The sequence below is a fragment of the Crotalus tigris genome, unplaced genomic scaffold (genome assembly GCF_016545835.1).
Source record: "Crotalus tigris isolate CLP2741 ecotype Arizona unplaced genomic scaffold, ASM1654583v1 scf7180000018018.2415403412:4055106, whole genome shotgun sequence".
NCBI classification, from domain to species: domain Eukaryota; kingdom Metazoa; phylum Chordata; class Lepidosauria; order Squamata; family Viperidae; genus Crotalus; species Crotalus tigris.
In genome coordinates this window covers 3,031,176-3,175,354 of record NW_024096780.1, presented here as the reverse complement: position 1 = coordinate 3,175,354, position 144,179 = coordinate 3,031,176, and the positions used below count along the sequence as shown (strand labels likewise).

The 144,179-nt window shown below is 39.9% G+C and overlaps 1 protein-coding gene across 3 annotated transcripts; it reads left to right on the top strand.

Moving 5' to 3' along the window:
• The first annotated feature begins 47,603 nt into the window (after nucleotides 1-47,603).
• Nucleotides 47,604-132,543, top strand: BASP1 (brain abundant membrane attached signal protein 1). 3 transcript variants are annotated; one of them, XM_039346761.1, is made up of 2 exons: nucleotides 47,604-47,901; nucleotides 130,852-132,543. In XM_039346761.1, the coding sequence occupies exon 2, from the start codon at nucleotides 130,861-130,863 to the stop codon at nucleotides 131,569-131,571; it is 711 nt and encodes a 236-aa protein (XP_039202695.1). In that variant the 5' UTR covers nucleotides 47,604-47,901; nucleotides 130,852-130,860; the 3' UTR covers nucleotides 131,572-132,543. The 3 variants fall into 3 exon arrangements, with proteins under 3 accessions (XP_039202695.1, XP_039202698.1, XP_039202696.1); XM_039346764.1 differs by lacking the exon at nucleotides 47,604-47,901 and adding an exon at nucleotides 48,024-48,045; XM_039346762.1 differs by lacking the exon at nucleotides 47,604-47,901 and adding an exon at nucleotides 121,291-121,312.
• Nucleotides 132,544-144,179: the final 11,636 nt, after the last annotated feature.

Genomic DNA, 144,179 nt, shown 5'->3' with positions numbered 1-144,179 from the left:
TTAGTGAATTAAAATAGTGTTGCACATTTTTTCCATTATAGAGATACTAATTAAAATAATCTGTTGTAAGTGCAAGCACACGTTGGCTGTATGAAATCAAAGATACAACAGGCAGATTTAAATGGACACAAAGCATGGCAGTTTAAAGTCTATAGTGTAAGATACTTTGTTTTGCAATAAGACCTACTACATTCAGACAGGAATTCTGTATTTTTGTTTACATTCTCACTCCTTTAAAAAAACAGTATTTTTTTTTTTTTATCCAGAGGGGCAAAAACAGCTTTCACATCCTCATTAATGGAATGTTTTATCTAACAAATTTCAAGGTCCCCACGACAGCTGTATGTACACAAATGATTAATGGAAAGAAAATACTTTTATCTAAGGAACTCTGGGCAAGGTCATCACATTGCACAGATTTTGGTTTAAAGTTTTAGTAAAACAAACAACTCATGTTAAATATAAGTTTACAAGTAAAAATTGATAAAGTTAGTTGAAATATCTGAAACTCATTCCTCCCGCTTCTCTGACTTTTTCCGCCCTTTACCTGCCTCATAATGCTGCAGTTACTGTAAAACAACAACCATCAAAGAGGCTGAATCTGGAATCCTTGGATTTACAGATCCAACCTTCCAAATTCTTCTGTTGATAGACACAATCCCATTCCCATTTTCGGGTTTTCCCACAAGCCTACTCTCTAGTTATTTTCATTTCATTCTGTTTACACATCATATTGTGTTTTGATTCTTGCATCAAATATCTTGTCTAACTCTCATCCTGGAGAAAATCTGTATGGCTGCTAAAAATAGACACTGAGTTGATAGCTCCTGTTATCATTTTGTAAACTCAGCCTCTTTGTTTTGCACCCTTGGGAAACTTATGGTTCTGAAAAGCTTTTCTGAGCTCTCCGAGCATCTTTTAATTCTGCTGTCAAATTTAGGTAGCACAATTGCCAAGAATTGGTAGTATTTTGGCCAGCTTTGCAGTAAAAATGCTGCTTGGCCAGTATTTTTTTTCCCTTCTTCCACCATATAGTAATAGTAGTAAAGTTGGAAGGGACCTTGGAGGTCATCTAGTCCAACCCCCTGCTCAGGCAGGAAACCCTACACCATTTTGGACAAATGGCTGTCCAGTCTCTTCTTAAAAACTTCCAGTGTTGGAGCATTTACTGCTTCTGGGGGCAGGCTGTTCCACCGATTAATTGTTCTCACTGTAAGGAAGTTTCTCCTTAGTTCTAGGTTGCTTCTCTCCTTGATTAGTTTCCACCCATTGCTTCTTGTCCTGCCTTCAGGTGCTTTGGAAAATAGCTTAATTCCCTCTTCTTTATGGCAGCCCCTGAGATATTGGAATACTGCTATCATGTCCCCCCTTGTCCTTCTCTTCGTTAAACTAGACATACCCAATTCTAGCAACCGTTCCTTATATGTTTTAGCCTCCAGTCCCCTAATCATCTTTGTTGCTCTTCTCTGTACTCTTTCTAGAGTCTCAACATCTTTTTTACATCGTGGTGACCAAAACTGGATGCAGTATTCCAAGTATGGCCTTACCAAGGCATTGAAGAGTGGTATTAATACTTCACGTGATCTTGATTCTATCCCTCTGTTAATGCAGCCTAGCACTGTGTTGGCCTTTTTGGCAGCTGCAGCACACTGCTGGCTCATATTTAGGTGATTGTCTACTAGGACTCCGAGGTCCCTCTCACAGTTACTACTATTGAGCATGGTGCCACCTATGCTGTACTTGTGCATTTGGTTTTTCTTGCCTAAATGTAGAACCTTGCTTTTTTCACCATTGAATTTCATTTTGTTAATTAGTGCCCAGTGTTCAAGTCTGTCCAGATCCTTCTGTATCTTAAGCCTGTCTTCTGGAGTGTTGGCTATTCCTGCCAGCTTGGTGTTGTCTGCAAATTTGATGAGTTCCCCATCTATCCCTTCATCCAAATCGTTGATGAAGATATTGAAGAGCACTGGGCCCAGAACAGAGCCCTGGGGCACCCCACTACACACTTCCCTCCATATAGATGCAGTTCCATTGAGGACTACTCGCTGAGTATGGCTGGTCAGCCAGCTACGGATCCATCTGGTGGTGATTCTGTCTACCCCACATTTTTCTATCTTATCAAGTAGTAGGTTGTGATCTACTTTATCAAATGCCTTACTGAAGTCCAAGTAAATTATGTCCACAGCATTCCTCTGATCCACTAATTTTGTCACTTGGTCAAATAATGCAATAAGATTTGTCTGGCATGATCTATTTTTGACAAACCCATGTTGGCTTTTAGTAATGACTTTGTTTGCCTCTAGGTGTTCGTTGATTCGTTGTTTGATTATCTTTTCCAGGATCTTCCCAGGTATTGAGGTCAGGCTGATAGGTCTGTAATTTCCTGGATCCATTTTTTTTCCTTTTTTGAGGATGGGAACTACATCAGCTCTTTTCCAGTCCTCTGGTAGTTCCCCTGTGTTCCAGGATCTTTGAAAAATATAGTTCAGTGGTTCCGATATCACATCTGCCAGTTCCTTGAGAACTCTGGGGTGTAATCCATCTGGTCCTGGCGATTTGAACTCTAGTTCAGTGGTGGCGAACCTATGGCACACGCTGTCAGAGGCAGCACTCGGAACCCTCTCTGTGGGCACACATGCCGTTGCCCCAGCCTCCTCTCCCCCCATGACCCCCTCCTCACCAGAAGCCCCTCTGGAGGAGAGTCGCCCCCGAGCCTGGCCCACACGGAGCAGCACAGCCAAGGACATGGCAGCCAGGCAGCGTAGATAAGACTCTGCCCTCATGCCCCATCCCACACAGTTGATGCTGCGGGGTGCGGGCAGAGGGCATAGTTGCCATGACGCTGCTGGGCTGCCTGGGCAATTTGCGGTGGGCCCTGGAGGCGATGAGTGGCCCTGCGGGCAGGCGGGGTGGGGGATAGTGTGGAGGCAGGGGCAGGGGTGGAGCAGGAGGTGGAGCAGGGGTGAGGCCAGTTTTTGGGCACTCGGTCTCTAAAAGGCTTGCCATCACTGATATAGTTCCTCTGAAATGGAAACACTGATATTTTTCCTGAACTTTTTTAATAGTCCCTGCTGCTGCTTCTGTTTCTTTCAAATTGCCCATCCCACTCTCTGTCACAGCTTTATTGCTGTACCATTACCTACTTAATGTTTAATTTCTTCTCTGATTTTACTGCCTTTTTGGTTCCTAGATCCTAGCATCAATTCAGACTTTGCCTTCTAATGGTTATAATCTCAATCAAATGAAGGAAATTTTAATCCCATACAAGTTTCTCTCAGAGAAGCCAAGTGGTCACTGGTTAACCTTCCAGGGCAACTAAACATTTTTAGCTGATCAGCAGCATCCCTTCCACAAATGCAGTAAGCTATAAATAGACTAGGAAGGGAGGAGGGCTAACATCTACTTTTAGTTTTAATCCAGTGGACCACCTGCTTTCTGTCTGCTGAAAGTGTAATTCTGTAAAAGCTACCTCAGAAGCAACTGAAGAGGGAGATTATCATAAGTTACAGCCCTGCAATGGTTTAGCTTCCTGGCTAGTTTTTCATATAAAATCTGGCAAGCATCAACATTTTGTGTAGCGAGAACTTGTCATTTATTCAGAACATTGTTTATGCAGAGACAGATAGAATGATTCCAGGCCAAGCACATACATTTTGCTTTGAACCGAATTTTAGAAAAATATCCTTTTTATTTAAAATGTTCTGTTTTCTTTAAAAAGCTGTGGTGGAAAGGAAAAGGCTGATGGTTATTTATGCTATATTTTATTATTGTTGAAAGAAAAATCCGGTCCAGTTCCAAGCTAGGAGAAAAAAATGGAGGCTGACTGCTTAGGAAACAAGGTTCTTGTTTATTGATGAGCAGAACTAACAACAGCATGTAGTTCTGGGACAGCTGACGAACTAGCTGAGTGAGTGGCTGGATCTTTATAGGGTTCTGATTGAGATGCTCCAGGGGGTTGTGCAATGTAGTGAGCTATTCTAATGGTGGTGAGTAAATCCTATTATATCCTAAAGGTCATGTCCTGTCCTTAGAAATTGGCTGGGGGGGATGTACATTCTTAATCCCACCAACTCCAGCCTTCTGTGGCTGGAGGCATTTTGTTCCTGAATGGATTAGAAAATCTGCATTCCTAAAGGCCAACCTCTTCAGGTTTCTTAGTTTGAAGCTGTTTTCATGGGGCTGCTTTCTGCCTTTGTTAAGATTTTTTTTCTCCATTTCTCCTTTGGGGAAATATAATATTCTGCCTCTTTTATTAAGAATAAAGAATATTTTAATCTGGGGGGGGGGTTCTTCCTACATTACACAGACATCATCTAGCAGGAATTGGAATACAAGCAAGATCTTTTAACTAAGTCACTAATTCCATATTTTAAAAATTGAATATGGATCTCAAAAATGGTAAAAGAGGTAGGATTTTTTAAAATAAAAAGATATGTAATTAAAACATGTCCATGGAAAATGGGTAAAAAGGAGAAAGGTACTACCATTAGAGAAATAGCATTTAAACATTGATTGATCTATAATAAGAATATTTTCCTTTTTCTTTTTCTGGCTGACCAAAAAAACCCAAGCTTTTGAAATCTGTTTACCTAATGTAGGCTCCTGAATCATCTCCTGACCCAGAAACAAGTTCACACAAAGCTTTCCAGATGTTCTGTCCCCTTCCTCTTGCATTCAAGTGATTAGCTTTGGTGAGAGTTGCAATCCAATAAATCCTCCAGTAAGATGACTATGTACTTTCTCTACCCTTCCATGATCAAAGTTCTTTTTCTATAAGTATCCCTGGCATTAAACTTAAGCAAAAGATTATATTTGAAAGTGTGTGTGGTTTTTTTCCATAAAAATTACTCTGAAATATTCCTGAGTCTTCTTAAATATCTGCCATTTTACGAAGGTGAGAGTTTCTGATTAAACTTATTTTTTATATCCAGTATCATGAGTAATATATTATTCAATACTAATTGCAGGAAAAGAGAAATAGAAATCTACTTTTGTAAGACTTTCTTGTTACGGAGTTTTCAAAGACATATATTTGATAGGCTCTCTTTGATCTAGTATCAGTTTGTTTCCTTATACCTTGAGAGTTGTAATGTAATAAGGCTCCTAAAAATACTCTTAGAAGTATTAATAACTTTTCATAGACTATATTTCTCACGATTCTCTAGATAGAATAAATGAAAGGTTTGGGGTGACGAGGAGAAAACAAATGCAAAATTCACTTATATTCAGCATTCTCGATCAAATTGGAAATTTAATAGGAAAGACTCACTTATTTGCTTTTTCTGATTCCTTATTTAGCACCATTTATGTACCTTCTTAATACAGTAGAAATCCAAAAGTCCAATTTTATAATACAAGTGATTATTGTTCTATGTTGTCTTTGTCAAATCTGATGAGGGAGAATAATGAATATATGATGAATTCTGATACAGCATTTCTTTGAAACATTGGTTGAAGAGAGGGACACATGTGAGAGAGAGAGAGAGAGAGAGAGAGAGAGAGAGAGAGAGAGAGAGAGAGAGAAATTTCTATGTAATTTAATTACAGTGAACTAAGGCATTTTTTAAAAAAATGGTTTTACTTTAGTTTATTAAAAAGAATTAACTGTTCATCATGGGATTTAAATAATCTTGCATGTCTATTTTTTGTCATCACTTCAATAATGGCAGAAAGAATAATAGCAATTATCATTTTGATTGTAATTCTAAATGAATAGCAAATACTGTAATAATTGCAGCAAAATATAGATGTTATAATTAACATTGTCAAATATTCTAATGTACTGCAAAAATTAGTCCTTTTCATTTTTAAAATAAAGTCTAGCTCCTACAGAGGATGATTAATGGTCCCTAACTACTCTAATCAATAAAAGTTTATAATAAAGCAGAAGCAAATGAATGAAAAGGAAGAATAGAAATAGGGTTTATTAACTACACTCACAAAAAAGTGAAAATCCTTCTAATACCAGTAATTAGGTTTCCATTTATAGTTGATGTCATTACACCTGATATAATGTATCACTGTAATTCATAACTCCATCAAGAACATGTAGCAGTATCAGTAAAAACAAAAATATAATTGTAACTATAAAATCCAGATTCTGAAGTGGCTTTATATTTGAGCAAGATACCAAAATTCAAGTGATGTCCTCCTCTTTTATGTTTTGAGAAGACAAGGAGAAAAATTCAGCTTCTAGCACGAACCAAGGTGAATTTGTTAAAGTCTCAAGTTAATCTACTTGCTAGAGTTGTGTTCAGTTCAACATTTTTTTCCGTGCATTTCCTTAATAAGCAATACTCTGCTAACACTTAGAGGTTAATTGATAAAAGCCACTATTCTATACAAGAAATCTAATCAAAGAGAACAAATGCATTGTGTTTACAGTAATTGCTCTAACCATTTGGTGAATTTGTAATCTCCTGGTTTATCTTTTGAATACACACATCACTTTAAAAAGTAACTGCTTGAGATCCCAAGATTTGCCCTTTTATTTGCATTGTAAAAGACTGAATAGGTCTCCTGTGATATTGCATCCAGAAAAAACAAACAAACATTTTACCATGTTATTCAAGATTGTCAAAGGCTGATAGTAAGAATAAAGATATAAATTGCAATATATGAATGATTTGCTTTACTGTTTCAATTTGCGTATCATACAATCTGGATACCATTATGCTTTACTAATAAAAATATTTTATTCCAAGGGTAATCCTTAGGTAGTTAAATGCAACTGGAAAATTAAATTGTATCCACCTGGGTGCTTTACAATATTATTCCAGTAACTAGATAAGTTTGGGTTGTTTTTTGTTATGTAATAAATGCACATGTTGTTTCATGTTGCTTTTGCACATGTTGCACATGTTGCTTTTGAAAGATAAATATAATTACAGTAGACAGAAATTCATTTTATTTGAAGATGAGAATTAAGTCAAAGCCTTAATAAAAAGAGAAGTTTGGAAAGAAAAGAGAGAAATAGAACCCTGGCAAAGATTTTCAAGGATACAGGCCAATAGGATAGACTAGAACAGGGGTAGGGAACCTTGCCTCTTTTATGACTTGTGGACTTCAACTCCCAGAATTCCTGAGCTGCTGGCTCAGGAATTCTGGGAGTTGAAGTCCAAAAGTCATAAAAGAGCCAAGGTTCTCCACCCCTGGACTAGAACTACAAACATTTGTTTTTGATAGCACAGTTGCAAAGTAAGTCTGACTGGAGTATTCAATGAGCCCCATAAGCAAAGAAATTATAGTAACTGCTATATGACTGTTTTCAAAAATCTAAACTACTGAGATTTGAATTACAGCCAGCCAGATGTGTTCTGCTTATTACCCCTCCCAGGAACACCTCCCACCATGATGAGGCAGCATAGCAGGACTTAAGATGTTCACTTCCACTATCTCAGTCTTTGTAATTCATGAAGTAATCAGGATAATTATCCCCATGTGATTAGGTTACAGTGGAAAATGTTCATGGAATTTAGAATCAATTGCTCCACAATTAAGGTTGTTTAAAGTCTGTGTACAACAAAATGCCCCTATTATGCTAGAGCTAGACTCAGCACTTCTGGATTGGGACTTCAGAGCCACCTCTGTGCCCACAGATGAACTGCAAAATAGCATGTCTTCTTCGAACCTGAAGGACTCCCGTATCACTAGGCCTAACTCTGCCCATAATACTGTAATCAGTTCTAGGCATAATGGAATTGGTTAGTTGGTACTATTAACCTGCACATTTATTTATTTGTTTTTATTTTTTAGTCATACTTTAGTCACGACTTAGGACCCTTGTGTGTTTTTTCCTACTTATGTTAAAGAATAGACACAGAGAAAAAAAAGAAGTTTTCATCTGCAAGACTGTTTTAATGACAAATAGACAGGCAACCTATACCAGTGTTTCTCATAACCAATCAGATCCACACAGACACTGTTTCAGACTTAAATATTTCTACCTATGAATTCAAAATGTCAAATAAGCATTTACCAAGGAGTCTCTGAAACTTCATCTGTCCCTATGATCTTCACCGATGGAACTTTGGGTAGCCTTTTCTTTTCTCTGGGGAACAGTAATTTTAAAATGAACTTAACACAGAATTTTTTAAAGTGTAAGGTCAGGAATGTCTCCCCCCCCCACCCCACCCCTACATTTTTTAGTGCCAGGCATAATTGCTTACACAAGGCCGAACTCCAGCATAGTTGCTCTTTTGAGCCTCAGAGAAAGGGACAAGCATGTCTGGAAATCTTCTCCCTGTGGAGTCCAGCTGTCTAACTGTAAGACTTCTGGGTTCTTGGGTTGTGTTTTGTTTTAGGATTAACATCTGTATTCTCAAAATAAGTGAAACTCCAAATATTTTTTTAAATGCAACGTTGTTTTAATTCCATCAGAGGATGAATTGGATGGATCTCCTTACCTAGTACATAATTGATTGGCGGATGAAACAGTCATCAATCTTCTTCACAAATCTGGGATTTTCATCCCAAATCACTAGTGAGACCAATACTGCCATTTTAAAACAATACTCCAGAGATGGCTAAATACTTGTTGTTGTTCTCTGGTAGCTACAGTATTATTTTCACTTAAAATGCCTCTGCACATTTTGATTTTACTGTTGATTACCCCCAGATAGGATTCAAAGTGACTGCATGTAATTCTGAACAATCTATCTCTAGCCAGTAAAATGGAAATACTCAAGCTTGTTTTCTCAGCATGAATTGAGTTTGAACAGGGAATTGGGCCAGAAAAAATATCCCTGTCTGTCTTGTGCAATGTAAAATTATAATGAAATCATAAACCACACTCTGATGAAGGCAGACTCTCTCCTGCCTGCAAGTAAGAACACTCCCATTATAATTATGGAATTTCCTGGAATGCTGCTGTATTGTATAGTTGTTGTACTGATACTGTTCATTTCTGTTCTTAACTTTCATACCTGGATGGCAGGTGAACATTAGAGTGCTAGTATCATGGTTCTGAAAGAAGCAGGTTTTCAAAGAACTTTGAGGCTTTATTTACCTTAAAGAATCCTTTTATTGCTGCAAAGCTTCGGCATGTACATAATGAAGCCAAAAACTGAATCCTCCCACCCCCAATCACCCTAACAAAGCGTAACTCACTCCTTCATTTTACAGTCATCAATCATGTTCTTCAATTAGTTTGAAGTGTGAACTTTCCCTCCCATAACTCCTCTGGTTACAGCTGACCTTGGCAATGCTGTACTGAAATATTGTTGTGGTTAACTATCTTACTTTCCCACCCGCTATTCTAACATTGTCTGACTTTAACTCTAGAAGTGATATGCAGGCTAAATAAAACATGTTTGCTTCTTCATATATGGCAAGCAAGAACATCAGATGTTAGCAGTCTTGACAGCTAGTTTTATTCCCAACAACTGTACAAATCCAGCTCTTCTAAAGACCTTTGTTCATTTGGAACTGATGTTTGAAACTCAACTGTAAGTATGCTTGGCTGAATGGACTCACAGATCTCTCTGCAGTAAGGAAGTGGCAAGGAAGGCTTTTAAACTATGTGGTCAAAAATGCTTACAAATTTCCCACAGCCTCATTGTGTGGGCATAATGCTTTGGTGAAAGACGTCCTGCTGCCTAAAATAGGAGAATGCAATAAATTCCTTTAGGATTTCCCTGAAGGTTGCAGTTTTAACAATCATGGCAATTCCTCCTAACTGTTGGGAAAGGTATCTGTCAATCCAAGGCCAAATGGGGACTGGGAATGTCAGGCCCAGCATGCTCTCTCTGAAGAATGGCTCTTGGAGTGGGGGTTTGGACACTGGAAGATATGTGCCAACTCTTTTCTTGCTCTGGCCTTTGTTATGAAAATCATGAGTTCCAATAGGCTTCTCTGGAACATCCATCAATACTTAACAACTCAAGTACAAAACTTGCAAAATGGAGCATTAGCAGTGGTGGGATTCAGCCAGTTTGCACCAGTTCAGTAGCTAATTTTTTGTTGCCCAAGCTCAGAACAGACCTCCGGAAGTGGCATCACACAGAGAACTGGTTGTTCACATATTTGAATCTCACCACTGAGCATTAGACCTGCTCTGAAGACCTGTACTGGACATTGTTCTGTTGTGACCTTTGGCAAATAAGGGTATTAACCAGAAATTAGGCAGAATTTTGCAAAAGACAGAAAACAACACCCCAAACAAAGAACGACCAAGAAGAAAACCATATCCCCCATCAACACTGGCAGGGCAATTTACTGCATATAAACAAGGAGCAAACTGATCTTACTCACACTGGTCATGTTACCTAGTCTGGTAATGAAATGTCTGCAAACAAACAACCAAACTCTGAGAGCACCAAGGACTCCACAAGAATTAAACAGCACAGAGATCAATAAATCAATAACTGAACCAGAGAGTAAAACAATTACTGAACTAATCTTTAGTTATTTTTTACACTATCCTAGACTTGAATGGAACAATCAGATATAGAGCATATTGGGGTATGTGGGTGTGGAGTCCTTCAAATTAGGATAATTTAAAGTAATGCTGTCTCTCCTCCTGCATCTAACATAGTCTCTGGTTTCACATCTAGCATCTAAAACAAGGGCATATCAAGATTCACCTGAATCTGTGAAGGTTTGAAAATGGAGGGTCAGTCTACAGTACAGTAGACTGTACAGTACAGTCTACAGTACAGTACAGTATCCCTGTTCTCCATGTCTTCCATCAGGAGTTTTGAAATGGATTTCTACCTGTATTTGCTTCAGTATGTAATTTCAGAGTCCAATAAAGCATGTCCCAATCATACAGAAACTGCTGTTTCTCATATTTTCCAACTGAAAAGTTAGAGATCAGGGACAGAAAGCCTCTGTCTGACCTCTGTCCACCATCAACCTGTTATGTATACAAATATATACCATGTAGTAACTTAGCAAATTTGAAACAGACTACATGAATGTATGTGCACACCTTAAACACAAAATGTTATGTACTCTTGGATGTAAACTGAGCTCCCACCTTCATTTGCTGAACCCAAACTTAAAAATGATAATTAACAGATAGTAGCTATAATAATTTAAACAATTTACTACATTTATAAGTTACAGCATATGTACATTTATATTTATATCCAGTAAATTATCTAAAATCTGCAAAAGAAAAGTCATAATTTTTCCTAGTCCATTAATTGATAGAGTGACTCTACAACAATGTAGTTTCTAAAATTTGTTCCAATTTTGCCTGTGCTCAAATCATGTTAACAAATGTGTGTTAACATTCTTAATGAATTCAGACATTGTACTGAACCATTATTTTGTTTCCCTACTTGTTGGTTAAGCTTCAGTAAGTTGAATTTAGCACATGATGCTAAACCACAAACTAAGAATGAGCAATGTGAGGCTCCCAAATTTCCTTTTTGTGGCCTCAATACATTTGCCAAATATTAGTTGTAGGTTTTGTTGTCATTGGAGGCAGGAAAACAAAAAATAAAAAGTATAATGTATACTCTAAAGTATTTATATATACTTATTATATTACAGAATATGTTTATTATAATTTTAAAAACAAAGGCAGGAAGAACCCCTCATTTACCCAAAATAGAACATCATAAACCCCCCCCATCTCTGCCTTTTTTATCACATTTTCTGCTTTGCCACCAACCTCCTATGTCTTTGCACCCAGCCATCAAAACACTGTTCATCCTTGTCATTAATTATGTTACTAGTGCTAAGTGGCTGAGTTTATAAAAATCACATTAAACAGAAAAAAATTGTATTATGATTTAGCACAAGGTGCAAACATATTCATTTCTTCAGCTGAAATAACTTGCAACATGATGACATGGCACTTCTCCTTATATCAATCCAAAAGTTTCTTCAAAAGAGAAGGTGGGGGGGGGGAGAATTTCAGATCTAATCAGTATCTCAGATCAATAGAATCTGCAGATGTGAACATTTATTTATTTTTCAGATTTATATGGCTGCCCATCTCACAAGAAGTGATTCCAGGTGGTGTAAAGCAATATAAAACAACAGACATGTCAGAGCCATCTCAAAATTTCACCAGTACCCTGAGAGTTCCAGGTTTTGATGACAAAGATCTTGAGGGAATTCAAAATAAGGAGGGTTGGAGCTGACTTTAGTTTGCAGAGGAGAATGTTTTATAAGATGAGCACCATAGCAGAGATGGCCTACTACTTCCTCAACTTATTAAGAGTAGTTGCCTGAGAGATGGACCTTCAGCATGCTTTTCTTGTCACATCTGGCAGGACAAGCAAAATTCCTTGTTAGATTTAGACTTAGGAATATCATGTCCCATAAACCAATTTCTCTAAGTTCTGCAACTACATATTACTGGACACAAAGAAAGCAATAGAAAGCTTCTGATTTGTTGTTTAGATCTTATATTAAAGATGAAACTATAATTGCAGCTGATCTATGTGGTCAAAGAAGCAAACCAAGTTCACCATTTAATGCTACCTCAAGGCTCCTTTTTTGTGCTATTTCTAAGTAAATTAGAATTGTTATGAAAAAGTATAAATGTAACTTTCAGATAATTAAACACAGGTTAACAGTACAGTTGTGCTATAAATCTTGATTGTGTTCATTGTGTCTATTGAGCTAAACATGTGTATTGTTTACCAATGTCATGTTTCTAGAGAAATCCTTGACCTAGGTCAAAAGGTGTTGGAATTACTAGAAACATCTCCCCTCCCCCCCATGATTAGAAAGTAAGGCTGACTCAGTACTTCAAATCTACCTGATGTTCCGTCGATTCAAATTAATAGAGATCTTCTCATTTAAAATATTTGTTTATATAATATTTTTTCTTGTTAAATAAGGATGAGAAAGCTTATAATTAATTGTAAACCTGTTATGTAAAAGGAGGAAAATTTATCAGTTTTTAAATTTTTTTCCAGCATCCAGCTGGGGTGGATTTTTTTTTTATGTTCAATGTTAGACTTACTTGATGTTTAGGTCATATTTTTTTCTTTTTTGTATATAATTTTTGTTGTTACTGTTAGATGCATGTTTTTCTGTTTTTTTCTGCTTAATATAACAACATAATAACATAATTATGTTGATAAACAATACACGCAAACACACACACACACACACACAAACACACAATTGTTTCATCTAATCATAGGCAATGTATATATTTGTAAGGTTTAGGCTTTAGCCTATATTTTTCATCTGGATAATGGATGGGGTCATTGAATCATAGAATTGGAAGATATTTTGGAATTTATCAGCCTATGACTCTGCAGATCTTATACATTCTGCATTAAATTACCCACAGTACAGATCAGCCTATATTGGAAATGATTTCTTATGGATTCATGGCTGTTGTGAATGTCCTGAATCCCTAGTTTTTAGATCCTTGGGCTTTCTCTGGATTCTGTTTTCAGACAATAGATTCTGTTTGGGGTTCGGGTTCCCAACAAACTTGATCTATGGCCTTTGTCTGGCTTTGATTCTTTTAATACTAATGAGTTATGCTGGGTTGACTCCTGCTCTGATTGCTGGCTTGGCAGCTGTTATTCCCAAACTAAGTCAACCATAGCAAATTCCAACAGCTGGCCCAAGTAGAATATAAAGCTGTTCTTAAAATAGTTTTAAGTCTGTGAAATACGGCTCTGTTGGGTACAGTATTCAGCTCTCAGAAACTGACATCATTCTAGACCAGTGTTTTTCAAACTTGACAATTTTAAGATGTAAGGACTTCAGCTTCCATGCTAGCTGGGGAATTCTGGGAATGGAACTCTACAAATCTTGAAGTTGTCAAGCCTGATAATCACCGATTAGACAGCAGAAAGCTTTGATTGGCTGATGAGGTCTTTTGGCTATGCATAACTTGTTCTTCATAGATCATGGCGTATCAATACATTAATACCCCAAATACTGAATTATCTGGATTAAAGACTAAGATAGATTTTTCCTTCTGAAAATGGAAGTGGAATATGTTTCACTAGGTAAGGTATGACTTTTATATGACAGGCATACTTGCTAGGAAGTAAAATATGGTGTTCTTGGTCAAAGAAGTACAGATAGTCCTCGACTTACCAGAGTTTGTTTAGTGACCGTTCAAAGTTACAACGACACTGAAAAAAGTGACTTATGACCATTTTTCACAATTATGACGGTGGCAGCATCCCCACGGTCACTTGATCAATATTCAGATGCTTGGCAACTGGCATGTATTTATGACGAAGTTATGTAACACCCTTTTGCAACTTTCTGATCAGCAAAGTCAATGAAGAAGCCAGATTGACTTAACAACTGTTGCTACTAACTTAACAACTGCAGTGATTCACTTAATAGCTGTGATAAGAAAGGTTGCAAAATGTGGCAAAAATCACTTAACAACTGTCTTGCTTAATGACAGAAATTTTGGGCTCCGTTGTGGTTGTAAGTCAAGGACTACCTATATATGTCTCTTCGGTGTATCCGCTGGGCAAAAATATTCTAAAGCTACATTGTCAGCGTATATTCTTTACTAATAGACACCTTCAGTGTTTTTCATCAGCTGATATTCATTAAGAGAACTGCTTCTGTTTTAATAAATCTCCCATATGTTCCTTGAATTAACTGACAAAGTCATTGGTATAGAAAACAAACTTCATTTGCCTGTAGGAAGCTATTTAAACATTTCATATCTCGTATTTCTAGTCAATCCTTACAAGAAAAACATTTTGTAAAATGCAGTCAGTTTTAATCAAGTAAAGCCATAGTTAATATCAATTAATATTATTATTTCAACCCCAGATCAATATACATGGTCCTTCCCAAATGGAGAGAAATAAAAAACAAAACTTCCAGATAACACTGTGGAGGGCTTGGGTTTTGAGGTTCAGTCAATGTTTAGCAAACAGAAAGAGCAGTATTGCTTTAAACCACTTATTATATAGATGTTTGGTTAATGTCAGTTGAGCTTATGTCTAGCATTCTGCTCCCAGTCACATACTGATACCTAATTTACTGAAACAGTTTAATTTCAGCCAAGCATATCACTTCTTCCAATAGCAAACTCACCCAGTGAGTGCCAGCAGGACTGCAGCCAAAATGGGGCCATAGAGAAATAAGTGAAACATTTGCTTGTTTGTGGGAACTTCAGGGTTTGCAGAAATATGGAGGGAAGGAAGGAACAAACAGAACCAAAGCCATGTTGAACAATTTACACCAGAAAGATGAGATGGGATTAGCAAATGCAGCTCTGGTTTTCAACTGGAAATGAAAAGAGTCCAAATACAATTATTTGCTTCTTGTTATATGGGGTCATACTGATGGGGAATGCAGACTACTGATGAAGATATGTCACTAAAGATTTGAGCCAACTTTAGTTTTTATGAGCATACCTATAGAATTTATGCTACAAACTGAATTTGATTCAGAAGTAGTGCAACAGGCCTGTATTCTCGTTCATAATATATTTTGGTAGTTGATAAAGACTAAGCCAGTATCCTCACTGATCAACCATTCTCTCCACCAAGAAGAAGCTTATTTGGTCAATGGGTTTGATTGCCACAGAGCAAGGGACAGGCAGACTGCTTAAGCTCATCTTTTAGCCTATGATATTTTAGAGAGTTTTTTTTTCCAAGATCCTGAATCCTTCTTCAGTTCTGAGAAAACTAAAGAAAATCAGCTCTACTACTTGCTGCAGTTTTTTGGGAGGAGTCTGTACTCAGAATAAATCTATTCCCATTCTATTCTTTAGAGTCCAGAATATCATTCTGCAGTTTAAATTTCAATAGCATTTCACATTTTGTGCTCACAGAATATGTTCTAGGAAAGTTGTAAAACCTGTCTTTCGAACATGCCAAATCTTGTTTGTGAAAATAGCTTGGTCCTTACCCTACCCTAACTGCTATTTTCAGAAGGAGTCAAAAGTGGGTCTCGTCGTGCATGACACTCATAATCTCTTGCTTCCAAATCTGTGTTGCTGAATTCTCTGGTTCTAACATCATGGCAAGCCATTCTGGCGTTGGATCCATGAATCGTTGCAATTTACTTGTAGAACGTTTCATATCTTTTGGAAATTATTGTTTTTTAAAAAAATCCGTGATGCTTCATCTATCTGATCCAGGGCCTTGTGGATGTGCAGAATGGGATTAGAAAACTCAGAGCAGTGGAATGAAAATGCTGAGAAAAGTAGCTATAATTCAGATCCTTTTTAATACTTGGAGAGGCCCAGGGCAGAATGAACTATGCAACCTTCCTCCTCTCTGTAGCCAGTGTCAATGTAAATTTTTTCCTCCATTGTTTTTTGTCCCCAAAATGAAATGTCTCTTGGATTTATATTTTCGTTCTAGGCAGTAAACACTGAAATTATAGGACCATTGTTGTGGGTCCCATTGCCCCTTTTACTCTCATTTGAAATGGCCCTGCTGCAATCTTAGATGCAACTGTTGAAGCAGGCTTCATGCTTCACTTTCCACCTCACTCACAAAGAGAATTGGTTGGAATCCACAGGGTCAGTAAACAACTTTGAAAGCTCAATTAATAATACCATATACGGTTTCAATGACTGTCCTGTTAAGAACCAGGCAACAAAGAATGGATTTCAGAAGTAGAAGGACAGATGCTCATAGCACCAAGGGAACCTTGCAATCAAAGGAAATTGCCTCCAGGAAGAGGATAATAATGATGCAGCATCCTGTTGACTCCAATTTAGGCACAAAGACAGATTCAAGTCACTGGAAGAAGAAGCTGAGGTTTGGCATGCAGCAGGCTTGTGTTGGACAGAGAGATGTCTTTTTTAGACAGAAGGCTATTGTCTCTGTTTATCTTTGTTTGCTAAGAGTATAGCTTTGGAATCATTAAATGTATTATTTTTTGGTCCAACATGAAATGTTTTTGTTAATCTTCCTTTTATGAATCAACTAATATCCGAAAGCTAAAATTGGCTGAAAAAAATTGAATGGATGGCAATGTTTAAAACAGTCAAAGCCAAGGAAAATATTTGTAAACCTCCCTGTTGGAGACTTAAAATAGCCGGAGCCATTAAACTGAGAAATATATAGCTGCTTGGTTACAATCAACAGCCAAGTTTTCCTCTGTGTGCTTCTGTGAAACTGTTGGAAAACTCTATTAAGTACATAACAAAACAAGCTGTAACCTTCTGGACATTTGAACATGTTGGCTTTGCAGATTCCATCTCTTTTTGATAGGAGGAAATGGACTTCAAAGCAAAATAAAATATCCAGCGATTGTTTCCACATCTGTTGGAAAATGCAATTATCTGCAACTTTGTAAGAACATTCACAAGAAATAGTCATTATCTCCTGCGTTGTATGTTTGATACTATGAATCTGTTGACTGCAAAAACAGGGAAGACAGAGCATGGCCCGTTTGGAGCTCAATGGTAGGCCCCATATTTTGTATGTGCAAGTCTGAGCTTAAAGGTCTGGCCATAAAAGAAGAAATAATTCATTTAGTAAGAAAGTCTACTGTGAACAACAAGCTACATTTGTCTGGGGTTGATCATACAGTATCCTGGATAAGACTACAGTTATTTCTCCCCTGAATTATAGGGTGTCTCAGTTGACCATGAGGCCAGTATATCCAACTTCCCATGTATCTAGAATAAGCCATTCTCATTCTCCATCCATCATTTAGAATTCTTGTAAATATGATTGATATGTGAAAGCTGCTTTGAATTAACAAAATTTCTGAGAGTCTCCCTCCCATCTGACTAATTGGAAAAGCAGCCAATCTCATTGCGATGTTGGTGGGTGGAAATATGCCCATATATGTCTTGTACTGGTCAGGTCTCCTTCATACTGACATTCTATTCATCCATTTATCCATCCACCTCAGGATGCAGCAAGCAAAGAAAAGTTTCACTGAAAGTCCTGGCCGCTACTAAGTACGAAAAAATGAGTTTTTTTTATTGGCTGTAGGGCAAAAATTTAAAACCTGGTTTTCACAAACGATGCTGAAGCAATGAAATACCACCTCTGGATCCTCTGCCTTGCATGTTAAAAACGGATTTGATTGCTCAAACATTGCCTACTTCTAAGAGAAAAGATGACCAGAATTTAATAAACAATTTTCTTCTAGCTTTCTAATCCTTGAAAGTCCCTTATCATTAATTTACTCCTGTGAACCTAGTGCTGTTATTTTACCCATAAATATTGTTCTAGGTTAGCCACTGATCTCATTTATACCATCAGATTGGTTCTATGTTCCCAGGAGAATAATTGATTTCAATGCATTTTAACGAGTTTAAGGAATTTGTATGCAGATCACTTCTAACCACTGGAAGAACTGGAAAAGTCATGCTGGGCCATGAACTCTTTGGAATACTTACAGTATGCTGGAAGCATTTCTTGTGCTAAACCATAGAACAACAGATCATTTAGATTCTGAATTTTTATCATATTAAATATATTAAATGTGATTTATCATCAACATTTATACTGAGAGAATGCACCATATGTATGAAGTATTAATGAGAAAAGTAGGAGTTGATGCCCTTGTTAATGTTTAATAAATGAATGAGTGCTTGTGCAGCTTGCGTTTGTGCAGATTTTAAAATGAAGAAGACATGTGAATATTCTTTTCAATAAGCATGATGGTAAGGATTGAAAATTAGGCAGAAGAGCCTGATCGTCCACACTCAGACTAGATGAAATGAAATTAATCCAAAGTCTTCTGTCAGAAGAATCATTTGCCTATCCTAGATCACAGAAAAAGATGGAGGATGTTTGTAAAGCTGGATCTACAGTTTTGAAAATGCTTTCCCTGTTAAGAGTTACAATAGTTCTAGATTAAGGCATACTTAACTGAGCAGGGAACCTATAGCCAACAATAATAAATGTCGTGAGAAAGTTTATTATAAAAGATGTAGCATTAGGACAAAGATTTGAAAAGATCTTGTGTCACAGGAATGAAAGAGAAACTGCCGTCCAAGAAGAAGAAAAAATACTGTATTTAAGGTGGATCTGCTTCTTTCATTTTGAAACGGTTGTCTTTCCGCTTGACAAATGTTATTATAGACATCATTCAGGCTGTTTTCCCTGAGAAGAGTACAAAAATAATGTCATTTTGTAACTCTGCAATGTAGCTCTAGGCCAGCAGCCAAGTTCTATGAAAGATGATTCCTCAAGGTGGAACAAGAATAATAGGTGTGATGTATGGATGCATTTAATGTATAAAGTGATGATGCCAAACCTTGGCAAATAGGCAGAGGTATTGCTAAATCAGGAAAAAGGAAAGGAATCCCTGTAGATTTTATTCCAATACCAGGGTTAGGCAACCTTGGCTCTTTTATGACACATGGACTTCAACTCCCAGAATTCCTGAGCCAGCATAGCTGGCTCAGGAATTCTGGGAGTTGAAGTCCACGAGTCATAAAAGAGCCAAGGTTGCCTACCCCTGCGCTAGTTGTTACCAATTCTAGGGGCAGAGCTCATCTCTGTTTCAAGGCCATTGAGCCAGCACTGTCCAAAGATGTTTCCGCAGTCATGTGGCCAGCATGATGTTGCGGAGCACTGTTTCCTCTCCATTGAAGTGGTACCTATTTATCTACTTACCTTTGCCTGCTTTCGAACTGCTAGGTGGGAAGGAGCTAGGTGAAAGTGGGCACTGCTCAGGTCTCAAATCTGGGCTGTCGGCTTTCCAGTCCACAAGCCCAGCATCTTAACCATTTCCGTCAAGTCAAGAAAGCATGTGAATAAAATATTTCCACCAGTTATCCTCTTTATAAATTCAAATGCTCATTTTTCCCCCAAGTTTGGAGCATATCAAACCCAAACTCCAGAGTGTTTATTTTATACTTTCTAAAATGGATTTTGTCTTGACTAGAGAAATATAGGGTAAAAGAATGAAGGACACTTTTCACATGTAGTTAATTTGCTCCCCCTAAAAGCTCTTTTACTAACCAACACATAGGTTTAAGAAAAAGACAGACATGTATATAGCACCCATGCCTTTGTGAGATCATCATGTACAGCATGTAAGAATAGGGAGATCAGCTGAAGAGCCACTGAGCGGGAAAATGCCTCTGCTTCAATTTTCTTCTTATATGCAAAATAATTCCTACTTTTTCAGTCACTACCATATCTCTTATACAATATGTCTATTACAATAAACTTTGTATCCCTGTGGTCACTGTTTGGGCAGCCTTCCCGGTGCCTTTTATATATGACTGGACATTTGTAATGTCAGCACACCTGGAAAGTATCAGGCTCAGGATAGGTAAAGTAGGTCATTAATTTGGGGATCACTAAAATATCCAGTGCCTACTCTTTGGTTTTTAATTTTAGTGGTAAAACAGAGCTGTGTGGTGGCCTAGTGGTGGAGGCGCTTGCCACCCAGTCCAAAAGCTGAGAGTTCAATCCTAGATAGCCGCAGATGTTGCTCTTTCAGGGTGCAAAGAAGAGATATCTGCTGTGAATTCCATATAGGCGTCAGGAAGGGCATCTGCCCAGTAAATGTTTAGCTCCATTCAATTGCCCCAAATTAAAGGATTGCAGGGTCTAATCTAATCCAAATTAGATTGCAGGGTCATAAAAATAAAAAAAATACTGGTAAAACAGACCAAGCCCTAAAACTAAATCTTCATGCATTTTACAGGGTTGTCTGTAAATCAGCATATGAAATCTTTTTACCTTGCAAATTCATCTTTGCCAACTTTTTGATTTAACAACTGAAGATTTTCCACTTACTGCCCATTTCTGCTTTTCGATCCTTTCCCTACTTTGTTTTCACCTTCTAGACCTCTGTTCAGGCAGATTGTCCTTGATTTACGACTTTATCTCTGTTTATCTCTGAACAAGGATCAAAATAGATGACTCTGGATTTGTCCACGCAGACTTATGAACTTTGGTCTCTTGAAACAGAACTGTCCGAGAATTACATAGGCTTATAACACAAAATGACAGAGTGAGGACTAATTGTAAATAGTGTTTTGAAATCATAACAAATTTTGGGTTATGGCTCCTAGGATTATATTAATTTGTTTGTGATGGAATGTGCACCTGCAACAGCAGAGTGGGAAGATTTTGCCAACTCAGACCTTTTCCAGAAAGAGACCCAAATCAAGAGACTGTGCAATCCTGAGCTGGATGGGGGAGGGAGGAAGAGGATCAGGGCAACCACACCATAGAATCTCTCAGAATGTATCTGGCATTTTAAAAAGTTACAGTTTTAGCTTGGCAACCGATTAGATATAAGTAAATAAAGGATTGGATTGGATTTCTTGTCTGTAGGCTTGGGCTTCACAGTAATTGAGTTTCAAGAATCAACAAAGCAGCATGGTTTGCTTCCTCTGTGAGATAACAAACATCTTTTTTCAACTTAATATCCATTTCAGAATAGAGAACAGTGTCTTGTAGGATATGAGCATTGTACAAAAATATTTGAATGGATTTTGAGACTTTTGCTCAAACAGCTTGACAACCTCCTTATTCTCAAAACTGTTCAAGTAAGGCAAATTCCTTTCCAGTTATCAAACTTCATGGCTTCCTTTCTAATATTGTTTTATGTCATGCTGGTTCCTGAATTGTATAGACTGACTACATGATTCTGCATTAGATAGGGACTCAAACCTGGCTGTGAGTTCTATATAACTTTGTAAACTAATTCCTGTGTGCATTGACATCTGTTGTTATTGCAGATTTGTTAACTCACAGCTGCATGTATGTAGAGACTTCATTAAAAATGTGATCGTGCAGTGCAAGACTAAAACTAATTCCTGTTACATATCCATAATTCTTTATTTTGGGAAGTTCATATGATAATATACGCTTTTTACAAAAAATAAAACAAACCCAAATCTCTCATAACCTTCTTCACCTTCACTAAATACATGAATGGGTAGAGAAATTGTGTCAATTAGCCATGACACTGACACTCATGTGTTCTGTGGAACAAATAGATATGACGATTTGGCTAGAAAGGCACACAAATTTGGGATGTGTTATCAGCTAGCATGGCCTCCTTCTCTTTTGCCTTCATTGTAAAAAGAGAAAATTCTTGATATTTTTCCTAACAAAAGGGTGAGGATGTAATAGAATGTGGGAATAATATGGGAAAACACAATTGCTCATGTGCCCAACCAAAGGACCTCGGCAAACATGGGCATCTTTAAGAAAAATGGGAAATTTACTATCAAGCAGCTGGACTACTTTGGATCAAGGATTGGATAAACCTAGATAATAAAAGGGTATTATTGAAGGGCATGACTTACAGGCTGGTTGGCATGCCTTTCTATGGGGGAAACACAAGAAAACACACACATATTTTTATCAACATCAGATAAGAGATGCACTGATTCGGATGTGGGAAAAAGTTAAAAAAAGACACTATAGGAAAATCCCAAATTGGATTTCACCGATGGAGGCAATGATCCACTCTAACACTCTGGATAAAAAAAAAGATGATCAGATACAAAGAACTATTAGATAATCAAGGAAGCCTCAAATTAAGAGAAGAATTAGAAGAACAAGGAATAACCATAGACTGGTGGCCATATTTACAGATCCAATCTAAACATAATAAGGATAAGGAAGAGCACAGAATAAGCCAGACCCTACATCAATTGGATAAAATTTTAACAGGTAAGGAAGGAAAATTTTTAAGAAAAACTTATAAATATTTATTAGAGGTAGATTTGGAGGAAGAAATAGTGAAAGGGCCAATGATAGCATGGGCACGAAATGTGGGTCGAAATATAAAACTGGAAGAATGGGAAAGATTATGGAACATAAATTGCAAACTGAGACTGTCAACTGCATATAGGGAAAATCAATACAAAATGTTCTATAGATTGCATTTAGCACAGGCGAGATTGGCCAAAATGTATAAAAATATGAATCCAGAATGTTGGAAATGTAAAAATAAGGAAGGAACATTTTATCACATGTGGTGGCTGTGCTTTAAAGCAAAGACCTATTGGGAACAGATAAGGAACTGGATACAGGAGATAACTAAGGTGCAAATTGAACTCAAACCGGAACTATTTCTTTTGGGTATAATAAATTTAAAGATGGAAAAACAACTCCAATACATCATTATACATATATTAACAGCAGCCCGCATAGTATATGCCCAATGTTGGAAGGATGAAAACATACTTACAAACGATATGATTATATACAAAATTCTAGAATGCGCGGAAATGAATAAACTTACGCTAGAATTAAAAGACAAGGAGGCAACAGAATTTTGTGAAATATGGAACAAATGTTATAATTGGCTAGATCAGAGAAAGAAAAAGATATGATTACTGATGTAAATAAATTGTAAATAATATATATATGAGATGTATAACACAGTTCTTTATAAGGAAAAAATGTATTTTTTCCTTTTTTTTGTTGTATAGTGAAAAAAGAATAAATAAAAATTAAAAAAAAGAAAGCCTTTCTTGCCTGTTTTAATGTCTCAACAGGTTGATCTGAAGAGAAGAAGCCCTTTAAATCAGCATTTCTCCAACTAGACAAGATGTGTGGACTTCACCTTCCAGAATACCCCAGCCACTTCCTCTATAGCAGTGTTTCTCAACTTTGACAATTTTAAGGCATGTGGACATCAACTCCCAGAATTCCACAGCCAGCAATGCTGGCTGTGGAATTCTGGGAGTTGAAGTCCACATGCCTTAAAATTGTCAAGGTTGAGAAACACTGCTCTATAGAAACACTGCCCACAACATTGTTGGAAAGACAAAGATAGATTATATTCCTCCTCATTGAAAACTGCATCATAAATCCATGAACATCCTGATGATGATGTCTTTTTTTTTTACTGCTTTTTCTTCTTTTTCAGCACCCAGCCAGGGTGGATATATATGGGCCAGGTCTCTCCACATCTTCCAATCTTGCACTACTTCTTTGGAGCATCTTGAATTAGATTTAAATTTGGATGACTAAGTGAGTCTTCCAATATGTCAAAAATGAGGTCAGAAGTTTTCAGGTCAAATATCATTAAAAATCCTGTATTAGTAAAGCCTTTGATCCTAATCTGGGCTAATTATGCTGGTTGACTACTCACCAACCAGCATATAATAATTGTCTAAACTAGGTCATCAATAGTCTCCTGTGTGGGTCAAGCATTTCCTTTGTAAACATTTTAACTTTTCCACTTTAAACATTACAAAACTGAAATAAATGCAGCCTTTCTGTTCCTTACGCCTTCCAAGAAATTCCCATAAGAAAAGCTCAATTTTGCCCACAGGAACATTGGTTCTAAATGAATGACTAATTCTTCAGATGATTTGGCACAGAAAGTCATTCCCATCACCAATGAAACTCAGTTAATGTGTTTTTGTCTAACTCTCACTTGTTTGTGATGGTGTTAGTAGATGAAGACACACATAGCTGTGGAACTTGTCTTACTGCTCCTTTTGTCAAGGACTTTTTTTGTTGAAAACAATCAGTTAAACATTTCAGAGAAGACATAAGAAGATTTGGGGTGGACTGGACTGGAGAGTATGTTACCCAGTGGAGGGAAGAACATGGTGTCTTATGTTGGGTTTTAGTATTGCTGCTTCTGCTGACTGGCAGTTCTGTTCCAAAGTTTCAGGCAGCAGGGCTTCCTATCCAATCTGAAAATTTCCAAGATTGAATGCAAAAGAATGAGTTCTTCTGGATGTCAAGCACTGAACTGTAATTCCTGGTTATTGGACTTTGGAAACAACTAGATATGCATTGAACAGCTTCTAGAGTGAAAATGGATTGTTAGTTAAGCATCGATTTACAATGGACTTTTTAAAAAAAACAAAAACCGTTTAGTTATTATTTGCCATCAGCAGCAAATGTAGATGTCTTCAAATAACATTCAAGTTCCAAAAAAGGGTCTGTACCATAAATAAGTGTCAATCCAACTTTGTAACCTTCTCTTCCACCTTATCTCTATGTGTATATATGTGTAAAAAATCAAAAGACAAAATAAGAGCAAGCAATGTGCAATGACGAGAGAGCTATTTTACTACTGCAGTCAGTGATGGAAATACAGTCAGGAACTAGACACAGTTTAGGGTTAGGGCTACAAGGGAAGTCTGGCTTACTTTCATTATCTTATTCATTTATTCCACTTGTGCAATTGTGTTGCATGCAATGTGATTAATTTATGTTTCCCAGATTTCTGATTACCGTATTAATTTAGATGATAATTTAATCAATCCAAAATCAGGAAGCACTTGGTCTCAGCTATAAAGCCTGCTTAAGGCTATTATAATACAGATAAATTCTTTCTGGATCTTTATCCATTTAATTAGATATAATTTACACATGTATATGCACAAACACATGTACTCTTACATATTACACTTCAAAAATCAAGATATGTGTTTGTGTGTTTGTGTATGTGTACCTTCTGGTGAGTGTCTGAACATGTCCCTGCAAATTTCTTAGCAAGATTTTGGAAGTGGATTACCATTGCCTCCTTTCTAGGGCTGAGAGAGATTGAGTGGCCCAAGGCCCCCGAGTTGGCTTTTGCGCTCAGCCTTTCTTATGGTCCAGCTTTCACAGCCATACATTGCAACAAGAAAACCGTGGCCTTGACTATACGTACTTTTGTTGGCAGGGTGATGTCTCTGCTTTTTAGTATGCTGTCTAGATATGCCATAGCTTTCCTCCCCAGGAGCAAGTGTCTTTTAATTTCATGGCTACAGTCCCCATCTGTGGAGGTTTGTTAGTTTGCAAGAAATGATGCTTTCAGGGGTCAAACATCTAGCAGGAAGTGATTTTCAAATAAGGTGCAAAATGAGAGCAACTAGATTAAAAACATGTTTCCTTTATGTCATATGAGAGAGAGGCTTATACATTCATCATACAAAGTTCACCAACACAATGCTACAACCATTTGTTATGCTGTGGCATAGAGTATGCTCATTTGGAGGGTCCTGATTTCAGGCATGAGTTATTGAGCTTAGATACAATTGTATTACTGACCATTTCTATTTTTGTTTTTACTTTTTAATAGCATATATAGCCATGCACTTTGGGAATCATTAAACATACTATGTAAAATTAATTGTAAGTAGACTTGTGAGTTGTATATATTTCAGATCCAAGCCTCTGTTTCTCCTCAGAATAGAATGAGAATCTTGTGTCAAAATATTGCCATTGTGTGGTATCAAAATACATGAAATAACACTGACTTGTTTGAATTTTGAATGAATCCTACGAACAGACTTTGAAGTGAATTGTAGTAATAATTTTAGTATCTGCTGAAATATGAAATAGCAACCATGAATGAAGGAAAATGTTCATAAACAAATGAATGTGAAAATATGGCATAGTTTCAGATTATGGCAAACTTCGGACACTTTGTAGATCATAAACTGGATTTTGATGGCAGGAATTTTTCAGGAGGCAGGAAAAATGCTAAATACAGCATTTCCTGAGAATATGCAGATAAAGTCTAGGTGAAACACAGCTCTGAGAAAATTTCCATTAGCAAAGGACAGCCGAATAACTGTTCTAGAATCAAGGATACTGACAGCCAGTTTGTTGTAATGGTTAAAACCCAGGGCTAAAAAATGGGAGACTATGAGTTCTAATTCTGCCTTAGGCACGAAGAATGACCTCGGGCCAGTCATTCTCTCTTATCCCTAGGAAGAAAAGCAACAGTAAGCCACTTCTGAAATTGCCAGAGTCAAGACTGAGTTGGAGGTTGCAAAATTAAATCTTTATTGTCTATGAAGGATGGAAAGTTATCATTATTGCAGTCCATAATATTTTCATTTCTATATCAATATTCTGGAAACTTTTTTTAAAAAAAACAGATTTTAAATATTATGATTGAGATTAAACTAACAAGAATTTTTCTACAGTACAGTGAAACTTACACTGTAGCAGAGCAATATAGAATTTAAAATTGTCCAACATTATTTTAGCAAGATAAACGCAGAAAAATGCTGGCAAAATTCAGTTGTGTTCTTCATTCACTTGGATTTAAAAGATTGCCTAGTCTGTAAGAATTGCTCCTTGTTCTCTATTCTTGTTGAAAGGATGCTTCACTAATCCTATAACATTCCTAGATTAAGGGTGAGTAAATACCAGACTTCTTATAGAGTATTTCCATGTACTGGAATTTAGACATCTAATGTTCCTTTGTCTAATTACAAATAGAAGGGAATAGATATTTAAAGTAATTGTATTTTATCCTTGATATTGGTCACAGGTTTTCTTTTCACTTTAACATCTATAAATTGCAGTGACAACCCACATATTGTATATCTATGGACAAATTCTTTTAATAAGAAGAAACTTTCATTTCTCAGGAGGAAGAGACAACAAACCTCCAAACAAGAATTACAAGAATTTCCAACTGTGATTCATCATCAAGTCAGACTTCATATGGTAAAGGTTACAATTTACCCGTAACTAATTATATTATCATCCACAGGCTAATGATTGCATACATTCTCCTCCCTTAAGAAAAGTGGTGTTTCCAGTGATGAATAAACCAAATCCCCAGATCATTATTGCTGAGTGCAGGCCTGCTGCAGATGTTGGTTGGTATTTTAATCACTCTTGGAGTAGTTTTTGTCTAAAGCTACTGTGCAATTCATTTGCTTCCAGCCACACTATCATTATCTACCCCAAAGAATTCTCTTCACTTGGTGGAATTGGTCAGATTGCATAAACATGTAACACACAAACACACACACACACACACAAAAAAAACCCCAAGGAATTCAAAAGGCCTCCTGACCTGAAATTGTATCCCCTTTAATTTTGTTAATTATCTTAGTTTAGAGTGTTTATTATCTTGTACTCCCTTTAATTTTGCTAATTATCTTAGTTTAGAATGTTTATTTTCTTGGACTTTGTAATGATTTAACAGGCACAGCACTTCAGTTTACAAGTGGAATGTTATATTCTTATTCAAAATCCTAGAAGAGAAGATTGAAGGAACAACTTTGTCGCTTATCTTTTGTTCAGTCAGGGAACCCAGCAGAATTTCCTTCTTACTCACAGAATCAGATAAGGACTCTTTAACAGTCTAATTAACTCATTGGATATCAATATATGTGTGTGTGTGTGTGTGTGTGTGTGTGTGTGTATGTAGGTCTTTGGTTATTTGGGTTTTCTCCTGCGTAAAATTGGAAGTTTCTTGGTGACGTTTTGATGAAGTCCCATTAGGCTTCGTGCTTCTAGGAGCATGAAGCTGAAAACACCAATCTGAAGATGACGAATGGGACTTTGTCAAAATGTCGCCAAGACACTTCCAATTTTACGCGGGAGAAAACCCGAATAACCAAAGACCTACATACAAACACCTGCGAAAACCTCAGAAAACACATACACACACACACACACACACAAATAAAATGGGTCATACTTTTTTTTAAAAAAGAATTGAATTGAATTGACTTTAACTTCTTGCTGAGGCCTTCACAGTTGTGATCCCACTTGAGGAACACTTTACTCATAAAAGTATATATGGCCCCAACCCTCCTTGTTAATTGAGAGTAATTGAGAGTAATCCATATAATTTCAGCAAGCTTTGGCTTATAATTTTGGTTTGGGGATCGTCATGATCAGTTGAATGACATTATTTAATGTTTTTAATGCATCGAATTTGGAACTGTCGTCTGCCACCCAAAGTCTGCATGAATTGGTGGCTTATAAATATTGCCAAATAAATAGACACAGCTTTTCAAGCAGCAGAACTCAGCAGCAGCTGCACAAAGATCTGTTTTCATCTGCTGCTTCCTTGATATTTTTTTGTCTTGCTTTGACTTGACTTTGATTGATCTACCTGCTTTGATCTGTATCAGATTCTCCTTGCTTCTTCTGTGAAATTCAGATATTCACAGGCATAGCAGCAACCGATACCTTAAAAATGATGCTCACTGGAGCCTTGGAACTAAATTTGTCATGCTTGTGACAAATGTGATTTATATATTTTAAGTACTAATGTAATGAAGAATCATCAGTCAGGAACACTTTTACACTTGGGGTTTCTTGCTCCTCTTTTACTGAAACCTAAAATGGCATCATTGTTAAAAACAGGTTTGATACTTTTATAACTCAGTCTCCAGCAGTATGTCCATTAAGTCTCATGGGACCTACTCTCAATTAAGCAAGAATAGAATTATAATGCGGGGGGGGGGGGGGAGAGGCGCATGATGGCTCAGCAGTTAAGGACACCGAACTTGTCATCTGGAAAACCTGAGTTCAAGACTCAAGTGCTGCGCAACAGAGTGAGGTCTTATTATTTGCTCTAGCTTCTGCCCACCTAACAGTTCGAAAGCATGCAAATGCAAGTAAGTAAATAGGTACCACTTTGGTGGGAAGGTAACAGCATTCTCTGTGCCTCAGCATTTGATCATGCCGGACACATGACCATGGAAAGTGTCTTTGGACAATGCCGGCTCCCTCAGATGAGCACCACACCCTAGAGCTGGACATGACTGGACAGGGGAAAGCTTTACTTTTAGAATTAGAATTAATATATCCATATTTTGTGTGGGTTTTTTTCTGGAAAGTTTTTTTTTTAACTTTGAAATAAGATAAAAATATAAAAATTAAAAATGGCAGGTTAAACACGTGTTCATGAAAGTAAACTTTAATTTACAATGTTTGTGGTTTAGTCTTATTTGTCTCCAGCCTTAAAAAAGAAATGAATGGTGTAATCAAGTGAATGAATTAGAATAAGACTGAGTATTAGCTATTTTCCTATGACACAACTATTTATATGATAAAAACATAACTGGTAAAAACATTTATGCAGTGTCATATAAAAGTGAGATGGGCAGATATATAAATCGAATAAAGAAATTTGACAGAGATCTTGCTTTTTCACAAGCATATGAATTCTTAAAACTTCTTGATGGATTGTAATCTAAGAATTTCCTTTGGGTATATATGTAAAATGCTGACTATTCATGAAAGTGGAGTATAACTTATGAATGCATTTTAGTTGCACAATAACTGAATGCTGGAATGGAGTAGCTGCTTATCTTCTGGAAGGAATTTCCTGTTTAATTTATTTTCCAACCTCATTCTTCTCAAGCAAGTAAGAAAGACAACAAGTTTTGTCAATGTTATATGATCTGATGTTAAAGCTGCTGGATCTGGGCTGCAAAAAACTAGACTATAAGCAGAGAGCAGTATAAACTTTTTTTTTATATCTCTCTACTACCATGTTGCAGTTGGCTGGTGTTTTGCAATGTGTCTGATAATCTTGATCAGGGGGATTTTGCTCCACATACAATAGTATTAATTCTAACCTAATTTTCTAAGGACCATAAGCAACATTTATAGAAAAGGCACAGTTCCAAGCTAGATTTGTGTGTGCGTGTGCGCACGTGCACGCATACGCACACACATTAATTCTTCTTACCACAAGGAGGTTGAAGGGTTGGTGAACTGGTGTAAGGAAAACAGCTTAGTTTTAAATACCGGAAAAACCAAAGAGATCATTGTTGATTTCAGAAAAGGCAGGCACAGCCACACTTCTCTGTGCATATATGATTCACCTGTGGAGAGGGTTACCAGCATCAAATTCCTGGGGGTGCAGCTAACGAGTAGGCTGACTTGGTCGCTCAACAGTGAGAAACTGGTGAAGCAGGCACAGCAGCGCCTGCATTTTCTGTGCCGCATGAGAAAAGCACATCTTCCTTCCCCTGTCCTGACCACTTTCTACAGGGGGACGATCGAGAGCATCCTGTCATACAGCATCACAGTCTGGTTTAGAGGCATCACTTCTTCAGACAGGAAGGCGGTGCAGAGAGTGGTGGGAATGGCCAAAAAAAATCATTGGCAGTTCCCTCCCTCCTATCCAGGACATAGCACAGAAGCGCTACTTGAGCAGGGTCCATAAGATTATCTGGGACACTGCACACCCTCTTCACGACCTGTTTTCCCTCTTACCTTCTGGGAAGAGGCTTTGTGGTATCCGAAGCAGAATATCCAGATTCAGCCAGTTTCATTCCATACAGCATTAACCTTGTGAACTCTCAAGCTTCCTCCTTCCGTTATATATTCAAGATGGACAATATTTAATATTTATTTGCTATGTATATGTAGGGATCTGGGTCTATACATATGTTGTTCATAGTATGTTTAGGTGTGTGTCATGTATGTGTTTCACTTTGAGAATGGGCAACTAAATTTCATTTTTGATGTGTGCCATTGTGTCCACAGTATAAAAATGACAATAAAGGTTATTTTATGTCTTATCTTAAATTTCTTACAGTAACTATAGCAGCAGTGTCACACTGCCGGCTGTGGGCCGGATGCGTCACGTGGAAGCCACGCCCACCCCATTGCCGGCAATGGCAAAACCGGCCCGATACGTTGCGCGACATCACATGACATCGCGAGTTTGACATGTCTGAACTATATTAGTGATCTCAACACAGATTAGTTATTTCACTTTTTTCTAAATAAAAAGGGTCTTATATCTTATAACAGCTATCCAGTATACAAATTAACTTTTTGTTTATAGTAATTATAAGCATGTAGAAGTAAGCAGGAGCTACAAATTATGGTTTACTATAGGAATGAGCCAGGGAGAGGAAGAGATTGATACACAAGTTGTTACGAAATATCCAGTCCAACAGATAAGTCTTACAATTAACAAGCAAGTTTTATGGACAGCATAATGAAATGGACACTCCTGAGACAGTTCTCAGAGATGAATTCACTATCTAGAATCATTTTCTCCCTCTTTATTGTATCAAATTCTCATTTAAGACTTAGGTTTCAAATCTGAAAATACGGGCTAAGGCTAATACTGAAATTTTGTTTCCTGTCTCTGCTGCTCTCTAGTGATTGCCCAGATTTTTGCAGCCAAGATAGGCTTGATAAAAGTTTTCCCCATCTTCGTAATGCCGAGGACTAGATATTCTCTGGCACATTTCAGATAAAATCCTTTGGGTCCACAGTTAAAATTAAAGTATGCTTTCAATGAAGAATCCCTTCCAGGCATTTGTGGTGTTGCAAATTTTGCAAAACACGTCATTTAAACACAGGGCTGGCAACATCTTCAATACACTTGCAATACATCTTGTTGCAACAGTGAACAGTCACAAGTTGACATCTTGTGACTTAGCTAGCAGGTAGCAAAAAAACCAAAAACCCTCCTGACTTGTGTATCCCCTTTGATCTATCTGGCCCTTAAGTTAACACAAATGACTAAATCAGACCCAAGAGTTAGCAGAGCTCAAAACCCCTTATCTTATTTCTGATCTGAACTGGAAGGAATAAGCACATCTATTGGTTTTGCTGGTAGAATTACCGCAAAAGACTTTTAAAGAAAAGTCGGCAGTTCTTGATTTTGAGGATAAGCAACTGAGACATTTGGTCAGGGGATGGTTTTACGTCTTAGGGACTTTGCTGCAACAACAGCAACCAATCAACCTTTGAACTGTTTACTCCATAGAGGGAAAGAATGAATCCTGTCCTGAGCTTTTTTAGGAACCCTGTTCCCTAAGCATCTCTTTTTACTTTTATTTGTACTTACCACTATGGCTCCTAAGAAAATAACAGTGGTCAAAGTTATTTATTGATTTGGTTTGAATAGCTGTCTGTGTTATATAAAATAACTCTGGGCAACTAGTAGCTAAAAGACAAATAACAAAATTCCTTTTATACTCAAGTAATGCTGTCCCAGTGCCTAGAATCTGTAAGAAGCTGAAGGTGGGGAGAGGAAGCAGTTTTGACTGGCAAGATGGAATTCGTCTGGTTCTTTGCCTCTCCCCCCCTTTATTTTTGCTGAGATGACACCTCTGACTTTTGCTGAGGTAGCACTGAAACTGTGGCTGGAGAATGGGGGGGGGGTTGCACAGATTCATTTTGTACACCAATTGTATCACTTCTGGACCTGGAGGCTTTGCCCACAATCACTCAAGTGCCCTAGTCACTTCCTAGTAACATGCTCTATATGCAGTGCTTTTTTGTAAAAAAAAAAAAAAAAAAAAGTGCCAGAACTCACACATGTCATACAACCTGCCTTGCCTATCCTACAAGGTTCCATCCAAAAAAGGTGCCGGAACTCCGTTCTGGGCGTTCTATGAGAAAAAAAGCCCTGTCTATATGTATCAGCCTTACCAGTTAGACCAGTCAGGAAACATGACCAGATAAAATAATTCTACTTTATTTTAAAGCTACCTTAATAGCATCTTGTCAATCTGAAAGTACATTTATTTATTTAGTAGAAGGCATATCATACATGCACTAGCAATATATATTAACAGTTCACCTAGATTAGTAAAACACAATAAAATATACATGTTAAAAAAGATTTATGTTCAAATACCAATGTCCAGGCCATCTAACCACTGAAGTGCAGCATCACTTATATTTAAAAAAATCAGATAATGGACTGGTCTATGCCCTCAGCTTACAGCCGGTCATGGTGTTTGGCATGGGACCCTGCAGTCACACCAAGGGGAGGATATTATGCCCCATTTATACAGAGAGTCCTGGCAGACACTATGTGAGTTACGAATTCTATTCAGGATTGTCCATTGCTGATGGGGTAATTCAAAGCCCAGCGCCATTTTTGTGGGGTCATTCATATGTCTTCCTATATCTGGATGTTCAGTGACCCATTTGGCTTTCCATTGGGAATTGATGTCAAAGTTATCAGATGGATGGTGTGTAAGTGCCAATGGGAGTTTCCTGTGTTTGAGTCTTCCGGCTGATAAATACAATCTGAAATTATAATTCTTCTGCTGTTTCTTTTAAATACTCAGGGATGATCCCTTCTGAGCCTCTTGCTCTGCCCACTATGCAGTGGCAAGCTTTTATCTGACTGTCCTCTAGGCAGCATCCCTTCACCCTGTCTCCCAAGGTTTTTCCCACATATTATTACAATATGGGTCTACCTTTGAAAGCTGCCCAAAAATTGCCACTGGTCCAGAATGTAGCAGCATGCACAGTTCTGGGCATTCCACAGTTTGCCAGTATTACACCACTGCTGTGTCAGTTGCATTGGTTTCCAGTTTCTTTGCAGGCGTAATTCAAAGTCCCATATGCCATGGGTTCACGTTATTTGTAGAACAACCTCTCCCTGAGGGAACCTGCCCATTTCACCTGGTCAGATAGGTTGGCACGCTCCGGGTACCTTCCTTGAAATGCTGTTGTTTCATGCTAGTTAGGATGCAAAGGGAAGTAGATGAGCCACAACCCCAAAAAGTGAGATATAAATCCGTACAGTTATGTTAACAGTTTTGGTCAGCAATATGTTTTCAAGAGGACCAGAACAAGGACAAACAAAGTAAATTCACATATAGATGTCTGCCAGCATTAATCAATGGTGTGTTTCTCTCCATGTTTATGTGTGCAAAAAATTTATAGCCCCTGTGTTTCTAAGTGGGGCATTTGGAAAATGCAAAATTTAAAATGAAAATAAATTGCTTAATAGCATTTAATGAAAAACTAATAGAAAATCCACCCATAAGTTATTTCACACAATAGCTTGTTTTCTATGTTGTATTAAATACAACATAATCCTTTCTAAATGCTAAATTGCTACCAAGCAGTTTCCTTCCAATTTTGCATGCCAAATGTAATGGCTTTTAGAACCGAATGTGACCTGCAGACTGGTTATCCTAGTTATTAAATATATTCTGGCTATTTCTGTTTCCTTCTTTTCTAATGATGTGTGCATTAACAATCAAAATAAAAGAATGTAAGCATGCATGCATGTACTTTTGTTAATGTAATATTATAAATAGCTTGGTAGTTTGATGTGTTTAAGACCTCTCTGTATGAGTCTTAATTAGTATCAGGTCTGCCCTCTGCCTTATATAGACAAGAGCTATAGTTATTAGATGTTCCTTTCTTTCACAGAAACAGACAGCTGGTGCCATGCATGACATTCATTTTAAAAGGCTGAGGTACTTTCTCTAGATCCAATTATCAAACTTTGCACCTAAAAATATAGGATGAAAATAAATCTCTCTGGAAAAATGGGGTAAGATTTCAAAGCAAGCCTTAGGAATTGAGCAGTGTCTCCCATTTCAAGAGTCCGCTGGGTAAGAACTTGATATCATATGTCAGTCCGAGTTTATCTTTCCAGGATCTGGCTTTTCAGCTGCTATGCCACTCCCTGACAAATGCATCCACCCATGGAAATTTAAGTGTCAATGGGAAGAGTTTCAGATAGCTGTTACATTATTGTCATGATCACATGGACATCTCTACTCGGTTTTCAGTGGGCACGTCTGCTGCTTGGAAGACTTTCTTGGTGACTTTCCAGTATGGACTTTAGGCAGGGGTGTCCAATCTTGACAACTTTAAGATTTGTGAACTTCAACTCTCAGAATTCCCTAGGCAGCATGACTGGCTGGAGAATTCTGGGAATTGAAGCCCACAAGTCTTAAGGTTGCCAAGGTTGGAGACCCCTGATCTAGAGGAAAGATATGAATTAAGGAAACTTTATGAAAAAGTCTCCAGTAATTTGGCTCCGAATTTTACTGGATGGGTATTTAGATTATTGTTAGTTCAGATATTTCAGAATCAACAAATTTGAAAGCCAGGGCTGATAAAGTGCTGGAACTAGGAATGATGAGACCCAGCTGGGGTTACTTGGGCCAGTTGTTCCCTCTCAGCCTAAACTGGTTTCAGACTCTATGACAGTGGTTCTCAACTTTTTTAATGCCGCAACCCCCAACTGGTCGTAAGTTGAGGAATACTCAACCGGTCGTAAGTCGAGGACTACTCAACTGGTGCAGCACCATTTGCAGAATGGGATTTTTGGCGGGCTCAGCAGGGCAGAGACAGCCTGGACAATTCCTATTGGCTTTTGAAAGCCAATAGCATTAGATTCTATTCAAGAGAGTCTATTCTATTGGCTTTCAAAAGCCAATAGACTAAAAGGGAGTAACACAGCTAAGGAAAAGGGGAAAAAAATGGCAGACTGCGTTGTTTGGCGACCCCCCTGAAATGGTCGTTCGACCCCAAATGGGGTCTTGACCCACAGGCTGAGAACCACTGCTCTATGTGAAGTCAGGGGATAAATTAACTCTCCCCCCTTGTCATTACATACACTGATTGTTTCTCTTTAAGAACTGGGCAAATACAGTACAAAATTAATCAAACTCTGAAACCATAGGACAGAAATCAAAAGTAAAAACAATGACCAAGAACAGAATCGATGTGGATAATAAAAAGAACATATGTAACAAACAGCATTTAAATTACTACAGCTGTGTGATCAGAATATGTTGGTGGGAAATTAACTTTTGCAATGGTAGGATTCAAATATGTGAACAACCGGTTCTCTGTGTGGATGCCGCTTCCGGAAGTCCATTCTGGGCCTGGGCAACAAAATATTAGCTATCAAACTGGTTGAACTGCCTGAATCCCACCACTGAAGTTCTGGCAGAATTGAGAACTCTATTTTGATATTCATGACTGAGGAGAACCCAAGGAAACTGACTTTAACTTGGCCTCTCCCTCATATAATGGTAGTTTAAAATAATTTTGATTACCTGAGGGCTCCATCTTGTGGCTTATTATTTACAACTCAGTACAAAGTAATTCAGAAAGGATGAGGTCACAGATTTTTTTTTTTTAAAAAAAAAATATTGTTATATGAAATGGATCGAGGAAAACATTTATTTTGTTGGGTTTTCTTCCTTAGGGTTAAGTAGTGAAGTTTACTGAGGTTTTCAGTTTTTTTATGGCGGTGAAATGGATTATGAAGATTCCAAAGGAATATCTCTGTTAGATAAATATGCTCGAAAATGGCAGATGAAGTTATATAACTTCATTTATACATTAATAAGACTTGAGAAAAAGAACTTGGAGTCATAGTGGACAAGTCAGTGAAAATAACTGCAGCTACTATTAAAAAAATAAGTAAATTCTATACTTTGCATTATTTGGAAGGGAATTGAAAATAGAAATAATTCCCTTATAAAAAAACTATCAGTGTAAATATCTTACATTGATACGAAAGCAATTTGTATAGTTTTAAAATGGGATTGGACAGGTTCATGGAAGATCAGACTACCAATTGCGGCTAATATTAATGGCTACTTATAACTTTTTGACTGATAAGGAAGGCAGCAGACCAGCACTATAATCGCTGATCTGAGATGTAACCCACAAGGAAACAGTGATATATTCATAAGGAATATTCTTTGCTTCCATAGCAATAGGGCCTACAATTACCTGTCTTTTAATGCTTTTCCAGCCCATACTCTGCCAGACTGCATTTTAACCTTCTCCTAATATTGATATCATAGTTAGTGGCTATTTATTTAAATATTTAAAAAGTAGAATATTAGTTTTGCTGAGCACAGGAATATCTGCTGGGGATCAGAACAATCAAGATGGTGGATGCCACTGTATTATGAAGCTTCATCCCATTTTTATATATAGTGCTAATATATACATTAAAAAAGGCAAGGGACTGCACTGTTCCAAGTTGCAAAATATAAAGGCTCATAGGATATGGGGCCTATGTTTTCAGATACTTTAAACTGAAAAGATCAGATTATACTGCCATCCTTAATTCTATGAATACACTTCTACCCCAGTATTAAGTAACCAAAGTGATATTGTCATTTTCTACATGAAGAAATACTATTTGATTCCTCTATTGCAGGGGTGTCAAACTCAATTTCATTGAGGGCCACATCAGCATTGAGGTTGCCCTCAGGGGGCCGGGTGGGTGTGGCCAGGGTGCGTGCGGCCTACTGGGTGGTCATGGATGGAGTGGGTGTGGCCTATTGGGTGGGCGTGGCCAGATCTACATCGTTCACGTCAAGGGTGCCTGAGGTGGCCTGGGCAGGAGTGGGACAGATCTGAGGGTCTCTGGCAGAAGGGGGTGGGACCAGGGCAAGTGCCAAGGCATGGTCCACTGGAGGAGCCTCACAGTTCCTCTCAGGCCATGCAGGGGTGCTAGATGGTGGTGCGGGCTGCCTGGAGCCCTGGGCAGCAGAGGTCAACACCCAGCCTGGCCCTTGAGCACCCGCGGCACCAAGCCCAGCCCCACTTCCCCAAGGGGGCACCTAGCTGCACTTACTTCCTCCTCAAGGCTGCTGCTGCTGTGCTTGCTCTCCTTAGCCAGGATGCTCATGATGGGTACAAGGGCAAAGTCAGAGGGAGGCCCATTCCCACTCCATGGGAGGAGACCTGGCTTTGTATCCAAAGCTTTCTTAACAATAGGATGGGAGACTCCCAGAATAGGCCAGGAGGAAAGGGCAAGGGGATGGTGAAAGGGCAGCAGGGCAGGACTAAGGTAGGACTTCCCTCAGATCCTCCCTCTCCTTTCCTTCTTTTCTTCCTTCTTCCTGAGTACAGAATGGTGGGGAAATATTTGAGATGAGGAGAGAAAAACAAGGAAGAAACGCAGCTGGGGAGGTGTCACCTTCCCAGCATGCACCCAGGGGACAGGGCCGATGTGGCAAGGGCTGGTTCCTCACTGTTTCCAGACAGCCTTATGGAGCTAAGACTGAATGCATAGATGGCCACCACAAAACTGTACATTGGCTCCTGGCCAGCCTGGGTCAGGGCCAAGGCAGTGGGGGCCGTTCCCTTACTGTTTACAGGATAGCTTTGCGGGCCACATGAAACTACTTTGCGGGCCGCATCCGGCCCCTAGGCCTTGTGTTTGACATGTCTGCTCTGTTGGCATGTTTTCCCTGGAATGCTTAAAAGCCCAGCTTATTACCACAATTGAGCTCAACATTTGTATTGATGAGCAAAACAGTTATTAAGTGAGTTTTGCCCCATTTTGCAACCTTTCTTGTCACAGTTCTTACAGTAGTGGCCAAAATTGTAGAAACCTTTTGGGAAAAGTGTACAGTAGAAATGCCACCTTTGGTTAAGTTTCCACCAATTTTTCTTCTAATATTGTTATAACTGTAGCCTTGTTCACTTAATAATACTATTTTACATAACTTTCTGGGCAACCAGTCAACTCTTTGCACCATTAATTTAATTTTATTACATTTTATAAGCTCACTAAATGAAAGAAAAAAACCCAACCAACTTGATAGGGATCACATAACACACTGACAAATGTTCTCCTCTCAGCTTCAATACATGACATCAATAACTGAATCCTACTGTGATCTGATTGGCTCATTGCCAAAACAAGATAACACCTGAGTGGCTCTCTAAACACCCATGCTCATTGGCTACAATCAGATGAAGGAAAGCTACCTGATATCAACCTAAGCAAGTTGTGCTTCCTTTTTCTGGTTATTTTTTTGGCTATAACTTTTCATAGAATACAGTACAGATAATTGAACAAACTATGTTGCATTACACTCTTGATTAAATTATCTTTCCATTGATAATTTAATTTGACCTCAAAAAGTGGTGTTATTAGCCATCAAACCTCAAAATTTTGGCCACTACTGTAAGTAAGTCACTGGAGTTCTTAAATTAGTAACACAGTTGTCAAGGCAATCTGGCTTCCCCATTGACTTTGCTTGTCAGAAACTAGCAAAAAATGGTCACTTAATTCTGAGACAGTACAATTGTTATAAATACATGCCAGTTGCCAAGTATCCGGATTTTAATTATGTAACCATATTGCTAAAGTTGTAAGTGTGGGAAAAAAAAGGTCATAAGTAATTTTTTTCCAGTGCTGTTGTAACTTCAAATGGTCACCAAATGAACTGTTGTAAGTCAAGGCCTACCTGCAGTCATTAATACCCATATTCTTCACATTGGAGTAAATATTCCTTCAAAAATCCAGAAAGACCTCATCTAACACTGTGTCTTCTTTCAAAAAAAATCCTTAGATGAGGATAAAATGAAATTATTCCAAGATTACAGTCAGAAAAATCCAACATAGATGGCTGACAAAAAATGAGGCTGAGGCTGATTATGATCACTGAAAAAGACAATTTACAGAATGATTATCTGGTAAATTTAGCAACAATGGCTTCCCAGCCTTTTGGCTAAGACCAAGAGGAAGAAAAAAACATCATGGAGCGGGTCCATTCACCAATTCAGCATGGCAAGAGACATTTGGCAGAAACCCAGTCAAAACAGAACACAAATGGAGGCCAAAGGCTAGTCCAAAGTCAGGATACCAAGTCACTGGTCAGGATGCACAAAATGGAAACAGACAACATGAAACTGGACACATGGTTCCAGCAACACTCGACTCACAGGGCGGGATTAAATAGGTGATGCTTGCCTCCTTGCGAGTAGACTAACCGAGCGGCATCGCACCTGTCTCCTCTCTGTTCTGTGCATCCTCTGATTGGGAGGAGGAGTGGACTCCACCTCCTCCTCATCGCTGACTGCTGGCAACTGCTCCCAATCCTCGCCTGGAGGCTTGCTGCAGCTGCAGCTCTCTCAGCTCAGGCTCAGTGTGTCATTCATCTGGTTGACACTGCTGTGGTTGTTCTATCAGGCCCAAGTCATCTGCCAAGTCATACAAGCCACCAAATGGCTCCATGTTCTCTTCTCCCGATTCTTCCTCCTCCTCAAAGCTCGCGTCTGGAGAGGGGTCCGGAGGTGGATCCATGACAATGTCTGCAAGTCATCAGACATCAAATAACTAGGTTTTCTCTCCTTGCAAATTTCTAGGAGTTTTTACCTTTCTCTTGCTGAATTCTTGCTGAAGGTACTACATCATATTAAGAAAGACAAAAGATAATTGTGGGTTACAGAATAAAAGAATATGAGAGCATACAAATATAATTAGTAACCACTTTGGGCCAGTGTAAGACATTGGCTATGATGAAATAATAAATGATGCTCATTCTGAGATCAAAGCATCTAATATCAAAAACTAGACAAATTATTTTGGCACCTCTGATACAAATGCCATAAACACCTCTCCCCTTCTGGAGAAAAATGTAATATCAGATGTTGCCAAGATTATCACTTAATCTAATGGTAGGTTGGCCTTTACATATACAATTCTATTGTATTTCCACATACTTTCCACCTCACCATTTATGAGCATTAACACTTCATGTGCCTTTGAAGTTGGCTGGGAGAAAGGATCAGATGAAACAGCAAGCACAAGCAAGATCACAAAGGAATAGAAAGTATATAGTTTCTATACTATACACTATACACTATATAGTTGTACTTTCTGACTCAACTAGAGTTAATATTTTGAGTCTGAAAAAAATGGACTGCTTTAATAAATATTAGAAACGTGATGCATTCACATGAGATCCAAAGCAATTCTTCCAAATTTTATGAAATATAAGACCTGTTTAAATATGCCTACAATATAGGATAGGATATTATTCTATCAGCCATAATTCTGCCTCCCTGTGATGGTATGTGGGAATGGCCTTGGGTGACAGGAAGAAGAATGTCTGCTGAGGTCATTCCTACATAAATCACAATCCCTGCCCAAGTGGGTACCAAATTAATATTCATCCTCTTCCATTTTGCATTGTGAAAAATCAACCTCTGCGTGAATTAAATGTTTATTATCAGGTGCTGATAAGATAAATGCGAGTGACCCATCTTACTGAATGAATAAAATTTCAATTGCTTTTGTGGCAGAGGCTGTGAAAATGTTGCTTCTGGTTTTGTTGTTGCTGACCAAATTCACATATATTCTCACTGTCTGGTGAACATCTTGTTAGTGTTTGTATGTAGTCGTGTGTGTGTGTGCATGTGCGCGCGCGTGTATTTTATTATTGGCCTAAATCAATTCACTGAAGGAAGAAGGATTGAAACTGATTAATTGTGATACCATGCTGATCCACTATGGGCTAGTAAATGTTTTTCAACTTCTCTGTCTAGGAGTGAGAGATACTGCCAGGCCCAAATCATCAAGCCAGTTTTCATGTTCAAGGGAGCCTGTGTCTCCTTGCTTATACCTCCCCCCCCACACACATGTGTGTGCGTGTGTGTGCGTGCACGCACTCATACACACACATAGAGCAAGATGCTTGTATATTCAAATTTTAGTAGATATTTTTAGATAGCACTCTTCCAAGCAAGCAACTAAGTCTCCTTAGAACCCAGAAAATAGGAAATAATAAGCATATTATTAACTTTCAGAGAAAAAAAATGCAGTTGTCAGTGAAAGCAAATAGCTACAATATTTTATAAATGAATCTCACCATAACATTTTTTTTAGAAAATAATTTTATAAGCTATTCATGCTTACATGTTTTTGAAGCAATTTTAGAAGATAGTTACCAGTATGTCAGAGACAAGTAGAAGCAAACAAATCCCGATAAGCACTAATTTGCTTCTGGCCCAGCTCCACACTAGCTTCATCTTACCTGGCACAATTTCTGAGGGGGAAAACTGAGAGTCAACAGTTTATTTCTGGGCATAATTAAAGAGAGGTATACTTGGAACCCAAGTCCAAATCAGACACCTCTGATTTGGGCATTCAACAAGCTTTTTATATACCATAAAGGCCATATGCACATCAGATGACATTAGTGCAGTTTAGGCTAACATCCTATAACAGTGATGGTGAACCTTTTAGAGACCTAGTGCCGAAAACTGGCCCCGCTCATGCTCCACCCCCCTGCCCACCCCCGGTTTGCTGCCCCATCCCCTGCCCTGCCTGTCCACAGGACCACTCATTGCCTCCAGGGCCCGCCGCAGATTGCCCAGGCAACCCAGCAGCACTATGGTGGCCAACCCTCTGCCCACACCCTGCAGCATCAACTGCATGATGGGGTGTGAGGGCAGAGTCTTGTCTATGCTGCCTGGCTGCCATGTCCTTGGCTGTGCTGCTCCGTGTGAGCCACGCTCGAGGGCAAGTCTCCTTCAGGGGGGCTGCTGGAGAGGAGGGGGTCGTGGGGGGAGGCAAGGCTGGGGCAATGGCATGTTTGCCTACAGAGAGGGCTCCAAGTACCACCTCTGGCACCCGTACCATAGGTTCGCCACCACTGTCCTATAATATCCATGGAGGAAGCACTTATTTAGCTAAGATCTCTATCTCTAGGTTTTAAATAAATTTGATTAAGTTTCATTATAAAAATACAGAAAAAGCAAAAGTTAGAAAACTAAAAGAAAGAGACAACTGCAAAGAGAGAAAACATGGTGACTTCCGACTCTTTTCAGTGTAGTAATTAAAAAAACAACAACAAAAAACCGGACCTCAGCTTTTTGCTTTACATTGCATGACATTTCAAGTAATTTCTATAATAACAAAATCATACTACTCATCAAAACCTAAAATCAAAGTTTTATTTGATTTTCAAGTTTTTTCAAGTAAAAACTCCAGAAGCGGTTTCAAAGTAGAAAAAATACTAGATAAATTCTTCTCTAACTAAAGCAGTCAGTTTTGCCATTTCTGCCAACTCCATCACCTTCACCATCTACTTTTTCATTGTGGGAATTAGTGCGCTTTTCCATCTTTGTGCATTATAGGATTCTTATTACTGTCAACATATTTCATAATAAAGTCCCAAATTTTCCTTCAATTCTTTACCATCAAACCTAAAAGGAAAACTTTCAGTTTTGTTTTTATTTTAAGAATCTTCTGTATTAAAATAGAAATCTGATCCCAATATTTCTTTGCTTTATCACATCCACCAACATACATTTGAAACTCCTTTATACATTTTTGACAATTTCTCAGGTGTTAAATACCAACAATATATCATCTTATAAATTTTTTCTTTCAAAGTATAATTTAGTGTAAATTTCAACTCATTATTTCACATGTTTCCTAACCAAAATTCTCTGCCCATTGGATCATACAACCCTTAGCATATCCATTTTGAAAATTCTATTTCAACAATTTATAAAACTTAATATGTTCATCATTGACAATGCAATTTCAAATCATACTCAAAATCATGACTTCTCATATTTAAGTTAAAAAAAAATTTAATTGTAAAATATGTGAATTAATGGCAAATATGCCCTACCAACTCTAATTCTTTCAATTTCACCTTGAATAAAACATAATATCTCACCATAGGTCCACCAAATTGGCATTGCATCATTGCTTTGCTAAAAAAAAAAAAGCTTCTTGAGGTGACAACCAAAGAGATATTTTAGAAAAAACCTTGTTTGTATTTAATCCAAACTCTTTGGATGGCACGCTTCATAAAATAATTCTTAAAATCTGCATTGACTTCAACATACAAGTAGGTATGTCATTCAAATCTCAAATCATAATCTCTTATTCTTCAAGGTTATCCATTCCTTTATCCAAAAACAAACAGAAAACTTCAAAATGTAATTTTAAATCTGCTAGCTTCAAGCCTCCTCTCTCTTTAGCATCCTGCAAGAATCTATATCTAATTATCATTTTTCCCTTGCCATATAAATTTAGAAATATTTTTTTGCCATTGCGAATGGAATGCCTGTTACCAACTTTGGTTACATCTGAAACAAAAACAATGTATCAGGTAAAATATTCACCTTGATTACAGAAATTCTTCCCAGCAAAGAGAATTGTAATTTATCCCACCTTAATAAGTCCTTTTTAATATTATTCCAGTCACATAGTTGTTCTGAAGCAATTTCGAAATTGTATTAGTCAGTGCAACTCCAAGGTATTTAATCTTTTTCTCCACTTTAAAACCAGACTACTCTCTCATTAGTTTCCTCCTAATTCCATACACATTCTTAACCAACACTTTCATTTTTTGTTTATTTCTTAAAGCCAGCCAGAGCACCAAAGTCATCCATCTTTTTCCTTACATATTCCATTATGTTTCGTGGGTCTTATAAAAATCAAAACCAAGTCATCAGCAAAAGCTCTCTGAGCATAGCTTTTTTAATCTTCAAGCCTAATATTTTTTCATCCTGTCTTATGTCTCTAGTCAAAACTTCCAAAACTAAAATAAAAAGAGATAAAGGAAATCCTTGTTTTGTATGTTTTTTTAAATCTAACACGGCTTCTGTGTGTGTTTTTTAACATGTTAGTGGTGAACTTTTTACCTCTGGACTTTGCTTGGACTGCAGCTTAAGCAAAATGCTATGTTACCTTTTCTTGCTCCAGTTATGGGCCCCCTTGCAAAATTCTTCAGCATAGTTACAAAGCCACAGTCGGCCAGCTAGAGTAACACTTCCTATAACAGAAATGTTTGTGGTTAGCCTCTTTAACTTCTTATGATAAATATCAGTGTAGGTTTATAGTAGCAGCTTTTTCTAACTATCTATGTCAAGCAAAAGCATTGGCAAAGATGGACCAGGTCTGGCTGAAGCAAATTCATGGCTCGCTTATAAAAGTCTCTTAATAGTTTGCTAATAAATTAATAGGCTAGGCCCTCATTACAATAATTTCAGTACTGGATACAATATTCCATAGAAGTAGCTTATATGCCCCTAAACATATTAGGGATCTTGTAATAACTTAGGCAGGGATAGGTTAGTGAGAATGCATGCTTTGCCTCTTGTTTTTGTAACAATTAGTAGATCTATAGTACAATTCCCCCCTGCCCCCCCCCCAGCCCCGTTTCCAACAGATGAGACTTAATGAAGTACATGTGAATATTAAGAAATTTGTGTGGCATGATGGATTTTAAAGTAAAAACGGTACATTTATCTAAGTACAAGGTTAGATATGGATGAGAATCTTCCCATTTCACAAATTGTTTCTATTAATTTATTCAGAATAGTGGCTCATCACCACAGAAGAGATTATTAGATATCCACTTAGCCTGAACTGCTATACTTATCCATCATGCTAATTGTAGATATGAACACTCTGCATATTTTTCCTCTAGGAAAACTGAACTGACCTCTCTTGGCTATAATTTATTTTGGCTTCTCTACAACAGGAAGTATTTTCTTTATTGTATTTAGATGCAATTTAAAAGCACTGGAAGAAGAGACCAAAAATGTTTGTTGCTATGGGAACCAATGCACTGTGGCTGCAGCCTTGGATTCTGTACTACTAACCTCTGGAAGGTATTCCAGTCCCATGTATTTTAGCTTTGTTTTCCAGCTTTTTCTGTTTACCGAAATTTCAGTAAAGGTTTGCCGAACACTTCAAGCTTTACATGCTTGTTTAGCAAATTGACTACATTTTGAGTAAATATATGTTTATGAATGCAAGATGAACTATTTGATTCAGCTTAGTCTTTTTTCCCTTCCCAGTCTTTTTTGAACATGCTAAATGGCAGGAAAATTGCCACATCAAAGGTGTCTTTTAAGTAAACATACTGAATAAACAAAGCCTGCTTGAGTCTCTCTTGCTATTTGTTTGCACATTTGTGAACATGTTAACGTAGTGCAGGAAAAATAAAAATGCACACAAAAATCCAAACCTGAGCTCATTTTATCTTTACAGTGCATTAAAACAAGGCAAATCCTTCCTATTATCAGGATTACTGGACATCATCCAATTATTTGTAATCAGCATCCTTAAACCCACTGCATACAAATGTATCGAGTTTTAATTAAATATGCTTGCATATTATTCTCATCTCATAATATGCTGGAGTAAGTTTTTATAACTTAAAACGTATAACAGCACCATAACAGTACAGGAGCCACACTTCAAAGAACTACTTCGACTGTTTATAATTCATATAAAAGACAAGCCGCTGTGCAACAGTTTAGCTAACAGAGGGCGCCGCAGCACCACAAATAAAACTCCACCAAAGAAGCGTCTTTGCCGTGCAGCCTCGTGCTAAACACATGCAGCGCTCGTTCTTAAGATGACTGATGGGTCTTCTGCCTCTCTTCCGGAAGGAACCAGACGGTTGTAGATAAGGGAAGCCTTATTATTATTGGGTTGTGAAATAAGGTGAAAAGAGCGCGTGAGAGTTGTTGTGTCTGACGGGCTCTTCCAAGTCCCGGGAGCGTGCCACCACTTCAACGAATCCTACCACAAAACTTCAAGCGCCCTGTGTTCGTTCGCCACCTTTTCCGTTGTCTTTGCAACCGCTTGATTTTACGAAGAAGCTCTGCGCGCCTTTCAACGCCTCAAAGATGCTCCGTGACGGAGCACGCCTTAAATCCTTTCAGATGGCAAGAGAGGGCCAGCCGGCTTGTGAACGGAGAGCCCCGACCGTCCCCTTCCAGCACGAAGACGTCGTCGACCTTTTTTTGGGGGGGGGGTCCGTCTTTATTCTTTTATTTGTAAATATCTGCTTCATATAATATATACTTCATCCTGGCTTTGAGCTGTCGCTCCTCCAGAGAAAGCAGACCAGACCGCGTGTTGCTCTCTCCCTCGAGCGCGCGCTCGCTTTCACTCCCATTCCAAGTCTCAAGGATGGTTGCCGGAATTCGCTCGCGCATCATGAGGAGGCTCTCAAAAAAATATGGGGAGGGAGAGGGGGAAAAAAATAACACGAATTATCTCTGAAGACTTAAAAAAAAAAACCCTTGTGAGAAATAGAGAAATCCGCCAGAAGAAATCCTGAATTCTATTTTATTCCGTCCCGCCGCCCCCAACCTCTTAAGAGCCCTTTTCCTGGGGCATTGGCAGCTCGGGCAACAAGCTACGTTTAACGCACCTTCCAAACCACGTCCCCTCTTAAGAGAGGCAAAGCCCAGGTTTGTTTGTTTTTTTTTAAACCTAGCTTTGCCTGTCTAAGAGGAGACGTGGGTTGGAAGGTGCGTTAAAAAGCTTGTTGCCCGAGCTGCCGATATATATAGATGTATCTAAAAACCTGGGCTCAGGACGCCCCCTAAAGGCGAGCCCGAGCGAGCTTCTCTTTCAGCGCAGGAGCTTGCGTGGAGTGGGGGAGGGAGAATAATTATAAAAAAAAGAGGAAGGGGAGAAAAAGCCCTCAGTAAACCGGGGGTGGGGAAAGAGAGAGAGAGAGAGAGAGAGAGAGAGAGAGAGAGAGAGAGAGAGAGAGAGAGAGAGAGAGTTGTGTGTGCGCGCGCGTGCATGTGTGGCTTTTGAACTGCCCACACAGACTGTCACAGAGAGAAGCGGGCGGGAGAAGAGAAATGCAGAGGCAGTAGCGGCGGCGCCGGCGTTGCTCCAATCAGCCAGCTCCAGCCACTCCACTCCCAGCAACCGAGCGAGGGAGATCTCCGGCGGTTCAGTGGGCGCGAGGGCTTAGCCGGGCCTCTCTCTTTGTGACCCCCCACCCCACCCCACCCCACCCGCACGAGCTCCCACACAAAAGGGGACAGAGGAGCCGAGGCAAAGAAGGTAAGGCTTGCCGCTTCTTTCGTCGCCATCGGAGTGCTGAGAGGTTGATTTTGCCGCGCTGGCCAATTGATTTGATTTCTTTCCTCCAGTCGGTCGGGCTTTTTTTGGGGGGGGGCACCCTTCTCTCGAAACGATTTCGGGCAGGTATATTTGTATGCGTGTGCATCTTGGTGTGTGTGCGCTGAAGATTAAGCATCTGCTTGAGGTGTGTGTGTGTGTGTGTGTGTGTGTGTGGGGAAGAACTAAGGGGAAGAAATTGATCGTTTCTTGGGAGTCGCCTTATGGAGCGCACATGCCTGGACGGCGGCTTTTACTACGAAAGGGAACGGTCACGAGAGGTTTTTGCGAGACAAGCAGGAAGATGTCGAGAAATGAAATCTCTGCTATACGTGAAACATCCTCGGGATATGATCGCCCGATGGAGAAATGCGTGGGAAGATCAGGGCGGAGGGCTTTTAAAGGAAGCATTTGAGCAAGCTATTCCCTCGCCTTGCAGGAGAAAGGCGGCGGAGGGGGGGGGGACATTCATCCCGAGTTAAGACCCTGCAGAAGATTTTGGGGGGGGATGGACAGAAGGGAGGGAAAAGGCAGGGAGAGCTTATTGAGCGGACGTTGCGAACGATTCTCACAGCTTGAGCTTCCAAAGAGGGTTTTCACAGTATTACCTGTGGAACGCTTTGCAGAAAACTCCCAAAACATTTTGGGAGTGCCCGATGGTCAAACCTTAAAAAGTAACCGCGCAGATCTTTACTGAAGAACTGACGGGCGGGGTGGGGAGGAGGGAGGTAATGATACTTCCTTTGTAAATGGACATCTGCCAATTTTAACCATTCCAGCATGTGTTGATTTGGTGTTTTTTTTTTTTTTTTGCTTTGACGTCCCTAAAGAAAAGAGCTTATGGTTTTGTTAGTACTCACGGATGTGACTTGGAAAAAAAAAAAGACGCTGCCACAGTTTTAATCCCCCACCCTGGTTAATACAAAAGCCGCAAGACAAGAGCTTTAAAAAAAAATGCGGAGATCCATCTTTATTAAGATCAGAATTACTGCACAGATGCTCCGCGCTCCATGAATATTCATAGGAAAGACCCTTCCTCCACCTCCCCCCCCCAGCAAATCTGTGTGTCTTGCAAATGCTAAATCCTGCCGTTTTCCTTCCTTCTCCACCCTTGCGGTCTGCCTTTTTAGGATGTGCATTTAAATGGTAACCCTGGAAATGTTAAACCCAGCCACCCCTATTTAATTGAGGGATGCTTTTAAAGGAGCCCTCAATGGTGTGCATGCTTGCACAGGATTTCTGCCACATCATGTAGATAGGTGAGAAAACCCTCCAGCTTGGCTTCTCTTTTGCAGTACTGCAGGGGAAATGAATGAAAGTCTTCTGTAATTACCTATTCCTTTGTCTTCGTGTGGCGCATGCGTAGGAGAGCAGGGTGTGGAAGAGAGATGAGACAAGTCGTTCCATCCTTAGACAGGCTCATATCAGAATTATTGGAACAAAGACTGGCATCTTGAGAGAATAAATCACTCAAGATCTATAGGGCAGCATTTTAGGAAATCTGGTCATTAGCAGACCCCACTGAAATAATAATTGCTTTGGCAAATACTGTATTGGCTTTAAACCCAATGTTTAAGCATGAAATGTGCAATCCCACATGGATTAAATTATATCTAATATTAGAAGAAGAAAATCCTTGTTCATGATAGAATGGTTAAGGCTGTTTATATTACAACTCAACAGTTTTATGGCAGGAAAAAAGATATCTTTGTCATTTAAATTAATGAAAAACCAAGGTAAATAAATGAAAATGGTGGGTGTAGGCTGTGGTATATTTTTCACTCATGCCATGCAAAATGGCTCTCAAGCAACTGCTAAGAACTGGGGCAACCATTTCATTGCATTTTCTACTCATCAAACGAGTATCTGCTAAGCTGGCCATCTTGTCTGCAAACATTAGAAGGATAGTTGCAATGCACTAATTAGGCTGATCCTTTGGAAGATAACAATTAGGGACTGTCACTGTGTGTAATGCAATTAAATTCCACATTTCATGATGCTTAGAAGAAGCTGTTGCCATAGCAGACGCTCAAGCTGCTACCGTTATTCAGATTTTTCCACCTTAAAGGGATGCTTTCTTTTCTGTAATGGTTTCCTCCTGTGAGGACAGAAATGGATAAAGGTATTCGGACTCCCACCTTTACTCTATCTCCTCCTGAAACTCAATTTATTGCTTCTGTTGTTTTTCTCAGTCATTTATTGAGAGCATGATAACCATTTCCCCGCTCCTCCTCCGTATTAACATGTAATAAAAGCTGGCTACTTGTTAGGAACATAAAGATAATTGGTTTTTTTTTAGTGAAGCTTAGTAACTGCATCGACAGAGTTTAGTGAAAATGTTGCTATTATAGCAGATTCTGGAAGTGAACAAATTCTTTTTTTCAATTGATAAAATCTAATCAGTAAGATGTGTGCAATTAGCATTTGTTTAGATTCAACAATTTAAGAGAACTGAAACATTCTACATTTGTCAAGTAGATCTTTAGGATTGTAAGGTTCCCTTATTTTTGATATGGTTATATGTTTCTTATTATGTGGGTGGTGGATACAAATGGTCAAGCTCATCTCAGAAGATGTTGGTTGCCTGGCATATTTATAATAGAGGAAATGATAGCAGTGAACCAACTTAAATTGTCAAGCTTCTCTCAGATAAAGATCTACTAAGAGATTTGTCTTACCCAAAACTGCCACATTAGAAGTGAATAACCAGAGGTAGGCCCAAGTGTATGTATTGTCCGTCCCTCGTCTATCTTATCTATCAATCTAGTGAAACAATAATAATTCAGCCAATTAAATACTATCTTGAATGGTGATTGGGTATCTTCCATCTATAGGCCTCAAAATCAATTTATCGCTTTATTCACAGATTTTCTAAAATAGAGACAGAACCTGTGTGAACTCCACCCAGGTTTAGTCTGGGTGAGGAGGATATTTTACCAAAGATGGGCAAGTTTTTCAACAAATTTAAAAAGCCACAGTTGGAAGTATCCAATTGCTAAATAAAATAAGATTGTATAAAAATGGGAGTATTTGTATACATTGTAATAACTACAGCAGTTGTCTCAATCTGTTGTTCAGCATTCATTTAATTACAAAAAAGACACAAAGCAGTTAGATATATAATTTTGCCATACTAAATTAGCTAGCAATTGCTTAACTATTAGACAAGAGCTTCTGAGAAACAACCACATATCTGAGGCTTGGAAGTGGGGCTATTCAAAGTAGCAGCTTTGGTTTAGATATGAGAAGAGAAAATAGAAACTAGAAATTTGGAAGGAGAATATTTTTATTATATAAGACTTTCTAATACAGGCTCTGTTTATTACTGAGTATTTCCAAATTATGGAATAAATAGTCAAGCTGTCGTTTATATAGTTTTATTGATGAACTCAAGGCTATTTTCTACCTTGAAATAATACTTACCGCAAACAACTCCCAAGAATTTTCTGTATCTCTATGCTGCCCTCTAATGGTTATTCAGATTTTTGCAGCCTACACTGACTCCTTTTTCCCTCTGCTTTGGTATCTGGTAAGTTGTTAAACCATCTGATTGAGTAATTCAGGAAATTTGTTAGTAAACTAACTGCTGAGGAAATCTATCACATGCAGCATTGCTGCTCTTGCAACCCAGAGAAAATTCTAAATGAATACTCTTAAGAACTTGCTCAAGTGATCTGACATTGCTTAAGTCCTGTTTGAGATAATATTTATAGTCTTGTCTGCTCTCTTTGCCCCTTCAAACATATGTTATAAATAGATGGTAAAAAAAAAATTAGTGTCAAGCTGTCCTAGAAAACTGCAAGTAAAACATATTTTATAATGGGTCTTTTATTTTCCTGTCATTGTTGCTGACTAACTAAGCATTCTATGTAGGTGTATTTATACTTAGAAAACCATATTTCATAAGAAAAGTAGAAGTTGTTGGAGTGTTTGCTGAAATTTGCAATACAAAATGGAACTTTGTTCTAACACTCTAAGTTCTTTTTATCTTTTTTGCAAGGTCTCTTAAGTAAATGATTGACATCCATATATGTAATACAGCAATCAGAGGTACATTTCTTAGAGTTAGTAGTGTTGCTTCCATGTGACATATTTATAAAAATATTAAATGATCTGATGAAGCTGCTTTGTCATTAATAATCAGCCAGTAATCTAAATGCTAAACATGTTTGTTTAGAAGTAGCTTCCAATTTCATTAGAAGACAGTTCCTGGTAAGTATGATATAATGTGTTTTTACTTGGAAGAAATTACCACTGAGTTTAAAGGAACAAATTCTCAGTATAGCATGTACTTGAGAAGATTATCTGGGCACTAAGCCTCTTCTCAAAAAAAAAAAAGAGGGGGACTTTTTTTTAAATATATTTGATAGGATTCATTGCTTGTCTGTTATGTAGTAAATCTTTAATTCTGCCTATCAATCAATGCAAAATTTAGTTTTTAATGGAAGCTTTTGCTTTTTGTTTGAAAATACCAGTTCACATGTTTTCAAGAAGATTTGTGCAAATGATGTGCTTTGAAAGTGAGAAAATAAAATCCTGCGAAGTGGGTCTTATTTTAGGTAAAAAAAAGCTGAATTTCTATGCTTCTTTGCTTTTTTTCTACTCCGTACATCATCTTCCTTCTTTGCCTTTCTTATTCCAGAAAAACAGTTCGAAATTCTCAAATTTATAACATACCACAAGCAGAATATTGTATAGCTCAAGCAAAAGTCTATCTGCTAGAAGATGTATAATTTATGGGATTAGTTTGAATTTGAGGTTTCTTCTGGAGATCACCACTGTGATTATGGCCTAGTACTACTCTTGATTGCTGGCTAGGGAGTGTTGATTAACTGATATTCTTAAAGTATTGTACAACTATTGTTTTGCTACGTCTTGGCCTAATTAGTGAATTAAATGTCTGGAAGTGATGTAGCTTAAAAGAAAACCGTTTTCAAAATGATGTGTCCTTCCTCCATCCCCAGTTAGCTTTTGTCTCATCTTTAGCAAAAACACACAGACCCAAAAGAGTTTCGTAGAATGCAATATAGGTAGTCCTTGACTTATGGCTACAATTGAGCCCAAAATTGATGTTGCTAAGTGAAACATTTGTTCAATGAGTTTTGCCCCATTTTACAACTTTTCTTGCCCCTGTTGCTAAGTGAATCATTGCAATTGTTAAGTTAGTAAGCCGGTTGTAAAGTGAATATGGCTTCCCCATTGATTTTGCTTGTCAGAAGGCCACAAAAGGGGATCACATGAGCCCCAGGACACTGCAACCCGTCATAAATATGAACCAGTTGTCAAGCATCTGAATTTTGATCATGTGACCATGGGGATGCTGCAGTGGTTGTTGGTGTGAAAAATGGTCATAAGTCACTTTACCAGTGCCATTGTAACTTTGAATGGTCACTAAATGAACTGTTGTAAGTCGAGGTCTACCTAAACCCGTGGTGGCGAACCTATGGCATGCGTGCCACAGGTGGCACGCAGAGCCCTCTCTATGGGCACATATGCCGTCGCCCCAATCCTAGGCCTTCAGCTGGGTTTTATAAAACCTTTTCGCTTTAGGCCTCTGCCGCTGTGTGCAAAAAAAAAAAAGGTTCAGTCAATCGATCAATTTCAACTTCTCACAGGAAAAAAAAGATCTTGCAAAGTTGGAATTGATTGATTGAACTTTTTAGTCCCACCCAGTCTGCCATTACCACTGCAGCCACGCCCACCCAATGGGCCACATCCACCCAATGGGCCACACCCACCCAATGGGCCACGCCCACCCGGCACCCAACAATACATAAGTGGGTTTTAGGTTGCAGCTTGGGCACTTGGTCTCTAAAAGGTTCACCATCACTGATACATTATCTCGCTCAGATTGAATGCTTACTGAAAATATAACTATTGTGTTACTTAATTTACAACAGACCTTCTTGATCAATATTTCAAACTGTAATCAAATATAATAGAATTACTCTGAATTCCATTCTGAAGATATGTATTAAAATTAAGAATCTGGAATTTACCTATACCTCAGTTTGCCATTATATGCCATTTGTGGCCCCTTTTTCATTTTCCCCTACCATCACTATTATATCATACATATATGCTGCAAGTGTTTTAGTATATGTGCTATGTACACCAGCTCTTCATTCTGCAATGTCTGGTCCTATTCTGTAACATTTATAACTACTTATTGCATAGGGCAATGTGATCATGTATCCAGTCTTCACATTAAGAACTGTATCTGGCAGTATGATAATACTTTTCTATGCAATAAACACACACACACACACACACTCTACAGGACAGGATTGGTGGATTTGTCTTCATAGATATAATATATAGTCTGGTCCTTAATTTGATTGGCAGATTTGGGGATCCCCCACCTTAATTTTAATGTGTTAGGATGTTGCCAGACATGACTGAAAGCTACTATGGTGCTATGATGTAATGATGACCTCATTTAGATAGCAAAATTGTATGATCAAGCACAAAGCGAGTTATTTTTCCTAGAAACAGTTTGGTCATACACAGTATGCTGCCAAATGAAACGAATGGTTTTGTCATATATTTGATACACATATGAGATGAAATATGTGCTTATAATAGTATTCAAATAAAAGTCTAGAGCATGTCAAACTCGTGATGTCACGTGACATCGTGCAACGTATCACACCTTCCCCATTGCCAGCACTGGGATGGGTGCGGTTTCGGCCTGACGCATCTGGCCCGCGGGCCTGCGGTGTGACATGCCTAGTCTAGAGCAGAGGCACTAAAACAGGGGTCTTCAAACTTGGCCCTTTTAGGACTTGTGGACTTCAACTCCCAGAATTCTGAATTACTAGGGCTCTAGCAGCATTCATATGCTTGATGAAAGGCTGTGGAAGGTATGAGAAATTTTCCTCTTGTTTTTTTCTCTCCAGACAATGAAGATTGAGGCAATTTTGACTAGATTAATAAAAAGGTGAATGAACCCAATTTCCTCTTCATCAGATTTCTCCATATATGTAGGATTACAAATGCCCTACTTACCTGGTATATAGTATATAGAGTAGGCTATCTCAATCATATACAGGAGGAATATGTATGCTAAGTATGGCCTGTAGCTAAACGTTTTGAAAATTATTATCCTTAATCTCACAAAGTACTGATCACAGAAACATGCACACCCATTGTTTAACAAAGGTGGTATGGTTATTAAATTATGACTTCTTTCGTTATACAACAGCTTGTGTATATGGGGTGTGTGTAAGGGTAAAACCTTCCAGAAAGTTTCAAGTGGTATGGAATTTTTTTTTAAAACCCACTATATAGATTAATAAATCAACCACAGTTAGAGCATACAGAAATTGCATTGGAGAAGGACAATGCTAACAGAAAAAGAGTAAAAGAAATATGAAAAAACACATAGAATTGAAAATTATTTGTCAGGTAATCCTTCAGGGAAATGCCAGCTCTCCTTAATATCTCCATTAAGGAAAAAAATACTGCTTGTCAGCACTTCAATATGTTATCTATGTCAGATAATTAAAAAAAATTATAACCCAATACTTCCTCCCACACATAGAAACACTTTATAGGTATTAGTATTTTTTCTACTTTGATTTCCATTTTGTGGGAAAGTAAGTAGGTAGAATGGGGCAAGCTTAGAGAAAATGTCTTCCTCCCAAATACCAACCCTTTTGGTGGGTTGAAGGACAAATGTTTTAGATTAAATAGCTGAGTTGATTCAGGAAATAAATTGGGGGGAAATGGGCTGAAGGGTGTGAACTGGTTGGCCTTTGGCTTGTCAATCAATTCATACTGCAGCTAAACATCAGTAAATGAAGTCAAGGAACAAATTCTTAAAAGCATCAGAGACTTGAAAATAGAAACCATATGCAATATAATAGAGGGTCCCATGCATTAAGTAGTATACCAACGGAAAAAAACCTATAGAGAATGGAATGTACTGTAAGAATATCCTTTCTTTTTGCAGTATCTTAGTATCACATATATTGGCATTTTCTTTTTTTTCTAAATAGTTATATCTAAATATTTGAAAATAACTTACTCTGAATAGGTTTGCAGAATGAATGAAGGAAAGTACAAAAGAAAAAAGGAAAACTGTCCCAGTTCAAACAATGTTGTAATTTTTTTAAAAATCCTTTCTTTCAGGAAAAATATATTTGTTTTATTCATTCTTCAAAGTCATCCAAAAATAGAAAATGAATCCAATCCAGGCAATCAATATGTTGCATTTCTTCCTATTTTATTTTTTTTCAGAATCTTCTGACAGTAAAAGTATAGTAATATTATACAATCAATAATTCGGTGCTGTTTATTTTTTGTTACATTGTTTATTCAAAGTTTTTGAGATTTGTTTAATTTCTAAGAAAATAGAATTACTGGTGAGATGGGCAGCATATAAATTTAATAAATAATAAAAACAACCCTTCATTTTTCCTGTTTCCTTCCTTCCTTCCTTCCTTCCTTCCTTCCTTCCTTCCTTCCTTCCTTCCTTCCTTCCTTCCTTTCTCTCCCTCCACGTGATCATTTTCAGGTCTGTTAATTTCCCCTTTCTGATAAATAAATAAGAGAAGAGAAATCAAAACTGAAAAAGGAAAAAAGATGACATTTTAACAAATGGAAGATGAAATAACAAACAGCACAATATTGATAGAATAGTGGAGACAATAATGCAAAGAAAGCTAAAGTAGCTTAGCCTATATGAGTTGTTAGTGTTGCCTAATGACTGTTTCCCCCTTTTCATGTAAAACATATGCTGATTCTTAGAAGTCTGTCACCTACTCATTGCTAAACTCTGCTGTTTGAAATAACTGCCTTACATTGCCTGATGATTAAGCCCACTTTGCTATATTTGTGAAATCAAGTGGAAAATGAAAGATCAGTAGCATTTTTCAGGTCCCTAAGCAACAATTTAGGTGCAGAAGACAGAGATGAAGTACTTCTCTATTTGGTATCTATCTGGACAGTTTGCCTAGATACCTTTATGATGGGAGAACATTCCACAAGGAGTTGTTTCCACCTGGTAAACACTATGCAGACTCTTAAGCTCAAGGATTTTCTAATTTTTTGAGTGGAAACCTTACACAGCCATACAATTAAGTGTCTCCACCCACATAAGTATGTAACCCAAATGGGACCTCAGCTTTCGCTGTCCTTGCTAGAAGGCTACAAAAATTCACTTGCTAGTCTCAGTTATTTTTCACTGTCATAGCAAATGAAGGGAGTAGGAGGGTTGTGCGAATCTCTGGACACATGGCTTATGTTCCTATATAATGGTGCAAATTCCCATAATCATTTAAAAATGCACCCTAGAGAAAATTAAAAATTGGGAGGGCGGGTATATTGCCGAAGCAAGTCATAACATGATATTATTTTTTTTAATATAAAGACTCATAACATTTCCTTAATTAGCATTCATTAGAAATATTGCAAAGATTCTTTTTGTTCTTTTAATAAATATTTAAAGGCTTTCGAGAACATTTTCTTCAACCCTCCAGCAGAGCAAATGCTGTGTACTGTAATTCCTAGATTCCCCAGTTTTGTTTTGCCCACTATTTTCTGCTTCAGGGAAACTGACAACTCCTTGATTTTGATTTCTTTTCAGAGACGTGGACCATAGATGGCACTGAGCTAAGGCTTAACAGAGAGGAAAGGGGGGAGAAACTTGCTGAACAGAGCCCCATTAAGTGATAAATGTGCTGTGCCATTTTTAATCATTGATTTGATGACTAAGCCATAGCAGTCTCATACGCTATGCCAAGCCATCAAAGATCATTTGAAGGCTGTGGTATTTAATTTGACACAGCACACCAAGTTGTGACAGCAATAAATTGCTCCTTCGATATTATCAATGGATTCCTCTACTAAAATACAAAAGTAGTATCTATTCACGTAAGAATATTAATTTCCGAAAATGTTCGCTTTAGCAAACATCAGGGTCATCAGCTAATAATATTTCATTGTGCCAAGCTTGAAATGCTCAGAAGCACGGTTTCAAATAATCAGTATTGGCTTTGGGTTTGAAGTAAGCATGTGATGAAATTGGAAATCTATTTTGTTTTAATCTTGGAAATCTAGCTATGTTTATTTTTTTATGAAAAATTCCAACTTGGCCATATTCCAATGGTTCAGCATTTGAAACAGCAACAGGCTGTTTTTCTGAGTATTTTTTTCCTGGGTTTTCTAGCCATACAAAAGTATGAGAACAGCCTTTCTTTACTTTAGGACCATAAAAATAGGTAATCATCCCCTTGGCCATTTTTCCCCCCTGCAGGTTGAATGGCAGAAAGCAGTCAGTATGGGTTCCCACCCTGACCCATTTAGGAAACAAGTTCACGCAGCAGGATTTTAGAGTTTTGCTTTGTTTTTCTTTTGAAGTCAGTCTGTTCTCAGCAGAGGCCAAATAAAAAAGCATCTGCCATGTTAATATGCACCGGACTTGTCTGCAGCCATTTACTTTTACACAAATAAATAGCATTACTATTCTTATTCTACATAAACACACACTAACATACACTAATGCACTAAATTTTGCAAACCAGCTCATATGCCCTGGAGACCGAAATCAACAAGCACATGTACATAACATGGAATGCAAACACATGCATACCAAAATCAATAAATTTATCAAATCAACTCAGAAGCCTTTGCAATTTTAAATACATTTAAAACTAGGCGTAAAATTTACAAAAAAAGAACACAGAGTGTAAACACAAACATACCAAAGCTTAGCAGACTGACCACGGCATCCAACACAGTACTAAATATAAAGTAATATCCTTTATATTTACATCTTACAATTTCAGCAGTACTAACAACAGTTTTTGGTGAAGCAGAATATGTAACTCGCCCACCCATCCGTAGCTATTTGTTTGTGTTTATTTGCATTTTGAAATTACCTGCTTTATTTAGGAGTTTAGAAGGCAGCAAAGGAAAGTAGCACATAAAGCCCACATGCAACCCCACTCAAATGAAGTCAACATGTCCCTCTAATAAAAAATTTAATGCACTGCTGATAATTTACGTGCCAGGTAACTTGTGCAAAGGGCAGTAGCAAAATAGAGTCCACAACCTCTTCAGTCCTGACCTTGCTAATTAACACCTGCTATACTGGAGTATTCCACTCCACTTATCCAGTCTGAGCCGATAACAATAAGGACCTATCTCTGTGGCTGTGCTGGGTAAATCGGAAATGAAATTACCAGATTAACCCAATCAGAAACTACAAAGGTCCAGTGTAATGTGTGCACAGTACGTTCAATAGCCATTTTGGAATAAGTTTCAGCTTGAAGCATTTTGTGCATCCATACTTGGATGTCCTGCTTAGAACCACCTATGGCTTTTGCACACTTCTCCTTTAACTCTACTCAGGCACTGAGCTAAGTGCTTCTCCATCTAGCCTCATTTTACATAATGTATCCCCCCTCAGGCACAAATGATAAATCAATAAAAAAATTAACTGATAGCGTTGGTGATAGAAACAGCAATGCTGCAAGAGTGATTGGAACTAATGGTACAAATGTCATTCCTGGGTACTCTGGAAATGTTATATTTTACAGATGAACTTTTGACATTGGGAAGCAAAGTAACTGGTAACTCTTGGGGTGTGTTCAGTGAATCTTTGATAATAATTATGCTTGGATGCCTGATGTAGGCCAGTAAAATTTCTGCCTCCTCCCTAAAAGTAATGCATTTTACCATTACAGTATCCAACAATAGTTTGGAAATAGTTTGCCCCACTGCCTCCTTCCGGAATATAATTTCAGCTACAACTCTAATATTCCCATCCAACTCTCAGAACTCCCGTTCCAAGGAAGGTGTTTCTACCATTTTAATACCTTAGGCTTATTTTTCTGTTTGGTTAATTTATTGATTGTTATTTAGAGGCTGAGATGCATGCCAGGAGGCGTGAAATATAGGTAGTCCTCGACTTAACAACTCTTTGTTTAGTGACCGTTTGAAGTTACAATGGCACTGAAAAAAGTGACATGGCTGCTTTTCACACTTACGACCATTGCGGCATCCCCAGGGTCATGTGATCAAAATTCAGACGCGTGGCAACTGGCTCGTATTTATGATGGTTGCAACGTCCTGGGGTCATCCCCTTTTGTGACAACTGACAAGCAAAGTCAATGGGGAAGCCAGATTTCACTTAACAACCGTGTTACTAACTTAACAACTGCAGTGATTCACTTAACAGATGTGGCAAGAAAGGTTATAAAATGGGGCAAAACTCCCTTAATAAATGTCTCACTTGACAACAGAAATTTTGGGCTCAATTGTGGTTGTAGGTCAAGGACTACCTCTATAGCTTGTGGGTATAAGAAAAAGAGAAAAAAAATATCAACGAAGACTGCATTGTTCCCAGGGAAACCTAATAGGTAAGATTCTTGGTGGTAGCCTTTATAGACTGGGAGGGGGTGTTTAGATGTCAATTATGTAATAAATCTAAACTTTTCATTAACAAAAGTTTTGTAGAAAAAAGAAAAAGTATGCAAATTAAGAACAATTATATGCATGGGCTTAATTCACTGCAAGATGATAATTTGACAGCATTGGTGTTGTCACAAATTGCTTTAGGAGGAAATCCCTAATATGGTGAAATGCAAAGAGAAAGCAGTAAGACAGAAAGAGAAGCAGCAATGGAAAAACAATGGGTCCTTTTACATTCAACAGGATCTCTTCTAGAGTTGTTCTGTATTGAAAATAGGTATGATGAATTGTCAAATGAATGCTTACACACAATTTTATGAACACCAATACAAGTATTTGCACTCTCTCTCACTGTCACTATATAGATATAGTTAGATATAGATGCAGATCGATCGATAGATAGATAGATAGATAATAGACACACACACATACAAACACATACAAGATGTATGTTGTGACCTTGGATGATGGCATGCGATGCAACAATGTTCTGCCTGAAATACTTGGTGCTTATGGGACCATTTGCCTATTTTTGTTTGTTTATCTGTTTCAAAAGCCACAAGATCTGGAAACAAGGGGAAATGCAGATTCTCCACAGACTTTTTTTCTGAATCAAATGCCAGATCTCCTGCTGCCCTTTTGGCTAAACTACACACAAATTCTCAGAATGTGTATGCTGCACTACAGGTTTTCCCAGACTTTTATGCAAAAAAACATGGTTATATAAATACACTGAAACCATAGGGCATTCTCATTCCATGCCACTTTTCCCAATTCTTAACTCTCTTCTGATGTCTGAAAGCAAAATAGATTTTGGTAATGAGCCAGGAGGTTTTTTTTGGGGGGGGGGGGAGTGCTGACCAAATATATAAGGCAATTTGATGTTCCAGTGAACCATGGGTGTGGACTGTGGGTTTAAGCTAAGTGCTGTAAAGTCTCTTCACATGAAGCCTATTTTTGAAGAGAACAACGTGTCAAAGTAATTGAAAGACTTTCATGTCACAGTAGAACATTTGGTATCTCATCTGACTTAGAATAGAATAGAATAGAATAGAATAGAATAGAATAGAATAGAATAGAAGAGACTTTGGAGGTCTTCTAGTCCAGCCCCCTTGCTCAAGCAGGAGAATCTATACCTTCTCAGACAAGTGACTGTTCAGTTTTTTCTTAAAAATCTCCAGTGATGGAGCGCCCACGATTTCTGGAGGCAAGCTGTCCCACTGGTTAATTGTCCTCACTGTCAGGAAGTTTTTTCTTAATTCAAGGTTGCTTCTCTCTTTGACCAGTTTCCAACCATTGCTTCTTGTCCTGCCCTCTGGTGCTTTGGTGAATAAGGTGACCCCCCTCTTCTTTGTGTCAGCCCCTCAAATACTGGAATACTGCTATCATGTCACCCTGTTTCTTCTTTTCTTTAGACTAGGCATACTTCTATATTGAGTGCCAAATAAACAAGAGACACTGAGCCTTGATAGAAAGCTCAGAGAAGTTAGCTTATCTGACTTCATCTAGTAAATCCATAGCCACCACGACATTTTAATTAGGAACTTCAAGTTTCATAACTCTTATGGTCTTGTTTCTAAAAATGTTTTATTGCTTTAATATAGCTACGAAGTGAAAAAATAATGCAAATGCAGTAGAACAAAACAAGATAAAACTGCAAAACAAATTAACAGAAAGAAAAAAAGCTACAAAAAATAGAACAATTATATTTATATAAGAATTGCTAGCTCACTTTGTAAGAGCAAATTGAATCTTGATCACAGAGAAACATAGTCTGCTGTCTTTTTTACACCACTAAAGTGCCATTTCAAACAGTGAAAGTTGTCATGTTTCATAAAAATCAACTCTTGGCATTTGGTGCAAAAGTGTTTTTTCAGGAACTGCTGATTTTTGGGGGAATCATCAAGTTCTTAATAAATAGATAAATTCCAATTTTTGTTATGTGATTTAAGATTTTCAGATCTTAACTTTCTTCTAAGAACTTCAATCTGTGTAGTCAGTTTGGCTGATTCTAAATAAGGATTATTCAAAAGGGTCAGTTTCTCATTAGAACATTGATCAGTTGTTAATTTGTAACCAATTATCATTTAGATCAGTACATTGCAGTTTTCAGTGCAGGAAATATAATGGAATTCCCACTATATTTAAGGCCAAGCAGTAAGATTGGTCTTGAGATTTGAAAGATGTTTTTGAAAGTGTTTTCATTTTTAATACCAGAATTCCCTAGCAGTTGGACTCATAGTGGTATATAATCAATGTCATTTTCATTACAATTTAATGCAATATAGACATGAACAAAATATGTCCAAAATATTATTAAAAATCAGAAAATTAAAATATAACCTTAAAAGGGAAAACCTTGGAGCTTGACCACTGTTTAAACATTTAATTCCTGACTTGTTTAAAATATCTAATTAGAATTAGAATTAACATGGACATTCTTCTTGGAGTATATATCAGTTTTAATATTTGTTTTCCCACTATTTATTTTTTGCCATAAACCCATGGGTATCACCATTAATCTGTACTAAGTTATTTGAAATATTCATATTAACCAAATAGGATATTTTCCTACATGCAATTATTCTTAGAGTTCTTATATATTTCCATTGAAACCTTATTGCTTTCTGGCAATATATTGGATGCATTTCAATTTATTTTATATCCAGAATATTTATCATATTGCTACATAATTTCCACAGATCTTTGACAGTTGTTATACATATGCTGGTTACCATCCATATATAATAACAGTTCCTGCTATCTACATACAGTACTTTGAGTATCACAGAATTTTCTAATATAACAAACTAAAGTAAATTAAATGTAAGAGGTGATATGGAATATCCTTGGCAGGTACTACAATAATTTGGAGGGAAGTAATCTCATTTGTAATTACTCAAGTAGAACTAGTATAATAAAATTTAATCTAAGAAATAAAATTTGATGGAGATCCATTTTAATGACTTATTCCTTTTCCAGAGCTTAGCTTCTATATTACTAAGAAGACCCTACCTAATAAGTCTTAAACTGCTTGACTTCTATAATTAACTAAAACCCTCTTAGCTTATTTTTGACATTACGTCTTCATATCTTAATTATAGTTAAAGCCCTGTCCTTAACAGTTTGATGGGTCCATTGACAGTCAAAATAATTCTGTTTACGATAAGTAATCTTCCAATTCACTATACCATTAATAACTTTCCTGTTGTTTTGTTTTCTGATGCTTTCTTGCCCAAAGTGAGTATTATGTTCAGGAACCATTTTACTTTTTAATTTAATCTTGTAGTCACCTTCCTCTTTCTCCAAAAACATTGATGGTATACTGTGTGTAGTTCCTCCCTTTCTGCTCCAAGCACTTTGGCCCTTAATAGGTTTTGCTCTGCTGCTGCTGCTGTTGCTTCTGTTTCAACTTCTCAAAAAATGTTCCCCTTTACTTTCTCTGGAATTGCTAAATTTCTTGCTCAAGACTTGGTGTCTTTTTGTCATTATTGTTTTGCCAGTCTCTTCTTTGTTGACACTCCTCCGTCTTTATGCAATTTATAATGCCTCTGTTAAATTACCTGTTTAAGTCTCTGCACTATTACATTTGCTCCAAATCCCTCCCCCCCTTTTTAAACCAACTTGTATTGCTTTAGTGCTAATTCTTCAGCTCAAAGAATTCTGGAAATAGTGGGCTTTATGAAAATGTTTGACATTTTTACCTGGGATTTTTTTTGAAGGAAGTTCATAATACCGAACTGGTATAAAATGAATATTTCGGGGTATCTGCTCTAAAGGTTTCATTTGTTTCACTTCAGCTATCTTTTCCACTTATTCTAAGAGGATCCTATGCAAAGGCCAGGATGGAACCAAGTGGTTGTTTTCCATTTTAGTTTCAAATGCAGGTGGTCCTTAGTTAACAACCACTCATTTAGTGACCATTTGAACTTGTAATGGCACTGAGCGAGTGGAACTTACAACTGGCCCTTGAAGTTCTGGCCACCACAATGTCCTGTGCTGATATGCTCTTTGTTCATGACCTTCTTTGCCAGCTTCCTACACAACAAAATCAATGAGGAAATTGCATACGGTGGTGAGGTGACATCCTTGCTTAAGTGTCATGAGATTCACCTAACAGTGGCAACCAGAAGTGCTGCAATTGCCATCACTAAGTGGCATGACAACTAGACATTGCACTTTATGACCATATCATTTAGTGATAGTAATTCCAGTTCCAGTTCCCATCATTAATTGATGACTACCTCTGTCGATCAGTAATTTAGATCTAATTAAGTTCACAACTAATTCTTTATATATAATCTACAGTAATGGAACAAAGCAGTCATCTACAAAAATGGCACCTATCCAGTATAATGGAAAGCTGAAGCCCATGTTGGTGAGGAATTCTTGGGATTGACGTCCCATGAAATCATGAAGTTGGAAAGAGTCCTTTTGGCATCAAGCCTAACCTCCTGCTTAGTGCAGGAATCCAAATTAAAGTATCTTAGGCAGGTGACTGTTTAGCTGCTGGGTCAACACCTGGAGGGTGCCAGATTGGTGAGGGAAGCTAAAAATCTTATAAAAATGCCATAAGTAATTACAGTGGAATTTCCTAGCAAGCCTAAATAATGATATACTAATCACAATGACTAATATGAGCCCTGATGAATTGAAGTATGGTATAATTTAGTATAATGTATTACTTGAAGAACCATCTTTTCCCAAGATTTTCTACCTGTCTAATCCGATCCAACAGGCTAGGCATGCTGCAGATCCCCTCAGCCAAAGAGTGTCGACTGGCAGGAATTAGAAGATAGGCCTTTTCTGTTGTAGCCCCTGCCTTATGAAATATTCTCTCCTCAGAGATTATAAGGGTCTCAACCCTGTTGGCTTTTCTCAAAGCTTTAAAAATTTGGCTATGTACAGAGCTTGCAGCTCAGAATGTGTTAAGAGCCCTGTTACTTGGCTTATTTATTATAAAAACCCTCCTTTTTTTACAACCCTGTTGTCCCTATTTGGGATATAATTGGGGTAACTGGATGGAATTGAGTATTTATTGGCTGGATGCCTTCCTGATGCCTACATAGCAGATTTTTATTTTGGTGACCCGAGACGGACATCTGCTGATACCTAGGATTGAACTCTCAATCTTCTGAGTGAGAGGCCACCTCACAGCTCTTTGTTACTTTGCCTTACTATATTAGTTTAATAATCATTATGGCTGCTCTTTATACTTATTTATTTTGTGGATGTTTTTATTGTTTTAAAGTTTTAGAAATTGTTTCAATTCTTTTATCGTTTTAGAATTGTAAGCTGTCCAATGTCATGTGACTGAGCTGGGTGTCTATAGAAATGAATGAATGAGTAAACAAACAAATAAATAAATACAATTTTAAATTTTCATCCCTTTGAGAAAGGTGCAAAGCTTTGGATATTCTTGCCTTTCATTAGTGGAACAGAGTTCAGATTCATAAAATAAGAATCTTCAAAGTCTTAATGTGTAGAGTCTGGACATTCTCAGCTAAGAGATGATATACTGTATGGAAGGATAAGGGAGGATTCCAGATAAAAGTTCCAAAAGACTAACTTCCTCTTAAATAAATGGAGAGACTTCTTCATGTTAAAGTCAGTCAGTCAGTAAAGAATGAGAACAAAATAATGCACAAATCAGTTAAAAAGAGGTTATACCTAGAACGCTTGACAGATTGGCAACAGCAAATCATATGAATGCCCTGCAAGAATCAGTTCTGGAATGCAGTAAAAACTTGAAAACATGTCAAGTCTAGGTGGACCAGAGGCCAGAATAATCCTGGGCCTAGCAGACCAGCTTCCAGGACCAATTCTAAATCAAGTTCCTGAGTCTTTCTCTCTCCCCCCCCACTTCTATCCATGTCTTTTCTGCCCTGACAGAAAAACTGTTGGTAAACTGATTATATATTATTTCATATTAATTCATTCAAATAATATGAAATATATTATTTCATATTAATACAGATTGGATAGAAATATTGAGTTGCATTTTGGACACCGGTTTGGGTCTTTATTTGCTTTATACGTATGTACTACCTAATATCCCAGATTGTCCTGTTATGGTTATTTGGTAAAGGTTAATAAGAGTTTTTTTCAAGGTTCCTCTAAGTCAGTGGTTCTCAACCTGTGGGTCGGGACCCCATTTGGGGTCAAACGACCATTTCATGGGGGTCGCCAAACTATGCTGTCCGCCATTTTTTTCCCTTTTCCCTAGCTGTCCTACTCCCTCTTATTGGTGGCCACACCCACTTGGGGGTCACCACAACATGGGGAACTGTGTTATGGGGTCACGGCATTAGAAAGGTTGAGAACCACTGCTCTAAGTGATTACAAAATGTACTGATTATTGCTGTGAACTTTCCCTCTCACTTTTGATATGGCAGCTATAGGGAAAAAGAAAAAAGGACATGTGGGCCAAATAATCAGTGAAAAAAAATAGAGAACACTACTTTCAAAACACCCCTATCAGATTAGTTTATATAATAGAAAAAAATGGATCCCATAATCACATCACTGGCAAAGACCTGGAAGATCCCATATGATTTGCTATCTTTCTGTTTTAAAGGAAAACAATATAAGTCTTGAACACTGATAGGTAGTCTTAATCTAAGTGAACAGGAAAGGATTTTCTTTCAAATCATGCTCATTCTTTTTTTTCTTCAAATGGGGTCATCCTTTCCCCTACCTCTAAATGTTTTGTGAACTCATTTATATTTGGCTTGGTAGGTCAGAAATTATATTCATGAACTGTAGCTTTTTTTTAAAAAAAATATATTTCTTTGCCTTCTTCATCACACTCACGTCCAATTGCATGTTAAAGTTCATCACAATTCATCCAGTGTATCCCATGCCAGAATGTTAATATCTGAGATATATTTGTCAATCACTGTTTCTTCTGTGATTAGATTATATATTCATGTAATATTGCAAAAGGAAAGCCAGCAACTGAAAACTATTCATAGTTCTCAGTTGAATTGCTTAATGGCCCTTCAGATTGAAGTGAGGGATAAATCACATACACATATGAATGAGTAAATAAATACACACAGCAGTAACTATTGGGCAGGTTTGCTGCTATCACATTTTAAAGCACACTCTGACAATTTATTAGGCAACTGGGCATAATTTTCAAACTGCATATCTATGATGTACAAATGTATTTGATATATATTTACTGTGGTTTGTGACCCAGTGCAATAAAATTTTGAAAGATAAACATTTGCATGCAGATCTGCAGAGGACTCTGAAAATAGATTCCATTGACAATGCTATCACAGTGATTTGAATAATTCCATACATTATGGCAGTAAAATGATTATAGGACTTTCATAGGGGTATTCTTTGAAACTTTGCTTCTGAAGCTGTCTTAGCATATAAATTGTCTGTTCATGAATATACTCAGGTAAAATGGAGGAGATTATCATGCTGAGCCTTCCAGAGAATCTGGTGCTCCAAAAAAAATGGCTAATGAGTTTGGAGGAATGTTTTCCAAAGCATTGATCTGAATAGTTTTTGAGAGCAAGCTATGTTCTCTTTTCATACAACAGGTCATCAAAAAAGTGCCTTCTGGGGTTTAATATGCTCTCACTAGACATGAGGGGCAAGAGAACATGTGGCATGCTATGTATACAGAATAGGCATTGCATTGGGTGACACATGTTTGCCTTTTTATCTTGGAGCTGTCTGTTAAATATATCCCAAGTTATCAGAGACTGCATTTATACTACACATTTCATGAGAGTCACATTATCTTTTCCTGAGGTTATGTCTTGTTGATGTATCTTCTGGATGCCACTGTAATATTAATGGTACATAATTTCCCCAAAATAGTATGTTAATTTTTCTTTAGGAAAAGTTCAGTCTGTGAATGCTTGACTTCTGGGTCACTTTACCTCATTGTTCTGGCATGGCAGAAGATTATTCTTTGATCATTTTAACCATGGAAGCTTGACAAGCTCTCCATTATTTGTTCTTTTTGGTTGGCAAAATTTTTGATGCCTTGTATTCCTAATTGCATAGATTGTGTACAACACCACAAAAAAAGACTGTTCTCCTGGTTCAGAAGCGGTGCCAACATACAGAATATATTCTGACACTGAGGTATTGATTTGTGGCTTATGATAATTTACAACTGGGGCTATTTCAGTGCCCTCAGTTGGTTCAGGAATATGCTATGGTAGATTGCAAGCAATATGATATCAGTCAAAAACTCTTTTAGATTCCAACTTGATGATTACTTTTTGTGAACCTTTTACTACAGTATTAGACTTTTTTAAAAAGTCAGCAGAAGCAGGTCAATTTTAATAGTTTTGAAATACCTCAATCAGAGGAACAAAAAGGAACATTAAGTTACACAATGAATGTCATATAAACATGTCATGCTTTCTAGCCTCCAGTAATGGTTGTATCTGTTTTTTTTTTTTTTTTTTTTGCTATATTGTTGTGAATAAGTCTGCTCCTCTGAAAAAAATAAGTAAAAGTGTTTGGTTTTTGGGGAAAAAAATCCATTCTTCTGAAACTAGTTACTTGTAAAATTGATATAAGGTAATTCACCAAATATGAAATTGAGTGATTGAATCTAAGTAGTTTTTCTTTTTAAAAAATCAATTTGGAAGGAGGGAAAATTAAACTTTTGATTGGAAACTTGGTCATTTCAGCTCACTGTATGCAGAGTTAGGAGTTGCAGTATCGGCAGTATTATTAATATCTACATATGCCGGTATCACTTAAAATTCTTTTACATGTGGAACACTAGGAAACTGAGGTATGAGTAATCTGTCCAAGAACATGACTCAGAAGGAAGGAAACCAATCTGCAGTTCCAAAGCTGGCCTGTTTGCAATTACTTGTTCTGGATAAGAATATCAAATACAGAAGATTAGGTTCAGGAAGTTGCAAACTAGAGTGGCAAAACAATCTGGCATTTTGAACGATAACATCTACCTTGCCTAATTTCCCTCACAGAGGTACAGAGCTGAAAAAAATCACAATGAATTGCTTTAAATGTACAATGGATTTATTCTGTGCAAAATAGATATTTTTAAACTGTTGTTTGAAAATAAGATCAGTGGAGAAAACATTATCAAGGGCAACAGAATCGTAAGTAGCAGCCACAGAAATTGAGAGTATGCAGTGGAAACTCTTGAAGCAATCTATTCCAGAGATACAGAAACCAGAATTCAAGCTTACTTATGTACAGTAAATTGGAGGCCCAAATACCGGTAATTAACAAACGGAGAATATCTCTTAATTTTGTCGAACAGACCTGACCAGACTATTCCCTAAGGCAGAGGTGGCTTTAAGGCATGCCAAAATGGACCCAACTTCTGTTAGGTCTCTTACACAGGTCAAATAGTACAGACATAACTTTTCAGCACTGTAAAGTTGTTCTTTCATCTCTTAAATTAATTTAGTTGTCAGGTTAGCTTGAATAAAGAACAGGATGGCCTTGAAACATGGAAGATACATTCCATGCAGATTTTACATTTCAGTCATTCCTGGCATAAGTAACTTTAAAAGTTAGCCTTAATGGTTTGCAGATATGAAAATCAATCCAATCATAAGTACTTTTAATTTTCAGTCATTTCAGTTGTCCTATTATACTCAATTCTCCCATTCAATTGTCTCATTGTTTGATTCATTCAGATCTTTTTGCACATGTTCACTCAGTTAATCTTATATAAAATAAAGGAATTATAGCCATGCAAGTTTATAAAATTATATTCCTGTTAGACATGACCCACATTTAAATCTCCCTGAATTGAATTGGTGAGAGTGTATTTCTTTACTTTTACTTTTTATTTATTACAGCCAAGGTGGTGCAGCAGTTAGAGTGCAGTACTGCAGGCCACTTTAGCTGACTGTGTTCAGCAGGTCAGCGGTTCAAATCTCACCGGCTCAAGGTTGGCTCAGCCTTCCATCCTTCCGGGGTAGGTAAAATGAGGACCCAGATTGTTGGGGGCAATGTAAATATATATATACATTGCTTACTGGTGTACACTGCTTAGAGAGTGCTTGCACTTAAAGCGGTATATAAGTCTCATAAATAAATTACTATTTTAAATATTACTTTTAGACCTCCCAGAGTTACAAAAAGATTGGGATGGGAAGTTGAGAACTTCAAGGGGATTGGACCAAACCACATGTGGTCATGGCTAGCTTTGTGATAGGATACTTGACATGACAAGGAACTGTTGTCTGTTTTCAACAGTTATGATCCCCGAAAGCCCCAAAGGTTACAATATGGGGAAAGTTTGCAAGTGCAATATAAAATCAAAACAAAACAGTAGGAATATAACAGAATAAGTTTATTCCTATGAAAGAAAATTTCCCCTAAAAAATATGGGAAATAAATATAAAATTGACTATGTCGGCAGCATTCAAGGAAAATCAGTTGAAAATGTTTTACAGATGGCATCTTCCACCAGCAAAGCTTGCCAAGATGTTCCAGAATAATTCGCCAACATGCTGGAAATGTAAAAAAGTACATGGAACATATTATCATCTATGGTGGACATGCCCAGTTGCAAAAAAATACTGGTCTACAATAAGAAAATGGATCCAAGAAATAATAGACCAACCTGTAGACTGGAAACCAGAGATCTTTTTGTTGGGTATTTTAAATAGAAAATATAGTAAAGAAATATGGTACTTAATTTTACATATAATAACGGTGGCAAGAATAGCATATGCACAGTGCTGGAAAAATGAGAATATACCATCAGAGGAAGAAGTAATAAGAAAAATCCTGGACTGTGCTGAGATGGACAAATTAACAAAAGAGATAAAAGAAAAGGAAGACACAGAGTATTATATAGTATGGAACAAGGTGTATGTCTGGCTGGAGACTAGAAATAATAGAGGAGAATAAATATGGAAAGGCCAAAAGTGAAAATATGCGTATAATAATGTATAATAATAATAATATGAATTATTCTTAGTAAGAAGTAGAACATGAAGGAAGAAAAATGTAAATAAGAAATAATGGGGCTATAAGGACAAATATTTAAAGAAGAATAAGGGGGAAATGTAAATATTAGATTACCGTTACGTAATTGCTGTAAAAAAAAAGGAGGAGTATATATATTGTGTGTGTGTGTGTGTTATGTTTTGCTTTGTTCTGTTTTGTCTTGTTGATTAAAAATAAAAATTAAAAAAAAGAAAGAAAATTTCCCCTTTTAAGACAATTGGTCTAAAGCAGGGATCCCCAACCACCGGTCCATGGACTGGTACTGGACCATGGCATGCCAGCAACTGGGCTGCACAAACAAGGAAAGCCCTATCAGTGGGATATAGGCAGCATATAAAATCATGCGCCCTCCGGTCTGTGGAAAAACCTCTCTCCATGAAACCAGTCCATGGTGCCCAAAAGGTTGTAGACCTTTGGTCTAAAGGGCCGGACAACTTTCTTTGTCATGTAAACATGGATATATTTTATTACATGCCTATATGGGTTTTGTAGGGTGTTAAATCAATTGGATAAAATTGCAAATTAACTATGTTACAGTGGCTGTCAAAACAGTTCCCAAATGGCCTCTACCTAAAACAGACCTCATATTAAGAGTCAGGAGTTTTTTTTTTCCTATGCCAAGTAAAAAAGCTTTGCAAGACTGCACATTCATTCAACTTCTTTTTGGAAGTTTACTGGTTTGGCTCTTAATAGAACAAGTTCAGACAAAGCATGCTTATTTCAGGATTTCTTGGACTGCTTGATACATTTATTGTGCACAATTAGGATGTAGGCGCTGGAAACAGCGTTTCATAGTGAATGTTTTCCTTTCAATTTCTGAAGAGTGAAAAAAGCAAACCAAAGAAGGAAGGGATAAAACTTGTCTCCAGGTAAGGTCATGCACGCGATCACATTTTTTTCACCTGGAACATCTCCGAGAAATAGAACATGGGGTAATTGTAATAATGGCAAGCACCAGGGAAATCAGAAATCCAGGCAGTTCAAATGAGTATAAAGATTTATTGCAAGCTTAAGCTCTCTACAAGAATCTGAACTACTAAGTCAAAGCAAATTGGTGGTAGATAAGAGTGAAAGAAATTCATGGTGAACTGGAATAGCTCTTGTAGGTGAGAAGGGACTTAATAGTTCTTGTACGTGAGAAGGGACTCATGACTGATAATGCCTGTGACCCCCTCCTTTGGGCTCAGCCTGGTTATCTCCAACATGCATAGTGACCAGAACTATAGATTTCAAAGTTAAATAAATACTCATATTAATTTTGTGGTGAAGGTTATGCTGGGGAATAAAATTTTATAAAATATTATTTTTAAAGGAAAATTATGGTGGCATGAGTCTCTTTCTTAAAACACTCATTTTCTCCATCTCCGTGGTGGAAAAGGCGTTCAGGTAAGACAACGCCCCTTCTAATACGATCTTTGAATGCTTTCCTACATGGACACCACAGTCCTCTAGTGTAATTGAAAAGGCTAGGTTTTGGCATAAGGAGCCGCCCAGTGTTGGTTGGAAGATGGACAGCAATATAAATGTATTAAATAAATAAATAAGTAGATAAATGCAAGATTAAAAGAGGAGCTTTGTCTGCCATATGCACCCTTGGCCGCCTATAACTATCAAATTTCCAGATTTAATTCTACAGTTTTTGATCAATATTATCAAATTTCATGAATGCACCGTTCTCTCCTTCCATCTTTATTTATTCTTTGAATCCCAGGGAAAATAGGAATTTTTCATGACTCTTATTCTAAATAGAAGGCTAAATATACAGGTGTTCTTTTCTATTTAATACATTCAGTCTTGCCCATTCTGGTAGTATCACTGCATCACAACCATGTCTTCTAGCCGCTCCGCCCCCAAGAACAACTTAGGGAATGGAATGGAAGCCCCTCTCCATCACAGAAGTTGTAGCTGTTGCTGCCACCAATATGCTCATAAAATCCATTATTACTGGCAAACAACGTTGTGTTGCTCTTAATTTTTTTTTAGTATCCAAATATGAGGGACTGGATGTTGACGTATGTAGATATTTGTTCTGATCCAGTAGCTTGTTTTGTTTAGATAAACTAGCAAATACTAAAAATGGTTAGCTTCAATTATTTTAAAGGAATCATCCTCTCTTGTTGCTACTAGCATGTTATTTTGTACAGCACCTGTTTCTAACTCACATGTGTTTCAGAGCTGAACTTCTGTTTTTGATAGGCATAACCTATCAGTGCTAAATGAATCTGAGTATGCTCCTTGCTGAATTTACTTCAGAAAAAAATCTTCCTCTGACATTGTCATTCTCAGTGCTTTATAGGACATTACAATCAATTGTCATTAATATGTTTAGACATATTTGTTTATCCTAAGCCTTATTCTTATTTCCAGTATCTGAAATACAATAAAAATACAGATGAAATATACTCAGAAGCTTCATTTGGTCCAGAATGTAGTGGATTGGTTATAAGGATCCTTAAGTTTGCCCACATGAAAACTTTGCTTCATGAACTGCATCAGATCCCAGTAGGCTTCTGAGTGCAATTGAAGGTGCTGTTTATCACCTATAAAAGCTCTGTATGGAGTAGGAGTTGGTCTGTTTGCATGACTGCCTACTCCCAAGACTACGACCATTTCACGTGCTCCAACATGATCCATATTGCCTCACTGAAATAATATGTAGATGGTATAGGGAAGAGCTGCTAGCAAGGCAGCCATCAGATAAGAGGGGCATCATCTAGACCAGGGGTAGGCAATCTTGGCTCTTTTACGACTCGTGGACTTCAACTCCCAGAATTCCTGAGCTCAGTCATAAAAGAGCCAAGGTTGCCTACCCCTGATTTAGACCGAGAAAACATCTCAGGCAAGCCCCAATTCATATGAAGATTAAGTGAGGGAGAAGGAAGGCCAATCAGATTTGTGAGATTCTATTTCTGTAACTGTTAAGGTAAAAAATAACCCTGGCACTTATGATCCCAGTTTCTTTGGTCTACCTTGTTGACACAATATTATACAACTTTGGATATATATCTTTTTAGTAGTGGCCCCTGGATGTTGGAATTTGTCTTGGGATGAGCATAGTTCTAAATCAAATGAGTCACAGTATATTTTTGGTCTGGTTGCCATTTTATTATTTTAGTTCACTTTTAATGCTGTGGGGTTTTTTTGTTTTGCATTTGTTTTTAATTATCTTTGTATGACTTTTAGAGTTGGGCACCCAAGTAAATGCTATAACTAAATAAACACTTCATTTGATCTCTTTGTTAAAAACCTAATATTTTCAGTACCTGTGTTGGATGAAACCTGGAGAAGAACAGCATAGCCACCAGCAACTGATTAATGTTGAAACATGGAATCAAATTAATCTTTCTTAAATAACTTAAAATGAATTGTAAGCTTATTCATTTAATACAGGGGTCTTCAAACTTGGCCCTTTTATGACTTGTGGACTTCAACTCCTAGAATTCTTCAGCCAGCATTGCTGAAGTTGAAGTCCACAAGTCATAAAAGGGCCAAGTTTGAAGACCCGTGACTTAATATTGCAATGTATCTATAATCTGTCAATCCTTGCCTTCCCTGGCACTCAGTATATATTCATAAACTCAACACCCTGGTGGATGGAGTTTTTCCCAGAGCCAGGATTCAGAGCTTCCTTCAAGCACAACCTCTTACTCATGCTACTCAAATACCTCTCTTCTTGGTTCTCCAGTACAGGAGATGGATAATCCACCAATGGGTTTTCTCCATCAGGATGGATGTTGACTCCACTGATTGGGTAATTCTCCAGCAGGATGGCTGTAGAGTCCAATGGATGGGTTCTATGACGGCCTTCCTGCCTGGCAGACTGGGTAAAAACTTCGGCCACACCCCTTCCTTTGGGCGTGACCCCAGTTTTGACTCAGTCTCGAAGCCTGGTAGAAGTGCGAGAAGCAGCTCTCAGAACACAAAAAGGAATTTACTCCAAAAAAGAGAAAGGAATCCCTTCCTCCTTCCAATTTGAAAGAAAGGTTGTCTAGCAACAGATAGGAGTTTGAAGAGTGCAGCCAGGATCGCCGGAGTGGTGAGAGGGGCGTCAGGGCGGCTAGCCGGGGAGGCTTGGAACGGGGCCGGATCGCTCGCCGATACCCGGCCCGCCGAGCAGCTGTTTGGCGCGGGGACCGCGCAGCGCCGGAAGAGCTCAGCCGGGTTGCTCGCCACCCTCCGGCCCGACAAACAGCTCAGGGGCCGATTCGGCTCGGCCGAAGGGACGAGGCGCCGCTCAGCGCGAAACAGATGAGCTGCGCGGGAAGCGGCAAACCGCGGCGCCGCTCGGCACCGATCAGCTGAGCAGCGCGAGAAGAGCCCAGCGCCGTTTTCTTTCTCCTCAGAGGAGAGGCGCAGCCCCCTTAAGACCAAAAGAGTTACCTTATTGTTGATTTGAAAATTCCGCCATTGCTGAACCTCGTGGCTCCCCGGGTTGCTACTGGGAGGCGTGGCTTCCTCCTATTCGCCATTTTGAACGAGCGGATCAACCCGCCGTTTCTCCCCTGGTGGGCGGGGCTACCACCCGGACTCCATTTCCCGGCAGACAAAGAAGGGATTCTTATGTAAGGGTCTGAGGTTCCCTCAAACGTTGAGGCAAGAGGAAGGAGGAGGGAAACTGCCAACTGCTCGATCGTGGTCTGCTGCCACAGCCACGGACTGGGGGAGAGAGAGAGATTAAACTGCACCTTGACTAAACTAGGTGAGGAGGTGAGGAGGAATATTTTTTCTGACTGTTCCTATAGTGACCTTTAGTCACTGCCTTGCAGGATCTTCTGTCAAAAGAATCCTGTCTGTCCGGCCATTGTTTGTATAGGCAGAAGAGGGCAACAGCTCCAAGCATCTGCATCGGATCTGCGTATCGTATTCCCCCACTCCAGGCATTGCCTACTCGGGGTGTCTGGCACAATGGCAGACAATGTCTCGTATTCAGTCACACAGGTCCCTCAATTGTCCCCCCCACAGCAACAACAAAAACGCAGATCCTCTGAATCAGAGGTGGGGGGAAAGAAGAAGGCTAAAACAAAGCACCTTACTCAGAAGAGACAGTCCAAAACGGCTGAGCGAGAGGCTTTGAGGAGACATTTGGCTTTAGAAAGACAAATTAGCAGAGCACAGAGAACCAACCCCAATGGGACAAATATGGTTTCCCCTGTCCCTGGGGTGGCACCCAGTTCAGAACCTACTGCCGAGGAAGTGCTCAAGACTTGGTCTCCTCCTGGGGAAACTGAACAGTTAGATTCCTCCACTCACTCCTCACCAGCTTCTTCACCCGACCACACTCCAGCGTGTCACCCCAGCGACAAAGCGCAGGAGAACATGTGGTCAGTACAATTCCAGGCATTCATGCAGGATGCCTTTTCCCAGTTCATGGCTTCTAAGGGACAAGTGGCCTTTCACACACCCCATAAGGGACGAGCTAGGCCGCCCCCTACCAACATTTCTGGGACTTCCTCTCAAATAGGAGAGGGTGACTCATTAGACCTTGACATGTCAGACATGCCCCTCTCGGAGGATGAGGAGACCGCACCTGAGCAGGCGACGAGCTCTGGCCTCTTTAACCCAGCGCTCCTTAAATCACTCCTGATAAAGGCAGTCTCTACGGTCAGCCTAACATCAGTACAGGAAGAGAAGCCCTCTACAAGCAAGGAGGCCAATCCTCTATTTGCCAAAAAGGTTCCACAGGATAAGTACATTCCATGTCCGGAGGTCTTCATGACCACGGTGGAGGAACAATGGTCCTCACTTGCAAGCCCACCGGCACCTAACAGCACGGAAAGAAAGCTTTTCAACCTATCTCCCTCCTTCTCGAACATGTTAGAGGTTCCCACTGTAGATAACCCATTGATCTCATTATTTTCTACCTCCGCGATTCCAGGAGACATGGTGGAGGTCTTGAAACCCGAGGAGAAGAAATTTGAACACTCCCTCCGTCGTTCCCACACGGCTGCAGCCTGGGCGGCCAGAGCAGCCACTTCATCATCATTCTTCGCGAGGGCCTGTATCATGTGGCTGAGGGAACTGCAAGGCACGGTGCCTCCAGACCAGGTCAGAGTACACCAAACATTGGCCAAGCTCCTCGCGGCTTCCCAATTCGTGTCTGACGCTTCGCTGTACGCAACAAAGTATGCGGCAAGATCCATTGCGGCCACAGTGGCCTCGCGTAGGCTACTGTGGCTCAAAAATTGGAAGACAGACCTGAGGTCCAAATGGCGTCTCTCGACGTCCAAATACAGCGGAGAAGCTTTATTTGGTTCCATACTGGACCCACATATCAGCGAAGGCAGAGACAAGAAGAAAATTCTAGTACATCCATCAAAGAAGTTAGACAGGAGAGGCAGTCTAGATTTCCGGAGACAGGGCTCCCGTTCAGGAAGCCCCTGGGAATGGAGACAGCCCTTTCGATCAGGGCAATCCTGGGACTGGCCCAGAGGCTCACGATCCTTCTACCCGAGACAGGATCGACCCCAGGATCGCCAAAGCCCGGGAGCCAGAGGCCAGTTCCAGTCCAGACGTCCATATAGGGGAGCGGGGGGCAGATCCTTTAAGCGTACCAAGTGACGCCAAACAGGACACTCCCATCGGGGGTCGGTTAGGAAATTTCATCGAGGTCTGGGAGCAGACCACTACCGACACCTGGGTCCTGGAAACGATCAGGCATGGCCTGACCTTGGACTTTTGCTCTCCCCCACCAAACCGGTTCATCAGATGCCCCATCTCCAGAAAGGTACACAAGACAAGGCTGATAACTTCGGCCATAGCCCACCTCCTGTCAATTCGGGCCATAGAGAGGGTACCAATGGAAGAGGAAGGAAGAGGATATTATTCCATCCTCTTCGTTATCCCGAAAACATCAGGAGGGTGGAGAGCAATATTGGACCTAAAGGGCCTGAATTATTACATAAAGTACAGAAGGTTCAAGATGCACTCCTTGAAATCCATCCTAGCCAGCATCAGGGAAGACGATCTACTATCCTCAATAGACCTCACAGAGGCGTACCTACACATTCCCATCCATCCCAGCTACCGGAAATTCCTCAGATTTACCTACGCGGGCCGGCATTACCAATACAGGGCCCTACCCTTCGGGCTATCCTCAGCACCAAGGGTGTTTACCAAAATCCTAGTGGTAATAGCGGCCCATCTCAGGCTGATGCCGGTTCGCGTACAGTTCTATCTGGACGACATCTTGATTCAGTCCAGATCTCAGGAACAAGCAAGGGCAGATCTCAAGACCACAATCCAAACCCTACAGGGGCATGGGTTCTCGGTCAATTTAAACAAGAGCCACCTCACCCCCTCAAGGAGACTGCAACACCTAGGCGCAGTGATAGACACGTCACAGTGCAGGGTATACCTTTCCCAGGAGCGACTGATCAGCATATCCAAGCTAATTCACCAAATTCAAAAGATCAGGAGAGTGCCCTTGATACAGCTCTCGAAACTCCTGGGAAAGATGATATCTTGCATGGGCATCATCCCATGGGCAAGGCTCCACTCGAGGGAGTTACAGTGGTTCCTTCTACCCTACCAGAGGAGGAACCTCAGCACCTCCAACAGGAGAGTGGCGGTACCAGTACAGGTGAGGAGATCACTAAAATGGTGGCTATCCCCCACGACACTCAAGGGGAGCATATTCAGGGAACCGAACAGGGTCACACTCACGACAGACGCGAGCTTGTTCGGATGGGGAGCCCACCTGGGAACCCAGATAGCACAGGGCCAGTGGGGACAGGAGGACCTGTCACACAGCATCAACTGGTTAGAACTCCGGGCCATCCACCTGGCTCTTCGTCATTTCTCACACCTAGTAACGAGGAGGCACGTCCTCGTACTAACAGACAATGTAGCAGCCAAGGCACATGTAAACAAGGAGGGAGGAACGCGATCAGTGGAACTGATGAAGGAGGCATTGGCTCTGGCTCTCTGGGCAGAAACCAATGTGAGTTCCATCAGAGCGGAACACATCTCAGGGGAGACAAACACCCAGGCAGATTCCCTGAGCAGAGCCAAGGTGAACCAGTCGGAATGGCGTCTGGATCCAGCTCTGTTCGAGGAGATCTCCCGGAGATTCGGACAACCGCATCTAGATCTATTTGCCAACCACATGAACACACAACTTCCCAGGTTCTTCTCCAGATTCCCGTCTCCGGGATCGGAGGGAACGAATGCTCTCAGGCGTCGGTGGCCGGAGCAACTGCTGTACGCCTTCCCACCGCTGCCTTTAATACCGGCGACCATACGCAAGTTGATCCTGGAAGGCACAGAGATAGTCTGCATTGCCCCTCATTGGCCACGGCGCCCGTGGTTTGCCGACCTCGTGGACCTTTCGATATCACCCCTGTGGAGGATTCCCCCGGACAGGGTAAGGCTCAGCCAGGGCAAGCTGGCACACCCAGACCCCCAGTGGCTACAACTAGCCGCCTGGCATTTGAGCGGCAAAGCTTAGCCAAACAATCTTATTTGGCAGGGGTGATATCGATCATACTGGCATCACGAAGAGCGTCCACTAACAGGATTTACGACGCTACATGGAAGGGGTTTTGTAGGTGGTGCGTTCCTCTTCGCCTAGATCCGACCGCAGTATCCATCCCTAACATCCTAGATTACCTCTTGGAGGGTCTTAATAAGGGCCTATCAGTCAACACTATCCGCAGACAGATATCGGCTCTTTCAACTGTACTCTCCTGCGACAACTTAACCTCCCTAGCGCAACATCCAGCGATCAATGCATTTTTAAAAGGGGCAACTAACACAAAACCCCCCGTCATACACAGGTACCCGTCTTGGAACCTGCCTAAGGTCCTTCTAGCCTTGACATCAGCACCCTTCGAGCCCCTCGAATCTTGTTCCCTCCATCACCTATCACTGAAGGTAGCTTTCCTTGTGGCAATTACTTCAGCAAGGAGAATTTCAGGACTAGCAGCACTGTCAGTAAGGAAGGATCTATGTACCTTCTTCAAGGACAAGGTCGTTCTTAGACCAGATCCGGCCTTCATCCCGAAGGTAAATAGCATCTTTCACAGATCTCAGGAACTGACTCTTCCTGATTTCTGTCCAAAACCCAAACATAGGCTAGAACATAGATGGCACAAACTGGACGTGCGGAGAGCGCTGTGTTTCTACGTGAAACGCACTTCGGCCTTCCGAAAGACCGAAGCATTATTTGTGTCTTTTCAACCATCATCTATGGGAAAGAAGGTCTCTTCTTCTACCATAGGCAGGTGGATCAGAGCCTGCATAGCACAAGCCTACACCTCGCAGGATCTGCCAGCACCCACTCATGTGACTGCCCACTCAACTCGGAGCGCAGCCACATCTGCGGCGTGGCTAACGCAAGCACCGGTAGAAGAAATTTGCAAGGCCGCAACCTGGTCTTCACCTTCGGTTTTCATCCGGCATTACCGTTTAGATTCCCTTGCAGCAGCAGATGCGGCCTTTGGCAGAAGAGTCCTTCAGCAAGTCGTATCTGCTCAGAGTTCGGTAGCCTAGACATTCCCTCCCAGGGGGACATGAGGGCTTTGGTATGTCCCATCCATTGGACTCTACAGCCATCCTGCTGGAGAAGGGGCGTTGTCTTACCTGAACGCCTTTTCTCAGCAGGATGATGTAGAGTCCAAGCCCACCCAAAGGTTAGGTCTAGGCAGGGAAATAATAAAGACAGGGAAATAATAAAGAGCTGCAATGTTAATTCCAACGAAGTTTCTCGCCTAAGTCAAAACGGGTCACGCCCAAAGGAAGGGGTGTGGCCGAAGTTTTTACCCAGTCTGCCAGGCAGGAAGGCCGTCATAGAACCCATCCATTGGACTCTACATCATCCTGCTGAGAAAAGGCGTTCAGGTAAGACAACGCCCCTTTAATCCCACCTGCTCAGACTAAGACAAAAAAACTCTGCCACGCCTCCTTCTGGGTGTGACTTCCCAGTTTTTGTCTTAGTCTCGTGCTCAGCAAGACGCTTTTCAGAAGGCTCCTTAGCTAAGTTTGATTCTTTCCTTTTTCTTTTAGACTAATCAAATTAAAATTGGATACTTTAAATTCAAATTGATTAACAATTAGATTAATTCGGCTTTCGCTTCCAAATTAAGAAGATTGCGTTGGGGGGGATAGGGAATCTGTCCTCCCTCCCCTGCAGCCCTTTGGGCTTTGAAAAGGGAGGCTGCAGGCTTCGTTCGGAAGGGAGCTCCCGTTCCGATGATCTGTAGTCTCTTCGCGATTCCGCCAATTCAGCTGGGCAGCGGAGGTCGGCTTTTCAACTCAGAGACCTCCTGAGTGATTTGCTCGTGTCGAGGCCTTGAGGGAGAATTCCTGTCTGCAGCTTTATCCGGATCGCAGCAGAAGCTGCGCTACTAATCGCAAGTGCTTGGGGACTGGGGGAGGAATCCCAAATCAGCCTTGTGTTCCCCTGCTGCGTAATTGATTCTCCTGTTTAAAATACGACAAGGTTTTGCTTCTCCAGGTCTTAAGGCCTGGCGGCTGCCATTTTGACCACATGGTCTAGCGCGGCTGCTTCTAAGAGGGCCCACGTGGCGGATGCCATTTTGGAGGCCTAATTGGAAATTTTGCATAATCATTGGCAGTTATTCCTGCCTTATTGCGGAGGCATAGTTGTTGCCTGTGTCACTTGGTCTGTGAGCAGACCTGTTCAGGGGGGAAGATATTTTTGTATCCACAGGGGTTGTGGTGAAACTTGTGGGGGCTACTCCAGGTGTGGGCCTTGGCTGCATTTGAGCAGACCAAGGTGTTATTAACTGGCCCTAAGGCCTAGAAGAGAAGAGCGAAGAGATTCCTTTATTGTCACCTGTTTCTCAGTTTAGCCAGTGACCTTTTGTCACAAGGCCTGTACAGACAGCATTAGAACACTGTCTGGCTGTTCTTGCCATTGCCTTCTGTTCAGAGTGAGGATCGGTTTTCCATCTCTGACTGTGATCTGCGTGTTGGGTTCCTTCCCCCATTTCTAGGTACTACTGTCCAGGAATACCTAGACTGCAATGGCAGACAGCTCCTCGCCCCAGGCTTCTCAGTCTAGTGTCCCCCCCCCCCGCTCAAGCAAAGCGCAGATCTGAAGAATTGGACATGGGGGGGGGAAGCTAAAACCAAACATCTGTCTTCCAAAGATATTTCCAAATCAGCCGAGCAAGAGGCCACAAGGAGACACTTAGCATTGGAGAGAGAATTCTCCAAGGCACAAAGACTCAGATCCAGTGGGACTGAAATGGTTTCCCCCACCCCACTGGATACTCCTTTGACAGAACCTCAATTTGAATCATCTCAGGATGCCCCAAGACCTTGGTCTTCTCGGGGGGAAACCGAGCAGGTAGGTCCTCCTCACTCCTCTCTTTCATCAGCACACCAACCACCTGAGATCAGGTGTGCCTCAACGGAGGTTGAGGTCAGTTCCAGGGACCAAGGGGAAATGTGGTCCCAGTCTCAATTCCAGGCCTTCATGCACCACGCATTCAGGCAGTTTATGTCATCAACTGAGAGTAGCCAGGTGCAGTCCCATCCTACTCCTCCCGCATCTATTCCCCCATCTCAGGTGGAGCGTGATACTAGACCTAGCTCTGCTGTTTCGGAGACATCCTCACAATTAGGGGAGGAGGGATCAGTGGAACGGGGAGTAACAGACACTCCCTTGTCTGTAGGAGGATCCAGCTCCTGAACAAGTGACCTCTTCCGGGCTTTTTGATCCGTCCATTTTTCGGTCACTTCTCGTAAGGGCCATTGACACGGTAAAACTTACCTCAGCCCAGGAGGAGACACCTTCTTCCTCATCCAACCGGGAAGCCAACCCTCTGTTTGCGGAAAAGGTCAAGGAAGAACCGCAGATTCCATGCCACTAGTCTTCAGATCTACGGTGGAAAAGCAGTGGGCATCCCTTGCTATCACTCCTTCACAGAGCAGTTTAGACAAGAAACTTTACAATGTCTCTTCTTCTTTCGCTTCTCTTCTAGAAGTTCCATCTGTAGACGCTCCGCTGACCTCTCTGTTTTCCAATACCGCTGTCCCGGGGGACATGGCTGAATTCTTGAAGGCAGAGGACAAGAAGTTCGAGTTCTCCTTTCGTAGAGCTCACCAATCTTCGGCTTGGGCCATAAGGGCGGCAACCTCATCCTCCTTCTTTGCACGCTCGGCGATAATGTGGTTGCAGGAACTCCAGGCGCTCATTCCGCCGGATCAGGTCAGAGCGCACCAAACAATAGGGAAAATAGTGGCAGCATCCAAATACATTTCGGATGCATCCTTACACTCGGCCAGATGTTCGGCCAGATCCATTGCAGCCTCAGTGGCGTCATGTAGGCTGCTCTGGTTGAAGCAATGGCGCACGGATTTAAAGGCAAAGTGGCGCTTAGCGACATCTAGGTACAGTGGCACCCACCTTTTGGGCCCGGTCCTTGAGCCTCATATCATTGAGGGCAAGGACAAGCGCAAGGCGCTGGCCCATCCCTCTAAAAAACCAGATAGACGGCCCCAACAGGACTTCCATAGGCCATCATTCCATCCCAGCGGTTTCTGGGATTGGAGACAGCCCTTTCGGGCAGGGCAGTCCTGGGATTGGCCCAGAGGCTCACGATCCTATTCTTCCAGACAGGATCGGCAACAGGACCGCCAGAGTAGTGCAGCCAGGGGTCAGTTCCAGACCAAGCGTCCCTTCAGGGGATCGGGCAGTCGTCCTTACAGGCGGTCCAAGTGACGCCAAGGAGGACTATCCCATTGGGGGTCGACTGGCACTGTTTTACAACGTTTGGGAAAACACAACCACAGACGCCTGGGTCAGAGAGACCATAAGACAGGGTCTCTCCCTAGAGTTTCGATCTTCTCCCCCAGATCGTTTTATACAGTGCCCGGTTTCAAACAATACATCAAAAACACAACTAATCACAACAGCCATCGCTCATTTATTAGAGATCAGAGCCATAGAAAGGGTTCCTCTGGAACAGATCGGGGAAGGGTTCTATTCCATCCTGTTTGTAGTTCCCAAAGCCTCAGGTGGTTGGAGGGTTATACTGGACCTAAAGGGTCTAAATTACTTCCTCATTTACAGGAGGTTCAAGATGCAGACCCTAAAGTCCATCTTGGCAAGTATCAGGAAGGGGGATTTCCTTTCCTCTATCAACCTGACAGAGGCTTACTTACACATTCCGATCATCCAGGAACACCGCAGGTTCCTGCGGTTCTGTTATGCACACAAGCACTACCAGTACCGAGCTCTCCCCTTCGGCCTATCCTCGGCCCCGAAGGTCTTCACAAAAATCTTGGCCGTGCTGGCGGCCCATCTAAGGATGATACCCATACGGGTACAGTGCTACCTGGACGACATACTGATACAGTCCAAATCTTTCCAATCAGGGCAGTCAGACCTGGCAATCACTATTCAAACACTTCAGGATCACGGGTTCTCCATGAATTTCAAAAAAAGTCACATCACACCCACAAGACGTCTGCTTCATCTAGGAGCTTTGATAGATTCCAGCCTATGCAAGGTATATCTCTCCCAGGAGCGACAAGTCAGCATCCGGAAGCTGTCACTGCAGATCCGATTGGGTACAATTATCCCAACTCCTGGGGAAGATGGTCTCTTGCCTGGGCATCGTTCCTTGGGCCAGACTGCACTCCAGGAACCTCCAGTGGTTCCTTCTTCCTTTTCAGAAATGCAACATCAGCACCTCCAACAGGAAGGTCAGGGTTCCCCATTACACTCTGTCCTCCCTCCTATGCCTTGTCCAAGGGCACTCTGTTCAAGGAACCCACCAGGATCACCCTCACCACAGACGCCAGTCTGTTCTGTTGGGGCGCTCATATCCTGAACCACTTAGCTCAGGGTCAGTGGTCCAGTTCAGACCTGGCTCACAATATAAATTGGCTGGAGCTCAGGGCCATCCACCTGGGTCTCCAAAGATTCTCCCCCCTTGTATCAGGGAAACACGTATTAATCCTGACAGACAACATTGCGGCCAAAGCTCATGTAAACAAACAAGGGGGCACCCACTCTTGGACACTCATGCAGGAAGCCCAGGCCATAGGGCTGTGGGCAGAGTCCAACCTGAGGTCCATCAGGGCAGAGCACATATTGGGGGAGGCGAATCAACAGGCAGACTCCCTGAGCAGGGTCACAGTGGATCACTCAGAGTGGAAGCTAGACCCGATCCTGTTCCAGGAAATATCACGCAGGTTCAGACAGCCCATCCTAGATCTCTTTGCCTCTCCGAACAATACACAGCTCCCCAGATTTTTTTTCCAGGTTTCCGGCGAGGGGGGCGGAGGGAATGGACGCCCTCCGGAGCAGATGGCCGGAGGGTGTACTTTATGCATTCCCTCCTCTTCCACTAATACAAGCGATGATTCGCAAGCTCATCCAGGAACAGGCAGAGCTAATTTTAGTGGCTCCATTTTGGCCAAGACGCCTGTGGTTTGCCAACCTGGTGGACCTGTCAATTTCACTTCCATGGAAGATTCCCCCGGACTGAGTAGCTCTCAGCCAGGGGAACCTCCAACATCCGGATCCACAGTGGCTCCAATTAGCCGCTTGGCACTTGAGCGGGAGAGTCTGACCAAACAGTTTTTCTCCTCTGGGGTTATTTCCGTCATCCAGGCCTCGAGGCGTTCCTCGACCAACAGAATTTATGACGCCACTTGGAGAAGTTTTTGCTCTTGGTGTACCAAAAAGCGGCTTTCACCGCTCTCTGTCTCCATCCCAGACCTATTAGATTACTTACTTGAGGGGGTAACTAGTGGTCTGTCAACCAGCACCATACGTAGGCAGATAGCAGCCTTGTCGACAGTTCTTACCTGTGACAACCAGGTTTCCCTGTCGCAACATCCAGCAGTCAGTGCCTTTCTCAAGGGAGCGGCCAATATAGGGCCACCCACGGTTCATCGTTATCCATCCTGGGACCTGTCTAAGGTGTTACAGGCTTTAACATCCTCTCCATTTGAACCTCTGAAAGTTTGCTCCCTTCACTTCCTTACATTGAAGGTGGCCTTCCTAGTGGCCATCACGTCGGCCAGGAGGATTTCAGAATTGGCGGCCCTGTCGGTCAGGGAGGACTTGTGCATGTTCCATGAGGATAGAGTGGTCCTCAGGTTGGATCCTGCATTTGTTCCTAAGATCAATACAGGGTTTCACCGCTTGCAGGAACTAGTCCTTCCTAACTTCTGTCCTAACCCTTCCCATCATCTGGAGAGACGGTGGCATATGTTGGATGTGCACAGGGCTCTGCGCCATTACATTAAGCGAACCTCGACCTTCAGGAAGTCCGAGGCATTATTCGTGTCTTTTCAACCCTCTACTATGGGTTGGAAGGTCTCTTCTTCCACCATTGGTCGGTGGACTAGGATGTGTATTTCCAGGGCTTATATTTCCCAGTCCCTTCCGGTACCTTCACATATTACCGCTCACTCTACATGTAGTGCCGCTGTCTCAGCGGCTTGGTCTACCCAGGCATCACTCGAGATTTGCAGGGCAGTAACATGGTGCTCTCCTTCCTCATTCATAAAACATTATAGGATAGATCAATTTGCAGCAGCTAAGGCTGCTTTCGGTAGGAGAGTCCTACAGCAAATAGTGGGTTCTCAGGGGTCACAAGCCTAGACTCCCTCCACATAGGGACATGAGTGGCTTTGGTATGTCCCAATCAGTGGAGTCTACATCCATCCTGATGGAGAAAAGAGCGTTGTCTTACCTGAACGCTTTTTCTCAGCAGGATGGTGTAGACTGCACACCCACCCTGTTAGTGTTAGTCTAGGCCTGTGTCTTTCTTTTTTGTTTGGAGCCTTGCGTCTGTTAGCTTTGCCTCGACAAAACTGGGAAGTCACACCCAGAAGGAGGCGTGGCAGAGTTTTTTTGTCTTAGTCTGAGCAGGTGGGATTAAATTACCCAATCAGTGGAGTCTACACCATCCTGCTGAGAAAAAGCATTCAGGTAAGACAACGCTCTTTTCTCTGTCTGCCTGCTCTTGAGACCAAGTAGCCAAATTTGACACGCTCCCTCTTGCCAGGGGATCCATTCTTAACTTGGTCTCAGCTCTTGAAGACTCGTGTTGGCTTGGCTCTCAGCTATTTCAGGTCAGACAATTTTTTTGGTGGATTATCTTTAGATAATTGGCTATCTTTAAATTTAATTACCCTCCCTGACCAAATTCCCCATAGATACTGGGATCCTTTTGGATCTCAATTCATTTAAAGGTAGGGTGTGTGTGTGTGTGGGGGGGAGAATCCCTTCCAGTTTCCCTCAGTTCCCAGGGCTCTGGGTAGGGGGAGGAAAGAAGGCACTAGCAGAGGCTACTTGCTGTGCTTTCTCCCCAGCCTTCCCAGCTTTTTACCTCAATTTGGGGGAAAATAGCAAGCTCCACACCCGGACTCAAATTTGAGTCCGGATCGTCGGAGCTTGCTTGAGCAGCCCAGGGAAGCCGCGGGCGCCATTTTAACTGCCCTTTAGGCAGCGTGGGCCACTGGGAACTCTGGAGAATGAGATAGAGCATTTCTGAGAAGAAACGCTCCGTTTTCTCCAGAAAATAAGCTGGGAGGAGATACTTTGTGCTATTATACTTTGGCAGTTCTTATTCCCAATCAAGTAACTCATGCTACTATACTTTGGCAGTTCTTATTCCCAATCAAGTAACTCATATTTTCCTAAAATTGCCAACTTACTGTGGTTGAGTAGGTATTGGGTATTATCCATTCCCAGTGCTTTAAAAAAATCCCATCCATTGATTCCAATAGAGAATAAAATAAGTACACCAGGATTAGCTTGGTCTACTTCAGGGTGCTGGTTCATGATCATTTGATGGGAAATAAAGCAAACACATCCCTAGAGTCCTACTTTCAAGACATACAGTCGGTAGGAACACTGCTGGCTATATATTTAATGATGGAGGTTTCTGTGGGGTACTGGGGTAATCTCTGGAGTAGACTACCTTATTGCCAGAGGAACTGTACCCTAACCCATTTGATATCATTTGAAGAGATTTGGATTGCTCTCTTGATGGCTCTCCTCTGCCCAAACTGTTGAAAAGTAATTATAAATTTTGAATGTGCTGCCTTTCATTCTGTTGGGAGACATTGATATACAGTAGATCTGTTTTAAAGATTTGCTTTACATTATTTGATTTAAGGCAGATTTAGATAACCCCAAAATGAAGATTTATGAATTCTGAAAACATGGGGGATAGGTTAGAAGTTTATTCTTGATTCAAATGTTTGTGAATATTTTTTAAGAATGACAAAAACATAATGTTGGTCATAAGCACTATGATATACTGTATGGCACCTATTAAGCTTGTTATCTGTCTAAATTCTGCCTTCTATTTCATCAATTTAGAACAGACATGTCAAACGCAAGGCCCGGGGGAATGGCCTCCGCTGCCATGGCCCTGGCCCAGGCAAGCAGGAGCCAATGTACAATTTTGTGGTGGTGGCCATCTATGCTGAAACGTATTCAGTCTTAGCTCCACAAGGCCATCTGGAAACAGCAAGGAACCCGCCCCCTGGGTGCATGCTGGGGAGGTGTCACCCTTTATGAGGAATGAAGAAATGCACCATCACCTGGAAGTGGCCAGCAAATTGCCCTTGCCTACTTCACACGTCCGGCTTGATGGACTCTGGGGGAGGGGTTTCGGCAGGCAGTGGGGTGCTCTCCTCACAGCGCCGAGAGGCTGAGCTGGGCGGTGCAAATCCAAAAAGAAGCATGGCGACGCCCAGCCCCCAGCCTGGCTAGTTTTGGCAGGCAGTGGGGTGCTCTCCTCACAGCATCAAGAGCTGAGCTGGGTGGTACGAATCTGATGACAACTACAATGCTGTCCAGCCCCCAGCCTGCCCAGTTTCAGCAGGGAGCAAGGTGCAAAGCTGGAGAGCTTTGCACATCCCGGCTCAACCCCTTGACACTGTGACGAAAGTGCCCTGCTGCCTGCCGAGATGGGCAGGCTGGGGGTTGGGCGTCGTCGTACTTGTTTTCGGATTTGCGCCACCTGGCTCAGCCTCTTGGCACTGTGAGAGCGCCCCACTGCCTGCCGAGACCAGGCAGGCTGGGACTGGGCAGCATCGTGCTTCTTTTCAGATTCGCACCGGCTGGCTCAGCCTCTCAGCACTGTGAGAAGAATGCCTCGCTGCCTGCTGAAACTGGGCAGGCTGGGGGCTGTGCGGCATTCTGCAGGTAACATTGACTCTCATGCTGCTCATGGCATCCCCTCCCCCAGAGCCCACCAAGCCAGAGATATGAAGTAGGTGAGGGCCATGTGCTGGCCACTTCCAGGCAATGGTGCATTTCTTCATTCCTCACGAAGGGTGACACCTCCCCAGCTGCGTTTCTTGCCTGTTTTTCTCCCTCCCTCATCTCAAATATTTTCCCACCAGTCTGTACTTAGGAAGGAAGGAAGGAAAGAAGGAAAGGAGAGTGAGGGTCTGAGGGAAGTCCTGCCTTAGTCCAGCTCTGCTGTCCTTTCACCATCCCCTTGCCCTCTCCTCCTGGCCTATCCTGGGGTCTCCCATTCTATTGCTAAGGAAGCTTTGGATACAAAGCTGGGTCTCCTCCCATGGAGAGGGAATGGACCTCCCTCTGACTTTGCCCTTGTACCCATCATGAGCAACCTGGCTAAGGAGAGCAAGCACTGCAGAAGCAGCCTTGAGGAAGTAAGTGCAGCTGGCTGACCCCTTGGGAAAGTGGGGCTGGGCTTGGTGCCGCGGGTGCTCGAGGGCCAGGCTGGGCGTTTGACCTCTGCTGCCCAGGGCTCTGTGCAGCCCGTGCCACCATCCAGCCTCCCCGCATGGCCTGAGAGGAACAATGGGGCTCCTCCAGTGACCATGCCTTGGCACTTGCCCTGGTCCTACCCCCTTCTGCCAGAGACCCTCAGATCTATCCCACTCCTGCCCAGGCCCCCACAGGCACCCTTGACGTGAACAATGTAGAGCTAGCCACGCCCACCCAGTAGGCCACACCCACTCCATGCCCACCCAGTAGGCTGCACCCACCCTGGCCACACCCACCCAGACCCCCAAGGGCAACTGCAATGCTGATGCGGCCCTCAATGAAATTGAGTTTGACACCCCTGATCTACTGGATCTTTAGAAAGCTAGTTGTGGGAGATCCTACTGGAAAAATATTTTCTAGTCATTGAACATTGCAGCATGCAAATGATTGTTAGGAAAAAGTTTCTTAGGATGACCAGTTCTTGATTTCACAAATTTTGGTATCCAGACAAAACCCACAAAATAGAATGCAGAATTTGTAAATTCTAGTGGATTGTGTTATTAAATATGGGGACTTAGAAAGCTTTTCCATGATGAATTAGATTCCATATATTCTATACCAAGATATGCAACTTGCAGAGGATGAAGTAGTGTTTGTGTGGCTAGTGGATAGCTAGTACAGACATTCTTTTTTTATTATTTTGATAGCCTTACTCCTGAGACGGGCCAAAATTATGTCAGTTTGAAAATTGCCGCTCTGGCGATGTTTGTTTTGTCACATCCCTCAAATGAAGCTATTTCTGGGGTATTTTTTTTGTTTTTTGTTTTGCTCAGGCACTGTTTTTTTTTTTTTTTTTGCTGAATGCTGCAGTTTCCTGAAGTAGGTTGGAGCTTGAGGTGGGGGGGATCCTGCCAAAAGAGTCTTGGCTTCCATGAGAGACATAGGAGCTGGCTCCTATGCCAGGTAACACCTCTGCTTTGGGAGCTTCATTGGCTGCCAGCTTGCTTCTTGATGTGATTCAGGATGCTGGTCATTCCCTGTAAAGCCCTGCATAGAAGGACATTGGGCACTATCTAATAAAATTTATTTATTTATTTATTTATTTATGAGACTTATATACCGCTTTAAGTGCAAGCACTCTCTAAGCGGTGTACACCAGTAAGCAATGTATATATATATATTTACATTGCCCCCAACAATCTGGGTCCTCATTTTACTTACCCCGGAAGGATGGAAGGCTGAGTCAACCTTGAGCCGGTAAGATTTGAACCGCTGACCTGCTGAACACAGTCAGCTAAAGTGGCCTGCAGTACTGCACTCTAACTGCTGCGCCACCTCGGCTCAAATGAAATTCAACAGTGAAAAAAATAAGGTTCTACATTTAGGCAAGAAAAAACAAATGCACAGGTATAGTATAGGTGCTACCTTGCTCAATAGTAGCAACTGTGAGAGGGATCTCGGAGTCCTAGTGGACAATCACTTAAATACTGTATGAGCCAGCAGTATGCTACAGCTGCTAAAAAAGCCAACATAGTGCTAGGCTGCATTTAACAGAGGAATAGAATCAAAATCACGTGAACTGTTAATACCACTTTACAATGCCTTGGTAAGGCCACACTTGGAATATTGCATCCAGTTTTGGCCACCACGATGTAAAAAAGATGTTGAGACTTTAGAAAGAGTACAGAGAAGAGCAACAAAGATGATCAGGGGACTGGAGGCTAAAACAGTTGCTGGAATTGGGAATGTCTAGTCCAGGGGTCTTCAAACTTGGCCCTTTTATGACTTGTGGACTTCAACTCCTAGAATTCCTTAGCCAGGCTGGCTGGTCTAGTCTAATGAAGAGAAGGATGAGGGGTGACATGACAGCAGTATTCCAATATCTTGGGCTACCACAAAGAAGAGGGAGTCAAGCTATTCTGCAAAGCACCTGAAGGCAGGAAGAAGTAACAGATGGAAACTAACCAAAGAGAGAAGCAACCTAGAACTAAGGAGAAATTTTCTGACAGTTAGAACAATTAATCAGTGGAACAATGTGCCTCTAGAAGCTGTGAATGCTCCAACACTGGAAGTTTTTAAGAAGAGACTGGGCAGCCATTTGTCTGAAATGGTATAGGATTTCCTATCTGAGCCGGGGACTGGACTAGATGACCTCCAAGATCTCTTCCAACATCATCATCATTATATTATTATTATTATTATGGATCATCGCACAGTCAGCCAGATGTTCAGACTGGATTTGGCATTTTGTCTACCTATCGAGTCCTTACCCAGGACCTGGGATAGGCAGATGTGGATGTTTGATGGTATTACAGGTATCGTCGCAGGATGGAAGCAGTTCCTAGTAAGGCCGCCTTTTGCAATTGACTAATAGCGAATTTGTCAATGCCAATGGTGTTCAAGTGGTGCTCCAGTTGTTTTGGGATTGCACCCAAGGCGCCTATGACTATTGGTACTACCCTTGCTTGCTTTTGCCACAGTCTTTCTATTTCTATTTGTAGGTCTTTGTATTTTGTTATCTTCTCCAGTTCTTTCTCTGTCTATTCTGCTGTCTCCAGGCACTGCCACGTCCACTATCCAGACTTTTTTGTCTTTCTTATCGACAATTGTTAAGTCTGGGGTGTTATGTTGCAGGTGCTTGTCTGTTTGAATTCTGAAGTCCCAGAGCAGTTTAATTTTATCATTTTCTATGACTTTCTCTATTTTATGATCCCACCAGTTTTTGCTTACAGGCAAATGATATTTTTTGCAGATCTTCCAATGCACCATTGTTGCTACTTTGTCATGCCGCTGCTTGTAATCAGTCTGTGCAATCTTCTTGCAACAGCTTACCAAGTGGTCCACTGTTTCTTCAGCTTCTTTGCATAGGCGGCACTTACTGTCTGTTGCTGTCTTCTCAATTTTGACTTTGTATGCATTTGTCCTTAAGGCTTGGTCTTGTGCAGCCAGAATTAGTCCCTCGGTCTCTTTCTTCAATTTTCCTGCTCTTAGCCATTGCCAGGTTTTATTATTATCTGCTTTCCCAGCTATTTTTTTCATGTATTGGCCATGTAGTGCTTTGTCTTCCCATGCCTCTATTCTGTTCTTCATTTGATCTTTCTTGTAGGCCAGTTTGGTCTCTCCAGTAGTTAGTAAACCTTCCTGATATACTAATTTCAGTGCATCTTCATCATTGTTCTTCAGATATTCTTCCAAAGCCATTTTTTCTTCTTCAACCATCTGATGTACTTGTAGCATTCCACGCCCACCTATTTGCCTTGGTAGATAAAGTCTATCAATGTCACTTCGTGGATGAAGGGCATGATTCATTGTCATTATTTTTCTGGTCTGCCTATCCATTGCTTTTAGTTCTGCTTGAGTCCAGTCCACTATTCCAGCTGTGTACCTAATGACTGGGATTGCCCAGGTGTTGATTGCCCTTATGGTATTTCCTCCATTGAGTTTGGACTTTAAGATCTTCTTCACTCTCTTGATGTATTCACCTCTAATCTTTTTCTTGACTTCAGTGTGCTTGATGTTGTCAGCTTGAAGGATACCCAAGTATTTGTAGTACTCTTCCTCATCCAGACTCTTAATATTATTTTCGTGGGGCATCTTGATTCCTTCAGTTTTCATTATTTTTCCTTGTTTGATAGTAAGTGTGGCACATTTGTCCAAGCCAAACTCCATTACAATATCTTGGCTATATATACGGACAGTGTTGTTGTTGTTGTTGTTGTTGTTGTTGTTATTATTATTATTATTATTATTATTATTATTATTATTATTATTATTATATCTTAATGCAAAACCTTAGGAATTTTGACAACATCATGAGAGATCTCAGCATAAACTACACAGGAATTTTCAGTTAGCCTTTGTATGTGAAGTCCATTGAATAATATTGTGCAATGGTGTCTCTGCCTGAAAAGATAGTGACTATGTTTTACAAGCTGTTCTTTGGAAGCAACTTCACATCCATTTTCAGTTTTTTTCCCTTTATTTAAAAAAATGGTAGCTTTTTATTTCAGCTTAATAGAGATTATGGAACAGAGGTATACATGAATTTTGCAGAGATACAGCAATGTAGGGTCTGTTGTTTTTGAGCTTCTTAATGAGCATATGGGCACAATAGTCAAACATGTTCACTATGACCTCGTAAATATGTCTATTCAAAATATTCTGGGAATTAATCCAAAATTCTAACCTTTATACTTCACTAATCTGGCATACTCAACACCTGGTTTTGCATCCCCCCCCCTTCACAATGATTGACAACCCTAATCACATACTTCTTCACAACCTGCCAGAAACCGATAACAATAATCCAAGGAAATACTTTCTTTGTTTGATTCAGGACCTGTAATAAGAATCACACTTTGGAAAGGTTTCAAAAGACAGGATAGTATAGGCAGAACTTCTGCCTGCCAAAACCTGCAGTTCAGGCTGCCATTAAAGACCCATTTTTTTTAAAAAAAAAGAGAGAGAGAGAAAAAAAGAAAGCAGCCTAAAATAAGCTGAATTGAAATATATTTCTGAAGTAAATAAGAAGTGGGCAGATGTTATTTTAATTTTGAATTTTCTAGAAGGAAAAACAAACTATCCTCAATTATATAGACACCTAAAATGGGTTTGTGATGTTCATCACCTCTCCCCCCAAATAAATTTGTTAAAAGCAGCTTGATTCCTGATTTTGGTGGGAAAAGGGCTTTTAGAAACCACAGTGGTGTAGAAAACACATATTTTTGTATGCTGCCCAGAATCGGCTATATAAATTAGATTAATAAATAAAACTAGTGAATTCTTCCACTCATAACATATGATTCAGTGAGGTGCTGATGAATTTATCATTTCCCTCCAGTAATTTTTATTTCAATCATTGAGGTTGCCTGGCTGCTTTAAAAACAAAACCCCTGTCACAGTATTAATAATCGACTTTCAAGAATAGAAGAGATTATTCTTGTGAAAAAGGTGTTGCAAGATCACCTTGTCTGACCAGTTTTCAGCCTTAGCAAGAATGTGTTTGGATAAAATATTCTGGTGGAATCAAGCCAGATGCTGCCTTAACCAATGGATGAATGATAAACCCAACTTTTCTTAAATCGTGTATCACAAATGAAGCTATGGAATCTCTTTTCTTATAATGAACAATTCTCAGGGCTAGTGGAGTTAGAACTAACAATCCTGATCTGGAATGTGCTACAAGTTCAAATAAGTTTGTTTCCAGACTCTGCCGTCTCATTATTTCCATCAACCTTAATTGTGGTTTTGTTGGCACCTTGAACAATGGTGAAAATTTTCAAGGCTCATTCTTTTTTTTTAAAAAAACAAAAACAAAATCTATGGGATTACTTTTAAGCTTAAACTGAAAATAGGTACATGTCCAACCAGTTCAGGCATTTTCAAAGTGGATAGTTTAGCCAAAGTTATGTGTTACTTCATATGGATCATTTAGTTCCAACAGTTGCAGGGCAAACACCCTGCTCTGAAAATGTAATAATAAGCAAGCCATATTTTTCAAACAGTAGAGATCTGTTTTATGTTACATACCGCCTTCTGCATTTTTAAATGTATCAGCTGCTGTCTACCATTTTTATGGTGGTGAAGTATATCTGCATGCTAGGATCTGAAACTGTGTATATGTATATAAAAAGGTCAATTTTTTTAAAAAAAATATTATTAACTTACATTCCAATGACAATCTTGCCACGAGGAAAAGAAGGAACTGAAGCTGTCATTCAATGTACAGAGTGATATATTTGGTAATATAATATATAATAACATACATTAGTGAAAGGTAAACCTGTAGGGTCAGGTTTCCAGTGTTCAAAATATGCTAGGTAGTTTTTGACTGTTGAACCTAGTTCATCTTATATAACAAAGCATCTTATATGCTGTAAATTGCATATATGCTGTAAATTATCATTCTGAGAGTGAGAGGGTGGTACCTTAATTTGGAGGGAACCCCCCCAATCCTCATTGGTATCTTCTTAGCATCCAAGTGTTCAGCCATAAAACTGTGTCTTATGAATGGTCCATGTACTTATTCAGAGAGCTCCCACAGACTATTTTTCAATTCTTCAGGAGCTACTATACCTCATGTTGGTTGTGTAATATTAGCTTTCATCCCACTCACTGGCATTTCTGGGAGGGCCAAGCGGGGCTGGGAGTGGGGGGACAGTGATATATTGCGTGTATCATTTATTGCACAGACAATACAAATTATGTACTTAGGTTATTTTACATAGTGCAAGTAATAATTCAGCTCGCTGGCACATTGTTCTTATGACTGGCACATTTTAGTGACAGTGCTCCCATTCACTATTGTTTTGGGTATTTTAAGCTGGTTACCAAGTAGCACGCTATGGGAAAAAATGTTTCAAAATGTTCCAGGAAAAGACAGTGCTGGTCCTGGGCAGAGCGTGCTGTCCTACAAGATTATTTATGACAATTCTATGTATGGCAAGCTAATTATGTTTTAGATAAGTATCCACACCGCAACATACTGTATTGCTTTTGGAATAGTTGGCATATCTTTTAAAGTTTCCATTTTTTTATTTCTGAAAAAGGAGATCCAGTTATCTGTCTTGTCTATAAAAATATAGACTAGAAAGAGAGAGGCTTTGTCTGGTTAGTCACTGTTTTGGCCTCAAAGTCTTTCAAGCAATTGCAGAAATCTGGATATAGGGGTGTGCGTATGTGAGGGAGAAAGGAGGAGGGAGGGAGGGAGGGAAGGGAAGATAAGGAAGAAAAGGGAAGGAAAGGGAGAGGAGGAGAGGAAAGGGAAGGGAAAGAAAAGGAAGTTTTTTTAAAAGACACAACCCCCCCCCTCCATACCCCCCAAATCCTAAATGTATACCATTGGATCCCTTCTAACTACAGCCAGATGTTCTATTCCAAAGTCTCTAACCGTGTTCCTGCTGTTACCCCTAGACTAGGTTCCCATAATTCTCACAGTGCATTTGGAATGCATTTTCTCTTAGACAGCTCAGAAAACCAGCAGCAGCTGCAGTGTGGTTTGTCAGCTTGTGTTTTCATATGTTTAAACATTTGGGTGAGATTGGGGCTTGGAAGGTCAGGGGGCCAGATGGCTAATGCCATCTGTTCATGTGTAAGCAGGTAGAGTGAATACTTGGACCGGCCCTTTGTTCAGTAGAAGTATAAGAACTGCCACATACATTCTGCAGTTACTTGTTGGAGCTATATGAATTCAAGAGCTAGGGTCAAATTTGTGTAGGCAGGCAAGTGGTGGATCACATTTCCTTTTATGGACACTTTCATTTTTTTAAGTTCCTCTTTTTCTGTCAAGTGTCAACTTCAGCTGCACTTTTGTTTGGTAGGTTGTTCTTGTAAACTTAAATCAGTATACCCGAAACTTTAGATGCTTAATTTTAGTTCACTGGCATCCTGTCTTGCTTAAACCAATTAACCAATGCTAATATGCTGAACAATGTTCAGCGCTGAATTCTGAGAGATGGCAACACATACATAAATGTATATGGAGTGGTGGATTAGTGGTTGAAATAATCCTGCATCACAGTGGGGGACAAGAATATGGTGAAAGGAAAAAAGACCCTACTTTTTTGCATGAGTCTTGATTCTAATTGTGACCTGACTTTGGATAAAGGTTTAATGGGCCCCTTTCCCAGTGATCTGAATGACATATTTTCTTCCCTCTATCCCTTAACAGTTATTTGTTTAACAATGTTTATTTAATACCAAGCTAAATGGCATGTATCACATCAGATTTGGAACAAAACAGCATTTTGGGATAATGTGCTTCACATTTTAGTCATATATTTGGTGTGAGGTTCATTTTGCTGTCTTGTTTCTCTAGCCAGACTCCTTTTTAAAGAAATAAAAGGCTTTCAAAGTGGTCAAATGCAATAAGATGAAGCAAAGAATGGATCAGCTTGCTCTCCTCCCTACTGTATTCACTTTTTGATACAAAACATCAATCTTATTCCTGCTTTATAAATTAATCAGACAATAATTTTTAAACGAGTTTTGGCTTTGCACCATTTAAAAGTAAAATGGAAAACAAATGTTGTTGTTCCAGGAATCTTTTTTGCTTGGGAACCCCCCCCCCCAAAAAAAGAAGTAAAATCAAGAAGAGACTTGAGCGAATTATTTAATTTGCATGCCAGGAAATAGCCTGAAAAAACCTATGATGACCAAGCTGAAATAATTTAGCAATATTTTATTGTGGAGATGTTTTGTTTTGATCTGTAGCACTGTAGGCATGAAACACCCAATCAGTACAGATCAAAAGAAAATTGGTGCAAACTGGAATTTATTCACAAAGCAGGAACCCGACTCATTCAAAGCTCAGCTAAGCTCTTTATGGAGGGATATTTAATTCAAAGAAGCTTATGCTCAAAAGCACAGCTCCTGTAAAAGATTTTCTGACTGAGCTTATTGTAGCTCAAAAGGTGTAGGGTTTTACTTTATTGTCAATAAATCCCATTTTGCACTTATCACTCTTTTTAAAATCTCTTTTCTCCCTCCTATTAAAATTTCCATTTAAAAGGCTCTTGGCCTTAGGCTGATCCTGTGTCAGCTAATGTGGCAATCAATTAATGCTCTGACATCAGAATGCTTGGAATGTAAGGTAATGCTACTCTCTGCTCCCAGCTATCCACTCTAGCAGTAATAGTTACATTTAGGATTTCTCCCTTGGGTGCTCTACTTTAGAATACATTCCACACATTCCAGTCCTCTGGCCATAATTTTATGACCAGAACAGGAAAACTGTGATTGCCCTCATGATATAATTTCCGAACTAAGGTGAAAGGTCAGCATTCGAGAAATGTTCCTTTTCTTCCAAAGCTGTTCACAGCAAACCATGCCATAAGGAAAGCGCCTATGATATTGTGTCTTACTGGTCTTCTTCTGCCCTATGACAGCTCAGTACCTCAAATCTCTTGATTGTTTGTTGTTGTTGTTGCAAAAATATGCCTTTACCTTCAGCACTGATATGCTGAAAGTGTTGATGTTTTTTTCCCTTCCCTGGTGGGGGCTCAGAATATGGACAAGGAGGTGGAATGGCAGTCCCCTTAAGCAAGCAAGCAAGCTGCCTGAGTTGATGACCATCAAGGAGCCATTCTTTTCCAAAGAGGAAAAATACATGCTGTTTGTAGTTGTAACCAATGCTGCAAAACTGACCTGGTTGCTGCTTAAGAAGACCAGATATAAACTAGAACAGTGGTTTTCAACCTTTTTAATGCCGCGACCCCCAACCGGTCGTAAGTCGAGGACTACTCAACCGGTCGTAAGTCGAGGACTACTCAACTGGTGCAGCACCGTTTGCAGAATGGGACTTTTGGCGGGCTCAGCAGGGCAGAGACAGCCTGGACAATTCCTATTGGCTTTTGAAAGCCAATAGAATTAGACTCTATTCAAGAGAGTCTATTCTATTGGCTTTCAAAAGCCAATAGAATAAAAGGGAGTAGCACAGCTAAGGAAAAGGGGAAAAAATGGCGGACTGCATTGTTTGGCCACCCCCATGAAATGGTCGTTCCACCCCAAATGTGGTCCCGACCCACAGGTTGAGAACCACTGAACTAGAACTACAGTAGCTTTTCAAGTTAGCTGACTTTGTCAAGTTGGATGTCACATGTTCCTCTTTTTCCAGGCTTATATCTGTATGCCTTAATTTCTACATCTGCTTGCAATTTGGAGGGTGCTCAATTCTAATGAGCAAAACTTTTTATACACAATTGTACTCAATTTTTTTACTATGAATTTTCACAATTGTGATTAGTTTTGTACATATCTGTCCTGCATACACATTTTTGTTTCTTTTTTAATAGCAATCTGTATTTCAAAATAAATAAAAGCCTGGACGTCTGCCTGCAGTTGCTTTTCAGTGCAGTATGCACGTAAGGCAGGGAGTCTGGATTAGCACAGTTCTTTTTTATTTTGACAATGTAAAAAGGATGTCTCAGCAACTATTGTTTGTCTTAGCTTTTTGTAAAAATGATCCTATTAATCTTTGGACAGCCCTATTAGTTCACCTTTGTTTCTGCTAAGACAAATTTTGAATTGATTCTATTTCGTTACAGTGACAACCAGAGAACAGGCCTGGACTTTTCAGATCGGAATTCAAAGTTCTCCTCCTTAAAAGGACTACAGACTTAAACTTCCTGCCTTTGTATCAGGGCACAAAGGCTTTATTAAAAATGGCTAATAAGCAGACATTTAACAAGGAGATATTTCTTGGGTTACCATAAACCCTCGATTCTCACATGCTATGAAGTTACCTTAAAGGGGATAATGATAGACAACTACGATTACTTTTTCAACATTTCCCTTGTAGCACCTGTGAAATTTTGTTTGTTTGCTTTGTGAGGATGATTCTCTTGCTTGACAACTGAAGCTTCTCCAAGCAAGTCAGATAGGAGTGCTTCCTACTGTATTAGCCAGTGGGTCCTATTCAGGAAGATCTGGCAATGCTTGATCTGCATGGAGGGTTTTTTTTGCATGCAGAATGAGAAAGAAAGTGATGGCTTCTTATCTCCTCCATGGCATGGATGATTGGCTTTTACTTGGATTGCAATTGGAGACTGGGGAGAGCCTCTCCCAATGTCATGCCACTTATCCAAACAGATGATAAACAGGACCATCCCATATGGCTTCCACTCAGCAGCAGTTCCAAAAGCCTCTAGCTTTGCTGCTACAGCTGGGGTTAAGGAACCTTGTCGAGCATCTGTCGCCTTTTTCTGGTGGTGTGCTGGTTTTGCTTTTTACTAGCTATACAGTGTGCATTTTTCCCCTTTTCATTCTATTATTCGTACTTTTAAAATGTAAGCCTCCCAGAGACACCTGGAAATCAGGTGGTCACTAAAATCAGTGAAGTACAGAAATAAAATCATATATACATGTGTGTGGGTGGGTGTGTAAGCATTTAATAAAAAAAGGAAAGATTGGAAAAGTTAGCACTTGTCAGATAATCAGTAGAAGACAGTGGCAAGGCAGAAAACAAAGGCACAAAATAGAAAAGGAGAGAAGTATTGATTTAGACTAAAGGGAACATAAAAGAACATATTTACATGAGAATTCAGACACTCACCACAAGCAGAGCCTACCCTGGAGTCTCTCAGTCTTTAGTCATGATTTTCAAAGAGTGAGAAAAAAGCCTCCAGACATTTAGACAAACTGAAGAAAATATCCGTGTCCAGTACTGACACTAACGGTATTTGTAGAGTTGGAAGGTTTAACTGAAGGCTCATTGGGGCTTCCAACAAGTTGGTTTAAACAGATTTGGAAGTTGCTAAAGGGTTGTACTTGCTGAAGGACCTTTGATGGCATCTTTCTGAGGTGCTCTAAATATCCTGCACGATCTCTGGAAATTTTTTTGCTCAGGCTTAGATTTAAGTCCCTTCCAGAGCACCAGAATCAGAAGCAGGCAACCTCCATGGCATTATACATGGAACTGGATTTTGTGCCCAAAGGCATAGCTTTGTGTTTGTGTATTAGTGGATCTCTATAAGCAAACCATACAGAAAAGACAGGAGGAGGGGAAAAGGTGGACCGTGGCACTGGAAATATGAGAAAAGCACACAGAGCTCAAAGTATAAAATAGGAGTCAAAAGAATTATTTTGAAGACCAAGCAATATTAGAGCTGAATAAAATTCACAAACATGCTGGTGCCAAGCAGAAAAACAGGACAAATAGTACCTTGCCTCAAGGGTTATTATAGGATTCAGAACAAAGAGTATGATAATATAGCTTTGAAGCTGTGACCAGACAAAAGAATCTGCCATTTATTTTCAAGATATGAAGAGAACATCAGGGATAGGTTCTCATGCTTGAGTGGGAAGGGGAGCGGCTGGATTAGAAGACCTCCAAGGTCCCTTCCAGCTTCTATTCTATTCTATTCTATTCTATTCTATTCTATTCTATTCTATTCTATTCTATTCTATTCTATTCCTGTTCTGTTCTGCTCTGCTCTACTCTACTCTACTCTACTCTACTCTACTCTACTCTACTCTACTCTACTCTACTCTACTCTACTCTACTCTACTCTACTCTACTCTACTCTACTCTACTCCACTCCACTCCACTCCACTCCACTCCACTCCACTCCACTCCACTTCACTCCATTCCTCAGCCTGGGAGCTGTGGGGAGGTTTGGTCAGGACCCGGGCAAAAGATCCCAGAGGAGGAGGCAGAAGCCCCTCAGTTTTGGGGGGATGTTAGTAGAGGAACCAAGATTCCTGTATCAAGTAGAGATAAAATAGAAAGTCTCAAAGATACTAAGGGTGCACAGATGGTCTGTGCTAGAAGTAGGAATCCTTTGACTTATGCTATATTTCCACCAGTGCTTTAAATTAGCCAATGTTCAAGTAACCATGTAAGGCAGCCAGCTAGGTAATGCTTTGAAAATCAAGTGGCAGTGGTTTGGGAGTAGTTTTCTTTAATTTAACCAGCATATATGTAAATTGCATAAATACTGAGAGAATCATAGTGTTGTAATTGACCTAAGAGGTTATACAGACTAAACCCCTGCATATTGCAGGATTCATGGCACCATCTCTGATAGATGACTATCCATTTTCTGTTTGAAAGTCTCCAATGAAGGGGAAGAAGCCACTTCATTATTATATTTCACTGATCGGCAGTTCTTAAGTCTTTCCTAATATCTCATATGAATCTTCATCCTTAGACTGTCATCTTCTGTATTGCTAGGCATTTTAGTCATTTCAGCGTCTTGCTCTGCCACTTGTTGTGGAATAAAATTGATTCTTGAACCAAAGTGTCCATAGCCAAATGAAGTCACACGAATAGAGAGCATATGCTGTTCAGCTAAGCTATAACCATGTTTTATCTAGCTCTTGGCATCTTTCCCTCCACATTAAAAACAGTGTTCCAAAATCACTGAAGGCACTTTCCTGTGGTAAATTAACTAGCAGAACCTATATCTCTACCTTTTCCTCTTGCATCCTGACTTGGAGTAGAAGATGGAGATAGGAAAGAAATGGACCAATCAAAATTTCATTCCCTCCTTGCTGTCCTCCTCCTCTGAAATAATCCAACACTATGCTCCAATCTATCATGTTCAGAAACCACAAGAATGTCATTCTACTCTTAGTGCTTCCCTTCTCACTTCCTTATCTGATCCTTTTGGGGTTACTTTAATTCAGTTTACTGCCATTTGTGAAAGGAAAATATAAATCTTGGATTGGCATTAGTACAGTTTTTCTATAGACTTTGAAAAATGCAGCCCAAGGTGCGTTTACAGGATTGGAAGGTTCATGTAATCCTACTTTTTTTTTCTTTAAAAATACTTTGTTTGAAAGAGGATTAACTTTAAATTTAGAAACTCAGAACAGATTTGAGCATACAGAAGAAATTGTCAGAAGACTTACTTTTTGGCCTAACTCTGCTTTCAGAGGCATTTCATTCTTTCAGAGACTTCAACAAATTCATGTCTGGAGTTCATAAGATGTAGAGTTGAGCAGTGTTTCAAACTATAAAGAAATTATGATATGTACTTCCTATGTCTTTTTCATTTATAATCCTTAACCTTGTTCATCTCCCTAGCAGAACTATGAGACAGGTCCATATGCTTCTTGTTTTCAGATTCAGAATCAAATTAATAGTATTAATTAGTCCAGGGCCATCCTTTGACTCTAGTAGAGGACAGGGTAAGGGATGTCTCCTTTTGTTTAGGGCTTCCGTACCCTTAATGGCATACAAAACATAAGGAAAGAAAGATTTCTGAGCTAGATCAGATACTATTGAGAAGTTCTCTGCATGTAGGAGGACCTAGAAGATACATTACTTCTATTTAAATGACACTCAGGTAACAAGACTGGAAGAAAATTCTTTGCTCAAGATCTTGGGAAGCTGACAAAGCATTAAAGGTAATTACATAAATTATGAAAAAACAGACTATCAATGGTCAATTACCAATAATGGCTGCTTATCAACAGCGGCTGGTTCTAGTTACTAGCTGCTCACCTCATGTCCTATTTGTGGCTTCTCTATGATCACCCTCCTACAATATATCTTCAATATATAAGAAGATGTTTGTTTGTGTATTAACATGTTTGTTGTGGATATAGCAATTCTGGGTGGAGGTTAAAAGAGTTTGATATAGATATTGATTGATAGATAGATTATAGATTTAAAAAATAGAGTAGAAATGTATTTTTGGAATAATATTTTTGTTGTTAGAAAGGATAGTTATTTGGTAATGAAAGAAGAATAAGAGGGATTTTTGAAAAAAGAAGAAATGATATTAATAAATGATTACTGACTATGTTAAGGAAAAAGGGAATGGAGAGACACCTGAAGTGTTAATAACATTTTTATTGCAGCGAAACAGAATATGGTAATTGAAAACAGTAAAGCTTAATACAGGATTTGGATTCATATAGATGAAATGTTATTGATGATTGTTTTGATTGACTTAACTGTATTGAAATTAATTTGAATATAATATATTATTTGAGGGAATAGAGAGGGAGTTTTTAATTATCTAATTTGAATTACATATGTATGATTTTGCTCTTGGATAATTGATTACCCTGTCATCACATTGTTTCCTAAGCACTTGTTAGTAAAAAGAAAAAAACAATAAAACTTGTTTAAAAATATATATATATATATACCTTCAATATATGTTGCTCAAAGTTGCTGCAATATATGTTGCTAAACAAGCAGCTGCTGGAGGAATTTAATCAAAATGCACATCAGCAATGAGACACAAAACTATACATGTGATCTTTTTGTCCTTTTACTCTTTCATAAAAATATGGGAGAGGATCAGATGAAGCCTTCTATAGAACGCAGGAAACTAAATCAAAGTATTATGTCTTAAGCAGGAAAACTATTCTAGCCCACAGTTGGAGAATACAGGGTTCAGAAAAGCTGTTCCACATGATACAGACTGAAGGGAATTTATTATTTGTATCTTGGCTAGTAAATGATCTAATCACAGGCTTGAAAGAATTCAGCAGAGCCATTTTTTAGGTTAAATTACTAATATGAATCAGTGTATGGTCACTTCAGATGATCTAATTTCATATGGATCTCAGCTCAGAGGATGACTGAAAAATGTAAGAGTCCATTGTATACTTTGCTTTGTGGTTAAGTACATATAATCATTTGCTTCTATTTCTGTACTTCTGTAATTATTATCCAGATGTTTCATGGTATCCAGGCTCAATGGAATTAGTTCTTCAAGCACATCAGAGTTAAAGTGCCTTAAGGAAATTGGAACCACTGAAAAATCAAGGAAACCTGAACCACTGAAAACCTCACAATATCATATCCCCTCCAGCTGGTATTCACATTTGATTTTTTATGATTCGTGAACTGCTGATAATGCCAATGGAAAACTTAAGCAGAAATGAATACAAGAGATTCTTGTGTCCTGAACTGAAATCTGAGCTATGTCTAATAAGTTAACTTCACTTTAAAAATCATACATTTAAAATTCTGGGTGAGTTTTTAGGAAAGGATTTTTTTCCCAGTTGCTGAACTGTGCTTTGATCAGTAATAGAATTTGGCTTCCCTATTATAAATTAATCCATTCAGGATCATCATAAAATTCCAAATTTCCAACAAATTATTTAAAAGGGGGGGGGGAGAAACTGAAAGTATAGGAGGGATCTCCATATTTTCTTTTTTCTCTGCTTCCAACCCTGTTCAATTTCCCTTACCAGACTCCCTAGATTAATTGAGACACAGGTAAAATAGCGGCTGCTATTTTCCCAACCGGTCTCAGCTCGGTGTTCTTCTGTATCGGAGCTTGCGGCTGCAGCTCTGGTGATTCCTCGAGCAGTAGGTGGGGGGAGACTCCTCGTTTCTTCCGACATGGTTGGGAACCTTTACAAATTTTTAGAGGTTGAGGCTGCAACTCTGAAGATTCCTTCTGCCTGTTTTTTCCCTCTGTTTGCCCCTGTAGCTCGGGCTTGCTCCACCGGTTCCCAGGTGGTAGGCATGCTTGTGCGCTAAATTGCTACCGCCGATCAGCTGATAGGCAGCACAGGAAGGGGGAAGTTTAAAACAATTGGCTGAGTTTTTTCTAGTTTGGGAGACAGATTTAAAGGAAAAAGGAGCTCTCTCAGCAGTCTTCTCTCTTGGAGCTCCCTGAAACAAGGCAGACGCAGCCATCGTTTTCGCGGTGGCCACCATCTTGGACCACGTGGTTCCAGACTTCGGAAAGTTCCATTTATTGTGTTTGGAGGAGGGGCTCCTTCCTCCTCAACAAGTTGTCCACTTTCCAAGAAGGGGACTATCTCAGGACAGGTGAAATTGGGTGGGCAGTCTTCTAGGACGTACTGCAGATCCACTGTCACTAAGCAGGCAGTCATTTAGGGGGATGGCTGCCATCTTGTTTATGTAATCAGTTTCACGTTACATCACTGACAATTCTTGGTGCTCGTTGTTGAGCTCTAATTGGTTTCCACTACAATTGTTTGATATTAAGATCTAATAGGTTGTTGTTATAGAGAATCCACAACAACCCAGATTCATTCCTTGGTTCATTACCTCTATTAGCTTTTTGCATACTTGGTGTCTCCTGGCTCTGTTCTGTTAGCACTGACCCATTGGATTTGAAATCTCTAATTCGCTAACTAGTTTTCCTTGGGTTCCAGGCGTACCACATCATGCGCCTGTTCTTACCCATAACAGCCCTTCCTGGCTTCCAGGTGTCCCCCTCGTACATCTGTTCTTATCCATGCACAGATATAGCTGGGTTCTAGGCATCCCCTATTGTGCGCCTGTTCTTATGCACATTGCTGACTTATCTGGATTCCAGGCGTCCCCATTAGTGCACCTGTCCTTATCCAGTGTTTAATTCTCTCTGCATCTCAGGGGCCCCCTATCGTGTCCCTGCAGTATCAGAGAATGGAGGAGTCTATTCAACCACAAAGGGCACTCTACCATCCTCAGTGACTCCTTTGAATCCTAATCCTACTGGCCTGGTGAGCGCTGATAATCCTGCGGCTAAAAGCAAAGACAAAACTACCACCAAGGCTTCAAAGAGGTCAAAAAATTAGGCCAGCTGGAGACACCAAGCTCTGGAAAAAGAGTTTTCCAAGGCACAGAAGAGGGCCAGGACAGAGGCCTTCCAAGTGGAGGAGTTAGCCTTGGACCTACCTTTAGGTCCCCCAACCTCCCCCCTGGGCATATGGTCAACGGGGGATTCATTCCATTCCCCAGCACAGAGTGGAAGTGGCAGAATTCTGCCGGTTTCCCAAACCACGGCTTCACAGGCTCCTCACAGAATCCCAGAGCTGACATTTACTCTTACTGCGGCCTGTCTCCGACCAAACGAGCCCGTTCTCCTCCCTACGGAGGACCATCTTGCCATATTGATAGCACAAGGGATAGACCACGCTCTTGATGCCAGGGCGCAAGCTTCTAATTCAGGAACTGTCCCTCCTCCTACTACACACCACTTGGTCCCTCAGACCTATTATGCCCCATCTTCCCCGTCTGGGTCCATCTGCTCTGAGGTTTCTTCCCTTCAGGCACACGACACCAAACAGGGGATTCCAATGTCTGAGGAGGAGAATCCTACCCCAGAAGCCCCCTCGTTCAGTGGTCTCTTCAATCCTTCCTTCTTTGTCACCTTCCTCCGCAAGGTCACATCCACAGCCCACATAGGCCCTGAGCCTTCCACATCTACTACTACCGTTTCCCCAGAATTGGAGGCGGGTCCAAATTTCATTGAACCGGTGGCTGCTCAGCACCGCATCCCTTGTCCCTCCATGTTCTTGACTGCAATAAAGAAACAATGGACATCTCCTTCCCTCTTCCAGGTAATACTGATAAAAAGTTATATAATGTGGCTAAGGAATTGGAGGAGGCACTGGAAGTGCCTGTGGTGGACGATCCATTTGGGCCACTTGTATCTCCCACTGCAATTCCCGGGGATGTCTCTGAAGCCCTCAAAGCAGAGGGCAAGTAAGTGCAAACTCACTTATCGCAGAATGCATCAGGCTGCTGCATGGGCTGTTAGAGCGGCCACCTCAGCATCTTTTTTCAATAGATCCGCTCTCCGCTGGCTCAGACAACTTCAGGCCCTCGTACCAGTGGAGGATATCTGTACGCATCAGGATCTCAGCAAACTGGTGGCTGCCACAGAGTACGCGTCAGATGCCACCCTCCAGCTGCCAGGTTTTCTTCCAGAGCTATGGCGTCTAACGTGACTGGTCGCCGGATGCTGTGGCTGAAGCACTGGTAGGCAGATGCTAAGTCTAAATGGTGCCTCTCTGCTGCTCCATATCAAGGGGGTAAGTTGTTTGGGGATGCGTTAAATCGTTACTTAACTGAGAACAAGGATAAGCGCAAGGTCCTTAATCACCTCATTAAGAGACCAGACAAGCGGCAAAATTATTACCAAAGACGACAGTCATTTCGCACAGGAGCTAGGTATAGTTACTCCCAACCTATGTGTTCCTTTCCACCCAGACAGGAGAGACAACCTGACAGACAGACAACCAGGCCTAGACAGCAATCTCAGGGCAAGCAACCCTTTTGCGGGAACAGCCGACCTTTCTGCCGATCCAGGTGACTCTCTGGTGAGTCCTCCCATAGGGGGCAGACTCTCCCTCTTTGCCCACCAGTGGGAAGCCATCACCACAGACAAGTGGGTACTAAACACAGTACATCATGGTCTATGCCTAGAATTCATTTCCAACCCTCCAGCTCATTTTTTCTCTTGCCTCTACCCGCGAAACCGAACAAAAAAGAAACTAATGAGGGAGGCTGTTCAACATCTGTTAAACATACGGGCCATAGAACCAGTATCAGTGGACCAGAGAGGTTGGGGATTTTATTCTATCCTCTTTGTCGTTCCAAAGGCGTCAGGGGGTTGGAGAGCCATTTTAGATCTCAAAGGTCTGAATTTTCATCTAGCTTACCGCAAATTCAAAATGCAAACACTCTGCTCCACCTTGGGAAGCATGAGAAAAGGGGACTTCCTCACATCTATTGACCTTACGGAAGCCTATCTTCATATCCCCATCTCTCTCGCTCACTGCCGGTTTCTAAGGTTTGCATACAAGGGGCGCCATTTCCAATGCAGGGCGCTCCCATTTGGCCTCTCTTCGGCTCCCAGGGTCTTTACCAAAATCCTGGCGGTACTAGCAGCTCATTTATGAATGATACCAGTCAGACTGCAATGTTACTTGGACGACATATTAATCCAGTCATCGTCCATCCAGTCCGCAAAGGCGGACTTCAAACTGGTGATAACACTACTCCAAGACTATGGGTTCTCCATAAATTTTCCAAAAAGTCACATGGTCCCCACAAACAGACTGTTGCATCTCGGGGCCATTATAGATGCAGTGGAGTGTCGGGTGTACTTGTCTCAGGAATGCCGGAACAGAATAAGAGACTCCATCCTGAAATTACACGGGGGGCGGTCAGTAACATTGGTCAGTCTTTCCCAACTGTTAGGCAAAATGATCTCAGCCATAGCAATCGTTCCCTGGTCCAGGCTTCACTCCAGGGAACTACAGTGGTTCATGCTTCCATTTCAGAGACAGAACCTCAGTTCCTCCCAATGACGGACAAGTCTCCCACCACAGGTAGTGCGTTCTCTCAGGTGGTGGCAATCAACTGCCATACTCACAGGGTTATCTTTCAGGGAACCAGATCGGATAGTGATAACTGCAGACGCCAGTCTATTCGGCTGGGGAACACACCTGCATTCGCAGTGGGCTCAGGGCTGCTGGTCTCGCTCAGACCTGCGCCATAACATAAATTGGCTAGAACTAAGAGCTATACATCTAACCCTGCGTCACTTCCATAGTCTGATGAAAGGGTGTCACGTACTGGTCCTCACGGACAACGTGGCCGCCAAGGCTCATGTGAACCGCCAAGGGGCACCAAATCTCAGGCCTTACTGACTGAGTCGCTCTTACTGGGTTCTTGGGCAGAACACAATCTGGCCTCCATCAGGGCCGATCATATTTCAGGGGAGATGAACACCCAAGCCGACCTTCTGAGCAGAGCCACGGTGGATCACTCGGAGTGGCGCCTTCACCCGAGACTCTTCAGAGAGATCTGTCACCATTTTGGCCTTCCACTTGTGGACCTCTTTGTGTCCTCGAACAATGCTCAGCTGTCTCGGTTCTTCTCCCAGTTTCCGTCTCCAGGGCGGAGCAGACGGATGCTCTTTGGAGCCTATGGCCTCAGGGTCTGCTTTATGCATTCCCTCCTCTACCTCTTATTCCGGCGGTAATCCGCAAGCTTCTTCGGGAGCAAGCGGAGATACTCCTAGTGGCCCCTTATTGGCCAAGGAGGCATTAGTTCGCTGATCTGATGAATCTCTCCCTAGCAGACCCTTGGCAGATTCCTTCGGAATGGGTCTCTCTCAGTCAAGGGACCATCCTCCATCTGGACCCCCAATGGCTCCAGTTAGCTGTCTGGCACTTGAGCGTTCGCTCTTAACGCAGGAGCTCTGCTCGCCAGGGGTCATTACTGTCATCCAGGCCTCCCATCATCTTTCCACAAACCAGATATACGAGGCCACGTGGAAGAATTTCCAATCATGGTGCTCTGGCCGTCACTTATCACTCTCGGAACTCATGGTTCCACATATTCTGGACTATCTGTTACAGGGCCTAGAGAAGGGCCTGGCCACAAACATGCTGCGCAGACAGGTTGCTGCTCTTTCCATGGTCCTCACCTGTGACTCGGTGGGGTCCTTGGGACATCATCCCTTAATTCACTCCTTCCTTAAAGGGTCTTCTAATTCCAGGCCTCCTACAGTACACAGGTACCCTTCATGGGAACTGCCACGGGTCCTTAGGGCTCTTACCAAGCTTCCCTTTGAGCCCCTGAGGACGTGCGACGTCCACTACCTATCCCACAAGGTGGCATTCCTGGTGGTAATCATGTCGGCACGTCGTATTTCAGAATTGGCAGCACTTTCTACAAGGGATGACCTGTGCATTTTTCACCAGGATAGGGTGGTCGTTCGACTTGACCCTACTTTCATCCCAAAGGTTAACTCTCTGTTCCATAGGTCCCAGGAAATAGTGCTGCCGGATTTCTGCCCCAACCCATCGCATGCGCTGGAATGGCAGTGGCATAGCCTGGATGTCCGCAGGGCACTTAGATACTATGTTTCGCAGATAGCGACATTCCGCAAATTGGAAGCCCTCTTTGTATCCTTCCATCTTCCTCCAGGGGGCGGAAGGTTTCCTCTTCCACGATTGGCAGGTGGATCAGGAAGTGCATTGCGGAGTCATATCAAGCTGAGTCATTGCCGGCTCCACGAGGGGTCACGGCCCACTCTACACGGAGTGCGGCCACTTCTGCGGCATGGGCCACCCAGGCGTCCATTGAGGACGTCTGCAGGGTGGCTACATGGACTTCGCCATCTCCATTTATACAACACTACAAAATTGATCGGTTTGCCTCGGCTTCTTTCAGTAGGAGATTTCTCCAACAAGTTTTACATCAAAGTGCCACACCGGACCAGTCTACTACCCACCCTCAGGGACAGTAGGCTTTGGTATGTCCCATTGGTGGATTCTCCATCTCCAGTGCTGGAGAAGGGGCGTTGTCTTACCTGAATGCCTTTTCTCAGCACGGAGATGGAGAATCCACTCCCACCCTTGTAGGTTCTCAGACTTAGGGTTAGCTAGTTAATTTTTTTGTAAGCCACAACATCTTGCTGTCAGTCAATAGCTATGCTCGCATCAAGACTGGGAACTCTGTGGTCCAGGACAGGCATGGCAACTTTAGCTGACTTGATCTGATTGGGCAGGAATACAGTCTAAACTCATTGGTGGATTCTCCATCTCCGTGCTGAGAAAAGGCGTTCAGGTAAGACAATGCCCCTTCCCCCATGACAAATCCCCTTCTTCCCAGAGATTCTCCGAAAATGAATTAGGAATGGCTGCTGTTGGTTTATTGGCTTCTTGACAGATTCTAGCCCACTTGCCTGCTAAAGTAGCTTCTGTCAAGGAATTACTCTTTTTACTCAGCTCTAAGAAAAAATAATAAAGAGGAGCATTTGACATTCATTTATTCTAAGTGCAAAGAGAAAAAATGTAACAAAATATTATGAAACTTCATCACTGGAGCCTTTTAACAAGAGACTGGACAACCATTTGTCTGAAATGGTATAGGACAGGGGTAGGCAACCTTGGCTCTTTTATGAGGTTTCCATGGCTCAGCATGGAAACCTCTCCCTTTCCCCTCAGCATGGCTGGCTCAGGAATTCTGGGAGTTGAAGTCCATAAAAGAGCCAAGATTGCCTACCCCTGGTATAGGGTTTCCTGCTTGAGCAGGGGGTTGGACTAGAAGACCTCCAAGAACCTTTCCAACTCTGTTATTTTTGTTATTCTTGAGGCAATGATTTAACAATTTACATTGTTTTGTATGTGGGGAAGTTTATTTTAAAATAGGTTATTTTAATGAGGAATGCAAAGCAAGCAATCTAAAACAGCTGTACCAGAATCATGAATACAAATGTTGGCTGTGAATGATGGAAGTTCTAATCCCAGTACATCTGGAAATGATTCCATTTGAGGAAGGCTGACTTAAATGTATAAAGAGGGTTCTTCTCGCCATGTTGAGAAATGTGAAAATGCTTGATTTTCAAGTATTAGTGATTTTAGTCTTATTTAAGAATATGATTTTTGTAACAGAAGGAAAAAAAACCCTACTTCTATTTGACTGCTTAGTGTATATTCTTTTAATTGGTTTTTGCTCTGAAAAAAATTACATGTAAAGAAAATGGTTGGAGTGCTTTTGGCTTTCATGGGTAATGGATTTGGGCTGTCAGAGCTGTTGTGTGCTGTGATTCAAGAGCTTTACTACATCAAATCAAACTCCAGTCTACCCAGCATTCTCTTGGCAACTAGTTAAATCTGAAAATAACAAATACAGCTAGTCCTCAATGTACGACCATGATTGAGCCCAAAATTATGAAGCTAAGCAAGACATTTGTTAAGTGAATTTTTGCCTCATTTTTTGATCTTTCTTGCTATAGTTATTAAGTGAATCACTGCAGTTGTTAAGTTAGTAACATGGTTGTTAAGTGCATCTGGCTTTCTCATTGACTTTACTGGTCAGAAGCTGATCACATGACCCTGGGATGCTGCTACTTTCAAGCATCCAAATTTTATTCAGAATACTAATGGTATTCTGAGCAGCCTTTATATAAGGTTCGTGTGTTTTGGATGTTGACATTAACTGTGGTTTTCATAGACAATGGATTTTATGGCTTGGATTTATGGGACGAATTTGAGTTACATTTTATCAAATTGTATTGCTGTGAACTGCTCAGTGCCTGATGATTCGATGGTATGCAAATAAGGAATAAAGAAAACTGGCACAACAAGCAAATTCAACTGTGGGTACACTTCCTTTCCATTTTTCCTCTACAAAGGAGAGAGGTAGCCACAGTTCTGCCAGTATGATACTTAATCTCTCATTTAGAAGTTAATGTCAGAGTGGGGAATTGTGACAATGCTCAGCATCTCCACCAAATTGTAATTCTCAGGGATTTTGTAAGAAGGCATCTAGGCGCAAAAGTATCATAAGATAACCCTTAATGATGCTTTAACATTTGCCCAGTCAGTAGCTTAATTTAATCATTAAAAAGCTCATTAGTAGATGGTAAGCAGTAATGCCAGCCTGCACCCAAAGATTATCTCTAAGTGATCTGGGAGATGTAAATGAAATAAAGTGACAATACTGGTAAAGTGTCAGCTTTAGAGTTATGCCATTCATTTTGCTAAAGCCTCCTTGGCTATATGGCCTACTCTCCAGCATGGTAAAAAAAAAATTACTTCTTCCCCATGGTGATTAATTGAGGCGTGGCACATACCACACTGCTGATGCCTTGGCTAAGGAAAGCATTGTAACAAACTCATCCTTTCATCAAAGTGATGCATCATTCTTGGAAAGTAAATTGTGATGAATGTGATTTCAGGAATGTAGAAACCTTATCACCGGTTCTGTCCTGGAGAGAGCTTTGATCTGCAAAGTGTAGGGATCCTATCTCACACTATGCAAGCTATGAGATAAACATCAGTGAGAGACAGATGTTACGCCTTGTTTGACATAGGCAGATAGCCAGTGTATATGATTCATTCTGAGTTTTAAATGTAAATTTTTCTTTTCTCTTCTGCTTAGCTCTTGGGATTTATTACACTCTTGCTTTACTCTTAATGAGAAGCTACTATAAGCAAATGTAAACACACTCTGCCAATCAAAACACATCTGGCCCTAGAATTTGTGATGCTGCCACAGATCTATAATAAGCAATTCTCCCATAAAACATTTACAGTAATGGACAGTTTTTTTTTAATTTGAGAAGAAATATCTGTCCTTAAGAATCTATTGTATATTATGGAAGGATTATGTGAGAGTGTACATTCTTAGTGAACTTATAAAATTTGTCCGGTTAGTAACATAAGTGTTAGATAAAACAGTTCTACAGATATAAATTAAGTCCTTTTTTTAACCCAGTGTTTGCTGCCATGGGAAAAGAAGATGATCATTTCATAGCTACGAAGTGACCCCCACGACAATATTTATTGTTTTAGCAATAAATCCATGCAATCATCCTATTTCCAATCTGTGTTCCAACATTCCAGTTTTATACAATCTTATATGAATTCCTGGGAATAGAGGCTTCAGTCCTAGAAGATTTAATTACCTACCTTGTGGGCACCCAAGGCTGTCTCTTGAAAAGCTGGTAATATCTCATGGTCTCAACTCAGGGATGGTAACATCTAATAAAAATAGATAAGGTTATGTTACAGCTGGCAATGTCAGACGAAGTAGGTCAAAGCTAGACAAGATAAACAAGCTCTCATAAAAATTTTCTGTTGCACAGACAGCAGAATGAAACAGATCTAAACTCAGCTATAAGACGTTTCGGCAAAGACAAGCATGGTCCTCCATATTGCTGCACTGTGTTGTTATTGCACAATACACTCTTGGACTAAGCATATTCGGTTAGAAAAAATATTGATCTTAAAAGAAGTTTGGAATACATTTGCTGGTACAAGTAATAAGTTTAATTTTTATTTTGATTGAGAAAGTTGATAATTAAATAATTTTTGTGATATTTGGCTAAACCCCATGGTCCAGTACAAGAGATGGCCTATAAGATTAATTCAGCATATTTTAGTGGTGTGCAAATACTTCACATAGCAGAACGCTAGATTGGATTCCTGACTTTTAGTGTCCCATGGAAAAATGGAGAGTTGATAGCTGAGAAACATTATGCCATAACCGAACAAAACAACTGAATTGTCAAGAGCCTCATTTGAGAACTAAATGCTAATTTTGCCCAATGTTTCATATTTTGGGGAGGCTCTATTTAGGCCCCTGCTTCCATGTTCTTTTTTTTCCCTCAGAAGGTATTCCATTGATGTCTGCATGCAATTTGTATGTCATGAAATAAGGGCAGCTTTCTTATCTCTGTGTGTGGAAATTAGTATGGGGATGACAATTTAATTAGGTCGCCTGGATTCTACATTTACTTCATTAATGAAGCTCACTTGGTTACTTGTAAGATAGTTATGCAGATAAATTGGGGCATGGGAACTGCATACACTAATCAAGAAGGCTGGAATGAAATATAATAAAGTGGTGAATATTTTTGTATGATGCAGACGCTGTTTAGTGGGTAGCAAACATACAAGAGTGATTATTAATAATGGATAGCAACAGGAAGAAATAATTTAAGGGGTGGTGATTCAATTTAACTCTCTGGCAAATTACACCCATTTTACAACTTTTCTTTCCACAGTTGTTAAGTGAATCACTGAAGTTGTTAAATTAGTAACATAGTTGTTAAGTGAATTTGGCTTCTCCATTGACTTGGTTTATCAGAAGGTCACAGAAGGTGATCACATGACCCCAGGACACTGCAACCGTCATAAATATGAGCCAGTTCCCAAGTATCTGAATTTTGATCACATGACCATGGGGATGCTGCAACGGTCGTAAGTGTGATAAACAGTCATAAGTCACTTTTTTAATCCTGTTGTAACTTTGAACAGTCACTCAATGAATTGTTGTAAGTCAAGGACTACCTGTATAAGGGAATTTAAGAGCAATTCTTGTCTGTCCATGGACTTAATTAGGAGGCAGGATAAAATTGACAGAGACCCTTTCTGTGTACTTATATATGGATACGAGCTTTTATCAGCTTGCTGAAGAATAAACATGAATAGGCTATGATTGTACCACAGCTATACTTGTGGGCTTAATCATGAAAGTCCTGTTTTCACAGCTTCACCATGGAGTCATAAGCCATTTCAATTCATTAAAAAATAAGTTGAAGCTAATAAAAATATCAGTATTAACCAGTCCAAATATCAGAGATCAATACACGAATTGTGGATAAGAATGGCAAAAAAGAAATAATCATATGATGGAAAATGTGTGAAATTGTGCATAGCTATTATCCAGTAATGCTTAAAACTACAGAAGAAAACTCTTGTTTTGACATTGGTGGAATGGAACATTAAACAAAACTAAATCCCTCATGGCATGTTTACAACTGGTATTGCTTTGATGTATTGAGAATCCAGTAACTCAGACTGTGAGGTTGAAACTTTTAACTCTATTGCTTTGGAAAGCAAACTCTTTTAAAAAGTGTATGCCATGTAGGGAAAGACATGGTATCACATATCCATGCAAACTATAAAATGGGCCTATTTACTGTGGAACTTGAGTTGTGAATTTACTAACTTGGGTTTTGCACTAACTCTGGTTTCAATTTCCTTTTGCTCAAATTTCCCATTCAAATGTTTTAGCAAATACTAATCTTTTAGGTATAGCAGTGTTTATACTGATCATAAGCCGTAGGTGAATTAATGTGGAAGTGAGATTCTACTAGTATTCCCATCTGTTTCTGTATGTGGAGTGAAGGTACCATATTATCATTCAGTTGCCATGGAATAGCCTTTGAACTAATAATGTTGAGGTCTCCTGGGTCTCTTAGCCATCCACTCTGCGAAGTGATCTGTACTCCTGAAATGTACAGCTTCCACCAGCTTGATATCAAAATTTTGCCATGTGTCAAGGCCCTATTTAAAAAATAAATAGGGCTCAAGCTATTTGGGGTTCAGATTTTCAGAAGTTTTAAGCCGTAAGATTGTTTTTTTGAGCCTGGGCAAGTCTTAAACATTGCTGACTATTTAAAAAAACAATCTTATGGCTTAAAACTTCTGAAAGCCAAGCCAAGCCAAGCAAAGCAAAGCAAAACTTCTCGAGGTCACAAAATGATTACGTGTAGACTTCATGTAGTTTCTGAATGCCACCTGCCAGACTCTAGATCAGGGGTAGGCTCATGGACTTCAACTCCCATTCCTGAGCCAGTCATAAAAGAGCCAAGGTTGCCTACCCCTGCTCTAGATGATTTAAGATGCACTGAAGGATGCATTTCATCTCTACCATTGAAATCAGGTTTAGCTTCCTGTTCTATACATAAAAGAGTCTGTGGGTGGAATGTGTTCTACCTCAACACTGGAGAAAATATGATGTCTTGGCATGCATGCAGTAGTAGCTTAACTCTAAACCAAGCTTAACTTTAAACCAAGCTTGTTACTTTTGTTAGGATTTCATAGTAGAGCCTTGTAGCCTCTTTTGAATATTGTAATGGAAAGGATAAGATATGTATTTTAAAGAGAGGACCTTCAGTGAAGATATTCAGTGATAAAATACTTTTTTCTCTAGAAACATTTGCACTATTACTTAAAATCAGTCATTCTTAGCAATGATGAAATAATGGCACATAGATCCCAAGAAAAGTCAGCTTCAGCTTACTTGAGAATTCTGTTATTGCAAATAATGTTTGCAATAGTAAGTTGATATAGTAAGACATCATGAAAGTGCAATAGTAAGTTGATATAGTAAGACTATAGTTGATATAGTAAGACATCATGAAAGTGCTACATTTTTATGCCACTAATTCTGCATGGACATCTTTCTTCTGGTATATGGTTTTGAGATTAAAACAAGTTGTATTCTAAAAAAGTTAATGGAAGAAAAGTTTCTGTCTGCTTCTTGCTCCTACAGTCCCCTTGCCTTTTTGAAAACTTTTTGAAAAGTATTGGGGAATCTTCTGAACAATGTCTAATGGAATAGGTAGAGATTGGGACTGGAGGTTTTAGTCAGACTCAGATTGACAATGTAAAGAACCTTCCCATTTTCTCTTCCTTTTTATAGCTTCTATCTGGCACTTTACACTGTTCAGGAAATTAAAAAACAACAACACAGAAGCTTGGGTGGAGAGCATAGGTAATAGAGGGATATATATGTGAAAAGAGAATGAGGAACGTTTTTTAAATTTACTTTCTTAAACAAAACTAATTTCTCCAGTTCACAAGGAAACTTCAGTAATATATCAACTGTCCATTTATAATTTGCATTCATCTCTCAGTATAAATTTTATTCCCAACAGTACGTTCACATTTTTAAAGGTAAAAAAGAAAAAATCCTTGAGTAAGTAGTACATTAGACATATATAATAGGAAATAAGTGTCACAGAACAGCAAAGAATGTCTAAATAAAAGTATGCCCAAAAGTCGAGTTTTGAAGCCAATTAATTTAATCCTGGACTGTGTAATTATGTCTAATCATGATCATGCTGTGTTACCCTTCTCTCTCATCCTTTGTCTCCCCTCTTTAATCTCTCCCTCTTCCTCACTTAACACTTAAATAGTGTTTGCAAATTCTTTGAGGAGAGATTGTCTATCTTGTTCATCCCTGATACTCTGTAATACAGAGATTAACTATATTGTGCTTGATGTTCTTTACAAATCTGCAAGAAGATGATTTTGGCTAGACTATTTCTATTCTCACATTTTTAAATTTGCAAGGTTTCTAGATGGCAGTTTGCTAATATGCCTGTTCTGTTTATATGCAATGATAACTGATAGGTATGGGGGATAATTCATTAGATCTTCCTCTCTATTCCATCATTAGTTCACTAAAGTCATTGGTTGCAGTTCCATTACCTTACACTTCTCATTGAGTCATAATTTTGCCATTTAGCATGGGTGTGGGGGGTGCGAAATGATATTCATATTTTTTTTGTGGAAATGACAAGAATGACATACTGTATATCATTTGCATCATGATGTCATGTTATTTATGTCATGCCTGACATAAATAATATAATTCCCAAAATTTACCTGATGACACAATAACAAAAATTATTATGGATTGTACTGGATGGCAAAGCATTAGAGATCCACCATTTTTAAAAATATTTCAATAATAACATTCTAAAATTATGTATAAGGACATTAATAGCTCTGAACAGTGTCATTATAAGGCTGCATTAGATCTGTGGTTAAAACTGATTGTTTTAGTAATACTATTTAGTAACCTAATAGTAACACTAGCTGCCGGTAAGTAATTTCCACAGTGAGTAATTAATCATTGCAGCATATGTACTTGATTCCATGGGAAAGTATAAGAGCCTTAAATATATTGCACGATTGTTATCCTCTGGAAATCTTACTCTTCCTTAAATTTCATTTGGGTATTGCTCGTTTAGTACATTTGAGATCGACATATGCAAAGTTAAGGGTGGATGTCTACCTTTACTTTAAAAAAAAAGAAAGAAAAAGATAGTGAAAGATAGGATTTAGCCCCAGTCATGATTTATACACTTGCAAGATAAAATTACAGGTAGTGGACTAATGGAGCCCAGAATTTCTGTCATAAATCATGACAGTCATATGTTGAGGCACCCTTGTGACCAGACTTGATTTTATGATTTATTTATTTATTTATTTTTGGTACTGAACGTTGTGTCCGTTAAGTGAATGAATTAATGTATTCCTAGAGGTGATATTGCTGGGAAAAAAAGACTAGAAATCAGCAAAAAAAAAACCCATTGTAAATCACAGTCATGTGACCACATAATGTTGCAACCAGCTATAAAGGTGAGGCAGTTGCCAAGATATGACTGTGGCCAGGTAACTGGGATAGTGTTTAGCTGTCAGAATTATGGAACACGATCACAAGTAGCTTTTGGGGTTCTGTTCTAACCTGGAACAGTCCCTAAGCAACTCCCTCTTGTAAGTCAAGGATTACCTGTACATATAGCAATAGCATTAGACTTATATACTGCTTCACAGTGCTTTATAGCCCTCTCTAAGCAATTTACATTGCCCCCAATAATCTGGATCTTCATTTTACCTTCTTCAGAAGGATGGAAAGCTGAGTCAACCTTGACTTGGTCGGGATCGAACTGCTGGCAGTCGACAGAATTAGTCTGCAATACTATGCCACCACAGCTTTAGGCCTTCAAATGATTTGCTCAGGCAAGTGGTCTAATAGAACGTATGAAAAACATCTATGATTATTAGCTTTTGAAAGTTAGTAGGTTTTTCCTATTTATTAATTATGTCATGCGAATACATAAAAAGATGTGTGTTTATTCCATTTTGTCTTTTTTTTACCAGTTACATGTAATCTTGTTTTTAAATCTGCTGCAAATAACAACAATAACTTTTTAAAACATACAGAGAGTCAATCAGTATTAATTGACGTGAGGTTTTATAGCACCTAACATCTGGAATTTGAAATGTAACCTATGTTTTAGGCAGTTAACAGAAAACAATCCCATATCTCATTAGGAAATCACTGGGGACATCCTGTCCTTGTAAACTTCCTCTGTTAAAAGTCAGACTCTTGGCATAATTTTCTGTAAAACTTAAGCATTGTAATATAATTTGAAGGATCCTTTACTTCAGATTCTTCCTGGATAACATTAGCATGAAGTCTTGATGCCAGCATGATTATATTAAGAACAGGCAATTAAAAGGTAAAATATCCGGATAGTGACATTTAAATCAACTAATTTGTATCTCAGATAGGACAAGTGGATGGGGGCTCACACAACAAACTAGATTAATTATAATTGTGTTTTAGTATATTTTATGGACTTTGCCAATGTCTCTACTTCATTGTTTTTATTATTATATAAAACACTTATTACAAGAATACTTAGAAATGCTGGACTTTTTTCTTCTTGTAATAATCTTTATTTTCCTATTATGTTTAGAGAACATCAGTGGTTTGTTCTAGATGAGCTGACTTTTAGAACTGAAATTGGAAATGATTGAAAAATACACTTACAATCATGACAAGATTTTCACATGCAACAGGATAGTCTCCTTTCTATGTCACATAATTGCTGTTATTACCATTGAATCATCAACATCTTTGGAAGCAAAACTTACCTTGATGATAATACAGAAGATTTTTCCAAGACTAATTCCAGGATGTAGGAACTATGTGGTGTTTTGTTTTGTTTTTTTACAGCGATATTGAAGGTGAGGAGTGATGTATTCCTTGTACTGCTTTCTCCTTTTTGTTCATGACAGGGAAACAGATTCAAAGCTTTTATTTCTAGTTAAGGGCAAACCATATTTGGTTGTTGAAAATTATGCAACAAACTGTCATTTGTCAGAAATATGGATTAGAAAACCTAGTTTATGGACAAGTTATAGTTGGGCTATTATATAGAAGTAGAATTTTTTAATTGCTTCCCTTTGGGTATCCAGGACAGAACATGCAAAACTAAGACTTGTGTCTACTCATAATAACAATAATAGTTAATTGTTACAATTGGATTTAGTATGGGCACCAAATGATGCATACAGACCCACAACTAATACACATAAAAGTAAGCATAATATAATTAGTTCTTTTGCACAAGGATGCATTGATATAATCTGTAAGAGGGGGTAGACTTCAGTACAGAAAATTGCTGGAAGAATACCCTTCCAGCCATTTTCCATTCTATGGGTAGTTCGAATGGAACAATTTACGAAGGAGGGCAAATGATAAGACCAGCATTCCATAGTGACCTTTCACTCTTTTATACGTTTGTTGTGATATTGCATGGATATACAAAATGGTTGGAGTTTGCATTGTGATAGCACACAAATACTTTCATCGTTTGCTCCCAATGAATTCTGTTGTAAGCCTGTTAATTTCCAATAAAAGCAGGAGGGACAGTGATCTGAGATGAAGACAAATATGGGTTCAAATATGATGTGCAATGCAATGCTTTGCCTATAAAGGCTACACAACTAGATCTCAGCATTTTTTAAATCTGGAACTCAGATTTAATTATAGATAGTGGAACAACTCACACTTTGCATCCAGGGGATGTTGAACATCCCAATAAAGGGTTCTGTTGAATTTATCTGTTGAACTCCATAGCTAACAAGTAATATTTGAAAGGAGTGAAACTTTACATGAGTAAAATTTAGAAAATTAGTGGGATACACTGTAGTTTCCAGAGCAAACTAAAATGTGGGCAGAAAATAATTCACCCAAGAAATTAAGTGTTAAGGTTTTTGTAAGAACTATTGTCAACTTAGTTTTTCTCCATCATCATGCTGAGAAAACGCATTCAGGTAAGACAATGCCCCTTTCAGTCACTTTCCATCCTGGGTGCAATTATTTAAGAATGGATAGTCTCTGCCAAAACCCAGATTGCAGAAAGTGTGTTTAAAGGACAATTTGCCTGTATTGCCTGCATCTTATCCTAGAATAACGTGGCTAAAAGCCTTAGATTTTGAGGTGATCAGCTGTCAGTCAGGGAGAGAAAGATTTCCTAATAATGGAGTTCTGTGGACTTAAAAATAATGTAATTTCCTTGGTGGTTTTCTCTAGTAAGCTAAGAATTGCAGATTAAACATGTTGGGCTGCAAAATTGTTTTCATGAAAGTAGATTGTCAATGCTTAAAGTGAGGATTTCCCTTCAGTCATTGATATAGACAAATAATACATGCACCTGTTGGCAACAGTATTTTTTTCAGTATAGTACATTGAATTATTAAAGTAATATTTACTTTAATAATTTATATTGAATTATTAAAGTAATCTTCCGTTAAATAAATAGTGGAGTCATTGGAGTTAGAAAAAGTGTATGAAGGCACTGGAGACTGGTACATTGTGGTAAGTGAGAAAAGCAGTAATCAGGGTTACACTCTATGCACTAAACTTTTACAGTATACTATGGACTGCTTAGTTTGATGTATGAACACAAGCATTACTGATTAATTGAGATTTATGTGTAGGCAAGGTTTTGCAGCTGGTTGCTTTTAGTATTGTTTTTTTTCCCCTCTCCAATTGCTGAGAACCAGAAAAGATATGATCACAATGATATGATGAAAACACCAAAAGGGGCAGAAATAGAATTTCCTGACCTTACTTTTGATGTGTAAATATGTCTGTATTTGCATATGCACATATAAAAGAGATTCCAGGCATCTCTTTTACTGCTTGCTTTTAAAATGCATGAAAAGGAATCACTATAATTTAGTAGTTCCAGACATAATATGGGGGATGTACAGGATCACAAAATAGCTGTGGGTATAAATGCATCTTCCATGCATGAACCAGTTCATTAAGCTGATGTTGAAAATTTTGTTTAATAGTAAGTAAGAAGGTTGATACTTTCAGTCGCATTGATTTTACAGTATCATTTGGCCTAATGCAATGTGGGCCCATATACAGGTAGGTCTCGACTTACGACCACAATTGAGTCCAAAATCTTCTTTGCTAAATGAGACATGTGTTAATTGAATTTTGCCCCATTTTACGACCTTTTTTGCCACAGCTGTTAAGTGAATTGCTGCAGTTGATTAGTTAGTAACATGGCTGTTAAGTCAATCTGGCTTTCCCATTGACTTTGCTTGTCAGAAAGTTGCAAAAGGGGATCACAGGACTACACTACGCTGCAACCATCGTAAATATGAGTCAGTTGCCCGAGTGTCTGAATTTTGATGGGGATGCTGCAACGGTTGTGTGAAAAATGGCCATAAGTCCCTTTTTGTCAGTGCTGTTGTAACTTTGAACAGTCACTAAATGAACTGTGGTAAGTCAAGGACTATCTGTACAGAACTGTGTCAAGTGGTGATCTTGGTATTTGCTGCCCTGTTGCAACAAAGCTGCTGACAGCTGTCTTCATTGTGATGGCTGCTGAAGCACCCAGGTTTTCTTGCAGGCAGTAATAATAGATAAGTCCCCCACAGTCTTCACTTGGCCTTACAGCTCTGGTGAGTGATCCTTTCCTCACTCTTCAGAGTGATCCTCCAATGGAGTAACTTGAATTTTGACCAGAGATTTGCAGTTAATAATTAAAAATATATTCTTTGACAGGATGTGCTTGGCTCTGTGCATGTAATAACACGCAGATGATCTCCTGCTGGCTCGTGACAGATGTAGTAAACCCTCTTCCCTTTGTCAAAAGTTTTGCATCAGCAGTTGCTGAAATTAGAATTTAACAAAGTTGGAGCATCAAGCTGATTTTTGTTTTCTGAAGGACAGGAAGTATACATGAAAAGACTGGAAATAAGAAAGGCTTGGTGTGGGGAAAGAGGCCTTTGTGACAAGTTAGGACATTAAATGAAAATGTGATGGGGAGGGGGGGATAGGAATATGTGAAAAGAGTAAGTCTCTCAAGCAACAAGTGAGGGCAAACCAGAGGAAGAAAAAAAAACCAGAAGTCAGGAAATTGCCACAGGAAGGGAACTGTTTCTTAACTTTTATGTTTCAGACAGGATTATTAGCTAGCCTGAAGCTTAGATGACTGTTCAGTTTTACTGGCAGGATCTATAATTACCCCCAATAGTCCTATATTCTGTTTTTCCTGCCTCATAAGGGATTTGAAAAGGCAAAACAGCAAAAATGTAGAAAACAATTTTTCTTCTCCAGCACACTGGTCCAAAGTCCTGAAAAATGCAGTGCCAAGAGCCTCAGCACTTCTTTCTTAGATAGGCATGTCTGTAATTTGAAGGCTTAGCCTGCCTTCCTTACGTGTCACTTTGACTTTGGAGTGACTCCAGCAACTTTTTGCACTAAATTCAGTGCAAAATTGGTCTATGGCTGCCATTACCAAATCTGCTGAAGCTGATATAAAGTCTTTCAGAGAACTCTTTGAAGCCCCCTGTTCCATGGTGACAATTGGCTGATACATTAAGTGTACAAGCATGACCCACCCTAAATCCTAAAGACTGAGTTATTTTTAGGAGTGGGTTACAAGAGCTGTTCTCGTCCTCTTAGTACAGCAGTAAGACAGGACAAGCCGCCTTGTACACATTGCTGTAGGTCTTCTCAGGATTTGCAGGATAAGCTCCCTTTGTTTAAAAGGAATGTTTCAATGATATTTCTAGACATTTCCACCACAAAGATGATACAAGGCAAGGTGGGAGGAGTGACCATATAATCATCTTACCAAATTACTTTTATTTATATGCTTAGGCAAGTTTATCTAGTTTATGTACCCCACTTCAGTCAGCAATTTATTGAAAAAATGGTGGTAGGCTTAGTCAATAGAGTATAGGTATAAATATGCTTCTCTTTTAATCCTGCAGCTTTTTAACAGCGGTGTTTTTTTTGTCTTTCACTACCAAGAGGTTAAGCAATAAATGGGAGCTGGGAAAAGGTTGTTTTTTTTTTTTTAGATCTGGTGGTTTTTAAGTAGTAGCACCAGGATCTTAAATCAAGATTAGGATTGTGGTCTGGAGAGGAGACAGATTTAACTTTTTCTGTTCATATTGTGCTCTTGTTAAAATAGTGGCTATCCACGTGTACCTTTGCCAAGATGCTGCCTTTACTGGTCTATTAAAAATAGAAAAAAAATCTTTCTTTCTTGAAACTGGGCACTAGTGAGTGTGAATCTGGTGGTAGTGAAGATGGTAGTATTGCAGAAAATTTGCTAGTTCATATTCTTAAATGACTGAAGACAATTTTGAAACACAGTTTTGGCTGGTTTATTTTTCATAACACTTGATACAAGGAAGTGATCGGCCTAGCCATTTCTACTTTGTTGCCTTTTGGATGTCTAGAGACTACAACTCTTCTGATTCTCATTAGCATGGGCAAAAATACTGCTGACTAGGGATTATTGCAATTATTCTTCCCCAGAAAGGAAACCATCTGTTGAACAGGTTGGGCTAATTTGTTGAAGGTTAATATATCATAAATTAGTTAATACTACCCTGGTTGACTTCCTATAGTTAATGCATAAATAAAACAGCAATATTCATTTTTGTTTTACACTTCTTTTAATGGCAATTATAGAATATATTTTTAAACAATAAATTAAAAGGCACTTAAAAGAGAATCTGCTCTGTATCCTGCATTGGATGCATATAGAGTGATTAATGTTGTAGAGAAATCTGAGTTTATATGAACTGGCATTCATTTTTTCCTTAATAGTGTTTTTTTAAACACCTAGCACATAGTGTAACGTAACATCTATTGAAACCCTCACTTACATAAAATGCATTTTAAGGGATTAACACTACTGTGGCGCTCCTAATTCAGACTGGAATGATGGCCAGATTGAAAGGATTTAACTCTTCCTTCATGCCATTTTGCCACGGAACATCACTTTCTCCATTTGATAGTTGCTCAAGTATGCAAGGTATACAGATATACAAAATCTGGAGCAGTGCTTCTCAACGTTTGTGTGACGGCGACCCCCGTCACACAAACATTCTGCGCAAACGTGTGCGTGACGTCGCCCCCATGCGCGACGCGTGTGCGCCACGTCACCCCCATGCGCAGCGCACATGTGCGGCGGCGCCCCCATGTGCGGTGCGCATGCACGGCGCCGTGAAAAATGGCGGATCGCCACCTTTGGCGACCCCCGAAAAATGGTCGATCGACCCCAAATGGGGTCACGACCCATAGGTTGAGAACCGCTGATCTGGAGGTTCTAGTTCTCTTTCCCCATTGCTCTTATTGCCCATGTGCTAACCCCTGTGAGGGAAAATAAGGCCTCTCTAAATGGCAGTTTAGAGGACCTTCATTTTGCAACCATACCAATTGACAAGATTCATAGTAAAGAAACAATCATGGAATGCAATAAAAGTTACGTTTCCATAACCAAATAACTGTCCTTATATTCTTTGAAATTTTTGTGAAGTAAGATTATGGTATAAATCTTCATGTCTTCCTTAACTTCTGATAATTATCTGGGAAAACTAAAAGGCTCAATGTGATAGCCTCAATCCACAGAAGAACTGGCTGCAGACATTAAAGGGAGAAAGGGTGTCAACCCCTCTTTTCAGTGATCACAGTATTATATACAGTATTATAAAACGAGAACATTCCCTCTTTCCCCCCAAAAAACTCATCCCTTCCTGTTATGCTTCCCCTCTCACTCATATCTACCTGTAGCAAAGGAATACTTCTCAACTGTTCTTTTTAAAACTTGAATTGCTTAATGCATGCTAATTAATTACTGGAGATGCAGAAAAAAATGGACAAATAAATAAATCCTAACCTTAATTTTTATATTTTAAATAAAATATTTTTATTTTAAGGTGCTATCCATGCTGCAGCCATTTGCCTCCTGGATAAATCAACTGGGGAAAAAAGGCAGTTTAAGAAATCCTTTCTAGATTTCAATCCCTTCTGTTTGCTTTGGTCTCAGTTAGTGACAGTCACCGGTTTCAACAGAGTGAGTGAGACTAGGAGATCAAAGCCTATCTGTAAAAAAGGAGGACAATTGCCTGTATGCAGTGGCCATTTTGAAATCTGTATCCAACCCTGCCTCAATGAGAGGTTGGTGTTCTTGATGTTTCCTTACTCTTCCTGAATCAATTTGTTAGTTTTAAAAGAAAAAAAAAAGTACCATACTTCTTACCATGCTTGCTTTCACTAGGAATAGAAAGAAAATTAACAACTTTCCTATTAATTCAGCTTGTTAAATAAAATTAAGCCAGGTCCATTGTTCCACTGTCATCAAAGAACTTTCCCCCTCTTCCTCATCCCAAATGAAAAAAAAAAAAGTTATTTTGTAAGAAAAAAGTCAGGGGCAGCAAGGAGGGGCTGGAAAGGGGAGAATATTCACACCATAGATGCAGTAGCCAAATTGAGTGGAGTGGAATGGTTGGCTTACAAGACATTGAAGTGCAGCATGCAAACAAACCAGAGCTCACAGAGCTTGTGAACCAACACAAGATGAAAAGTCTTTCATTTAACAGAGCTTAAAAAAAGACCAGGCAAAAAGTTGCATTATCATGGATTGAAGATGACAACAATCCTGCACACCCCCTGAAACTGTGTATTTCTTGTGCTTGCATTGAGATAAGCTGAAAGTGTGATGCCATCCTTAGATTACACGTATGCATACATGGATATTGTCACTGCTTTCTTTCAGATTTTTGTTTAGTTTCCCCACCCTAATATTTCTGAATGGAAGTTTGCAGTTCACATTTGGTGAAAATACATTTGTTCAAGTACAGAAGGAAATGAATTCTCTTCAAACTATTGTAGATTAGAGAACTGGCATCCTTCCAGCTTTATAGTGCTTGGTGGCCAGAAATATGTCCCTGCCATGTTATTCCATTTTCTGACTCAATAGACCCCCATCCCCACCCCCATTCAGATGCATCTTACATGTAGCCATTGGATTTTCCCAGTTAGAAACATTGAGTTCATTGTTGCTTGACAGAAGAAGGACATTTGAGCTCATTGAACAGGACTTAATTAGTAGAATCAATAGATGAAATCAAAATGTGAATGGAATAGGAATGAAATATATTTTGGCTGAGGACAAAACTGAGTCTGCCTAATTCAGTGGTCATGCAAAAAAAAAAAAAAAAAAAGAACAAAAAACCAGGTAGATGTTCAGTGCCCCTCAGTACACCCATCTCCCATGGCTGATTGTTTTTATCTCGGTTAAATGTGTGACTGCCCTTTATTCTTGTGAAAAAAATAGTGGTATTCAAATATAATGATATAACTTATGATCCGGTTGCAGAGTATCTTCTGGCAGCGTGCAGACCATCCTGTTTTGGGGAGAGCAACTGGGGGAGGGAAGGGAAGAAATAAGCACCTTGTACAAAAGCTGGTTTGTGTTATCTAGCCATTGCCAGGCAAACAAATAGAGGCTTAATTGGGGATTGACTATCTGGAAGCAAATATAACTCTCGCTTTTGTTTAATACATTGCTCTTGCTGATTTGCAAAAGCTGCGGTGAAGTGAAATGTGACTGGATGGGCATGAACATGTTATTTTCTTTATGCAATAAACTCACAGTGACCTACATGGATGAAATGGAATGACACTAACGTTGTTAGGTTTTAGCGACTGTTCTCCTGATCAAAGTGGGTGTCTTTTTGGCAGGGTTGATGTGGGATCCATTTTAAATTCAGTGCATTATTTAAAATCCTTCATAGCAAGCTGTTACCTTTTAATTCTTTTTCTGAAGCAGCTATATTACAGTCATGAATGCTTGTGAAAATCTGTATTTTCTAAAACATGGGTAGACATGCAAGGGGAAACCATGAGCTCTTAAGCAAATCTTTCAGAGAAGGTGAAAGCCACAAGTTCCTCTTCTAAATTACAGAAAACATAGGAAAGAATAAACACACATGAACTAATGTGCCCAGAAGTTACAGTTCGACAATCATTCAAAGCTTACAACTACAACACATTGTCCTATTTATCTCTGCTGATCCAACTTATTTTCCTGGTTTATTAACTGACAGTATGTCAGAGTTCTCTGATTCCAATGAGAAGCTAAGGGCGAAGTTGGCATTCTGGAGAAGCAAGGAAAGGAGCATGTACACATACATGACATGTGGCTGCAATTTTATAATATATAGAATTTCATGAAGTTTTGGGAAATTGTCCAATATAGATGAAAAATGTCCATCTGAAATAAGAGAATGAAATTCGTTTGCCTGGAATGCAACTTGGAATGCGTGGAAAGTAAACATCTATAGGAATGCTGAGGGGAAATTAAATGAAGATAAATTAAGCAGGGTTTTTTTTTTCAGGATTTGGGTAAGATTGCCCATTCCCATTTGAATATCATTATATATGTTTATACCCAGAAAATGTAAGCAATTGCTCTTTTTTTATACTGCAATGGAATTTTCCTTCGTTATATTAAGGAGAAATAGTTTGAATGGTATATAGATAACATAGGAAATGTGTATATCAGGGCATTTGAAGAGGGAGAGGATCCTGGTTGGTGTTTATTTCTCCAGTATCTAGACCATGTTTATTGTGGAGAGAAAGAGAGATGTATGAGAGATAGTCTTCTAACACTACGGCTCTCCAGATTTAAGAGTTGTAGAAAGGAAACAAATTGGGGAAGACTAGTGTAGATCTACCTCCAAACATTCTTGGAAATTGCCATTTTGCATTGGGCAGTAAATCTTTAATGGAACTTAATATACTTTATTATGACCAAAGCCAAGAGACAAATCTTTAATGGGGACTCTTGTTAAACTAGAAACAATTTTAAAGAAAGCCATGACAATGTATCTCTATATAATGGAGATTTGCAATATTTTTGGCCCAGGGATCTGCATTTATTTACTCTATGAAGTTATGTTTTTAATAATCATAAATAGATGTAATAATTTCCCCTTTCTGGCAAAATTAAATCCACTAGGAACTCAAGTGGTACAGTCCAAGACCATAGTGAAAATATTACTTAAGTTTGCAGTTATAAAATGGCTGGATTGCACTCAAATACCGGCTGAGTTTGCATATCCTACTGAGCCTAAATGTGCTTTGGGTTTAGCTTTGTGGATGAACATGGTTTATAGTTCAGCAGGTTGCATTGACAAGCACAACATGACCGAAACAGTCTTCTTTACTATTACTTTATGAAATGGGATTGAATTATCGATGACTAGTTTACTTCATTTATTTCAGTGAGATCAAAACCATGATTGAGAAATTTAGTCTGGATGCAGCCCACTCTTCTCTATACTGTATATTCTAGTATTGTGGCTTGCACGTTGTGTAATAAGGACAAAGTAATTTAGTTTTCGTTTTACTGGTAACCTTATTTGGAGGATGACCCTCTCCTTTTTCTCATTTCCAGAGCTCCGACATGGGAGGCAAACTGAGCAAGAAGAAGAAGGGTTATAATGTGAATGATGAAAAGACCAAAGACAAGAAGGCTGAGGGGACAGCAGCTGAGGAAGGGGAGGCTCCAAAAGAGAATGAGCCAAGCCAGCAGACCACCACGGAGACTGCTGAAGTGAAGGAGAACAATAAAGAGGAGATGGGAGACAAGGATGACCAGGTAGCTGCCAACAAGACAGAGGAGAAGGAAGGGGAGAAAGGTGTAAGCCCAGAAGAACCGAAGAAGCCAGAGCCAGAGAAGCCAGACACTCCGGGTGACACAAAGGCAGAGCCTCCGAAGAGCACTGAAACCTCTAAGGAGGAGCCAAGCTCAGATGGTCCTCCAGCCAGCAGTGACACCCCGAAATCCTCAGAGCTCAGTGGTGATGCAAAAGCTTCCCAGCCTTCAGAGGTCACAGCTACTAGTAAAGGAGATGACAAGGGCAAGGAGGAAGGGGAAGCCAAAAAGACTGAGGCTCCTGCAGTCCCAGAAACTAAAAGTGATGTGGCCCAAGCTTCAGACTCAAAACCCAGCAGCAGCAACGAGGCTGCACCTTCTTCCAAGGAGACCCCACCAACAACAGAAGCACCTAGTTCTACTCCTAAGGCCTCAGAGCCCGCAGCCCCACCAGAGGAAGCGAAACCATCTGAAGCTCCAGCAGCAAACTCGGATCAAACCATAGCAGTGAAGGATTAAATTGGACAGCCTATTGCAAAACAAAACAAAATTAACCACTTAAAACAACCTGTGTCTTTTTTTTTTAATTATCTTTTTTCCCCCAGCTCTACTAACTTGTTATGTAGCTGAACTGTATTGCCCAAGAAAACAAGCAAGCAAGCAAGCAAGCAAGAAGTGTCCCATTAAGTTAAGGGGGATGGGGGAATGGTTGACATGGGGTAATCTAAATAGTATTTTTGTGGGGGAAATATCTAATATAGTTTCTGCCAACTTTCCCAAAAAAAAAAAAAAAAATCTGCATTTCATTAAGAAGGCAACCCAGATTGTCTGAAAGTGCAGTATGCCTCTTTTCTCTTCTCCTCCTTTTCTTCCTTTTCCTCCTGACCTGCTCTAAATGCACTCCACTTACTGTATCTTTTCCTTCCTTTTTCCTAGGAGGGATGGGGGAGCAATGATAGAATTAATTCTGCCTTCTGGGCCAGTGCCACACCAATCAAACCTTTATAAAAGCAGTATTTCTTGTGGGTTCTTTAAAAATTTTATTTACAGGCTTTATCATTTTGTATTTTTTATGCAGTGGATGAATGGCAACTTTCAGACAAAACTCACATAGCTGTCAAACATTTTTTTCTCAATGCCAATCCTGCAATTCTTCTTCTTCTTCCCCAAATATTTTTGGGAGTTAAAAAAAAATAGTTAAAAAAAGCATTCTCATCCTACTTAGCCTACCTAGATTTCTCATGACGAGTTTAATGCATGTCTGTGGTTGAGTGCACCTGTAGTTCTGTTTATTGGTCAGTGAAAATGAAAAAAAAAATATCTGCATTCATTGCAGTTCCAGTTTCTCTTCCATTCTGTGTCACAGACACCAAGTCACCTCTCATTGGAAATAAACAAAAGAAAAAGCAAAATGTACAATGGATGCATTGAAATTATATGTAATTGTATAAATGGTGCAACAGTAATAAAAGTTAAATAATTTAAAAAACATTTCAGGTGTTAGCGGCTGCAATTTTATTTAGATTAACTTATCTCGCTAATAGCGAGCCAGTATGGTATAGTGGTTAAAGTGATGGGCTAAAAGCAGGGAGACCCAGATTAGGAATAGAAGCCAACTGGGTGCTATTTGTCCAGTCATTTTTTTTCCTCTGCCCAAATCAATTTAGGTTCTGTCACAAGCAAAACGAAACCTTCACTCTTATCATGCATTGATTGCTTCACTAAACTAAAGAGTACGAAGTATAAAACTGTTAGTGGACACAGTATGGACTCCCCCCTTCCTTCTGGTTATCAAATTCTGGTATATTCCTCTAAAAGGAGACCTTGTATCTCTTTTCCAAGTCAGAATTTAGCAAAGTCAAAGCTATTGAGAATATTGACCAGATTGAGACAGGTCCGCAAGGAAGAGAGATAAGCTGAGATAAAGACAAAGCAAAGTAGGAGAGAAACGGATTGAAAATGGATTGGGAGAATTGGAAATCAGAGAAAACACGTGTACAGTTGGAAACCAAAAGTATAGGAGGAACTGCTTTAGGAGTTGTTTATGATCCATTGTATAGATAAAACCAACTCAGAAATAAAGAGCTTTCCTATAGAAGGGAAGGAATGTAGTAGCTAGTTTGTCCCATGGGATGGAGAAGTACTCTTGGACTCTCTGAAATATTTGATTTCTTTAGTGATACAGAATTGCAAGACTGGTCACCAAAGATATGTTTTAATCCTGCATGGGCATTGCATGAGAGCAATGTGGCTGTTATCATTAGTGAATATTCTGACTTACTAGCATCATTTGCTAGTCCATCTGTTCATTGCATGGAAAATTATGTCTCAGTTGCCTATATCTGGAATTTGCTGTCTATAGCTTTTCCAAAGTTGATATTTTGAAGGTACAGTGGACCTATTTCTTTTGGTCTTGTTAGCTAAAGAATTACGGAGTCAAAATCTAACACACATAAAGAACACCAAATTGAGAAAGAGCCACTAATTCTAACATAAGACAAAACTAATTAAGTATAATCTGCTTCATGCTCTGTGTAGATATTTTACAAACTAAAAGAAAAATCACATATTGTAATAAAACATGGATGTCTTCAGAGGAGGACCACCAAGTTAGTGATGGGAGTTAAACTCCTGTGAGGAATTATTAAAGTAGTGTTTTTCACCCTTGGCCACTTGAAGATATATGGACTTCAAAACTCCCAGAAATCCTCACCCAGCAGGAATTCTGGGAGTTAAAAATCCACATAACTTCAAGTAGCCAAGGTTGAGACACACTGGATAAAAGTGGGTATGTTTATTCTGTGGAAGACAGGTCTGGGAGAAAACATGAAAGTAATCTTCAAATATCTAAATGGTTGGCATATAAAAGACAGAAGGGATTTGTTTTCCGTTGCCTGAGATGGCAAGCCCGGAATCAAAGGACTGAGAAGTAGATTCAAGTAGATAACAGGAATTTCCTTTTGGTAAAACCTGCGAAATGGGCAGCTTCATGAAGTATGTTCCCTTTAAATGGAGGTCTTTAAACAGAGGCTAGATAACCATTTCTACAAATTGTTTCAGGGGATCAAACCCTGAGCAGGAGATCAGACTAGGTAGCCTCTGAGGTTTCCAGGTCTCTCATTCTTTGTTCAGGAAGTATATATAAATGTAGAGATCTACAAAACTCCAGAGGCCACTAGATGACAACAAAGAGATATAGACAGGTCTATTTCTTTGCTATCATCTACTGGTTGTCTGAAATTTTGTGGCCAAATACGATAGCTCTAATAAATAAGATAAAGGAGGATTGCACCTAAATGACATTTAGTCAAGCATATGCAATCTGCTTCTTTCTTTGCATACGTTAACTCTATTTCCATAGTTTAACACCAGTGTTCCTACTAATGTTTCAATAAATTGTAGGATGTATTAGCAGTATAGTTTAAAGGCAAGAGTAGTAGAGGCATACTTCTATTTACATCCCAAATCTTTGGTAAAATGAGGGTGTATTTGTCACCCAAATGAGACCAGTGAAAAACAGACCTCTTAAAATAATCCGGTTTACTTTTCAAGGACCTACCCTTAGAAAAAGCTGATCCTGATTTTCAGAAACCCAACATTTATTACAGTCTCTTGTCAATAAAATCAAAACCCGCGAAGGCTATACAGGAAATATAGCTTTCTAAGACAAAATCCAAGCCATGTAGGCCTTTAAACATCACAACCAGCAGGTTTCACCGGCTTGTGAAAATGCAAATGTGCCAGTATTTCAGAATGGATGGGGATATGCTTCCTACCTTGTTGGCATTCTATGCCTACTGAAGGTTCTGGATCAGTTTCAAAGTGGGTTGCCATAAGATTGCATTATAGTTGCTAGATGTTACATGGGTGTAACTGGTAGAACACAGGTATCTGTTTGCATTAGCTGCATATGGCAAATCAGCTGAAACCAATACATCATTCTGGGTTGCAATTGCCATTCAGCAGCTAAGAATTATGGTGCAATCCAAGACAAGCTTGTTTCATATGGCAAAGTATTTCAATTCCAAATAGATAACTCCCCAATTAATCAGTCCAGTGAGTACCCAGGTCTCATAAGTCAGGACACTCTGGGTTTACTCCCTATCTTTTAATCCTCTGAGTGCATCCCCAATTCTATATGTTCTGCAGGAAACTGATACAGGTAATCTCGACTTACAACAGCTTGTTTAGTGACCATTCAAAGTTATAATGGCACTGAGAAAAGAGACTTGTGGCCATTTTTCACCCTTATGACTGTTGCAACATCTCCATGGTCATGTAATCAAAATGTAGATGCTTAGATCCATATTTATGACGGATGCAGTTTTCCAAGATCATGTGAATCACCTGACAAGCAAAGTCAAGGGGAAGTCAGATTCACGTAACAACCATGTCACTAGCTTAACAACTGCTGCTATTAACAACTGTGGCAAAAAAGGTCAAAACTCATTTAACTGTCTTACGTAGCAACAGAAATTTTGGGCTCAGTTGTGGTCATAAGCTGAAGACTATCTGTACTAATTACCACATCAATGGTAATACAGTTTTGTATCACCAGATGACCTTTCCCAAGATGTAGATTTTACAACATAAAAAGAGAAAGCTGGATTTTGTAGATCTCATGGTAATTATGGACAGTATAAAAAAAAATCTCAAGAATTGTGGCATGTCAACAATGTACCTGAACCGATGCATCAAGAAAGGATTTGGTGTTTATCAGTGATACCCATTCTTGATCTAGAATGTGGCCAAGAAAGAAAATATGTAATGTTATTAAGATAGGTATAAAAAAATGGAGTGTCAGTCTCCCAATTTTTCTCAGGATAGATAATTGACCAGAGTTATGGAAAACCTCTCTGTTCTTAAACCAGACCTAAAACTATATGCTGTTAATGTAATAGCATATGGAATCATTGGAAATAGCTTATAATTACTGAGATCGGCAGAATATGATGAACACAGATTTTACTATTGGCCAATTGGGCTAATCTTGCTGGCCCAGGAAAGCTGATAGTAAATCCCATAGTACAGGTATCTCAAGATCCCTATTAGCTATTGTGTCCCTATCATTCATCCAAGTTAACAGCTATTTGTGATAGAAAGCTAACTTTAGCATGCCGTGAGTCCTTCACCTGAGACTAAATATACGACAAATGGACAAATAGAGTGTCCAAGACAGCAAGGACTAGGGGATAATTTGACATTCCAGGTTTTAGCAGGAAGAATTACTCAAACCATGCAATACACTAAGATATTCATATCAGGACTCTACTTATCTCCTTTGCTTCAAAGAGTATGGAGTGACTTCATGGCAAAATATGCTTAAGTATTTGAAAGACTTTACCTACAAATGTCGAATTCTCTGTGTTGCCCACAGCTGACACAGGACAGAAGACACCCAACTGCCTTAACCACATCACAGTGTGAAAAGCAGAATTCATACATCGAATATGCCCCAGCCCAAGTAGAAAAGCTCTCCAGTTCAGAAAAAAATAATAAAAATATATGCATGAAAAGCTTGTGGTAATTTCATTCCAGACCAGTCTGGATCTCTGGCAACCAAATCTTCTTTTTCTGAACCCCCTTCAATTTTCGCATAGACATTTCCCCCCCCCCCCGTTTTTTGAAATCTTATTTTTCAATATATAGAGAAGCCTCATTTTAACAGACGAATTGGGAGGAAGGGTGTCTGTTGTTCCCCAGGTCTGTTGAGTCAAAAACAATGTCATTGTGCAGCACAAATGATACCAATTATACCCTTTGTGTTCTCTGACTTATAAACTGAATTCAACTGAAGTCCATGAAAACCAAAGTGTTCACTATATTTCAGGAAAGAGAAACATAAAAATGAATCAAGCTAAAAATAGTTTCATAGACTAATTACATTGTAGTTATTCCCTTCATAATCTTGGAGATTCTCAGTCAAAGTTAGAGACTGGATCTTGGAAAAGTTAGCTTTGTCAAAGTCTTATTGAAGTTAATAAATTATTAGGTTGTGAAATGACTGTACAGCTTTGGTGAAGAAATGATTTGCATGTAGCGCAACACCTTTTGATCTATCACCTCCTACAAAATCTGGATTTCAAAATTATTCAAGTGCTAGTTACTGAGATCTATGCAACAATACAATCAGCCTTTCTTATAAAGCAACATGGAGGCAGCTGATTGATCTTCATAATACTGTACTGAAATTATGATGATTTTTTTTTAAAAAAACTAAAATCAGGCCAATTTTTTTTAACCTAGTTGACTGTGAGCTAATTTCTAGCATCGAAAACAAATACAAGGCTCAGTGATAGTTTAGAGGTAACTTGTTCATTAATTCTAAGTATGTGCTTGCTGCTCTAACACTATTTTGTACTTCACTTTACTTGATAGGCCTTGCTTATTTGACATCTGTCCACTCCTGGTGTAGTGATGGAAAATTCACAAATATCTCAAAAATTCAAAAATAACTCAAAAGAAGATATTCCACTCTTTCCACTCCGCTACCATGATAGTCGGAAAGTGCCTACTTGCAAAATTGATGATGTGCTACTTCTGTTAGTCTTGAATTTATAATTTATAATAACATTAAGTATAACAACAGAGCAGACACCTTCAACGGGATTTTGGTTTAATTATATATGGAAAAAAAGAAAAAGGGGAAGATCCAGTATCTGTTATTTATAAATAAAGTAAGGTGCATTTGTTTGTGTGTGGGTGGGTGTACCTTGTTAATGTAAGAAATAATTAACTTTTAAGTCATTTTATTTAAGAGGGTGAAACAAATGAAAACATCATCACATAAACTAATAATATGCAATCCAAATCTCTGAAGCAGTACTAGGTTTCACCAACCAATTGTACAACTGACAAAGAATGGGTATTTTCCCCAGTCTTGCAGCCCTGAGCTTTTTACAATTGGTAAAGTAATGTCTGCTGAGCTCCTGTAATTTCTAAATTATTGGCATATAATTCAAATAAATGTGAGCATGTACAAAAAGCCAATTTGTCTTCCAGAATATGCATGAAATAACTTTTGTTCAAAAACAAGCCACTCTAAATACAAACTAGGGATTTACAAAATCGACCAGTCCAACAATGAAACATTCTGGAGCAGGGGTCCCCAACTCCCGGTCCATGGGCTGGTACCGGCTGTGGCATGCCAGCAACCGGTCCGCACAAACAAGCAAAGCCCTATCCGCGAGATGCAGGTAGCACACAAAACCACACACCCTCCGGTCCGCAGAAAAACCTCTCTCCACGTAACCGGTCCCTGGTGCCCAAAAGGTTGGGGGCCTTTGTTCTGGAGAACTCTGAACCAGTCTGTTCTCCTACCTGATAATGCTGAAAATCTTTCTGGATTAAGACATTCTAGTTTCTGGAAATAAATCCTCTGAACTGGAAACCTGAAACACCGAAACATCTAAAACACTAAAATATTTTCCCCGGCCATGTTGAGTTGATTCTAGTTCTAAGCATTTGTTTCTGGAACCACTGAATGGAAATATCTGGTAAAGGTCCGGCGGAGAACAGAATGTTCTGGATTTCAATGGAATCTTGAACCAGTGAGTTGTCCATCCCTATACAACACCATGTCAAGTGAATAAATATTTCATTTTGGGCCCTCCATTTGAGCTATAACCTGTACCTATCAAATTCTTCTTCAAAATAAACTATGTCTCAAAGATACAAAACAATACATTTGCTGACTAATTACAATTTAAAATGTATAAAATGTGCCATAATGACCATATTTGGACAATATATGGCTTCTAGGATAGTCGCAAAGCTAAGTACATTAATCCTACTGCAGAAGAAACACTAAAACCACAGCTTATTAACACTTTAAATGGATATTATGGAAGTGCACACTGTGAATTTCTCATTGATAGGTACTTCTATCTCAATCCATCTTCCCCTTTGTATTTTGTCACCACTTCCCACCCTTGACAGTCACACTGAGTAGTTTCATGACTGCTACTTCCACAGTGGTTGGTTGGGGTTTTCACTTTTATTTTTCCTTGCTAGAGAAAGGAATGAAGGTAGCGAGACCTTGGCTTGACAATGTTGTTTAGCAACATGGGAGAGTGGAATTAATCTGTGGAGATCACCTTTATAAAACTGATGGGAAGTTAAGAGAAGTGAGCATAGTATGGAAATGCGAATTGGTGCCAATATACTTTCTCACTGACATTCTTGTATCTGTCATTGCTCCTGGATAAACTAGACAGGAGATACGACTAGATGAGCTAAATCTACTTTATTGTAAGGCTACATTAACAGAGTCTTGCAACTCTGGAAGTACCAACTTCTCACTGCCATTTTTAACTGCTTGATCATTCAGGTGGATGCTTTCTAAGTTTCTTTCTCTAACTATTAAGCCACTGGGGGCTCCTGCCTCTTTTGTCTGTTTCTTAGGCACCATCTCTTCCCTCTTTTCCCCAAAGTCATTCCCACATTCCATTACAGTATCAGACCCACTAATTTCACACCCCATGCTTCTCTATAAATCTGAACATCTCATTTAGTATTAGTCTTACAAACAATTATAAATGGGTATAATAGGTTTAATGTTTAGCAGTTAGCATGTGAACCCTTCTAATAGTAGAGGGAGTTTTGAAGATGTTAAAAGATGCTTTAATTGAGCACAGGCAGTCTTTGCTTAATGTTAATTGGGACTGGAACTTCTGTTGCTATGTGATATAGTTGTAAAATGCATCACATGACCACACCACCTAGCAAAAGCAGTTCTACTAGTCTCCAGTAACCGTTGTTAAGTGAATCATGGCAGGTCATTAAGTGAGGATGTCATGCATTTGCTCTTTGCAACTTCCTAGTGCTTTCCCGTGGATTTTGCTTGTAGGAAACTGATAGGGAAGGTTGCAAACAGCGATGACATGATTGTAGGATGCTACAATGTTTGGAGCTTTGAGGACCAGTCATAAGTATCACTTGTTCAGTACCATTGTAACTTTAAACAATCGCTTAATTAGTTACTGGTCATTAACTGAGGTCTATCTGGTTATTGCTATTCTAAATATTTTGGCAAATATTTGGCAAAAAAGTTTGCATTTTCCCATGATATTAATTTACCACGATCACAAAGATTAAAACATAATGTAACGACTGCTGCATGTGATGCTCTCCTGGGGAGTCAATAGAAAAGGATAGAAAATTCCATACTTTCTAGGTTAGAGCAATAAGTGGATTTTTTTTTGCAAGCTTCTGTCTGTCGCCTGAGACAGGATAGCAATGGGTACCTGGGCATTCATAACCAGGCAACATTTTGTCAGAATGACAAAACATGTATCTTGATATTTACAATGTGAGCTCCACTCTTTACCTACTCATCTGCACTCAAGAGTAGAGATGGGGTGGAATTTGTGTTGCAATGCCATGATGTATTCTTTATTGTTTGCCCCTGCCACCACAGATGGCAAAGATCGACATCCTCAGCATGTTCTTTGGATACAGGTTATTAAAATCTTTATACATAGACACCCAAACCCCTCAATTCTAAATGCTGGAGATAAGCCCCAGGAGGAACTCGTGATATTTTTACTCTATTACAGCACTGGTATTATCACAATATTATTTAAAGTTAGCACATTTCTTTGGTAAATCATTCTGAGCTTCTCTTTTATTACTTCTCTTTTATTACTATGATTTCTAAAATTAGATTAAGGAGGGAAGAACCCGAAACACTTGCAAGAGAATAAAAATATCCATTTCCTTCCTCCCCTAAAATTTATATAAACTAATATGTATAGAAAATAGAACCATCTTTTAATGGACTGGTAAGTGGTTAAACTATAGCGAGAGTTTGAACCAAGCAGATGGTTTTCAATGTGATTTCCAGAACACTACCATGCTAAGACACTAATCAGATCTTTCTCAATGATCAATAATTGTCACCATGAACAAACTTCTCTGAAAGTTTGCTCAAGATTAGTTTTTCTTAAAATGGTCACTGGGAGGAAGTACTCTTGATGGACACTTTTGGCTTTTGAACTCACATCTGTATAAACCAAGGGTTCTTTGAACAAATCGCATTAAGCCACGTTAAGTCTTAGCACATGTAAATTCAACCAAAGTCTGTGAGTTCCAATAGTCTTTCCAATACTAAACAGGACATTCAAGATAGAAAAAACTATTCCTATACCTGTGCTTTCTAAAGATGATGTTGGGACAAGTCTCAGAATTCCTAGGAAGCCTGTCTATTGCTTATGCCAGTGGGGGCGAACCTATCGCATGGGTGCCAATGGCGGCATTCGGAGCCCTCTCTGTGGGCACATGTGCCATTGCCCCAGACTTGCCTCCCCCCATGACCCCCTCCTCACCAGCAGCAAGGAGTAGTAAGAGCTTCAGATAACTAAGAGATTTTTTTATTCTAATAAACTTGGGTTCTGAAGCAACATATAACAACTGACAAATCTCTAAAGAGATTTCAGAATGTATCACATGTCTATGAGCTAAACACATTGTTGTTTCAGTCCCTATTGCAATATCTGATTTATTATCCAAACTTTGTCAGCTGCACCACTTCTTTCTTCTTTCTGAAATAAAAGCTCATATCCCCAGTCAGCATTTTTCAGGTTGAAAAAAAAACACACACACACAAACCAATGCAGCTGCCAATTATGTGGGTAAAAAGTGGGAAATGTAAGGATATGTTAAACCCAAACAACCTTCCCTCAGCTCTGTCTCCCAAAGTTATTATTTCAGGGTTTTGATGTAAATTATACACATATAATATACATGGGGAAAGACACTATATATATATATATATATATATATATATATATATATATATATATATATATATATATATATATATATATATAATAAAATATAAAAATGAACACTAGGGTAATAAAAACTAAGGAAGTTTTTAATAGGTTAAAACTATAAAAGTTTTAAAAAGCGCCAAGCTTTCGCCGTCACCTGCTGGCATCCTCAGGGCTGGCGTGCCAGAGAATGAGAAAGTCTTTTTATAGGCGTGCCGAGGTTTGCGCTCGGCTCCTTGATCTTGTTATGGGGCCTGATTGGTTCAGCCGTATGTAGTTGGCCTGCACTTTTTTTCTCTTCTTAGTTGTATTTTTATCCTCGTCCGTCTCCAGTTCTCCCAACCTCAGATTAGCTGAATGGCAATTCCAGTTATTTCGGTTGCTTTCATGTTCCGATCTCCCCTCAGGCTTGGGTGGTGGTGGACGTTCCAAGTTCCTTTCTCCACCCCGTTCTGTCCGGTTGCTACTTTTAGAGTCCCATATATTTCCGGTCTCAATGCTTTCGGTTTTAATATGTTTATCATCCTGGTAATCCCGTAAATTGTTACGAGTCTGGTGTAGCGTGGGGGGGTATTCCGCATGGTGGAGGGGTCGTCTCTTGTTCGTTGTCATGCCCAGCTGTCTCGCACGTGTCTTACTCCGAGTGCTCAATCCTGGGGGTGTGTGCACAGCCATCGAGGCGCGTCCCTCCTGGTTACAGTGTTCTTCCTCAGTTCTCCCCTTTTTTACCTTGTTGGAAGCGCTCGCGTATGTTCTATGGGAGTCCTCAGGATCGTCAGGTAGGGGGTATGACAGCTCGATCTCTCGCCCCCTGCCGCTCTCCGACTTTCCTTCCTCCTCTCTAACGGTATGTAGGGGTTCATCATCAACCACCTCCCGTGGTTTGTCCTCGTAGGAGCTGATCGTTCCAGCTGCATGGGGGGGCCTTCTCCTCCTTTCCCGACCAGCTGCGATGTTTCTTTTGGTGTGTGGGCAGGCCATTGCGTTTGGTGATTCCTCCGCATTTCCACCTGCCGTATCTTCCCTCATCTCCTCTTTGTAGCCGGGGGTCCGGACCTTGGTTCCTGTCCCTCCCCTGATCTTCTGGGATTGCGGCAGTCCCGCGGGGATGGTCGAGGTGCCTCGCGTTTGTTTCCCTTCTTTCGAATTGCACCTGATTCGTTGGGCGGTGCGGGTGCTACCCAGATTGTTATCAGGTCGTCGGGGGTGTTGCCGCTGATTATTGGCACTCCATGATCTTAAGGCTAGATAGGATGGGCATAGGTCAATGTGCCTATTAATAGACTTACTGTCTGAGAGCCATGCCTCTCTAAGAAGGCGGCCCCCTTTGGTGTTATCATTTGCCAATACACTGACATCACTAAAGTTAAACTTATGGCCTAGATCCACCATATGGGCCCATATTTGGGAGTGACAGTCTCTCCTTCTCACTGCTAATTCGTGCTCGTGGACCCTGGTTTTAATGCGTTTAGCAGTCTCCCCAGTATAATTACATTGGCAGTCCGTACAGTCAATCCTATAGACGGCTGCTGATCTTTCGGTACTGGGGAGCGGGTCCTTAGGGCGCATTATGGCCGCTCGCAGTGTTTGGTTGGGTCTATGGGCCACCTGTATTTTGTGTGGTGCCAGGATCCTAGCTGTGGCTTCCGATACGTTATGGATATAGGGGAGGGCAATACGTGTGGTGGCTTGAGGCACGGGTTCTTGAGATGCGGGGTTACTCCGGAGTCCAGGTGGTCTCCTGAACTGATTAATGATTTTAACCGGGTAGCCGTTGCCTCTACATATTCGGAAGAGGTGATTTCTCTCTTCTTTTTTGGCTTTGACGGTGCTGCAGTGTGTCTCCACTCGTTTGAATAGCGTCCTGACACAACTGGCTTTATGGGCCATCGGGTGATTACTCCTAAAGTGGAGAATCCTCTCTGTACACGTTGGTTTTCGGTATACCCTGGTAGCTAGACATCCATCCACCTGGCGCTGCACTAGTACATCCAAAAATGCTAGACTGCCCTGATCTTCTTCCTCCATGGTGAATTGGATGTCCGGGTATACCGAATTCAGGATGCCCATAAATTCAGTTTTGTGTCTTTTCTTAATGACCGCAAACGTATCATCCACATAGCGGGCCCAAAATTTTGGTTGGTGTTGGGCCATCGCTATGTGTTCCAGCTGCTGGAGTACCATCTCTGCAACCACACTAGAGATCGGCGACCCCATAGGTGTTCCTTTAATTTGCTCATATATAAACCCCTGGAAGGTGAAGTAGGTGTTAAGACCTATTTCCATGAGCTTTACCAAGTCCTCCGTTTGAAGGGAGTCCTGGTGTTGCCCATGGTCTCCTTGGTTAAGCCGGTC

Coding starts and splice junctions, on each gene's coding strand:
- BASP1 (XM_039346761.1), top strand. CDS start 130,861: ATGGGAGGCAAACTGAGCAAGAAGAAGAAGGGTTATAATGTGAATGAT.